Genomic DNA, 144,179 nt, shown 5'->3' with positions numbered 1-144,179 from the left:
TTCAATAATCATCTATATGTTTTTCTCTCCTACATTATTAAACACTTCTATCAATAGAGTGAATGATCTTAAAGCTAGAAATATTTCAGCTCACTCAAATGATTCTAAAAGAAAGAAAATGTAAATGCGGTTGAAAGAAACTAAGCTTCAAATGAATCATTTTCTGATTAATATTTCTATACATTTTCTCTAAGATTAAGAGAAAGCATAACTTGTTCGTAAAGGATTAGAAAGAGTAATTACTGCAAATTTTGGAATAATACTAGATTACTCTACATTCTCGATATTACAGAATTTCAGTGTTATTCACGTTTATCACTAAAATCTGAAATTCAACAATTAAAAATGATTAAAGAAGAATGCATCTTTTAAGGGGAAGCTTTAGATATTCAGTATCCTATCCCAAAGACACTTTATTTTGATACATACTTTGAATTTTATGGATTGATTTTGATGAACCTCCTTATATTGCAAGAAATGCTTTAATTACCTTGAGATGAGTTCTATAAAGGTTGTCTTATCTCAAACCTTGAGTCTTATGAAAATAAGCTGAAACTTATAGAAAATATATTTTTGAGATTGACAATTTTGTTGAACATTATCTTAGGATTCTAAACTCTTAAATGGAATGATCAATTGAGGGGGAGAAAGAAAATTTCAGAAGGAGAGGTCTTATTGGACTTAATTGCATAAATCTATAGCTAAAGGAGAGAGAAAGAATACTAAATGAAAAGTAATCCTAATACTCTCCAATGTGTATCATCTGAAATTTAAATCTGAAAATCTTTATGATACACCTTGAGGCGTGTTATTTGGTTAGTATATCTTATGCATCACTCATGAACCAAATTACAAATCTTAAGAGCCTCTAATTTAATGAAACAGGGGGAGAATAATGTGTTAAATTGCTCTCATGTTGATAAAATACTTAATAGATTGGGCAAAAGGTCTTAAATGAACAAGCTTTCATACTTATTGAAGAGGTTAGATTTCCACTCATGTTTTTCCTTGAATATCATGTGGTACTTCTTGAATTAACCTAAGGAAGATTCCACCTATACTTGATTAGAAAACTATCTGTGGTATCAAATTAGAAAACCTCTTCAATTCACACTCGATGTGTCCTGCTCTGATCTTTGTGCTTAATGTTTCACTATCTTTTTGATGTTGTCAAAAAGGGGAGAAATATCTAAGTATATGCTATATACTCAGAATGCTTTATTACTTTGAATTGAATACAAATCAGATTAAAATTTAAATATGTTGATTGTGTTAAGCTAATCAAATCTAAAGCATTAAGTATGTTTTTTAAATATATATGTTTTCTACTTCATTCAACTTAGCTATGTATTACTTCTAGAAATCAATATCTTTTATATTGCATATACTCCAAGTTTTGTCATCATCAAAAAGGGGGAGATTGATGACCCAAAGATTGATTCATAGATTGATTTTGATGATCACAAAACCTTGAAGTATAGATACTAATGTTTATGTTGCAAGGAGAAAGATATTTATTTTGCAAGGAACATAGCAAGTTGGGAGAACACAAGAAGGCCTCCAAAGCTCTCAAGTTGGAAGAAAGCTGCAATTTATTGGCCCAAGTTTAAAGTTCAAAGGATTCAAATTGGAGGAGTAAAATCAAAGGAAAAATTCAAAAGAATAGTCTTCGAGTCGACTCCTGAGGAATTCGAGTCGACTCCGATGCTTGTCGAGTCAGCTCCAGAGTAGAACGAGTCGACTCCAGGGAGTAACAAGACAGAAAGACAGAAAAGATATTTTGGACCCTGAGAGGCGAGTCGACTCCTGAGGAACTCGAGTCGACTCCAATAGCTGGCAAGTTAATTCCTAAGGAAAACAAGGCAAAAGTCAGAGAGCTGTTTTCGGACTCTGAGATTCGAGTCGACTCCCAGACAGCTCGAGTCGACTCCAAGGCAGCGCTACACCAAGATGACAGAAGGCTGAGTTTCGGAAACTGAGAGCCGAGTCGACTCCGGGGAAGTTCGAGTCGACTCCAAGACTGGACGAGCCAAAAAGACAGAGGAACGGGAGTTCGGGCTCTGAGATTCGAGTCGACTCCCAGGACAGTCGAGTCGACTCGAGTGGACAAAATTCAAAATTGGATCCACGGACTTCAGTGGATGAGCCGACTCCGAAAATGCCAAGTCAGCTCCAGATGTTGGCGAGTCGACTCCGGGTTAAGTCGAGTCGACTCCCAGTTAAGGCATGCACTTTAATTCAAATTTGGAACAGTGGCTGAGTCGTCTCCAGTAAAGCACGAGCCGACTCCTGCAACAGGCGAGTCGACTCCTGATCGCGCGAGTCGACTCCGATCCCAACGGTAATATTGTCAGGAAGTGCAGACTATGTCCAACGGCTCTATTTTTGTCTCTAACGGCTATATTCTTGTTTTCACGCCATCTAAAGCTATAAAAACAAGAAGAGAGCTAGGGGAGAACTCATGGAAGTGGGAGAAAACATTTAGGAAAGAGATTACGAGGAAAATCTCCCATAAGCACAAAAGGGCCATTCAAAGTGAAATAGAGAGAAGAAGAGCATCCAAGTGAATCCCAAAGCTTCCTCTCCATCCGTGTGCTTCCTCGGTGATCGTCTACTTCGTGCCAAATCAGAAGAGGGTCAAGTAAAGAAGAAGCCGAGCTCCTCCATCTTCAAAACTCGTTTGAGGGCTTCTCTTTACTCTATTTGTTTATATTGTTATATTTGCTTGTTTAAGAAGCTTTGATTTGTTTTAAACTTTGTTTTTAATATCTTGTAACTTGATTCAATCAAGGGATTGAATCAAGGGGTTAAGGTTTGTTGGTGAGCCAAAGGGAAAACCAACGGTGTTAGGTTTGTTGGTGAGCCGAGGGTAAAACCAACGTGTAAGGGTTCGATTGTGATCCCGGGAAAACAATCGGGGTGGTTCTAGTCGGTGAACCTGGGAAAACCGACCGAGTTCGTTGTGCGCTCGAAAAACAACAAGTTGGGTTGTGAGCTTGTAAAACAACCAACTGTAATCTGTAGGATTATAGTGAAATTCCCAAGAGGTCTTGGGGAGTGGATGTAGGTGCTGGGGTGCACCGAACCACTATATGTTTGTTGTGTTTGTAATGCTTCTTGTTATTGTCTAACTAACACACTTACTTACTTAGATAAATTGCTTGCTTAACTCTTATCCGCGCATCCTTTAGCTGCAAGCATATTCAATCAAGTCACATTCTATACATCAAACTGTTGCTAAGTTTAACTCTCACTGTGCATCTATACAACTTAGCATAATTAATCAAAAAGTTTCAGAAATAGCTTAAAAGTTTTAAAAGACCCAATTCACCCCCCCTCTTGGGAACCTTCTTCGATGCTTAGTCTGGGATCATGTGAAGTCATGGGATCTGATTTTACCCCATGCCGAGTTTGCCTACAACAGCAGTGTCAACCGTACCACAGGATTGTCACCTTTCGAGATTGTTCTCGGGTTGAAACCGCGGCGGCCTATTGATCTTGTACCACTTCCCATCAACACAAGGACCAGCGAAGGTGGTGAAGACTTCGCTAGGCACATACAAGATATCCATGCTGAAGTTCGACGTCGTTTGGTCACCAACACCGAGATTTACAAGCAACAAGCAGACTTGAAGCGACGTCCCCTGAAATTCAAAGAAGGAGACCTTGTGATGATGCGGTTGAGTGCTGAACGCTTCCCTCGCAGAAATTTTCAGAAGCTACATCCTCGTCACGCCGGCCCCTTCAAGGTAGTGAAACGAATGGGACCTAATGCATATGTGCTTGATTTGCCTGAAGACTTGCAGGTTAGCCCAATTTTCAATGTTGAAGACCTGCAGCTCTACGAAGGTCACTTTGCTGAAGATGAAGACCCTCCAGCCGTACCCCCATCATTACCACGTCGATCAGCCCCTAAAGACACCATTGAAGACATCTTGGATGATCAGATTGTGTCCACACGTCGAGGGGGATATCAGAAATTTTTGGTTAAATGGAAGGGCAGACCAATTTTAGATTGCTCTTGGTTGAAGACGGAAGAAGTCCAACGGCTGAACCCGGATCTCTACGAGCTCTATCAGTCACAGAACTCGACAGAGTCGAGTCTTTTTCCAGCCGGGGAGAGTTGATGCAGGAGCACCTTCCTCATTCTAATGGCGTGGGACATTGGGTGAGGGGTGAAAAGAATTTGAGTCCAAGCTGAAATTAGATTGAGTCCATGCAATAAGTGATTTGATTCACAATGGGTTAGCCTCTTCACAATGAATTAAATTGAGTCCAAGGCGTGAATGGGTCCATGGCTAATTAGAAGTGGTCACATGTCAAAAGAAAGAGAAGTTCAACCATGAAGACCTCTCACATGTGGAAGAAATTCAGAGTTCAAATCCAGTTGAAATCCGTGACAGATTGAACACCATGTGGTATTTTGAAGATTTTAGAAGCTACAGAAGTCTGATTAAGTTGATTCAAATTTTGTTGGAAAGTAGACATCCGTAGCTTTCCAATGACTATAAGAACATGAAATTTGGAGATCAGATGAAATTTGAGGAGTCTCCCGAACTTCATGCTGATGTTGGTACCCGAGAAGGAGTTCCACCTAGATTCCAACTCGTGGCATGCGGCTGAATTTCTTTTGATGGGTTTCAATCCACACGCCATAAGGAATGGATTCCTAGGTGTCTAGGCTTAGGTGTCAAGGCCTTTGATTGGTCAATTAGAAAATTTAAATTTTGAATTGAGTCCTCATGTAATTAGGAGTCCAATTTAAAATTATGTGCCAACCTTTCTTTCTATATAAAGAAGGGTATGATGAATGAAGTTAGTTTTTTTTGGATTTCGAAATTATGATTTGTTTGCGTGAAGAGAGGCTACTCCTCTTGCTGGTGCGATGCCAAAGGGGCTGAGGGAAGGTGGGACGCCTCCCCTTCACGCCATTTGAAATTGGGTTGGTTTTGGATGAGATTTTCCTAACAAACTCAAGTTTATCCTTATCCCTTCTTTTGTTCTCACGCCTCCACCTCTTGTGTGCACCCTCCTTGAGTGCCACATCAGCATTTCAGCACCTCCCTCACGCCCAAGACTCCTTTCCCACGTCCTCCTCTAAGTCCTATTGCCATTAGGACTCCACACAACCCAATTCAGCCAAAAAATTGGTCTAGCCAATTTCAGCCCCCACAAAAATTGGTGCCTAATTTTGGTCCATTGGCTGACCCTCCTTGAACCCAATCTCACCAACCAGCAACCCATCTTCTTCCTCCTTCCTTCCACCACAAAGAACCCTAGCCTCCATTGCCATTGCTTTGAAAAAAAAAAAAAAGAAGAAAGATTCAGCCATCCTCAAGAAGAAAAATCTGCAGCCCACCCCGATTGCGTCAAGGTGTGTGTGCGTGATTGCCAGAATTAGCTAGATTTCTTCCTTTTTTTTTCCTCCCTTGAGCTTGACCATCACCCATTGTCATTCTCCTCTTCTTCTTCTTCTCTCTCTCATCCTGCCTTCATCGTCACTGGCACCCATGACCGGGCATTGCCGGCACCTTTGATCCAGTCGCTAACCAAAGAAATTTCAACTCTCTTGTTTCAAAAGTAAGTTGCCCGATCCTATTCCTTCTCTAACCTATTTTATTCATATCTCACCTAATATAAGCTAAGATTTCTTTTTAGAAAAAGCTACTCAAAGACCTCTACTCTTCCAACATGATCGGATATATTCTTTATTCTGAAACTAGAGCACTTGTAGCCTCTCATTTCTATGGCTTTTTGGGTTCAGGTTTTGGGCAACATGAGCTTTAGTAGGCCCATTTCACGTGGATCATTTTATTGGTCACCAAATGTTTGATAGATGCCTCAACTGGATATTGTCTCAAAATTTGGTAATTGTTCTTTAGTTATTCAAAAGAAGAAAAAAAAAGAAGATCCCATCCCTTGCTTGATTCCTACTCTCACTATCTCTTTAGGGATGTTGATCTACCAGCGTTGGTCGGACCATATTTCTATATCAGCAGCCCAAACCCATCATATCCATTTATTTCTCCTGTCTAATTTTTTGTCCATCATGATCTCAACCTCTATCCTTGAACCACCAAAGTTCTGGGGCCATCATCGCAGTCGACCATGCAAGATAAACTGCCTTGATGTTTTGATTAATATTTATTTTTCTCATATGGACATTAAGCTCATTTTTCAAAGTGCAGATCATTGTTAGGCAACCTCATTGTAATAGTTATATGAATCTTGCCTTTTTGCCCAATTATAATCTATTCTGTTTCATAAAGCTGATTGTTGCATGTTTAAGTCTATGGCTAGATAATTGGCTTGTTTCTGCCTTTGATCATATGGTATCTTGTGATCACATTGAAAAGCCATTGTTTCTTCTTTTCCCATTTGATCATTTCTGATTATGTTGGACTACATGTTAGATTCTATTGATGCTAAACATCAAACTACTTTGATCGTTGGGGAGTCTATGACTTACCTTTATTTGACCATCTCTTGATTGCTTTTGGCACGTGTTTTCCTTGAGTTTGATAGCGATGGCCTTTTAAATTGGATATATGCAGTAAGGTCATCTGCAGCTAGTCAAAACGGATGTTTCTTTCTTTAGTTCATGTTGCATATCCCACATAACTCATTTAAGCATATTCAGAAATACATGGTTCTATCAGGGCATGTGGACTTATGATCTTAAAAAGAATATGGCCACACAGGGTTTATCATATCCTTGATGCAAAATTAAGCAAGCACAGCATCCATGCATGTATGCTTTTATAAGATCACACTGAAATACAACGACAAATTAGCAAATAGTGGTCTTTGGGCGTACCAAGATAAGTGACCGAGGCACAAATCTTATTAATTTTAAATTACTGATCAATTTTAGGTATAAAATTATGAATTATAATTGACATGATTGATCCTACATTTTCTTAAAAAAATTTAGGATCAAGCATATGATTTGTAAATGTTCCATATTTTTGGCAGGTAGCATCCTTACTGAATACTTTATTGTAAATGATTTACGTATGAATTATGATTATGAAAAATTGCATGAAAAGGATATATGTGGCATGATTATGCATTTTAAAATTTTGCAATGCCATTTAACATTTCCAATCTTTTTATAAAGGTATGATTTATGAACAATATGAAATATTTTATGAGCTTCAAGATAGCTATGACCGCCTCTAGAAATAGAGGCCAATCGACAACCTGGGGCTAGCATCCAATGAAAACGGTCCTTTGCCAATGAGTTAAAGTTGGTAACAAATACTAACTTTGATATCTTGTGGTTTACGAAGATGGCCCTATCATAGGTTATGGTGATCGTAGCGCAAAAAATATGTGAGCACTGTTTTAAATAAAAGTATAGATAAATGACAAATATTTGATAATCATAAATATTTTAAGTTGCACTTTCAGCTTTACAAACTTGCCTGATTTGTGCATATATGATTGGTTTGCTACGACACAATTTGTTATTATGTTTATGAAATATTTTATCTTACAGTATAATTTACTTTCCAAATATTGCATTGAATCATATAAAAAATTTTATGCTTAATCGGGTAAGGTGGTGCATGGTTACTTACTGAGCCGCAAAGCTCATTTATCTCCTTATTTTTTTTTGTTTTAGATAATTAAGATTGCTAGGAGCAGGAAAGAATAAATGAATGAAGGATGAAAAAATAAAACTTGAAGCATAGTTGCAAGTTATCAATAATTGTAGTTATGTCTATGAAGTTTGAGTTATGTGGTCGAGAATATTTATATGTTGGATTTAGATGCTCTACCCACTTCTCTTTATTTAGCAAATGAAATTGGACCATTTTTTTATCATGCTATATGAAATTTTTTATGGTGTGCTTTGTATTACTGTGGGCAATACTCTATGGTAGCACGACCATGTCATACTCCGAATCTGGGGTGTGACACTTAGTGATATCAGAGCCTAGGTTTTAGATCTTTAGAACTAAGATCAATTATTGAGAGAGGGCTAAAATTTATGGTATAAAAGGATGCATTATAATAATTCTTTACTTTGAAAAAACAAAATAATTTTACCAAGAAGTTGTTTAAGGTACAGTTTAAGAGAAAGTTCTATACAAAAAAATAATATCATGAATATTTTCAGGGATGAAATTGTTAAAATAAAAAAAATTATGACTAATTATTTTTTACCCAAAATTTCAACGATCGTTGCCGTCGTCAATGTAATTGCCGTTAAAATCAAGTATTGAATAGAGATATTAGGTTGAGAGTTTTTCATAGTAAAGAGAAATTTTAAAGGATTGTTGAAAATGCTAAGAAGTTTTGAAGAAGTGTTGAATCTACTCAGAAGTGAGCCGATATTAGCATCTTCTGATACATTAGAGCATTAAGTAAATCTTCCTAAAGAATGGTTGATTTAGAATTTTTTTTGTTTTAAGGAATCCAAGTTTATCTTTAGTTGATCTAAGTGTCCTATCATTTTCTAGGAATTTAATATAATCAATGTAAACTCTTTCTTTTTTCGCAATCTGGGGAATATCTGTGGATGATTATGCCAGCATAAACCAAGGTCTTGGTTTCTCTCAGACGAATTGAAGTATGAAGGACATGAATTTATTTTTTTATTAATTTTTAGATTTTAAATATCTCAGCCGATACATAATGACTGAGAACTCAAAATGGCTGCCAACATAGTAAAATCCTAAAACTATAACCACAACAAACTCATCCTCAAAAGAATATCTTTAAATGCGTGATTCTCCATAAAATACAACCCCTTGACAGCTTCCAAAACAAATCCAGCAACCTACATAAAACATTACAAACATATCCATGGATATTTACACTACCAGAAGTGAACAGCACACTCAACAACCACACAAGACTGACAACAAACAAAAGTTCAGAGCACATATCAAAACCAAAGCATATTAAAATTTCAACTGAAGCTCCAAATCTGCAAAACACTGAACTTATCTCCATTGTCTCTCTTCCATCCAAAAACCAAAAAAAAATCTCCACTGTCTCTGAGCACCATCAATTTCGCAATTCAGTCAAGGAGAATAAACATGACAAGTTTGCTGTTCTTCAACTGATAATTGTTATGCTACTACCTACACAAATTCAGCATAATGCAAAAATATAAAGCTTCGAAGGACGAGTACGGCGATAAGTATCGGGCTGCAAAAATGAGCAAAAAAACGATGCAAAACGAGCTCGGATCTACAAGATCTATGTAACAGATATTTCAAGCCAAACATAAATCAAAGAGCAAAAAAAATCCTCTTTTACTGCAATTTTTTAATTCGTCGTAGTAAGGACGCAAAAATCTAAAAGAAACACTCTATGATGGCGAAGTAAATGGCAGCTCGAACTCAAATGCAAGTTCACAGCCACGAAAAACGAAACTTTAGAGTAAGAGAGCGGAGAGATAGTGGTCGCTTCTCCTTTCGAACTTTAAGCCTCCAGAGCAAGAACGGAAGCTTGGAATCAGACTCGAAAACTCCCTTCAATGGCACGACCACATAAACGGAGCGAATCAAAGAGCAGAGCAAGGCTCATTTTCGTGGTACAAGAGCAAGACCCACTAAAACCATCCAAAAATAGCCATAAGAGCTGTTGGGGTATGTGGAGACCATTGGTGATGAAGAGAATTGAAGGAGAATCAATTCTGCATAGTTCTGTCTGGCAGACTGTCAGAGTCGACTCGAGCTACAGTCGTGTCGACTCGGGAACAGTCGAGTCGACTCGAGGCCTGTCGAGTCGACCCGAGAGGAGAAAGCCGCAAAAACCATGTTTCTGTCTGGACTGTCAGAGTCGACTCGAGCTACAGTCGAGACGACTCGAAGCATCGTCGAGTCGACTCGAGCCACAGTCGAGTCGACTCGAGATCGTGCCAGTTTTTCTGAAAATTGTCCAGACGTGCCAGAGTCGACTCGAACTACAGCCGAGTCGACTCGAGCTCGCGGAAAATCATACGGATGAGTTTTCTTTTGGTGTTTTGTTGGCGTTTTGACGGCTATGATCATCTGAAGGTCTTGAGACTATATATAGGACTCATAAGAGCCCTAGGGTAAGTGGATTGGCCGTATATTTGAGAGAGACTCTTGTTTGTGAGGCTAGGGTTCTAGAGAAGAAGAGGATTGGGATCCTACTTCTTGTGCAAAGGGAATTCTGTGTGAATCTCTTGTAGATCGATCGCTTGTGATCGTTCGGGTGTGTGCAATCTCTGTAATCAGTTCATCCTAATTGAGATTTGAAGCGGTGGAGGACGTAGGCTACTTGTAGCCGAACCTCGTTACATCTTTGTGTTTGCTTTGCTATTTTCTTCCTTCTTCTTCCTTTGATCTTTGATAATCCGTTGCGGTGCTCAAGTATTTTATCCTACTGATACCAGGGGTAATCTTTTGCCCTTCGTAGGCGGAGCGAAGAGGTGATCCTTGAGTCCGGTGTCGAGGGAGCGAGAGAGTGCTTATCCGTTCGTATCTCTCTTGCTTGTCCGACGTCGGTGGCGGCGCCGGTGTGAGTGGGTTCCGGCATGGGCGCTGACAACAAGTGGTATCAGAGCTATTGGTATTCTGCGATGGCGGATGAAGAAAAGGTGCGAATTGAGAAGTTCAATGGCACGAACTTCGGGTTTTGGAAGATGCAAATAGAGGATTACCTTTACCAGAAGGATCTCTATTTACCTCTTGGAGGCAAAGCGAAGAAACCAGAGAAGATGTCCGATGAAGACTGGGAGGTCCTCGATCGGAAGACGCTCGGCACCATTAGATTGTCACTTGCATCCCAAGTGGCATTCAACATCAAAAACGAGAAGACGACGATAGAGTTGATGGCAACATTGTCACGGATGTACGAGAAACCCTCAGCATCAAACAAGGTATTTCTCATGAAGAGGTTGTTTAATCTTCGTATGAAAAATGGCGGCAGCGTAGCAGAATACCTCAACGAGTTCAATGGACTCACGGCCCAGTTGGAGTCAGTGGAGATTAGTTTTGACGATGAGATTCGGGCATTGCTAATCCTCTCCGGATTGCCTGATAGCTGGGAGGGCCTGGTGATGGCGGTGAGCAACTCTTCGGCGACGGGGAAGTTGATTTTTGATGATGTTGTGGGAGTGCTTCTAAGTGAAGAAGCAAGAAGGAAATCTTCTGGAGCTACGGAGTCGTCTGGAAGTGCACTAAACACCTCTGACCGGGGAAGACAAAAGAAGGACGGTCGATTTCGAAGCGACTCGAAGTCGAGATCCAGCAGGTCTCGAGCACCTCAGAACAAGGGAGCGAAGTGCTGGAACTGCGGAAAGACAGGGCACTTTAGGAGGGACTGCAAATCTCCTAAAGGGAAGCAAGGCGACCACACCAAAGGAGTCAGCAAGGATCTGGCAAATCTTGCCGAAGACGGTGACATGGATGCTCTCGTTCTATCTTTATCTACCTGTGACGAGTCTTGGGTGATAGACTCGGGCGCGTCTTTCCATGCTACATCCCAACGGAAGCTTCTTGGAGGATATGAGAAGGGAGACTTCGGCCAAGTCTACCTAGGGGATGGAGAGCCTTGCACCATACAAGGAAGGGGAAGCGCGGAAGTGAAGTTGATTTCCGGATCTTCACTTGAGCTTGAGGACGTACGGCACGTGCCTCAACTGCAGAGGAATCTGATTTCTGTTGGACAGTTGGCGAGCCAGGGGTACAAGACTACTTTCACAGCTGATCAGTGGAAGATATCCAGGGGTTCGTTGACGGTGGCTAGTGGCAAGAAGGTTGGGACACTTTATGTCGCCAACGGCATGGAGAACTCTATTGGAGTTGTTGCAGCAGATGTGGACACCAAGTTATGGCATTGTAGACTTGGGCACATGATTTATCAGGGACTGGAGGTGATGCACCAGTTGGAAAAGCTGCAGGGTCTCAGGAGTGTTGAGATGGACTTCTGTGAGGATTGTGTTCTCGGAAAGCAGAAGCGTGTTTCATTCAACAAAGAAGGTAAACCTCGGAAGCAAGAAAAGCTAGATCTCATGCACACGGATGTGTGGGGGCCTGCACCGGTTTCTTCCATTGTTGGATCTCAGTACTATGTTACTTTTATTGATGATGCTACCAGGAAGCTTTGAGTGTTCTTCTTGAAGCACAAGTCAGAGGTATTTGGGGTCTTCAAGAGATGGCAGGCGATGGTAGAACTCGAGACAGGAAAGAGATTGAAATGTCTGAGATCGGACAACGGTGGTGAGTATTGTAGCAGGGAGTTTGAGGACTACTGTGCAGAGGCTGGGATTGTCAGGCAGAGGACAGTTCCAGGAACACCACAACAAAATGGAGTTGCTGAAAGGATGAACAGAACAATTAATGAGCGTGCCAGGAGTATGAGGATACATGCTGGATTGCCACAGCAGTTTTGGGCGGAAGCAGTTAACACTGCTGCCTACTTGATCAACAGAGGGCCATCAAAGAAACTTGAATTTGGAATTCCTGAGGAAGCATGGACAGCGAAGAATATTGATTTGGCGCATTTACGAGTATTCGGTTGTACCGGTTATGTCCATGTTGATTTCAGTCAAAGAAGCAAACTAGACGCCAAATCAAAGAAGTGCATTTTCGTTGGATACGGAGGTCAACAGTTTGGGTACCGGCTTTGGGATCCCGAACACAGGAAGATCATTCGTAGTAATGATGTGGTATTCAATGAGAAAATGCAGCAGAGCTATGAATCAGAAACAAAACCTGTTGAGCCGTATTTTGTGGATCCTGAAGAGGAGTCTACAAATTCTGGTCATAAGACTCAGTCAGAGCAAGAACCTGAAGCATTGGCACCCCCTCCACAACTAAGAAGGTCCACTCGTAGTATTCATGGGAAGCCTCCTCAAAGGTATGATGGGACTCTTAGTTATTTGTTGCTCACAGATAATGGCGAACCTGAATGCTTCATGGAGGCATTGGAGGTTGATACCAGGAAGGAGTGGGAGTTGGCCATGGATGATGAGATGGAGTCATTGGAGCAGAATCAAACGTGGGATTTGGTGGATCTGCCCAAGGGAAAGAAAGCACTGTCAAACAAATGGGTTTACAGGCTAAAGGAAGAGCAAAATGGGAAGAAGCGATACAAGGCCAGGCTGGTTGTAAAAGAATTTCAGCAGAGAGCAGGTATCGACTTCACGGAGATCTTTTCACCTGTAGTCAAGATGAGTTCTATTCGGGCGGTGCTGAGCATGGTGGCAGTAGAGGATCTTCACTTAGAGCAGCTTGATGTGAAGACGGCCTTTCTCCACGGAGATCTCGATGAGGAGATATATATGCAGCAGCCGGAGGGATACATTGCAGCTGGCACGGGTGACTTGGTTTGCAAATTGAAGAAAAGCCTCTATGGTTTGAAACAGGCACCCAGACAATGGTATCTCAAGTTCGATAGTTACATGCTTGAGATAGGATACAGGAGATGTCAGGAGGATCACTGTTGCTACTTTCGGGACTTCGGTACATCTTACATTATCTTGCTATTGTATGTTGATGACATGTTAGTTGCAGGAGCTAGCATGCATGAGATTGCAAAATTGAAGCTGAAGCTGTCAAGAAAATTTGCAATGAAGGATCTAGGAGCAGCAAAACAGATCCTTGGGATGCGGATCAGCAGAGATAGGTCTAAACATATCCTCAGACTATCTCAGGCGGAGTACATCAGCCGAGTACTCAGGAGATTCTGCATGGAGGGTGCCAAACCTGTTGGCACACCGCTGGGTGCCCATTTTAAGCTTTCAAAAGGGCAAAGTCCGAAGACACGGGAGGAGGAGCTCAATATGTCAAAAATCCCGTATGCATCGGCGGTGGGAAGCTTGATGTACGCTATGGTGTGTACGAGACCAGACATTGCTCAAGCAGTGGGAGTTGTGAGTCGCTTCATGAGCTGCCCAGGCTTGGAGCATTGGCGCGCGGTCAAATGGATACTGAGGTATCTGAGAGGCACGGAGCACATGTCATTGTGCTATGGAGGTTCTGAGATCCGGTTACAGGGCTATGTGGATTCAGACATGGCAGGAGACTTGGACGGCAGGAGGAGCACGACAGGGTACTTGTTCACCTTGGGCAGTGGAGCCGTCAGTTGGATTTTCAGGTTGCAACCAGTTGTTGCATTGTTGACTACAGAAGCGGAGTATGTGGCAGCCACAGAGGCATGCAAGGAACTAATATGGCTTTAGGGCTTGATGAAGGAACTTGGGAAGGAACAGAAGGATTGCATGTTATATTCAGATCGTCAAAGTGCAATTCATCTGGCGAAGAATTCAGCTTTCTATTCAAGGACGAAGCATATTGACATACGGTACCACTTCGTGAGGTCATTGCTCGAGCAGGGACTTGTCAAGTTGGAGAAGATTCATACAAGTCAGAATCCTGCAGATATGTTGACGAAGGTCGTCACGGTGGAGAAGCTGAGGAGTTGTTCAGCTTCTGCTAGTCTTCATGCTTGAAGACGTTGAGGAGGCATCGTACAGATCTCACTAGGATGATTCAGTTTCAGTGGGAGCACAGAGGAGAACCAAGTAACAAGAGGATATACCCAAGGTCTCCAAGTGGGAGATTGTTGGGGTATGTGGAGACCATTGGTGATGAAGAGAATTGAAGGAGAATCAATTCTGCATAGTTCTGTCTGGCAGACTGTCAGAGTCGACTCGAGCTACAGTCGAGTCGACTCGGGAACAGTCGAGTCGACTCGAGGCCTGTCGAGTCGACCCGAGAGGAGAAAGCCGCAAAAATCATATTTCTGTCTGGACTGTCAGAGTCGACTCGAGCTACAGTCGAGACGACTCGAAGCATCTCGAGTCGACTCGAGCCACAGTCGAGTCGACTCGAGATCGTGCCAGTTTTTCTGAAAATTGTCCAGACGTGCCAGAGTCGACTCGAACTACAGCCGAGTCGACTCGAGCTCGCGGGAAATCATACGGATGAGTTTTCTTTTGGTGTTTTGTTGGCGTTTTGACGGCTATGATCATCTGAAGGTCTTGAGACTATATATAGGACTCATGAGAGCCCTAGGGTAAGTGGATTGGCCGTATATTTGAGAGAGACTCTTGTTTGTGAGGCTAGGGTTCTAGTGAAGAAGAGGATTGGGATCCTACTTCTTGTGCAAAGGGAATTCTGTGTGAATCTCTTGTAGATCGATCGCTTGTGATCGTTCGGGTGTGTGCAATCTCTGTAATCAGTTCATCCTAATTGAGATTTGGAGCGGTGGAGGACGTAGGCTACTTGTAGCCGAACCTCGTTACATCTTTGTGTTTGCTTTGCTATTTTCTTCCTTCTTCTTCCTTTGATCTTTGATAATCCGTTGCGGTGCTCAAGTGTTTTACCCTACTGATACCAGGGGTAATCTTTTGCCCTTCGTAGGCGGAGCGAAGAGGTGATCCTTGAGTCCGGTGTCGAGGGAGAGAGTGCTTATCCGTTCGTATCTCTCTTGCTTGTCCAACGTCGGTGGCGGCGCCGGTGTGAGTGGGTTCCGGCGTGGGCGCTGACAACAAAGAGCAAGAGTAGTACTTCTTGTGTCTCGTCACAGAATTCATTAACAATAATCCTTAATTCCTGCAAAATTATGTTGGTAGAAATATAGGTGACTAAGGCTAGCAATCATGAGACAAAAATTGAAAAGTTACTCTAGTTTCCTGGTCATTTCAATGTAGAAAATGGTCAGAAGAATAATTTAGAAGCGTTAACCCAACCAAGTAGTGCCATGTCTATGGGTCATCATTCCTGCCATTCTTGTTGGAAGCCTTTTCCTGCATTAGTTGCTGATCATTTTCCATCTATATGCTTTCTTCGCATTTGCTACAAACAAAATACAGAATGATGCTTTTCCATTACTAAAAAAATAAAAAATGATGCTTGGGATGCCACGAGGCTTAATCCTCCCCGCTCTCTCTCTCTCTCTCTGCCCCGCGCGCACGCGCGGTCAAAGGGACATGATAAAAGTAGTCACATGCTTGTTAGATACGAGGAAATATTTTTGGGTGCAGGGTGGTACATTTTTGTAGGCAGCGACGGAGCCCAAATATAGCAAGGCTACGGTTTAAGAGGCATGGGATATGTTGGGGGGATAAGATTTTTCCCCCAAATGATACGTATGCCCCCTAAGAAGCCACACAATCGCCGACCCTGGATAGCCGGAGTCGGCGTCCGACCCCGGGGCGTCCGACCTCGTAACATCCGACCTCGGATCCCCGACCTGGAAAACCCCGATGCTCAAGGTCTACCCTTGTCAGCCACCTACTACGGCCGTACTCCTCCGAGGTCCGATCGAGGACCATATCCTGCCACTGCTCCAGCATTTATTACGCATGGCCACTGAAAACCTCCAGTTCACTCCACAATTAATGCGGATCTCCGGCCTACTCTACAATTAATGCGGATCTCCGGCTTACTCCACAATTAATGTGGATCTCCGGCTTACTCCACAATTAATGCGGATCTCCGGCCTACTCTACAATTAATGCGGATCTCCGGCTTACTCCACAATTAATGCGGATCTCCGGCTTACTCCACATTTAATGTGTATGGCTCCTGTCATCTACGGACTCTCAGCTCTCCACGGCAAATCAGCCCAGCAGAGTCTAGTCGACTATGATAAGTTTCTGATCTCGGCCATACCTCCGACACCAATGCAATAATTCGCCTGGTAGCGTGCTAGTTCGGGTCGTACGACGCCCTCACCGCCGACATCAGTGCAATGATTCGCCAGGCCGTGCACCGACCTGAACAACATGCCGAGCCGTACTACGGCTTCGCCCCGTTACATCACAGGTAAACCGACCCCCGCCTATAAAAGGGAGCCTTGGCCACTCAGGAGGGGGTTGGAAAATTTATGCACTCTGCAGACACTGTTTATCTCCTCTTTACACTATTTGCCCCCTCCCTGACTTGAGCGTCGGAGGGCCGGCGCCGGAAAACCCGGCCACCGGTTCGTGCGCAGGCACCCAGACGGAGGACGCCGCCAGCTGACGGATCGCCGCCCCGCCGCGAGGACCAGCTGCTCCTTCTCTCCGGCCGCCCCAGACGGAGGACGCCGCCCGCCGACCGGTCGCCGCCCCGCCTTGGTGACTCGCCGCTCCCTCTCCCTCGACCGAAGATTGCCCCCGGGTCCAATTTCCAGCAACAGGATACATTTGAGGAAGGGACCGAGTAGCAATCATGAAGTTGAGAAGTAAGGGAGCCTCTAACATCTCCCGGCGTCCCCCGCAAAGTCCTGGACACTCCGTCCAGAATTCCCCAACTCCGGCTGACCCAGTCCCTCAGGTCCAGCCGGAACAGTTCAATGCCCTGGTACAGCAAGTCCAGGCCCTGGCCGCCGCCATTCAGGGCCTGCGGCGTGAGGAGGCTTTACCGACGCTTCCCCCGCAGGCCCAGGCCCCGCCGGAGTGTCTCCCCAATGGCCCGGTTCTCTCCGGCCAGAATTTACATGGCTCCTCCAGAGCCAACAACGAAGAGCGAACTTCTCCCTGGAGGGAGCTACCGGGGGAAGATTTCAACAGAAGACTCCAGCCTTCTGAGGCTGAGTCAGCCCCGGACCGCCGTGAGCCGGCGCAGACCACGGCGACAGTTCCGCGGGTGGGAGAGCTCGACAGAAAGGTTGAGCACCTGGAGCGCCAAATCGCAGCGCTCCACAGTAAGAAGGCGAGGCAGGAGGGAGACTTTGAGTTCACCACCAAGTCTCCCTTCTCCTGCCAGATCGAGGACGAGCCGGTTCCCGTGAGGTTTAAGATGCCCCAGGTGGAGCCCTACAGCGGAATCACCGACCCTCTCGACCATCTGGAGAGCTATCGGGCCCTCATGGCCCTACAAGGGTCCTCGGAAGCTATACTTTGCAAGGCCTTCCCAGCAACCCTCCGAGGGACCGCTCGGCTTTGGTTTTCTGGACTGAAGCCGAACACGATATCCTCCTTTGAACAACTCGGCAGGCAGTTCGCCACCAACTTTGCTGCCAGCCGACGTCAACGACGGACGTCAGATTCCCTCTTGGACATCAAACAGAAGGAGGGGGAATCTCTTAAGGAGTACCTGGACCGCTTTACCGCCGCCACATGGGAGGTTCGCGAGCTCGACCAGTCGATAGCCATGTCGGCTCTGAAGACTGGGGTTTGCTCCTACCGACTCCTCTTCTCCATCGAGAAGAGCTTTCCGGCCGACTTCACCGAGATGTTGGCCCGGGCCCGGAAGTACGCCAAGGCCGAGGAGGCGGTCGCCTCCAGGCGGGGAGCAATTGAGCCCGCCTCAAAGAAGCAGAAGAAGCGCCGCGAGGAGCGCGGCCGACAGAGGAGCCGATCCCCCCGCCATGAGAAGAATCTCCCCCGACTGAGGAGCCCGCCCCGTCAGCAGGGACGACCTCAGCAGAGGACACCTCCCCGACCGAGGTCCCCGCTACGGCCTCGGATGCACCCAGGGAGGTACGACAACTACACACCCATCAATGCTCCTCGGGCCGAGATCCTGATGGAAATTGAGGGTCGGGACTTCTTCCGACCCCCGCCGCCTATGCGAGACACGGGAATTCCCCGTAATCCCAGGAAGTACTGCCGCTTCCACCGAGACCGCGGCCACGACACGGAGGACTGCATCCAGCTCCGGGATGAGATAGAAGCGCTCATCCGTCGAGGAGTACTCAACCGGTTCGTGAGAAACCGGCGCGAGGAAAGAAGGCCGGCGGAGAATGTCGCACCAACCGAAAATCCGGACGGCAACAGGCCCATCGCCGGCACCATCAACATGATTGGGAGGGCCTCGGCAGGAGCAGTCGCCCAGGGAGCACCCCCGAAACGCCTCCGCACTGATGAAGTCATCTCGTTCTCGGACGAGGACTTAGAAGGGGTCGAGACCCCTCACGATGACGCTGTGGTCATCTCAATGATTGTAAATAGGTTTGATGTAAAGCGTGTCCTAGTTGACAATGGAAGCTCAGCCAACATTTTGTATTATCATGCCTACCAAAAAATGGGGTTGACAGAAGGACATCTCCGGAGAATCAATGCCCCGTTGGTTGGGTTTACCGGAGATGCGGTCCCGGTTGAAGGTGAGGCTAGCTTCCTTGTCACAGTTGGCCTCGCCCCCCGGGAGAGCACTGTGAGGATGGACTTTCTGGTGGTCCGTCTGCCCTCGGTCTACAACGCCATCCTTGGGCGGCCAGGGCTAAACGCCCTTCGAGCCGTGGTTTCAACCCGCCATCTGCTCATGCGGTTCCCCACCGGCCAAGGAGTAGGCGAGGTCCGCGGAGACCAGCTGGTCGCCAAACAATGCTACATGGCGGCCCACGGAGCAAAGCAACCCGCCGAGGCGACGATTCGGCCTATGGGCCCCTCATTGCCCATAGAAACCCTCGATGCGAGGGACACCCTTTGGAAGAAGCAAGTAGAGCCCGGTGAGCTCCTTATTCAAGTTCCACTACAAGAAAATTTTTCCGAGCTAACCGTGTAGGTCGGCTCCGGCCTCGGCGCCCACGAGAGGGATTGCCTCGTCAGCTTCCTGCGGGACAACGCTGACATCTTCGCCTGGTCGCCCGCGGACGTGCCAGGAATTGACCCTGAGGTCATGGTCCACCGACTCCAGGTGAGGCCAACCAGCAGGCCTGTAAAGCAGAAGAAAAGAGGCTCCGCCCCGGAACGACAACGAGCTGCGGCTGAGGAGGTGGACAAACTCCTCGGGGCCGGCTTCATCCGGGAGGTCTCCTACCCGGACTGGCTCGCCAACGTAGTCCTCGTAAAGAAGGCCAACGGGAAGTGGCGTATGTGCGTGGACTACACCGACCTGAACAAGGCCTGCCCGAAAGACAGCTTCCCCCTCCCGAGCATCGACCAGCTCGTCGACTCCACTTCAGGACACCAACTGCTAACTTTTATGGACGCCTTTTCAGGGTACAATCAAATCCGAATGGCGCCAGAAGACGAGGAGAAGACGGCCTTCATCACCGACAAGGGCACCTACTGCTACAAGGTGATGCCCTTTGGCCTGAAAAACGCTGGGGCCACCTATCAGAGACTGGTCAGCCAAATTTTTAAAGACCAGATCGGCCGGAACATGGAAGTCTATGTGGACGACATGCTGGTGAAGAGCCGAGCGGCGGAACGCCACATAGCCGATCTCAACGAGACATTCGCCAAGCTCAGGAGATACCAAATGAAGCTCAACCCGGCGAAGTGCGCGTTCGGGGTCACCTCGGGCAAGTTCCTGGGTTTCATAGTGACCCAGCGCGGAATTGAAGCCAACCCGGAGAAAATTCGGGCACTGCAAGAGATGTCGCCTCCAAAGACAGTTAAGGAGGTGCAGCGGCTCGCGGGGCGGGTTGCCGCCCTGGGAAGGTTCGTCTCTCGGTCAGCCGAGCGCTGCCTCCCCTTCTTCAAGAGCCTCAAACGGCCGAAAGACTTCCGGTGGACAGAAGAATGCCAGCAGGCCTTTGAAGAGCTTCGGAGCCTTCTGGCCTCTCCCCCGCTGCTCACCAAGCCCCAGAAAGGCGAGGTCCTTTACTTATATCTGGCCGTCTCCCCAGCTGCAGTAAGCTCAGTCCTCGTCCGGGAAGAGGACAAGCTCCAAAAGCCGGTCTATTACACTAGCCGGGTTCTCAGGGATGCTGAGACCCGATATTCTAAACTTGAGAAGACCATCTTCGCTCTCATCATCTCGGCTCGGAGACTCAGGCCTTACTTCCAAGCCCACACGATAGCTATATTGACCGACCAGCCTATGAAGCAAATATTGCAGAGGTCGGATCGTGCGGGGAGGATCGCCAAATGGACGGTCGAGCTCGGAGAATTCGACCTCGAATATCGGCCCAGGCCGGCTATCAAAGCTCAGATACTCGCCGACTTCATCGTGGAGTGCACCCTTCCGGACGACCCCGAGCTGCCACCCGAATCCGTGGAGGAGGCCCCGAGGCAGCCATGGGTCCTGCACTCGGACGGGTCTTCGATCTCGGGGGGCAGCGGGGCCGGACTTATCCTCACCAGTCCAGACGGAGTGGTGGCCGAGCAAGCTTTGCGCCTCGAATTCCCGGCCTCAAACAATGAGGCCGAGTACGAGGCTCTCATCGCCGGGCTCAAGCTGGCGAAAGAACTAAAAGTGGAAGACCTGACGGCCTTCAGCGACTCCCAGCTGGTAGTGAACCAGATCCAAGGAGATTTTGGAGCTAAAGAGCCGTCCATGCAAAAGTATCTCCAAAAGGTGCGGGAACTCATATCTGCCCTGAATTCTTTCAATATTCAGTATATTCCCAGAGCGGAAAACCTCAGGGCAGACCAGCTATCCAAATTGGCAACCTCCCGCATGAGCGAGCTTCCCAAGGGAACAACGCTCGAGTATCTTCAGATCCCCAGCACGGAGGAACCCGAGCCCACCATGTGCATCGACTCCGAGCCAAGCTGGATCGATGGGCTCGTCTGCTACCTTCAGGACGGAACTCTACCTCATGACGAGACGGAGGCTCGCCGAATCAAGCGCCAGGCCCCCCGGTATGTCTTATACGAGAATAGACTCTATCGGCGATCATTTACTTCTCCCCTTCTCAGATGCCTCCGCCCCTCCGAGGCGGACTATGCCCTCCGAGAGGTCCATGAAGGGATCTGCGGAAATCACCTGGGGGGTCGGGCATTAGCCCATAAGGTCCTGCGACAAGGATATTATTGGCCCACACTCCAGACGGATGCAACGGATTTCGTCCGGAAGTGTGATCGGTGCCAACGAAACGCCAATATCCAGCGCCGACCTTCAGCTCTGCTGACCTCCATCATCGCCCCCTGGCCGTTTGCCCAATGGGGGATCGACATCCTGGGGCCCTTTTCCCTGGCCACCGGACAGAGAAAGTTCCTGGTCGTCTCCATCGACTACTTCACCAAATGGGTTGAGGCCGAACCCGTCGCCCGGATCACCGAGCAAAAGATGCGGGACTTCGTGTGGAAGTCCATAATCTGCAGATTCGGACTACCCCGTATCCTCATATCTGACAATGGTCGACAATTTGACAATGTTCATTTCAGGGAATTTTGCTCTGAGCTCGGCATTGACCACCGCTTCACCTCGGTTGCCCATCCCCAGACAAACGGGGAGACTGAGGTAACTAACCGCACCATTTTGCAGGGACTCAAGGCTAGGCTTGATCGGTCCAAGGGGCAGTGGGTCGAGGACTTGTACAATGTCCTTTGGGCGTACCGGACTACATTCCGACTGCCCACGGGAGAGACCCCTTTCAACCTAGCATACGGCACTGAAGCCGTCATCCCGCTAGAGATTGGCCTTCCTTCTCCGAGAGTGGAGCACTACGACCCTGACACCAATTCCTCCCAGCTCAGGAGCAACTTGGACCTCGTCGAAGAGACGCGAGAGGTCGCCCGGGTTCGTATGGCAAGATATCAACAGAGAACGGCCCAATACTACAACTCCAGAGTCAAGCCCAAGCTCTTCAAGGTGGGGGACCTCGTCCTCAGGAGAGCCGAGGCTTCTCAACCGACCGAGCAAGGAAAGCTCGCCCCAAACTGGGAAGAGCCGTATCAAATCGCCCGGGTACAACGACCAGGGGCGTACAAATTGAAGTCTCTGGAGGGAACTCTGATCCCGCGAAGCTGGAACTCCGAGAATCTACGAATGTACTACCAGTGAAACCTCAAGGGGTTCAAGGCAATCAGGCCAATAAATTCTGCCTCTTTTTTGCAAATAATTCTCTCATCTCGATGACTATAATTCTCTTCTAATGTTGGGTTGTCTGTGATCCTCAGATTCCCCGTCAAAATCGGGATGCCTCGAGGCTCGACTGTAGAGTCCCAAACTCCCTCGACCTCGGAAAGAATCGCAGGACAATGAAACATCGACTTGGCGCAAGATTCCCTCGACTAAGGTCAGGATGCCCCGGTTCGTCGGGATGCCCCGAGACGTCGGGATGCCCCGGCTATAGGGATGCTCGAGACGTCAAGATATGAGTACGGTCCTCTCTGACCAGACGAGCTCGGCTCGTTCTCCATCAACTTCTACCTATGAGCACGGTCCTCTCTGACCAGACGAGCTCGGCTCGTTCTCCATCAACTTCCACCTATGAGCACGGTCCTCTCTGACCAGACGAGCTCGGCTCGTTCTCCTACCTCGACTAAGGTCGGGATGCCCCGAGGGTCGACCGTAGAGAACCAGACTCCCTCGACCTCGGGAAGCGTCGCAGGTCGACAGTGCGTACCCAGACCCCTCGACCTGACGAACGATCCCTCGACTAAGGTCGGGATGCCCCGAGAGTCGACCGTAGAGAACCAAACTCCCTCGACCTCGGGAAGCGTCGCAGGTCGACAGTGCGTACCCAGACCCCTCGACCTGACGAACGATCCCTCGACTAAGGTCGGAATGCCCCGAGAGTCGACCGTAGAGAACCAGACTCCCTCGACCTCGGGAAGCGTCGCAGGTCGACAGTGCGTACCCAGACCCCTCGACCTGACGAACGATCCCTCGGCTAAGGTCGGAATGCCCCGAGGGTCGACCGTAGAGAACCAGACTCCCTCGACCTCGGGAAGCGTCGCAGGTCGACAGTGCGTACCCAGACCCCTCGACCTGACGAACGATTCCTCGACTAAGGTCGGGATGCCCCGAGGGTCGACCGTAGAGAACCAGACTCCCTCGACCTCGGGAGGTATTACAGGTCAGCAAGGCGTCCACAGACCCGCCGACCTGACGCAAGGTCCCTCGACCAAGGTTAGGGCGCCTCGAGGTCCGACCATGGGGTCTCAAGCTCCCTCGACCTCGCAAAGAGCTACAAATCAATAAAGTCTCCCCAGATCTTTTCAACCCCGGCGGGTGCCATCGGGTCCGTGAGAAGCCCGAGCCCCCCTTTAAGTCAAGAATGACTCCGGAGGTCGACGAGGAAGGGAGGCAACCTACTCCACCATGCGAAGCATTACTCTGAGAATGCAAGAGGTACATCTAACTAGACGCCCTCCTTGTCAAATTTTATCTACATACCGCTGAGCGGAATCTCATCCAACGTTGGAGTCTTATCTCGCCCCAAAGCCGGGCTTCTCCAATAGGTCGGCTTAAGACCGACCTCCTAACTACATTATGCATGCTCCGTTCGTCAAGTCTCCGCAATTTGTACAAAAGCTTCATAAATTAGCGCCCAACTACTCGGCTCTTCTACGTAAACTCCGACGTCCGGCTGAGAAAGTGGTCCCGGCCACGAGTGTACCAGCCAAACACGGGTACCAAGGCAATCTTTGGAAATCCCAGCCTTGCTCACCGAAATCTCGGCAAAATTCGAGAATGATAACTACGAAAACCTTCGGCAATAACTTGTTTATTAGCCCGCGCTCCCTACGAGGGGTTCGGAGTTGAGTTCGGAAACCCGACTAAACTCCCCGAATAGCGGCACGCACAGACCTAGTCCAGTCTTACTTGAAGGGCTAAGGCCCGACCTCGATGCCTTGGGACTTTTCTAAAGGCTAAACGTGATGACTTCCACGACTCTCAGATCCGAGTTATAGGACTTAGAGAAATTTTCTAAAAAACCTAAGACTCGGAGCTCCCTTTGGTCGGAATGACTGGAATCCGAGAAGGCTAAGACGTAGCCCGGGAAAAAGGGGCAACTTCGTTAAGCAGCCCGAAAATTAAAATGCAAAGTTTGAGATCGTCGAGGCGGTTAGCTAAGGCTCTAGCCTCATCCACGACAACAGAGGGAAAGATGAACACAGAATGACAAAATATTTTTTCATTGACAAAGGGCCGGAAGGCCAATTACAAAATTGGAAGTCGGCCACTCAAGGGCCGACCTCGGATACAATGAAAAAAGAGAAAGAAAAAATAAAATATACGCTAAGTCCTAAGCGGCGGGAGCAACATCCGGGGGGTCGTCCGGCACATTGATGATCTCGGGGTCTTCAGCCGGCACAGGCTCGGGGTCGGGGGCAGGGGCCTCAGGTACCGCCTCCGGGACGGCGTCCGTCCCGGCCGCCGGAGCCGCCTCCATGGCGCCGTCCGCCTCGGCGACCCCCGTCGAAGGCTCGGTGGGGTCTTGTTCGTATATTCCCGCCTCGGATGTCAAAATGGCGGGGAGGCCTTCCGCGTCGGACCCCCAGCCCAGGTCCTCCCTCGGACGGACTGTCGAGAGGTCGTACTGAGGGCAGTACCGGCGCATCTGCAGCCGAAAGTTCTCGAAGCCCCGGAGGAACCCGTCCACCGTCTCCTCCTCCAACATGTCGCGGAACTCTTGCGACTCCTTGAAGAGTTCCACGGCATGATCAGCCCGCTCAAGTGCCCTCCGCTCTCGGGCCTCGAGTTGCTCGATTCGGAGGCGGGAAACCCCGTCCTCATACTTAAGGGCCGGACCTCGGCCTGGACCTCCCCCAAGCGCGCCTCCATACCGCGCATGGCCGACCTGGTCAGGGCGTGAGCAGCCCTTTCCTCTTCAAGCGCCCCCGCCATAGCAAGGCGCTCGGCCTCGGTGGCCGCCCTCCGAGCCTCGGCCTCGGCCAATGCTGCCTCCAATTCGGCGACTCTCCTCCTGGCCGGCTCCAACTACCGGCCGAGCCGCCAGGCCTCCTCTTGACACCCTTGGGCGATAAACACCAGGGCATCGAGCTCGTGAATATGCTGCAAAGGAAGAAACAGAGATGATCGTAAGTCGAGAAGCACGCGAGTTCGCTAATAACTTAAGGAAAATTAAGAAGAAAGCTTACCCGGGCAGTGTTGCAGTAAGCACTGCCAACAACCTCCCCCAGCGGAATGTTCCGGAACTCGGCCCGGTCCGCTGGAAGCATCGCACGCCGAAGTACGGAACGTGCGACCTCGGCATCATGAAAGGCCGAGCTCCCCTCGGGAATAGGGGAGTCCGGCTCAACTGACTCCTCCCGGGAGCCCGGGAAGGGCCCGGCATGCCCGAGCCCGAGGTCCCGGAGCCGCTCGCTTCGGGGCCTCGAGTCGGCTCAGGTCCCGGGTGCTGCAGCCGGATCGTGGACGGCTCCCCCGCTGGGCAATGGGGGCGGGACAAGGGGGGGCTGATGGGCCCGCGTCGCTGACGACCCGTGCGCGCCTCGGGTCGGCTGTGGAGGCCCCCGCCTCGGGGCCACTCGTCCCGGCCGACGTCGAAGCGCCGTCCGACCTCGCCCTCTTCCGAGGCTGAGGCATAGCTCCGCCGGCCTCGGCCTCCCACCTCCTCAGGCGGGAAAAAAGTGATGTGTTGCTGGTCGGCAGGTGGGGAATGTCTGAAATCAGAAATTTCGTTAAGTGTCAGACCAGTAGCAGTAAAAACAAAGGACAAGGAAAGAGAGTAGTGTAACTACCCTTACCCTCGGGGCGCGCTGAGCTCAGACCCACGCTCGCCAGGGTGCCCTCCCGCAGGAGCTCGGTCAGGTCGTTGCCCCTCCCGAGGGCTCGCAGAGAGTCTAGGGTCCTCAGCTCCCTCCTTGAGGGCTCGGAGAGCTTGTTGAGGACCTTCAACCAAGGGTGCCCCCACGTCGGGTCAAACCCCCAAGGCGCCTCGGACGCCAAGAAGAAAAACTTCCCCTTCCACTCATGAATTGAGGAAGGGGCGCCCTGAAAGAGTGACATACCGCCCCGAAAGGCGAAGTATAGCCACCCTGCGTCCGCCGGATTCTTTTTCAACAGAAAACACCGGCGGAAAAGACCCACTGAGATCGGGATCCCGTGCCCGAGGCACAGGGACAAGAACCCGATTATGGTCCTCCACGAGTTCGGAGCCAACTGCGCCGGGACGAGCTGGTACTCGGCCAGCAGGTTGCTCACGAACTCGTGGACAGAAAATCGCAGGCCAGCCCAGAGCGTCTCGCGGTAGACCGCGATCCGACCTGGGGGCGGCTGCGTCACCCTGTCCTCCGGCCCCGCAGTTTCAAGGCGAAACCCGGGCTGGAAGAAGAACCGGGAGCGGATCAGCTCCAACTCCTCCTCTGACAGACTCGACCCTACCTCCTCCGGACCGGGACCCATTTCATAGGAGAGCGAAATAAAATTAAAAGCAGAGGATGAAAACTGGGAGAAAAAGAGAAGAGGAACCCTAGCAATCACGGGGTAGGGACCTACTGGACATCGCCGGAAATCGCTCCGGGCACCGACGGCGGGGTTCGGTTGAGGAAGAAAGCAAGGAAGGAAAACAACGAAAATGAGAGGCAGCCAAATAAGACCTTTAGGGCAGACTCGTGGGGTTTATATAGACCCCCCTGACGGCCCAGATCCACGAGGTCGGTTCCCATCCCCCGACCAGATTGCGCCACGTGGCGACCTCGGAGGCCGAGGCACCACATTCACTCCGGATTAATAAATCGGGTACGAAATCGAAGCATTGTCCCATCGGATCTCGGGGCCTCATCATGGGTCCGCAGAATCAAATCGTCTTGAGGAACGAGCGGACGCCACCCCCGCTCTCCTCATTTAATAAGGCCCTGAGACACGTGGAGCCCCGACGTAGCCTCCAACTCACCAGATCCATGATCCGGTAGCGCGAGGTCGGAAACGGCCGACCTCAGATCATGCCGCGTGTCCATTTTGAAACGTAAAACGGCACACTCATTAATGAACGGGGAGCCTCGACCACAGGATCGAGGCGCCGTCTCGTCGAGCTCGGGGACCCTCATCATGGATCCGCCGCACAAGTGACCTTGGCAATCCAAGAGACGCCACCCCCGCTTTGAGAAGCGTAATAATGCGAGCTTCATCATAAGTTCGCTGAATAAAGCAGCCTCGAGACGTCAAAGGGCGCAGGTTCCACCATGAAAATTCCGAGAAGCGCAAGGGTGCGGACGAGGTTCGCCCCCCAACTTTAATGATAGACTTTACTTCCTACGTCCGAGCCCACAAGCCGCTCGAACTCGGAAGTCGGGGGGTAGTGTTGGGGGGATAAGATTTTTCCCCCAAATGACATGTATGCCCCCTAAGAAGCCGCACAATCGCCGACCCTGGATAGCCGGAGTCGGCGTCCGACCCCGGGGCGTCCGACCTCGTAACATCCGACCTCGGATCCCCGACCTGGAAAACCCCGATGCTCAAGGTCTACCCTTGTCAGCCACCTACTACGGCCGTACTCCTCTGAGGTCCGATCGAGGACCATATCCTGCCACTGCTCCAGCATTTATTACGCATGGCCACTGAAAACCTCCAGTTCACTCCACAATTAATGCGGATCTCCGGCCTACTCTACAATTAATGCGGATCTCCGGCTTACTCCACAATTAATGTGGATCTTCGGCTTACTCCACAATTAATGCGGATCTCCGGCCTACTCTACAATTAATGCGGATCTCCGGCTTACTCCACAATTAATGCGGATCTCCGGCTTACTCCACATTTAATGTGTATGGCTCCTGTCATCTACGGACTCTCAGCTCTCTACGGCAAATCAGCCCAACAGAGTCTAGTCGACTATGATAAGTCTCTGATCTCGGCCATACCTCCGACACCAATGCAATAATTCGCCTGGTAGCGTGCTAGTTCGGGTCGTACGACGCCCTCACCGCCGACATCAGTGCAATGATTCGCCAGGCCGTGCGCCGACCTGAACAACATGCCGAGCCGTACTACGGCTTCGCCCCGTTACATCACAGGTAAACCGACCCCCGCCTATAAAAGGGAGCCTTGGCCTCTCAGGAGGGGGTTGGAAAATTTATGCACTCTGCAGACACTGTTTATCTCCTCTTTACACTATTTGCCCCTTCCTGACTTGAGCGTCGGAGGGCCGGCGCCGGAAAACCCGGCCACCGGTTCGTGCGCAGGCACCCAGACGGAGGACGCCGCCAGCTGACGGATCGCCGCCCCGCCGCGAGGACCAGCTGCTCCTTCTCTCCGGCCGCCCCAGACGGAGGACGCCGCCTGCCGACCGGTCGCCGCCCCGCCGTGGTGACTCGCCGCTCCCTCTCCCTCGACCGAAGATTGCCCCCGGGTCCAATTTCCAGCAACAGGATACATTTAAGCTAAATTTACACAAAAGTTGATAGAGAAGCAGTGAAATCAAATTCCCACTATGCCCACCTTACCAAAGGTAAAAAAAGATCATCACGTCCGATGTGTGGGAGGTGCCGATGTACCAAAAAAAAAAAAAAATCACATAGATCTATCTGAGTGTCTCGTACCCCTCTTGCGATCTTCAACTCTTCCCCCTCACCATCCCTCGGTTGCCGGTGTGCTCCGCGGACCGATTTGCGGATCGGCAGCCGACCGGGCCTTTTGCCACAAGATCTCCTATTTTTCTTGCTCCACCCTTCTCGATCCACCGAGATGTTGGTCCCTTCCTTAGGTCGATCCACCGAGATGTTGGTACCTTTCTTGGGCTATCGATCTCTGATGTCCACTGCAGCAGCAGCCACCTGGTTTCTCCACCGCCCGCCGAGATTTTGACTCCACCTTGTTCCCTTCTCACTGTTGAGATCGTCACCTCATCGAGATCCTTCATTGCTTCACCAGATCTAAGCTAGTTTCCTAATCCCGTGTCTATCTCCCTCACTCATGCACCCCATTGCATCCGGCTCCCAGTCTATCTTAGCCAGCAATTTTGGGCTGCAATAGGTCGTAATAGGTGGAAATTGTGACACCATCGGTTACTCCATCACAGGCAGCAACATGATCGGGATTGGCCTAAAGTCGGAAAGGTAACCAATACGGATCCAGATTACTTGTTTGAAAATGACAAATAAGTTTTTTGAAAATGGTGTTGAATAAAATGGTTAATTTGATATTACATCAAATGCTATTCATGAATGAATTGGTTATGTTGGCATATGGTGTACCTATGTACATATTGATGTTACATGGAATGCTATTTATGAATGGGTCTGTTATTTTGGCATATGGTGTGCGTATGTATTTCGTCTGGTCTATTTGAGTCGTGGTAGATTGTTGATATGTACCTTCATTGTAATTGCATGAAATATCAAAAAATAGTTATTTTGATATACGATATATGTAAGCATTTTCCAATTTATTTGAATTTTCCTAGATTGTCGGTATGTGATTTCTTGATAATTGCATATAGTTGAGTAGTGATTAATTATTTCTGAGTGTGTTTGTCTAAGGATTCTTACTAGGCTGTTAACTCATATCATTATTTTCTTTTTCTTTTCAAAGCAGTAGGATGTATAGCATTCAGCTGAGGTTAGGGTTTGATAGAGAGAACTAAAAGGAAAACCAATATCTTTGATATCATTGAAAAAAATAGTATTAGGATTGCTCTTTTCACTTAATAAATATCGGAACTAATTGTTTTGAAATTTATGGAAAAAAAATAATCTAGTAGGCCTTGCATATTTCATAGGGTTATGCTCTATGGAATGTGTAGCAGTGTGATGTGCCAACACGAATGGTAGGTTTAGAGCATGACAATTTCCATATTTGGTAACTCATTTAGACATGAGAATGCTTGATTTCCATGATTATTGAATTCCAGTTAGAAAAGATAAATCTATGTCTAATGAGGGGCTTGGTTATTATTTCTCATAGTCCTTGATATATGCCTAAGTAACAATAGAAACCAGTTTTATTATATTATATTATTAACGTTAATTATTGATTAAAAAATAGTATAATATTTTTTATATTATATCATTATTATTAATTATTTTCAAAAATATACAATAGTAATCTATTATCTAACATTTATTACCTATTAGATAAAATATTATATATTATATTGTAATATATATTACATTATACATATTATATAATAAGATATATTGTATGATATTTTAATTTATACATATTAAATATACAATATGTTCATAATGTGTATTGTTTGATATTATATAATAATGCATGATTTCGTTAGTAATTATATTTTATATGGCATATTAAATTTTTATATTAATGATATTATTGTATCATAATATGTTATATATTATTTAATTACATTTTATACTATTCATCATATTTTTTAATTATTATATTATTCGAACATATTATTACAGTAATAATGTTACTATAATTACTATTATAATATTATATTATATTATTACACTAGATATGATATTATATTTATATTATTATTCTAGATATTAGATTTTTATTATCATTAGGATAATATGAATATTATTTACTAATATTATGATATAATATTATATCAATATTAAATATAATATTATGATAAAAGATCTAAGATTGTTGTTATTCCTTCCCCAGAATACAATGCAAAATGCCTTAATAGACAAATAGTATGTGCAGGGCAAAACTATTTAGAAAATGAACATGATCGACATATCTTTATGTGGTAATTAGAAAGTAGGACCAAGTGATATTATTAGGCATCCATATCATCTTTTAAGTAATAATAGGAAAGCCATCTACAAGTACTAAGATGAGGTATGCATGGATCCAAATATTGCAACAAAAGTGCTAAAGTTGTACATGAATCTAAGTATTATGGCCCCATTTGGCTAAGCTTATAGGGCTCAAAAATCACTTTCTAGCTATTTAAAAATATTTTGGATTGTTATAGTAATATTTGATAAAAAAATATAAAAGTTATTTTAGTTTAAAAAGCAGTAAAGGTTTATTTGGGAGCTTCTTCTAAAAAATACTTCCTCGCATCGCCCGAAAGCTGTGGGGCGATATAAAATTTAACTTTTTGACCAAAATGCCCACAACAAATTTATGAAATCATAGTTATGCCCCTTTAAAACATAATGTTTTTTTTTTATTGAAGGGGGAGGCAAAGCCACCTGCCCCGAAAAATAGTATTTGGATTGCTCTTTTCACTGAATAAATATCAGAACTAATTGTTTTGAAATTTATGGAAAAAAATAATCTAGCAAGCCTTGCATATTTTATATGGTTATGCTCTATGGAATGTGCAGCAGTGTGATGTGCCAACACGAATGGTGGGTTTGGAGCATAACAATTTCCATATTCGGTAACTCATTTAGACATGAGAATTCTTGATTCCCATGGTTATTGAATTCTAGTTAGAAAAGATAAATATATGTCTAATGAGGGGCTTGGTTATCATTTCTCATAGTCCTTGATATATGCCTAGTACAATATATTATATTGTAATATATATTACATTATACATATTATATTGTAGGATATATTGTATGATATTTTAACTTATACATATTAAATATACAATCTGTTCATAATATGTATTGTTTGATATTGCATAACTATCATTTCGTTAGTGATTATATTTTATATGATATATTAATTTTTTATTTTAATGATATTATTCTGTCATAATATGTTATATATTATTTAATTACATTTTATACTATTCATCATAATTCTTAATTGTTATTATATTATTCAAACACATTATTACAATAATAATGTTACTATAATTATTATTACAATATTATATTATATTATTACACTAGTGATATTATATTTATATTATTATTCTAGATATTAGATTTTTATTATCATTAGGATAATATAAATATTATTTACTAATATTATGATATAATATTATATCAATATTTAATATAATATTATGATAAAAGATCTAAGATTATTGTTAATAATATTGCCATAAAAAGTATTAGTACAAAATATTGTTTTGGTCTAATATTATTATACTAATATGAACGTTGATGCACCCACAAAAGGAAAAAAGAAAGAAAAAAAAAAGAAAAGATAGCAAATGTTAACAGAGAATACAATGCAAAATGCCTTAATAGACATGTTAGGGGATGATGTCAAATCAAGCACCTTTAAATAGATAATATGTGCAGGGAAAAACTATTTAGAAACTGAACATGATCGACACATCTTTATGTGGTAATTAGAAAGTGGGAACAAAAAGATGTTATTAGGCATCCATATCATCTTTTAAGCAACAATAGAAAAGTCATCTACAACTCTACTACAAGTACTATTGCTGTACATGGATCTAACTACTATGCCCCATTAGGCTGAGCTACTAGGAGATCAAAAAGTACTATTTAGTTATTCAAAAATATTTTAGATTGTTATAGTAATATTTGATAAAAAAATAAAAGCTATTTTTGTCTTACCAGAATGCTGTAAGGGTTTATTTTGGGTGTTTATTTCAAAAAAAAATACTTCCTCGCACCGTCCGAAAGGTCGTGGGGGATATGAAATTTAACCTTCTGGCCAAAACGCCCACAACAAATTGTATAATCACAGTTATGCCCTTTAAAAAATAATGCAAGAAAAGAACTAAATCAGGCGAACGGAAGGAGGAGAGCGCCTCTGGAGCTCTCAGGAACCCTATTGCACGAAAGAACCCTAATCAGCCTTGGCTCCCACCCTTCCCACACGATTGAGGTATTGTTTCTTTCTTAATTTCTCTCCGGTTATTTACGTGTTTGAGATTCCAATCTATTTCTTTCAAATTCTTGATCTCAAGGTTTCTTTCGGATTGTTCTTTTTTTTTTGAAAGAATTTTTTCAGATTGTTCTGCCTTTGTTCCCGTTTTATTTATCCGAAATAGTCAGATGCTTGTGTTTCGAGATGATTTCATGTTGTTTTAGATGAATCGGTGCATGATTTCTGGGTAAGTTATGGATGTTGGGTTGGTCTTGTAGTTGAGTGGCATCGTGCTCCTTTGAGACGTTCTCAAAGATGAGTGATTGCTGTTGTCCTGGTATCGATCTCAAGATTAAGCTTTTTGGCTAGTTGTTAAGAGTAATTTTTCTTCGAGAGCCGATGCGGGATCATCCTTGAATCACCAATACGATTTTGGTATTGATAACTTGTTTTCTTGAAGTCAACATCTTTCTTCTGAGTTTTTTTTTTTGGTCACTTATGGCTATATGTTTCAGATGGATATCTGAATTCATCTTCAGTACTATTAAACAATGAGGAGATAAACAATACGGATAGGGATAAACAATATTAAAATTTTGACAGCCTTGTCATCCAGCTTAGGAACTATTACCATGGCATCTACCAAGAGTGCGTGCTAAGATTCCAAACACAAAATACATAGAGGTGTATCTAAGTGAAATAGAAAGGCAGATGGCGGCTGTCCACTATTTTCTGTGCTCTGAAGAGATGTTTTATTTCAACTAAGGTTTGGTGTTCTTCCCTGCGTCAAGATGGGAGACAAATTGATACAACTGCTGTAAAGCACAAACTGAGTTTCCACCGAAAGCCTGCCTATGATCTAAGGCTGATCTGAGATTCATATGACACTCTGTGTAGCTGAATATTTCAAAGCTGATCATATATTGCAGGCAAATATCGAGCAGAAACCCAGTAGCTATATAAGTAAAATAATTCAACAAAAACAAAAAGAGAAAAATCTTTGTCAGTAAAGATTTAAAAGACTCATACAGAAATAGTTTTTCAGAAGGAATAGCTGCAAAGCAATCCATCCAAGTAGATAAAATTTCAGATATTAGGAGATGTCATGGTAGCCGAGACCTGCTCATCCTTAGCTTTCTTCTTCATTTCCGGTGAGTATCATCTCAAGAGCGAATTGTTGCATTCGGTGGTTGTTCTGGAAGGTTAATACAGAGATCTCTCTCATTGGCCATGTGGATAATATTATTATGAGTTTGGTTCTGTCATTTTTGCATTTTGATTGTGTTTGGGGACATTAAGTTTGTTCACTGATATTGCTGAAGAACATTGACACTGCATACCTACGTATCCACTAGTATATTGATATATAAGGCTGAGTTACAAGGATACGCCATCTCAGTACACTATATCAATGCTTTTTTTCAGTGCTTTGCCTTTATATGTTAAAGTCTGATATCCATAAGCTCACTGTATAGGCTTAGCTTGCAAATTCAAGTTAGTGAGCAGACTGTCTTGTTTTATGAATGGATGTGCTACATAGTACTTGAGTACTACACTATAGTTTTATGCTTCTTTTTAAGTGATTAATATCAATCAGTTGTGAATTATCATTATACTGATCTCAGATATTTCTATGAATGGATATGTAGAAGAAATGGATATGTATGTAAATTGGTGTCGCCAACGGTGATTGCTTGACATAGCAAGCCTAATGCTACAACCTCAGAAGGTTAGTTGGTGTGGGTTAACCCTAATGGATCATATGGCTGTCCTCATCAAGTACACATTTAGAGCCATTAGCCATCTTATGGCCTTTTTAACTTGCTCGCCTTGCGTCACATTGTCAGTTTTCTTGCCTTCTCGGCCTGGTACCAGCTGCTTGTATCATATGATTCTTTTCTTTGGTAGGATTCATATTATTCTTGTAGGAAATTGTGTTTGAAACTAAAATTCAGTAAGGGTGGGCCTATGTTGAGCTAAGTCAAATACAAATTTGTAATGTTGAAGGAAAAACAAAGAAAATTAGGCTGAACCAATCTAAAAAGGTCCCGGATTGAGTAGAAAATGGCAAATGGCAAACTGTAAGTAATTCAATGTTGAAGAAAGGATATCTCATCAATATGACAAAGGGCAATTGATCCATACAGTGATGCCTCCTACACTTGGTGCATTTAATCTGCATGATGGTATCACCAATACTTGGTCCATGCTTCGTTGGGGAAGACTAACCAAGTTGTCGGCTTGTCCGCTGGGATTAGGGTGTTGGTACTGGATACCTCATGTCGGTGTCGTGCAATGTGTTGGGATTTAGCTGTAGAGTTTTAGGTCCTAATAAGGGCAGATATAGTTTCTCCAGAAAAGTAAAAAAGGGAACAAGAGGGCAGACTCAGTACAAGGCCAAAACTAGAAAATAACCTTAGACCAACTGATCATGCATGGTAGCATTTGTCTGAATTATTTCTTTGTTGATAGAAATGACAAGGTTCTACCTTACTAGTAGCAACAACAAAAGTGAAGGGCGGAAAGAGTATGTCGATTACCTCGAAAATAGGAGACTGCATATCAGTCTTTTAAAAATGAGAGGAAGGAAACCAAGGTTCATGTTTTCTTTTGATTAGAGGTGTTAAAGGTTTCCATCCAAGATATGCTATACGTTCTAGCCTCCAGGGTCCAAGTCCATGATGACATTTTGTGTCAGGACAAGAGGTATTCCCTCTCAAAGTCTTCCTTGGGCAGGGCTAGCTCCCCATGGAGCCAAATGCCACCTGCGTAGCTATGTGAAAGACTCAGTAGCCTCACCTCCTCCATAGTGGTGGGTAGAGTCTCCAGTCTTCATATTTTTTTCCCCTGGAAGGATGCAGTCATCCTCCATTTCAAGTTAGAGTCCAAGCCATCCACATGAACTTATACTAGCAAGAATCAACATAACCTTGTAAAGAAAAAAAATGTTAAAAATGGAACCATTAAAATTTGCCTGTCCATGGGGCCATTGGACAAGCAAATACTGGAATAATAGATAAGCGTCTTCTTGAGTGTTTCATCTCTTTGCACTGCATCAGAGCTTCTAAATACCCAAGTATAGCCTGTCTGATACCATCACCAATCATTCAACATCCTATCCAAACACGTGGCATCCAATGCATGCCTAGGTGCTTGCAATTCTCTTTTCTACCCTCCTCAGCCTACATGCTGGGGACCCTGATATCATTGGATTCCATAGTCCTTAATCACCCTAGATATTCTGTCAATCATGAACAGTGTAATGTTTTTAAGTGGATATGTTCTTGTTGATTTTCACAATTCCATTTAGATGTCACCATAAGACAGTCATTAGTTTCATTGAAAGTCTCTCTTTCTTTTAACTTAGCAGTATCTCTTTATGGGCAGGATAAGGTATCAAGGCAGTTATCTCAATCAACTAAAGAGCAGTATTATCAAGGTTTATTTTTGTGATAGTTTTCCTTATTCTCTCCCCCTCTTCTATAAGACCTCCACATCAGCTTTTTCATCTCTGTCATGCTTTTCTGTTCATTGATCCCTTCTTGTTACTTCTTCTTTTTGGTAAAAAATTGTTGCAAAGAAGCCAAAGAGACCACTTATAAAAACATTACCTGATTCTTTTCTAATATTGCGGTAGCCTGAATATTATCATCAAGAGATTAAACTTGAAGCTTGCTAGGACTGCATCTGACCATGGTTTTGTTGGCGTCATAGCTTGCTCCAATGCAAGTTAGGTTTATATATTTATTCCGGCTAAAACTTTTCCCTCTGCTAACTGATCCTGCAGGGAATGATATTCCTCTCGATGGTTTCTGGTTCTGGTTCAGTTGAATGGCAAGCCTTCATCATGTCTCTAATCCAATCTCTGAATACAGACAACAACAGTATGCATGTGTTCGGAGAACCAGAAGTTGACAAACTTCAAACCTAAATCAGGAACAAAATAGGCTATTACATTGAAATATGACCATAAGAAAATATGACTCGCCTTGGATTCTGAAGAGAGAAGATATGATTTAGTTGTCAATTCATACAGTGGGTGATGATGAGAAGTTTTCCAAACAATTTTGAACATGTCGCTAATGGACTTTTTTGTTTATTGTTTAGACAGTATCTGCGACTGGTTTCTCTTAGATTGGAGAGCAGGTTTCTTTTCATCGATGGTCGACCTTTTTCGAGTCGACATCAGTTTATTAAAACTCATTTCATATGACATAAATCAGCAATTGATCCTTAAGTCTTCCCTAAATACTTTACCAGTATTATTTGCAGGGAAGCTGTATATGATAATATCTGGCTTTCAAGAGAGTGTGAATGATACTTCAAAATTAAGATTGCTCGACATGAACAATAGAGAATCACTGCTTTTTTGCTGGCTTGCATTACTAGTTATTGATAAATTCGGACCAAGTCCAAACCCTTGATTATTTGTTCCTATGTATTTTACCAAGATCTAAGACATGTCCTCTTGGGTACCTCTGAAGATGTGCCATTTAAGGTCACCAAGGGTACCATCATATACTCAGTAAGAAGTGTTACAATGGGCTTCTAGGGGCACTAAGACACCCTACATGCAGTCTCGTCAGCAGAGCTTTTATTTGTCATTAAAGCGTGGTTGATTCCAACAAGCTCCTCATTCTGGTGCTTCGGACTGGGGAGATGTTTGTGTTCCGCTGGCCGGCGACTAGAGCTTCGGCATCCTGTCAAACACGGAGGTCCCCACGGTATATGGCAGCGACATCGGTAACCGGAAACTGAAATGAAGGAAAACAGGGTGGGATACAGGGGGTTATGTGGTGTAATCCAGTGCGCTCTTCATGAGAACTCGGTCGGCGATGATGGCCCGATCAGGGGTGAGTTGGGCGATGGTTGGCCCGATTGGGAGAGTTTGGGCGATGGTGGCAGCATTGGGTACTAACTCCGGCGAGACGTCGATTGGGGTGCACAACAAGGGTTTTGGAAGCACAATCACGAGGAAGGAATTAGGACAGTGATTGGCGAAAACAACCCGGTGATCATCGGAGTGCCTCAAGGGTCGTGGATGAGTTATACGAGCAGAAGCTAACTCTAGAAATAAATAAATGAATCTATTCTTCTATCTGTAGGAATGGATTCAAATGGGTGCTACTAGTTGAGTTTTGGTTGGAACAAAGGACATCATCCATGAGAAAGATCTATCCCTAGAAAAAAAGATACGGGGATATATAGGATAAATTACGATATTGATGACCCAAAGATTGATTCATAGATTGATTTTGATGATCACAAACCTTGAAGTATAGATACTAATGTTTATGTTGCAAGGAGAAAGATATTCATTTTGCAAGGAACATAGCAAGTTGGGAAGAACACAAGAAGCCTCCAAAGCTCTCAAGTTGGAAGAAAGCTACAATTTATTGGCCCAAGCTTAAAGTTCAAAGGATTCAAATTGGAGGAGTAAAATCAAAAGAAAAATTCAAAAGAACAGTCTTCGAGTCGACTCCAGTGGAATTCGAGTCGACTCCGGAGAAGTATGAGTCGACTTCCGGAGAAGTATGAGTCGACTCCTAGGAGTCACAGGCAGAAAAGTCAGAGAGCAGTTTTCGGGTCTGAGATTCGAGTCGACTCCAGTGGAACGCGAGTCGACTCCGATGGTTGGTAGGTCGACTCAAAAGAAAGCAAGAGTCGACTCTCAGCGGAACACAAGGAAAAAGTCAGAGGAGCATTTTTGGGACTCTGAGATTCGAGTCGACCTCCCGCATTGCACGAGTCGACTCCGAGACTCCGCGACCATCAACAGACAGAGAAACCAAGTTACTGCCTCTGAGGATTCGAGTCGACTCCCAGACAGCTCGAGCCGACTCCAAGGCAGCGCTACACCAAGATGACAGAAGGCTGAGTTTCGGAAACTGAGAGCCGAGTCGACTCCGGGGAAGTTCGAGTCGACTCCAAGACTGGACGAGCCAAAAGACAGAGGATCGGGAGTTCGGCTCTGAGATTCGAGTCGACTCCAGGACAGTCGAGTCGACTCGAGTGGACAAAATTCAAAATTGGATCCACGGACTTCAGTGGATGAGCCGACTCCAAAATTGCAGGTCAGCTCCAGAAGTTGGCGAGTCGACTTCGGGTTAAGTCGAGTCGACTCCCAGTCGAGGGATGCACTTTAATTCAAATTTGGAACAGTGGCCGAGTCGTCTCCAGTAAAGCACGAGCCGACTCCTGCAACAGGCGAGTCACTCCTGATCGCAGCGAGTCGACTCCGATCCAACGGTCATATGTCAGGAGGTGCAGACTGGTTCCAACGGCTCTATTTTTGTCTCTAACGGCTATATTCTTGTCTCCACGCCATCTAAAGCTATAAAAACAAGAGGAGAGCTAGGGGAGACAGCATGGAAGTGGGAGAAAACATTTAGGAAAGAGATTACAAGGGAAATCTCCCATAAGCACAAAAAGGGCCATCCAAAGAGAAATAGAGAGAAGAAGAGCTTCCAAGTGAATCCCAAAGCTTCCTCTCCATCAGTGTGCTACCTCAGTGATCCTCTACTTCGTGCCAAATCAGAAGAGGGTCAAGTAAAGAAGAAGTCGAGCTCCTTCATCTTCACAACTCGTTTGAGGACTTCACTTTACTCTATTTGTTTATATTGTTATATTTGCTTGTTAAGAAGCTTTGATTTGTTTTCAACTTTGTTTTATTATCTTGTAACTTGATTCAATCACGGGATTGAATCAAGGGGTTAAGGTTTGTTGGTGAGCCAAAGGGGAAAACCAACGGTGTAAGGTTTGTTGGTGAGGCAAAGAGAAAACCAACGGGGTTTAGTTTGTTGGTGAGCCAAAGGGAAAACCAACGGAGTTTAGGTTTGTTGGTGAGCCGAGGGTAAAACCAACGTGTAAGGGTTTGATTGTGATCCCGGGAAAACAATCGGGTTGGTTCTAGTCGGTGAGCCTGGAAAAACCGACCCGAGTTCGTTGTGACCTCGTAAAACAACAAGTTGGGTTGTGAGCTTGTAAAACAACCGGCTGTAATCTGTAAGATTATAGTGAAATTCCCAAGAGGTCTTGGGGAGTGGATGTAGGTGCTGGGATGCACCGAACCACTATATTTTTGTTGTGTTTGTGATGCTCTTTGTTGACTGACCTCCTCACTCACTTACTTAGATATTAAGCTTGCTTAACTCTTCTTCGTGCATCCTTTAGTTGCAAGCATAATCAATTTACTCAATCATTAAATTGAATAGCCATACTAGGGCAAAATTAGACTAATCTTTTTATTGAACCCGCTGCTTAATAGTTATTAGATTAGAATCATACTCTTGCTAAGGTTAAGCTTCACTAAGCATCCATACAACTTAGCATAATTAATCTAAAAGATTAGAAGTAGTTTAAAAGTTTTTAAAAAGACCCAATTCACCCCCCTCTTGGGTTGTCACCTTGGGCAACAAGTGGTATCAGAGCAGGTGCTCAAATATTATTTGTAGTCTTGACCGACTAGAGCCAAAGATCATGACAACTCAAATAGATAGTTTTCTAGGAGAAGGACAATCAATTGATACACCTCCACTGTTTAATGGTATAAACTACCCACATTGGAAAATACGCATGCGCATTTTCATTCAATCACAAAACTATTATCTATGGAAAATCATAATAAATGACCTTCACACACTCTCTCATATTAATGAGAAGGACTTAGCACAATTAAATGTTAATGCTATGAACATATTATATTGTGCTATTCAAGAAACAAAGTTTAATGAAATTTCTGCATGCTTATCTGCTAAGGAGATCTGGGATACTTTAGAAAATATTTATGATAAATCTCAGATTATCTCTCATATGCTTCAATTATATACTAACAATGAGACTGCAGAAAAGGGTGATGAATCTCCCTCAGTCGAGTCGACTCCAAGTAGCTCAGAGTCGACTCTCAAGTTCACCGAGTCGACTCCAATAAGGTCCGAGTCACTCCCGAGGCAAATCAGCTTCCTAAAGACAAAGAAGAAGAGGAAGCAAGAAGAAAGGAAGAAAGAGATAAAAGGAAGAAAGCCTTGACCAAGAAAGAGTCTAGCAAGAAAATAAAAGTTAGGAGCAACAATGATGATATTAGCTCCAAGGAACTACGAGAGGTAACTAACTTGTGCTTTATGGCACAAGAAGACAAGGTAAAAACTGAATCTACTCTTACATCAAATAATTTTCAAGAAAAATTTTCTAATGATGAAATACAAGAGAAACTAAATTCTGAAAATGAAAGCTTAAGGTCATTTTCTGAAGAATTGATTCAGAAAAATCATAGTTTAATTAAAGAAAATCAAAACTTAAGCGAAGAAATTAATCAATTAAAATCTTGTTATAACAAATTCACCGTAAGCTCAGAAAGATTAAAAATGATGTTTGAAAGCCAACATGCTGATTTTGATAAATCAAAATTTAGCTTGACTCCTTCACTTAGCCATAAATCTCTAGAGAAAAAGGTTATCAATTTACCAAGCAAACCATTAAATAAGATAACTTATTTCAAAAATGAAAAGGATGGGCATAAACAACTTTACCTATCGTTCTAGTATAATTAAATCAAATGGTAAAGTTATTACTATTAAACAAATATGGGTTCCAAAAGGAATCATATGTCCTAACTCTCAAGGACTCAAGCAAGCTTGGGTACCCAAAATGAGAAAATGAGGATGTAGACATAGGTGTGGCCAAGATACCCATGGAACAAATAGAACTTTCATACAAATGGGTGTTCTAGATACACGTCAAAAAATGAAACTTAAAACATACTTATGAAAAGTAATAACAAAATAATAATAATAATAATAATGAAATCAGTAAACCTTGCATTTCATCATTATTTTTGCTTTAGTATTTGATTGAAATATGAATTGCAAGTATTGACCAATTTTGTGATATAGAAAATATTTTTGGAAATATAATCAAATCACTTCATTTTATAGTATACTTTACTCACTATTGGATAAGTTGCTAAATGATTAATAAATTTGTTAAGAATAACTCTATGAATTCTCTATATGCTTGATTGAGAGCTTTTATCCATGGGAATTATTGTTTATTGATCATAGATATGATAATGTGTACTTGGTATGCTTTTGAATATATGCACTATGAATACCAAGATTAAAGAAACCATCTTTGGCATATAAAATCAACTCATGCTAGTATGTACTTAATCTCAAAAGACCTTGTCATTGGCTTACTTAGATTATCTTCTGAAGGTCAAAGTTTACTATGCATGCTAACTAAGGAAACAAACAAAAATCAATTTCTAAATCTAAAGATGTTGTTTCCATCACCCAGTTTTCAAAAGCTTACATTGGATGCGTTCTTGGCAAATTAAAATTGAAATATTTTCTGTATTTGCTAAATCTTGTAAAAGTGGTTCAAATGATAAAGGTTTCCAAACTGTGAAGATAAAGAGTATCATGGCACAGTGTTTGAAAACCAAAATCCTGATAAAGGTTATACAGAAAATAATATTAAATCCAATGATTTCAGCACCAAGGACACCATAAGCAAAATAGGATTAATAGAATTCTTGAAGAAATGAAAAAGACAATTATGTATGATAGTCATCTACTTAAATAATTTTTAAAAGACTATCATCACTGCTTGTCATACATATGATTTCTATTTTGATGAAAATTCTGATCTTCTGAAAAATGGAAAATGAACCATTGCATATCTTTCATATTTTTCAGTCGTACATGTTATGCTTGATATGCTTCTTTATGAAAATAATGCCAAATCTGATAGAGATATGTCTATTCTTGGATATCATTCATCAAGCAATGCATATAGAATATTCAATGAAAAGATTTTAGTTGCAAACATATCAAGTCATTTATTCTTATGAGACAAATGATTTATATTCAATACTAAAATTAAATTAGTGATGTATATGGTTAATATTTTACATATAACAATCTGAAAACTTGTTAATAATTATAACCAAATTAAGTTTTTTCAGAAATGCACTTAATGAAGAAAAACTGATGACTACTAAAAGACTAAATCAAGAAAAGATGAAATAGATCTTGATTCTTGCATGATTAGAAGTAAAGATCACCATTATCATTTGCTTGCTTTATGAGCTTTATATTCTATCAAATGAATGTGTAGAATGCACTCCTAGGTACTTATTTTATTAAAGAAGATATAAGTTAAATAACCACCATAGTTGAAAAACACCCATTACAAATATGATAAAGCAATATATAATGTGAAACAAGCATCAAAAGCATGATATAAAAGCTTAAGCAACCTTTTTGATAGAAAGAAATAGTGATAAATCTTTGCATCAAAAAGAAGAATCTGTGATATCTTGCTTGCTCATAGCACTCATTGATGGCATCATTTTTGTTCTACCAATAAAAATTTATATGGAGATTTTACTAAGCTCATGCAAAGTGAGTTTGAAATATGAATGAATTAACATTTTCTCTCTCAAACTCCAAATTAAGACAAACAAGAAAGGGGATCTTCCATTGACCAAAGTTATTTCACAAGAAAACTCTTATAGAAGATTGGCATGAAGAAGGTATAGCTATGACCCCATCTTGTAGAAATTGAAAAGGATACGCAAAGTAGATCTAATATTAAAGCTGTATTGAAGCATGTTAGAATAATTATTTTATCATACAGCTAGTAGACCCAGATTGGATGCTCATTATGTGACCTTGTGCAAGACTTCAATCTAACTTTAATTAATCATATTTTATTGATAACAAATAAGATCATTAATCTGAGTTTTGATAAAAACAAACGTTTAAGATAAGTTGATTAAAACTTAGTTAACATATCTTATTGATAATTATCTTAAGCAAATAGAATCTAAACTAAATTCATTTGACCTTGATAAATCTGTCTATTGCCTCACATGATTATTCTTGAACTATCTTGGTTAATGAATCTATCTCTTTAGTTCAAGTGATATGTGCTTGCTTATACTTAGGCAATCTCTTGAGTAAAGTGACTCAATATTCAACTATTGTCATATCTATATTGAGTCATCTAGTTAAAAAAAAAATATATGGATGAATGGTTTGTATCTTGAAGAAACTAATGACTCTCCTTCAAGAAAGAAAAAGAGCTTGTTATTAATGCAGGATCCTTGAGCAAGAAAATGAGAATCTCAACTTGAAGGATATCTCCACGTAAGATACAATAAACATTTCACATGCAAACAAGAGAGAGGACCTTCTTCAGGCAAAAGTTCATACATAAGAAATCTAGTAGGTATTTGACTGAAGAATGCAGAATGAATTGGTAATTCTAGATACTTCTCTCATAAATTAATTGAGCAAAGTCAATAACTTAAATCTTATTATGGCATGATTAAATTCTTTAATTATTTTTTATATCATGTCTATATGTGTATTGACTGACTTGTACTTTGAGAAACTGTTTCATGGTTTGACCAAACTAAATGATTTCTTAGCCTATATCATAACCATGAAATACACAAGTATATGCTTAAAATTTTGATGTGAAATAACTTGTGAGAAGTTATGAATTCATGAGCATAATGAAAATGGTGTTTGCATGATATACATCTATATGATACAATTGATTATTCTTTATTCTGCTCTTTCATGTAAATTACTTGAGAATAACAAAATGAAAGAGAAATAAAGAAAAGAAAATAAACATTATTCAAGAGAAGTAAAGATCTAAGTAAAAGGCAAATACTTCAATCTTAATAGCAAAACAATCATAATATATTCGGCACATTTGGAAGGGATAAAATCAAAATTAATTATACTTAAACAGGGGCAATTTGAAGTAAACATTGTAACCCCCTCTATATTGCTCATCATAGGGATGTGCCAATGGGGAGGCTAGTGGTAGTACCCGGCACTATTTGACCCAACTATTCGGTGTAGGGCATATTAGGGACGGCACAAGAGGAGGGCTAGTGGTAGTACCTCGTGCCCCTTCCCAACTCCACCGGATAGGGAGCAAATAGAGTATAGAGCATAAGAAAGTAAAAATGAAAGACAAAGTAAATGAAAGTATATAAGAAGAATCAAGTCAATTTTTTTTAAAATCACTTGAAAACACACTTTAAGGATGAAATCAGTGCAAAATTATATTTAAATAGGGGGAGTTTATTTGAAAAGAATTGATTTTGATCCTTGACATGCTTGTTCCTAATATTTTAATGCATGACTTAACACATAATATATTTTGCATGTGGCATGATGCTTTAAACTATGGGTTCTCAATGTGTTGTAATGTTCCATGATTGGATAATCTGATTGAATGTTTAAAATACTATATGAAGCTATTTTATTATTGAAAAGAAATTTCAGATTTGTCGTTCACAATCATCTCAAAAAATTCTGAAAGTTAAATAAATTTGTAAAAAGGAGAAGAGAAAGGATATCTCTATTTAGGGAAAATAAATTGATTTTGTTCTATCCTTCAACTTGCCTAAATTTGGTATATAATGTTATAATTTGTACCAAAACTCAACATTTAATACAAAGATTCTGAATATGCTCTTATATGTTTGCAATATGTATTTTCAATCGTAATCATTTAAGATGAGCTATAATGTGGAAGATACATATCTCAAAGTATGATTTTGGAAGCCTTTATTGAAAATCCTATATAATTCAGAATCTGATTTTGTATAAAAGCTTAAACTAAATGTGATTTTTAAATAAAGTCTTAATGTAAGAAAAAACAGAATTTATTTTGATTGCTCCGATACGCATCCGAAACATATCATTTCTTATCTTCAAAGTATACTAATATTGATCCAAATGATGTGTCTTACGATGATCTTGATTGCAAGTAAATATTTTTAAAATATATGACTTTATTTAATATTTAAAAATTTATTGAGCTTCATGTATACATTGCTGAAAAACTGTGATTAAGAAATTGAGTTCTATAAATACACATACCTCAATGATCATCTATATGTTTTTCTCTCCTACATTCTTAGAAACTATCATCAGAATATATATATATAGAGTGAATACTATAAATTTTGAATAATTCTAGATCACTCTACATTCTCGATAACATAGAATTTCAGTTTTATTCACGTTTATTATTAAATTCTGAAATTCAACCAAAGAAAAGAATGATTAAAGAAGAATGCATCTTTTGAGGGGGAGCTTTAGATATTCAATATCCTATCCCAAAGACACTTTATCTTGATGCATACTTTGAATTTATGGATTGATTTTGATGGACCTCCTTATATTGCAAGACATGCTTTAATTTCCTTGAGATGAGTTCTATAAAGGTTGTCTTATCTCAAACCTTGAGTCTTATGAAAATAAGCTGAAATATTTTTTTTTTTGAGATTGACAATCTTATTGAACATTATCTTAGGATTCTAAACTCTTAAATGGAATGATCAATTGAGGGGGAGAAAGAAAATTTCAGAAGGAGAGGTCTTATGGAACTTAATTACATAAATCTATAGGAGAGGGAAAGAATACTAAATGAAAAGTGATCCTAATACTCTCCAATATGTATCATCTGAAATTTAAATCTGGAAATCTTTATGATACACCTTGAGGCGTGTTATTTGGTTAGTATATCTTTATGCATCACTCATGAACCAAATTACAAATCTTAAGAGCCTCTAATTTAATGAAAAAGGGGGAGAATAACGTGTAAAATTTTCTTGAGTATCTTTTAGAAAATCTATTTTGATAATCACTAATAAGTCCTAATTGACTTGATCTTTAGAACTTAAATTGTGTGCCAATTCATATTTTTATGAACAAGCTTTCATACTTAGTGAAGAGAAGTTAGATTTCCACTCGTGTTTTCTTTGAATATCATTTGTAGGACTTCTTGAATTAACCTAAGGAAGATGCCATCTACACTTGATTAGAAAACTATCTATGGTATCAAATTAGAAAACTTCTTGAAATCACATTTAATGTGTTCTGTTTTGAAAACTATCTTAATTGGCTCTGATCTGTGCTCACTAATCTGATTCCAATATTATTGCCTTAAGTTATATGATTCATATCCTTGCAATAATTTAACATTCCAATCAGAGTACAATAAGGGAAAGAAATATTTGAGTGTTCTTATCTTTGTGCTTAATGTTTCCCTATTTTTTTGATGTTGTCAAAAAGGGGGAGAAATATCTAAGTATATGCCGTTATGCTTTGAATTGAATACAAATCAGCTTAAATTATATGTTGATTGTGTTAAGCTGATTAAATCTAAAGCATTATCATGAAGTATGTTTTTTTTTACATATATATGTTTTCTACTTCATGCAACTTAGCTATGTATTACTTCTAGAAATCAATATCTTTTATATTGCATATACTCCAAGTTTTGTCATCATCAAAAAGGGGGAGATTGATGACCCAAAGATTGATTCATAGATTGATTTTGATGATCACAAAACCTTGAAGTATAGATACTAATGTTTATGTTGCAAGGAGAAAGATATTCATTTTGCAAGGAACATAGCAAGTTGGAAGAACACAAGAAGGCCTCCAAAGCTCTCAAGTTGGAAGAAAGCTACAATTTATTGGCCCAAGCTTAAAGTTCAAAGGATTCAAATTGGAGGAGTAAAATCAAAAGAAAAATTCAAAAGAACAGTCTTCGAGTCGACTCCAGTGGAATTCGAGTCGACTACGGAGAAGTATGAGTCGACTCCGGAGAAGTATGAGTCGACTCCTAGGAGTCACAGGCAGAAAAGTCAGAGAGCAGTTTTCGGGTCTGAGATTCGAGTCGACTCCAGTGGAATGCGAGTCGACTCCGATGGTTGGTAGGTCGACTCCAAAGAAAGCAAGAGTCGACTCTCAGCGGAACACAAGGAAAAAGTCAGAGAGCATTTTTGGGACTCTGAGATTCGAGTCGACTCCCGCATTGCACGAGTCGACTCCGAGACTCCGCGACCATCAACAGACAGAAAACCAAGTTACTGCCTCTGAGATTCGAGTTGACTCCCAGACAGCTCGAGCCGACTCCAAGGCAGCGCTACACCAAGATGACAGAAGGCTGAGTTTCGGAAACTGAGAGCCGAGTCGACTCCGAGGAAGTTCGAGTCGACTCCAAGACTGGACGAGCCAAAAGACAGAGGATCGGGAGTTCGGGCTCTGAGATTCGAGTCGACTCCCAGGACAGTCGAGTCGACTCGAGTGGACAAAATTCAAAATTGGATCCACGGACTTCAGTGGATGAGCCGACTCCAAAATTGCCAGGTCAGCTCCAGAAGTTGGCGAGTCGACTCCGGGTTAAGTCGAGTCGACTCCCAGTCGAGGGATGCACTTTAATTCAAATTTGGAACAGTGGCCGAGTCGTCTCCAGTAAAGCACGAGCCGACTCCTGCAACAGGCGAGTCGACTCCGATCACAACGGTCATATTGTTAGGAGGTGCAGACTGGTTCCAACGGCTCTATTTTTGTCTCTAACGGCTATATTCTTGTCTCCACGCCATCTAAAGCTATAAAAACAAGAGGAGAGCTAGGGGAGACAGCATGGAAGTGGGAGAAAACATTTAGGAAAGAGATTACAAGGAAATCTCCCATAAGCACAAAAAGGGCCATCCAAAGAGAAATAGAGAGAAGAAGAGCTTCCAAGTGAATCTCAAAGCTTCCTCTCCATCAGTGTGCTGCCTCAGTGATCCTCTACTTCGTGCCAAATCAGAAGAGGGTCAAGTAAAGAAGAAGTCGAGCTCCTTCATCTTCACAACTCGTTTGAGGACTTCACTTTACTCTATTTGTTTATATTGTTATATTTGCTTGTTTAAGAAGCTTTGATTTGTTTTCAACTTTGTTTTATTATCTTGTAACTTGATTCAATCACGGGATTGAATCAAGGGGTTAAGGTTTGTTGGTGAGCCAAAGGGAAAACCAACGGTGTAAGGTTTGTTGGTGAGCCAAAGGGAAAACCAACGGGGTTTAGGTTTGTTGGTGAGCCAAAGGGAAAACCAACGGGGTTTAGGTTTGTTGGTGAGCCGAGGGTAAAACCAACGTGTAAGGGTTTGATTGTGATCCCGGGAAAACAATCGGGTTGGTTCTAGTCGGTGAGCCTGGGAAAACCGACCGAGTTCGTTGTGACCTCGTAAAACAACAAGTTGGGTTGTGAGCTTGTAAAACAACCGGCTGTAATCTGTAAGATTATAGTGAAATTCCCAAGAGGTCTTGGGGAGTGGATGTAGGTGCTGGGATGCACCGAACCACTATATTTTTGTTGTGTTTGTGATGCTCTTTGTTGACTGACCTCCTCACTCACTTACTTAGATATTAAGCTTGCTTAACTCTTCTTCGTGCATCCTTTAGTTGCAAGCATAATTAATTTACTCAATCATTAAATTGAATAGCATACTAGGGCAAAATTAGACTAATCTTTTATTGAACCCGCTGCTTAATAGTTGATTAGATTAGAATCATACTCTTGCTAAGGTTAAGCTTCACTAAGCATCCATACAACTTAGCATAATTAATCTAAAAGATTAGAAGTAGTTTAAAAGTTTTTAAAAAGAGCCAATTCACCCCCCCCTCTTGGGTTGTCACCTTGGGCAACAGATATTAACCAAGTTATATATTTAATACCTTTAATATTGTTTGTTTAAACTCGAAAAGTAAAATTACAAAGACATTGCTGTCAACATTTTCTAAATCCTTCATCAAACCATTGATCATGTTATTTTTACTCTTAATTCATAAACCCTTAATGCATACACGTCTCTCTTCTAGCTAAGCTCTCCTTAGATCTTATTGCACTTGCCTATGCCATTTTAGTTAGAGCTCATGCTCTACTTCTGCCTACTGATTTTTTTTCTCTCTAATCTTTATTGTATTTTGGTGGTGGTGGGGGGGGGGGGGGGGGATGTCTTGCATCAATCTATATTTTCATCCCAGTTGAAAATATTGGGGCATCTCAGGTCTTGCCTGTCTTGGTTTATTTTTGTCTATGTAACAAAAGCATGCTTGACCACATAAACCACTAGAAGTAACTCTGTACATGCTCTTGTTCTATTGAGGTTCCCTCGTCTCTCGCCATTCTCATGTTAACACCTTAATGACAACTAGATTGATTATCCCATGAATGTTAATTTTGATTGAGGCCGCTTAAATTTCTGTTGATCTTGAAAGTGCATTCAGTTTTAGTCTCAAATCATATTGATTTCTAGGCCCTTATCTTTTAAAATTTGTCAGCATGTTTTGAATTTGGATTAACCTAGTCAGGGACAGTGGTGAGGATGAGGGAGAGAAGAAAGCTTGGGACCATTTGACCTATAAGCGTGGGATGAGAGGAAAGTATAGCTGCATGCAATGTTCTTAGTTTTTTGGGTTCTTGGGTGAAGAGGGACCATTTGACCTATAATAATGTATACTTGATTCCCAACTCTTTGACAAGTATTATAATGAACTGCAAGTAAGTATATTTTAGGTTTTCTCTCTAAAGGCAAATTTCTGCACCAACAACTTTTATTGCTTTTTTATTATGGTGATAGCGTTGGGAAGCACGAATTCTAAACATCTGGATACAAAAATAACAAGATAAAGGCAATTTGGCTTGTTACTTAATTAGCTCTAGGTTTTATTGCATCTTATTTTGTGGGTTTCTTCTTCTAATCTATTCAGTGGATTTTTCTAATCCTGATTCAGATGTTTTTATGTCTTGTGGTTTCAATCCTATGTTTATTTTGTTTTATTTATTATATAACACCTTTTTTGGGCGGAAGGAGAAAAGAAACCAAAATTCTGGCTTAGGAAGGTTGATGTTATGGTCCCAGCTTCCATTAAAAGCCTTTTGGCAAGCAGTATGGTTAAATAGCAGTTACAAGAACTACTTATATCTGATACTAAGACTAAGAAATGCATACGTGGTTCAAAACCCATTTTATTGGATGCCAGATCAAATCCATTTTTAAAGATGTCTATTGTTATACTCCCAAACCAAGAGCTAACAAAGCCCGTATGCCTGCAAGGTGGACCTTATAAGCATGGAAGGCTACCCGATTAACCAACTAAATAAAATCTCAGTAAATTCAATTTAAAAGCAAAACTCACTCAACCTTCCAAATATTAGGTAATGAAAAATGCAAGTAATAATTTATCCTCAACAACAATAATCCCAAGATAATAGAGAGTCACAATGTTCCAGCACATAATTTGGTAACCAAACCGAATATAAAGCTAACATATGCGGAATCCAACTAAATAACTAAAGAAAACTATATCTACTAGGAACTCGGAAGCAAATCTATGCGTGCACTCCCCAAGCCCCATGTGATTCATAATTCAGAATCTGAAAATAGGAAAAAAAGAAAACAAAGAAAAAAGTTAGTGAGCAACACTAGCTCGGAAAGTAATATAATATTAGAAAATAGTGTTTAGGTATGCTAAGCAAATGATAAACCGAAATAGCAGTTTACTAACATAATATTAACTAGGAAAAAAATTTTATTTTCATTAAATCTCAATGAATGTCTTTTAGAAATTTACTTTTTATGAACTATTAATAAACTCAACATCAGACAATGGCTACATAACTTAGTGGCATGGGTCAGATACTGAATAATAGGCATAACAGATATAAGGTACACTAGATACCAGATATCAAATAACAAGCATTATTCTAATTACTTTGTGCTCGATATTAAAATTAGTATCTCAGAACAAATATATTATTCTTATCGGCAAGACCAAATCATAGCTATATTGAGAATATATAGAAATACAAATCAATAAATTACCCAGTCAAGTTTTCAACTCTTTACTCAAAACAAGTCATGTGTCCAAAATAACATATTTTTCAAGAGTTTCAAAATGCATACAATATTCTTGTATTATTTTCGATAGTAAAATAACTAGAATAGATAAAATTACATGCTTGACCCATTTATCGAATTAGAAATCGACGTTGTAAACAAACTTAACCAATTAATTGGAATCTTCCCAAATTTATTTTTTTAAGCAAATTGTTAACAAAAACACTAAGAAGTGTTTATTACTTACCTCTATTAGCGACAAACTCAAGCACAGTGTTTACCAGTCCATGCCTAACATGTCCAATTAATCGATACAAATTTAGTTCGTCCTTCATCAACCATCAATACAAGAAATAAATAAATTATTTCTAAACTCCTAATTGCAGCTTTAATGTCCAAATTACTTTTAGCTATATTTTTTTTATCCTACTTAATTTGAGACTACATAAATAAATTAGAGTTTTACCTTGATTTAGGGACTAGAGCATAAAACAAGTAGATCTAGTAAAGATCAATACCAGTAAGGTCAGCAGCACTTCATTGAGTTCAATAGTCTTTTATCTTAATTTAGAGAAGGTAAAGAACTTTGCAATCAGTTTTCTTAGGTTCTGCATGAAAAGTGCTAAAACTCAACCAAAATTTCAGCAATTGGAACATTCAAAGATCAGAGAGAAATAAATCGTAATACTCTGCATGATATTATGTCAAACATGTGGGGTGCTGCAATTACAAGCTTTGAGAGTATTCAATCATGCAAGAAGTTTGTTCCATTAGTAGAATCTGGAGAGATGGAAATAGCAAAGGAAATGGAGGAGAGAGGGAGCGACTTACTAGTACGAATGATATGAGTGTCTCATCGAGCTCATGTTCAAAATAATGGAGCAGACGTGTCGGACCTTGTACCCGTCCTCATTTCTGACCCTATCATTGAACTCACAGGGCATTTCAATTAGCTTCAGTTCTCGAAGTGTGGTCACGTGCTGCAATCCCTCAGGAAGCATCTTCAATATTTTGCAGTTCCAGATAGTTAAGTGGGTAAGGCTGGGCATTGCCCCAACCTCTACTCTCCATTCCTCTAAATTGTGGACACCGTATAATACCAGGTGTTGCAGTCGAGGAAAGCCACCTACAGAAGAACACGACATGCTCTTCCCAAAATATGAAGACCATAGTTCAAGAAACTTGAGGTCTGGTAGCTTCTCCAGCACCGGCATTGGGTCTTGCTCGAATTCAGAATGAATTAATACGAGCTTGGTGAGGTTTGGCGGGAATTGTCTGCTGTCTGTGAGCTCCCGTTGTTGTTTGTATGACAACTGGCCCCATAGTCTCAGTGAACGGAGCTGGTGCAACTTTGGCGCCCAAGCGAAAAGGTTGTCGCCGGGGAGAATAGAAAAATGCAGAGTCAAGGAGATGAGGCTGTCTATTTTCTCGATTGCTTTTTCAAGTGACTTTCTATATATTCTGCTAGCTGTTCTCTCCATCGCCTCCTCAATAAAGCCAGGTCTGGTAACCCAATTTTTGATCCCTGTTATGCCTATTGAACGGTTCACACGGACTGCATCCATAGCACCTATATGCACAACATCCCAAGCACACGCCTGGACCATAGTGTCCTGGATTTTCAGAGTCTGCAAGTTGTTGTGATCACCACTTATCGGTGCTAACAGAAACATAACTTCATTAATATAGACGTGCCTCAGCGTCCGGATTTTCCAAAATGATTTCGGAAGCCATGAAATCCTTGTGCCTCTCGCATCTAGAGTCTGCAGATTCAAGAGATGTCGGATGGAGGATGGCAGTCTCTTCAAACCAGTCCTTCTCAATCCCAGGTATCGTAGATGAATCATGCTGCGATCTGTTTCGGTAACTCCTTCAAATCTTCAGCGCCCTCCAGATCCAGCACCCTTAATAAGTTTAACTCATTCAAAAAATCTTCCTGCAGCAGTACTGTCTTTCAAAACTAAATTGAAAGCCCAGCAAAGTGCGGAGATGTGGTGAGGAAACAGCAACCTCGTCTTGCATACGATTGTGGAAAGCCGCACGATGACTCCATATAGATACTGCCATGTTGTCACTGCTGCAAATTTGAAGAAATCCATCCCTTCTGGCTTCCGATTGGCCAAATTTCCGTAACAGATCATGGATGCGTATGCTCTTAACCCGCCCGCCAGCCTTGCTTCTCTCGACAACCTGGATCATGCACCTCTGGACCAAATTATCCAACCAAACTCTAGCAGTTTCTTCCATTGTCCTTGTCTGCTCTTCCGGTATGAAACCTTCGGCGACCCACAACCTGACTAATTTGGAAGCAGAGATAATGGAGTCCTCTGGAAACGCAGCGATGTATAGAAAACATGGGTTTTAACAGATACGGCAAGTCATTGTAACTTAAGCCCAATATATTGAAGCACTTCTTCCCATCTGGACCATCTTCCCAATTCATGCTCTGAGCTACACTCCACCACGCATCATAGGTTGAATCTTTTCCTGACAGAAGGCCCTCTAATGCCACCAGTGCAAGAGGAAGTCCACTGCACCTCTTTGCAAGTCTCTTGGCCAATTCCTTCAAATCAGCTGGGACATCTTGTTTTAGTGGAAATGCCTTCCTACACAGAGTTCCAAACTCTCTGTGTCATTCAGAGTGTGTAGTTTATATGGAGGAAAGCTTGACCTGGCACGGTTTGCAACTTCCATCTCACGGGTAGTAAGCAGTATTCTGCTGCCCGTTGTTTCCATTAGGAAAGAATGGATGCATTTGTCCCGAAACATCAACACTCCATACATCATTCATCAACGACCAAATACTTTCTGTCTCTTAGGAAATCACGGAGCTTCTCTCTCACTTCTTCTTCACCCATCTGCTTTAAGTCTTCTTCAACCATCTGCTCTAAGTCTTCATCTGTAATTCGTGTAGTTGTTTCTTTCTTCTTTTTGATTCCCATTACTTTTTTCATGATGTCCTTTGCTAGCTCGATAACCTCGGTAGCTCTGAGAAACTGAAACCCAAGCAGAGGTATCAAAATGTTTTTAATTGCAGGGTCATTATACACTTTACTTGCCAGGGTGGTCTTGCCTAGCCCACCCATACCCACTATCGAAATTACACATCGTGCTTTCTTATTCTTATCGAGCAATCGACTCACTATTTTTTTCTTATCATTCTCGAAGCCTATAACATCAATGTCATCATCATCAGAGTGAGGAGAGGATTGTCTGAGTGATTGCGAAATTTCATCCACTGCACTACTTCCACCTATATCAGTAATGTCGTATGTATCTTTGCTCGCGAAAAGATTTTGAATCTTTTCCTTTATTTTTTCAATTTCAGAACCAATTTTATGTAGGGTAATCAATTCACCAGGTTTGTGAGAGTACCTGAAAATGGTGCCCATGAAGCCTCTCCTCTGACGCTGCCTCTCGCCCATGCACTTGATGGTGCCTATGATGTCTTCTATTTCATATGCCACACCTCTCATCTGCTTTATCCAGATCTCCGCTGTTTCGTCTCCCCTCCTCTTCCTCGACTCGGCATGTTTGAGGAAACCTTGCAATAGCTGGAGTTGTGCTTTCACCCATTCGACTTGATCCCTCACCCCACTTAAGAAAGCAACTTCTTGTGCGAGGAGGTTGGCAAGCTGAGACATGACACTGGAAACCTGAGCCTCAGCAATAGCTCCTTCCATCTCTCTTACTCAGATGGAGAAGATTTTAGAGGATGGTCGAATGTATGAGCCAAGAACGGGAGTCCTTGATCTCTCTGAAAGAAGTTCCATCTCTCCTTCCATCTCTCTTACTCAGACGGAGAAGATTTTAGAGGATGGTTGAACGTATGCGCCAAGGAGAGTCAGTCATCATTTTTGATGACTTAGCATGATTGGAAGAAGGTAGGGGGTTCTGAAGGGAATCCTCCACCTTGCATCCACTCCACAATCTCCTTATCCCTCTGGTTCTATGTGGGCCACCACAAGAGGAGAAATAGCATGTGAGACGCCTCACTCAGTCCACCCGGGCCCCACTGCCAAGCACCCACGGGTCAACCCCAATCCATTTGCAGCCGGGCCGGACATCTCATCCTCCGACCGCCCACACCGTACCCTCTCTCCACGTGTCCCAACGTTGCGTCATCAGCTTCTTCCCGGGTAAGTTGTCTGGTCTTGGACAGCAACCAGCCTCACATGATGAGGTGGCCAAAGACAATTGCCAACGTTGGCACAAAAAGGTTACTACTAAAGCATCATTCTGAATCAACTGCCAAAACTCCACAGGCAAGATCAAAGTTGGCTCCTAGGAGTGGGATTTTCCTCTTGGTTGGCACTTGGGGAACTTCATTACAAAAAAAAAAAAAAAAAAAAGCCTCTCCCCACTTTTTTGTCTAAACAATGATGTCATAAGATCCTTTCTTTTTCGAGCATATGAAGTATGCCTACGGTTGTCTAAAGATGGGCATCAGGCCGTGCCGGGCCCAGCACGGCCCAGGCCCACCGGGCCACAGACTAAACGGGTCGTGCCTGGCCCGGCCTGTTACTAAACGGGCCGTGCCAGGCACGACCCTCTTAGCCTAAAAGCTAAGCCCGGCCCGGCCCTAGGCCCGTGGGGGTGGCAGGCCGTGCCGGGGCCCTGGCACGAGACGGGCCGTGCCTGGCACGGCCCGTATGGCAAAAAAAAAAATAGTCGTTACGGGCCGTGCCAGGCACGAGACGGGCTGTGCCTGGCACGGCCCGTCTAGCAACCAAAAATTAGCCGTTACAGCCGTGCCTGGCACGGCCCGTCTGGCAAAAAAAAAAAAAGGCCGTTGCCATAACGGCTTTTTTTTTTGTTTTTATCCAAAATAGCCCTCCCAACAATCATAAAAACGGCTAATTTGAGGGGTATTTTGAAAAAAATATTTGGAGTCCTATAAATACCCTTTCCTCCCTCATTCTCACCACACCAAACCAACTCTTCTCTCCTTCTCTACTACTACTATTTCTCTCTTCTAGCAATATTTAGCAAGTGCTCTTCTAGCAATTTAATTTTTAGTTTGCATTTAGCAAGTGTTCAAGTGCTACACAAGAGGAGGTTCTTGTTGAGAAGAGAAAGAGGTTCTTATTGAGAGCACAAGAGGAAGCTCACAAATCTTGGCTCTACCTCTGGTCCTCTACTCAATTCCTTCTTGTGGTTAGTTTTTATTTTTTGCATTCATCATTTAGATATGTCATCTTTTGAGGAAAGTCATTTTGGGATTCCTCCTGTTTCTGAGGGGAGAAGAAACTAATCCCAAACCACATGTTCCTAGTTCCTCTAGAACTAGTGAACCGAGTGAAGATCAAACCTCTTCTCGTAAGAGGACTAGTGCGTATGGAATGAATTTGATAGAATATGGTTGATGGAGTCTGGAAAGCAAAATGTAAAAAATGTGCCAAACTTTATAGTTGTAGTAGTAGTGGGGGAACAGGCCATTTAAAAAGACATCAAGAGAGTCATAGGATGCATGATTCTCGTGCTCAAAGTACCCTTAATATACAAGGGGATCACTTGTAGGTAATTTTGCATATAATCATGAAAATAAAAAAAAAGCACTTGTAAAATGGATAGTTAAGGATGAATTATCTTTTAGTTTATGTGAATTTTTTAATTTTGAAGAATATATTCAATTAAACCTACAACTTGCTTACAAAAGAACTAATAGGCGTACATTAGAAGAGTAGCTATGACTAACTTTTTAGCTATGAGACAAAGTTTAATTGAAACACTGTCTACTTAAATGTAAAAGTTTCATTAACTTCTGATATTTGGTCAGCATCTGTAGGGTAGTAATTGTTTATTGCTATTACTGCTCATTATATTGATAATGATTGGCAATTAAATAAATGTATTCTTGTTTTCGTGCTTTTGATTTCCACATTCTGGGCAACAAGTTTCAAATGCCATTTATCAAACTGCATGTTCATATAATATTAATGATAAAATTATGTCTATTACTTTTGATAATGCATCTAATAATAATTATGCTGTTACATTATAAAGGACTCATGCATCCCATGTTAAATGGAAATTTATTACATATTAGATGTGCATGTCATATCTTAAATCTTTCTGTTCAAGCTGGCATGGGCATGATTCAAGATGTCATTTCAAAAATTAGACATGCAGTTTTTTTATTCATGCTTCGAGATCAAGACTTCAAGAATTTAAGGAACTATGTATAAATCATGGTAAACGTTTTAAAAAAATTTAAACTTGATGTAATTACTCGTTGGAACTCAACATATAGCATGATACATGATGCATACCCATATAAAAACTTATTAAATGCATAATATTAATGATCGTGGATTAGCTTTACATTGACTGAAATTGATTGGAATAAAGAAAAATTTTGGAAGATTTTTTGCTTAGTTTTATAATGCTACTAATGTTTTTCTGGTATTATTATCCAACTTCATGTTCATTTTTACAACAAGCATATATGATTGGTCAAAAATTTGCAGAACATAGATATGATGATGTTTTAATGCTTATTATTGAACAAATGGAATCTAAATAGAATGAGTATTGGACAAGATATGTCCTATGCATAACTTAGCTGCTGTATTTGATCCAAGAGTTAAATTGAATAGCGTACTAATTTTACTTGATGCATATTGTGAAAATATGATTCAAGATCCTGAACCTGCTAAAATTGAGGTCAAACAACTTCTTTATGATATTTATGCTATATATGATGAAAAAATTTGTGGATCTAGATTCTCCGTACAAAGCTCCATTTCTTCTTCTAGTAGTTCTCGTTCGTCATCTATTTTTTTCATTCATTGCACAGAGAAACACACACATACTCAAGTTCATCTTCTTCATCTTTAAGTAGTGAACTAGAATTTTATTTACGAAATGATCTTCAGTTTGCATATGATGAAAATCAAATTAGAGAGTCTAGATGTATTATCTTGGTGGAAGAGTGTTAAAATCAATATCCTGTTATGTCTGCAATTGCACGCGATATTTTAGCTGTGCCGATGTCCACAGTAGCATCGGAATCTGCTTTTAGTGCAGGTCGGCGTGTTCTTGACGAAAAGAGAAGTAGGATGGACTGGCGAAACGGTTGAGATACTTCTCTACTTCAAAGATTGGTTGGATGCTGAGGCGAGACTTCAAGATAAAGGTGACATGATACAACATCCTCTGATGATGATGATACAAACACTACTGAATAGTGAATACTGATGATTAGTAAGATTTTGATCATTTATTTTATTTCTTAATTTTTTATAATTGTACATTTTTATTTTTTTAATTGTTAAAGTGAGTCATCTCTATTTTTTCTCCTTTCTTATTGTATTCTGGAGGTCAGACCAAGGTCCAAACCTCCCTTCATGTACCATTTTGATTTAAATTAATAAACTGGTAGGGGTCTATGCCAAACCCTCCACCATTAAGGTGGCTTTATATTAATAAATCCTTAGTTCCCAATATTTATTAATTTATTAAAAAAATTATTCCCATTTATTTTGAGGGGGACGAGCCGTGCCTGGCCTGGCCCAGGCCCGGTTCAGGCCCTTATGGGCCGTCCGGGCTGGCGCGCGGGCCGTGCCGTGCTTGGCCAACGAATCGTGCCAGCCCAGGCCCTTATCGGGCCGTGCCGAGCTGGCTCGCGGGCCGTGCAATGCTCGGCTCACGAATCGTGCCAGCCCAGGCCCTTATGGGCCGTGCCGGGCTCGGCCCGCGGGCCAGGAAATTCTTAACCCAGCCCGGCCCCCATTTATGGGCCGTGCCTAGCACGACCGGAGGCACGGCCCGTTATTGTAGCAATCGGGCCGTGCCAGTGCCCGCTTCGTGGCATGGCCCGGCCCAATGCCCATCTCTACGGTTGTCTCAGTTCACCATGATCGTCCATTATAGTGTTACAGTAGCTGTTATAATTAAAATAGTATTCAAAGATGGCACTCAATTTGGAAACCACTACTAGATTCATTAATGCGTTCAAGTTTATTGTTGCACTCCATCCTCTTGAAAATGAGAAATTTACTTATCTTAGGCAATTATGACAATAAACAAATTCTGATTTGCTTAATTTTCATTCATTGATCAAAAGTTATTACCATATCCACAATCATCAAAGCCCTGGCAGAACTATTTGAAATCAGCTTTCATAAACCAACACTGAAAAGGTGATTTTCATTATATTATATTATTAAGATTAATTATTGATTAAAGATAACTGGAATAATGTTTTGTTGATTTCATAAACCAGCAAGTCCGGGATATGTGCCTGAGTAACAATAGAAACCAATTTATTATATTATATTATTAACATTAATTATTGATTTAAAATATACTATAATAATTTATTATATTATATCATTATTTATTATTTTCAAAATACACTATAGCAATTTATTATCTAACATTTAATATAATGTTAATAAATAGATAAAATATTATATATTATATTATAATGCATTATTTAATATTTCAAATTATTTGATATTTTAACTTCTACATTAATATTAGATATACAATATACTCATAATACTTATTTTTTGATAGTATATAATTATCATTTTGTTAATAATAATATTTTATATGATGTATTATATTTTTATATTAATTATAATATTATTGTATCATAATATATATAATATTATTTAACTAATTTTATAATAACATAATTATTATATTTATTAGATTAAAGTATCATACTATCTATCGCACTAATTCTATTATTATTATTTTTAAAATATAATAATTATTAGTCTTATATCAAATTATATTATTAACATAATATTATATTATGTATACTAGTCATTTTAATTATTTAATATTAAATAAGAAGATTAATTTTATTGTTTTTAAAATTAATATTACTTTAAAATACGCATAGTATAACTGTTATTATAAACTATTTAATGATATATGTTATTAATAATAGATTTTGTTTCAACATAATTATTAATTATTATTATATTATTCAAACATATTGTTATAACGACAATGTTACCATAATTATTATTATAATATTATATTTATATTATTACACTAGATATGATATTATATTTGTATTATTATACTAGATATTAGATTTTTATTATCATTGGGATACAGGTACTCAGTTTCAACAAGGTACGTCTCAGTCGGCTCAAATACAACACAGTTACCCCCCTAGAGGACAGAGCCAATTAATATTGATACTATTTAATAGTATAAATAATATTATATCAATATTAAATATAATATTATGGTAAAAGATCTAAGATTATTGTTTAATAACATGAATATAAGAAGTATTAGGACAAAATATTGCTTTATCAGTTTATAATATATACTATATTATACTAATATGATTGCTGATATAGTAATAATTATATAATTCTATTATATGCTTCCGGTTTGGTTTCATTTCTCAGAAAATTTACTTATCTTACCTGATCATTCTAGATTAATCCACACACACACAAGAAAAGAAAGGATAACAAATGCTAACAGAGAAATACAATGCAAAATGCCTTAATAGACAAGTTAGAAGATGACATCAAATCGAAGCACTTTTAAACAGACAATACATGCAGGATAAAACTATTTAGAAAATGAACATCATCTACACATATTTATGTGGTAACTAGAAGTGGGAACAAAAAGATATTACTAAGCATCCATATCACCTTTTAAGTAACAATTGCATGGATCCAAATACTGCAACTGAAGTGCTAAAGCTATATATGAATCTGAAAGCTCCCAATGATAATAGTAAGCTAAATACTTTGATAGGACCTAAGACAGGAAGCAAAGCAGTTAAATATGGAAATAAATGAACCTATCACGATAAAACAAGCTTGAGTGATAACAAGAGAAAATAACAATAATATTAATAAAAGAGGTCGGACCCCTCTAAGAGCTGCATCAACGAAAGATTTGTATTTTTTTTTTCAAATCCATAAACCAAGCAGAAAAGTATTGCTTCAGTAACGTTATAAACATGAGGCGTGGATCAAAGCAAGGTTAGCGGAGAGACCATTGAGGTTTTGGGAGATCCACAGCAGACACCAATCTGCTTTACAGAACTAGGCAGCAGCCATAATACAATGGAAACAAGAAGAAAGAGTACTGCCTCACACGTGCAAAGAAGTTCTTAGATCACAATTTCTTTTGCCTTGCATAGTACACATGAGCTATCAGTAATACTATCCAATTAAACAAATTACAATCCTAGGAAGGTGCATTGCTTCTTGCATGCTCTGGAATCAACTTTGCCGCCAATCTCCATGGGAACTCCCTTCAACTCTGCTCAATATAGTCAATAAGCACCATGACTAGAGGGCAAAAAGACAGGCACAGATGGAACATGGGACGGTCATGTCATTTAGTACTTACCATGAGGCTTGAAGTTAAAGAGCGGGGGTAGAAACCGACCATTTGGCAGACGGGTATCTGGGTTTCTGAGCTCGTCAAAGAATGGATTAATTAATGCCTCCAGCTGCATCGGATAACAATTGTTCAGTTAACATCCAAACCATATATTAGAAAGATTAAAGGCCCTTTGGCACAAAAGCTACAAAGTGTCTTGGATATATACTCACAGCGGTGCTCCGTAAATTTGGGGAGTACTGAAGAAGCCTCGAGACAAGATCAACAGCTTCAGGTGGCATTCTTTTATGGAAGATCTGATGAGAAATTGGAGAAGATTTGGTTGCACTTTTAGCAGGAGAAGACAAGTCAAAGAAAACAGGGATAAAAACAAAAAAGGCAGTAACAAGCAAGGAAAATGATCATACCTTGTGCCACGGGTGAGCCCTTGATCTGTGGAAATTTGAACTCCGTATAATTTGGATTCATGCATTTAATTTCTTCTCTGTTGGCGTGCCCAGAATCTGGAACAGAAAATAGCCAAATTAAGAAAGAGGGGATTGGCCAGAATTTGTTTTGTTAGTATCAAATTACAAGATGCAAAAAGCATCAGCAGTCAAGTCACCTTAATAATTTCAACAAGTTGATCAACTCCACTCTCACCAGGAAAGAGAGGCTGTTGCCAGTCAAAAGAATAATAATTTTGCACATAAGTTAGGAAGATTTTTTTTTTTCAAATTCCAGAGTGATATATGTAAGAATAGGAGTACTGCTACCCGTCACCAACTAATGATCACCACTCAGTTCACCTGGGATGTGGCATTTGGCGATTGGTGCCAAACACAAATGGGGTCAATCATTTCGGTCAGGCCCCGCTTGCCCTCTGCCAATCATCAACTTCGACATCTCCCGGTAAATGGAAGGCGAGTTGATCAGTAGCAACGTGATATATAGCTTTTCCTTAAGAACATTACGTTGACTCTACCTGTCCTAAAAGGAGTTCAGGCTAGAACACAGCCAGCAGACCAAATGTCAATTGCGTTGTATACTCCGTGGCACCAAATATAAGCTCAGGAGCTCTGTAGTACCTAGAACAGATGTATGATATATTTGGTTCCCCTTTCACCTGTTAAAACCCAAACACATGGGATAATTAATTAAGTCAAAGTCAGCAAACCAACAACAAATCAGAGTTCCAAGATGAATCACATACCAAAACTTTTGCACTTCCAAAGTCACACAGCTTCAGCTGGGTGTATGAGGGTTGACCTGTTACAGAGAGATGCTTAGTTGTATTCTGTAGAAGGCCTATGAAGATGAAGAATTGATGGAATAATAAAAATTGCATATGTATTTATGAATGATGTATAATAGCAGAGCAGTCTTCAGCCCATTTTAAATGGAAGCAGGCATAACTGAAATCAACCTAAATTTCACATGTGATTTCTTTATTTAAAAAAATCTTTCATTACATCCTCAAAAGATTAAATTAAAGCTTTATATAACCTCCTCCATTTTTTTACGTATCAGTAGGAGACTGGTGCTTCCAATACAAAAGATGCATATATTGCAAATTCATTTCAAGAATATCCTAAGCATACCAGAAGATTTTGAGGCTTGATGTCTCTGTGGCACACTCCAATACTGCCATGAATATAAGCTAATGCTCTACCAAATCTGTAATTAATTAAAAGAGAATCAGAAATGTGCACCTCAAAATTTCCTCAATAGATTTTGTAACAGACTGGGCTGAGATGACATGGGCTGAGATGACATAAGGAACCACAAGCTAGACAGTCATTGATGGAAGTCTTTCAAAAGACAGAACAGAAAAAGTATAAAACTTTATCAGCAAAAAAGAAAAAGAAATCACAGTACTCGATTTTTTTTGTTGCTGTTTAATACCTGCTAGAGGTCATCGAAGCATAACAACCACCTCACAACCAAATAAATTTTCCAAATATAGAATGACATAGCAATATCAACCAATCATACCTGTACATGTAAAGTTTACATATATCAATGGCATCCGCTGATTCATCTTGTGTAGTGTTTTATTACACGATGAACCAGCTCAGGTACATATTCAAGCAGCCAGGTTAAGGTATAGTTCATCTTTCTCAGTTGTCGAAAAGAAGCATGCTTCAAAGAGACAACATTTGGATGGTCAAGCAGACGCATGGTTTGCAGCTCAACGATTTTGTACCTCTTATCTTGAAGAACCTTCTTTTATTGCTACTGTTTCACCAGTCTCTAGACATTTGCCTGAATATCAAAAACAATTCAAGAACGCTAAATAGTATGGTTAGCCATAATATGAGAACATAACCCATCAATGATACATGTAGAATTGCAGCATTGGAACCTAGGTCATAATAAAAGCACAGAAATGTGCAGATTCATCCTGTTCCCATCGATCACAATAGACAACGTTGTTCCCAGCTCAAGCAACCAAAAGACCAACCTGGAACACGATTCCAAATGATCCATGCCCTACAACACGCTCAGCCATGTAACTTATAGTCTGCCAAATAAAAAGAGTTAACTTTCATTATTGAAAAATTCTGCAGTTTGTATACTATCCAGCAAGTGAAGTAAGCATATGTAAACAATTAATAGAAAAAAAACAACAATGTGACATCATTTCTGTGACTAAATTTTAAATAGATAACATATTCTCAACTAAATCTTCATATGTTATAGACTATAGAGTGATGCCTACTGCATTGCATCCACCTGTTTTGGCTGGCCTTTCTACCTCCAATAGTTGTTACTATTATATGACCTGTCTCTGTCCATTTCCATCAACAACAGTAGCCTCAACTTCCTATAGAATAGCATCAAATTAGAGACAAAGGTAGCAATTCATTTGCCAAATTACACGAATTTACTTTCAAAGTTGTTTGTTAGGGCGAGAAACATAATGGTTATGAACTGGTGTTTTTTCACTACCTTTATCATCTCTTATCTTCATATCATCATTTCATCAGGCAACCTATCCACAGCAACACTATTGACATTGGTGTTTTTCAGTCCAGATGAGCGTGCCATACTCAGAGAAGCCATCTGCAGCAGACAGAAATCTGCAGAACTAATCCCAGTTCCCTATATAAGCAATTTAGTCTTAAGCCACCTGGTCATTTGCCTGTTCAAAAAAATAAAGGGTGATACATGTCAGCAAAGAATGCTAGTGGAAAAGTGGAAAAACTGTTAGTAGACTGTCTTAATACTTATTCAAAAAATAAAATAAAAATAAAAATGTGAGATGCCAAGATATGTTTGTGCACACACTCGCACTGGGTACATGCTCATCAGCATGTGAAAATGATATGAGCACCGCGCCACACAGTGTGAATAAATAGGATTGAAAAACATATAAGCACTGATGCATGTGCATAAGTACCTACATGAAACATTACAAAGATATCCATGGATATTTACACTACCAGAAGTGGACAGCACACTCAACAACCACACAAGACTGACAATAAACCAAGAAGTTCCAGAGCACATATCAAAACCAAAGCATATTAAAATTTCAACTGAATGCTCCAAATCTGCAAACCACTGAACTTATCTCCATTGTCTCTCTTCATCAAAAAACAAACAAAAAAAATCTCCACTGTTTCTGAGCACCATGAATTTGCCAATTCAGTCAACGCGCATAAACATGACAAGTTTGCTGTTCTTCAACTGATAATTATTATGCTACCATCTACACAAATTCAGCATAATGCAAAAATATAAAGCTTCGAAGGATGAGTACACGCTAAGTATCGGGCTGCCAAGCCCCATGTACTTCATATGACGCAAAAATGAGCAAAAAAACGATGCAAAAATGAGCTCGGATCTACAAGATCTATATAACAGATATTTCAAGCCAAAACATACATCAAAGAGCAAAAAAATCCATCTTTTACTGCAAATTTTTGATTCCTCCTAGTAAGGGACGCAAAAAATCTAAAGGAAACACTCCATGACGCCGAAGTAAATGGCAGCTCAAACTCAAATGCAAGTTCACAATAGAGAGCGGAGAGATAGTTGTCGCTTCTCCATTCGAACTTTAAGACTCCAGAGCAAGAACGGAAGCTTGGAATCAAACTAGAAAACTCCCTTCAATGGCACAAGACCACATAAATGGAGCGGAATCACAGAGCAGGAGCAAGACCCATTTTTTGGTACAAGAGCAAGACCCATTAAAACCATCCAAAAATTGCCAAAATCTACCACCCAATCTCCTTCCTGTTACTTTTCCACAAATCGAACAGATCGCCCAAGAGAGATCAAGCCACGATCTAGACCGGAAAAATCGAAACCAAAAGAAAATTAGAAAGAAAGCCGATCTGATCAAATTACCCCATGAAGCCCAACATCCAGGAAAGTTTCCCCAAAAAACAACGAATTAAGCAAAAAATTGCAGAAAAATAGACGATTCGGGACGAGATACTCACCGAGATCAAATTTCAAACCTCTGATAGCTCGGATCCCCGTCGAAATCCGCAGCAAAACAACGGGAATGCAGAATCAACAGAGAGAGGCATAAAGATAAAGAGAGAGAAATCGATCTCTTCTTCTTCTTCCTTGCCTTCACCCTCGTCGAATTCCTCTTGTTCCTCCTCCTCTAGGGTTCGAGAAGGCGAGAGAGGATATGAACAAAGAGATCGCGGGTTTTCTCTCTTCTCTTGCATTTAATTAATTCACTTCCACGATTAATTAATCTAATCTGTTTAAGTTAAATTAACGAGCCTCAGGAGGGTGATGGCAGTCAAAGAAGAGGACGATGCTCCCCTATCGTACCAACTCCCATCCAAACGCCCGTACAACAATTTCTACGTTTACTCCAGATCTGCCGTGCCCGTCTCCTTTTAGGAAGCATCAGGAACGTCTATTCGCAGTATATGACGATATGATGGGTTCGTGTACAACATGGGACGGCAGACGCGGATCACCCGCGTTAAGGTGTTTCCTAGTGAGAGCGGCCCGTGTAGTTTCGTGGATTGGCCGTGGACTTCTATCGTCCTTTCCGTTCTGGTTGACTGTATCAGACCACCCACCTTCATTGTCTTCCTGCCGATTCATAAAGATGTTTTTCATTATAATAAGCACCGAACCTGGAAACTCACTCCGAATTAAACTTATCGCCAGCTAATGGGACCGCACGAGAACTGTGGAGTGAGGTTCTTTTCCTGAAAGGTGTGATTTTGTGTGCATTATAAGTTTACCTTTCTTCTTTTTTTCATCATGGGAGTACACGAGATTGTTGCCTTTCCCTTATCCTCAGTGATATTCCACCCTGAGCACAAAGTTCGGGAAAAAATGTATCAACATAGCAAATCCGCTCATGGCAGGTATCAAGCTTAACCGTCCATGGTGTCTCATCGTGGCAGAAGTTGGACGGTCGATGCGATATATCGCGTATATTAGTATGCGGAAACTTGTACCTAGATTAGCCCCAATCTCCGAACACGCCTTTTGCCCCCCGCCGAGACCCGGGCTCGGAACTCCATCTAATCCATTGTATTATCCTTAAAATGACGAAAATGCCCTTAATTAAGGAGTTAAGCAGTATAATTTATAATCCCCTCCGAAATCCGGTCCAGAAAGCGATTCCCATCCAAGAGATCTTAAGAAACGTATTTCTCAGCGTTTCCCACGTGGTTCCCTCTCTTAAACGAGTTCAACGGGTTGGGGAGAGAAGCCAACTTTCGGCAGTAAAAGTCTGTTTGGACTACTTTGGTCTGGAGCTTTAAAATCACGGCCTCTGTTGAGATCTCGCCGTCGAGTCGAAATCTGACGGTTGATATCGGTGGAAATGTACGAAATTGCCCTTAAGATCAGACGGCTGGTCCCGATCGGCTCCACCGCTGGATATTGTAGTGACTCGTCACTTATTCGGCTTGGTGGACCCCAGGTAGGCCTATAGGTGATGACCAGATCGGATGGGGCCCACGGAAGGGGATATACGTGGGAGATGATTGGTGGCAGAAAAACGGGCCCCACAGTGTAAAGAGCCTGGGGCACACTATTGTGTGGTGGGCTTGCACCGATTCCATCGATTTCTCGCTAAAATTGCAACATTCTAACGTCATTTTTTTTAGTTTTTCTCCTTTGGAAAAATACTTCCATTAATGTTTCTCGCAAAACATGGACAAGTGATGAGAATTTAAGAGGTTTGGATGCTTTGTATATGTGGATTGCACATGTCATCTAATCATGAAGATGAACGGCTGTTAAACATGATATACCGTATTGCCTAGCAAATATGATGTATCCATCAGATGCAAACAGATGTTCATGTTTGTGATCAGATAACATGACAGCTATCGAGGGATGTATAGTATTCCGCGGTGCCAAACATATACTGTAGAGGATTTCGGCTCATTTATGAATCATTGGAGGGCCGATTTCATTGTGGTAGTAGCTTGGCATTAATAGGTTTTTTTTGTGGTTTGTGTTTGTAAGCAAGTTGCAAGTTGATTATGCATTACTATTGCCCATGAGTTGATTAGTACTAGACAATCTCCCTTCTATAAATTTGTTAATAATAGATAATTTTGGACTAACAAATAACCACTCAATCTTAAACTCTTGTATTTGCATACGCAGATTTAAATTAAGTTTAAATCCGATCAAAGTCTTCAATTCCATTTCTTTAATCACACACATACTCTCACTCTCTTCTCTCACTCATTCCTAACAATATGTCTGGCCGCGTCCTCATAAACATGCAACTAATATGAGTATAGTTTCAATCAAAAATTTTATATATCTTTTGCAGAAAGAAGATTTGACACTTAAGGTAGCTCGAGGTTTGGCAATTATCATATCCAAAGAGGGTTAGATGTACAATATCTTATCTTGCATGTAACAAAGCTATTTTCATATCCGAAACTTGGGACCTCTAGCTACAATGAAACAACCTTACCTTTATCCCAGATTCACCCTCAAAAAAAGAATTTAATATTTGTATTTTTCTAATAAAACTAATAAGGACTCTTGTATGTGCAAGTGGATATGAGTTTATGAGGGAGAGAGGTACCTATATATGTTTTTGATACCTGGGAGAGAGAATCATTAAGTGTGCAAGTTTAATAACATTTACTTAATTCTTAATTCAACACACAAAATTCATGGATCAGGAACTGGCTAAGCAAGTAGTAAATTCGATTGGATTCGAGCTAAAGTATCACAATCTGTCAAACCAAGACAACTAACTCAGATAAATATGTAAATTAAAAATTTGAAAAACACAAGTTATTGAATCAATACTAATGTTTTTAGTTTGTAGCAAAATGTTATCTTGTTGCTAACAAAACGTGCACTTCGCTAACTTTTCCTTCCAAGCAACAAGAGATAAATGAAGTACTATGGTAGTCCAAAGTTAACTAGCGAAACTTTCTACTTTCTATATAAGGAATAGCCAAGGAGAAGATACCATGAGTGAGTATTTAGCCACAATTTTAGACTTTAATTTATAGCAATTAATATAAAAAAAAAAATTTTAAACATAATATAGCATCCTATTTTTCTAGGAATTTCCCAAACGGGTGAGTCTATTCTTATGTTCCTTCCCCGATCTTTTGTGTTTATTCCATGGAAAGGGGAAAAAAACTGACGCTTTCAAATGGTATAGAATCTAAAAAAATCTTTCTATTTTTGAACTTTTGGCAGGGACAAGATCAGGTCTAAATCAGCAAGATTGAATCTAAGCTGATCAGCACACTAACAGATAAGGTCAACTTGAGTTTGAATTAGGTTGACATCTCTTGATGCAAGACACTGAACTAACTTGACCAGACCTATCGCGACCAAAACAAGTAACCAGATCTATTTTGCCGATTAATAGATTTTTTTTCCTGTAAGAGATCATTTTATTCTTTCTTTCAGAAGTTGGCGGTGTCGCAAGATGCCGACTTTAGTAAGAGAGTCGAGATTCCACCCCGAAAACCTCGTCTCTGAGCTTTGTTTCCCTTCTCCCTTCTTCTCTTCTTCTTGTTCTTCTCCCGCCGATGCCTGTGGGAGATGAAGAAATGGACCGGCGGCTCTGTCATCCTCGCTCTCGCCCTCCTCCTCTTCCTCCGCTACGCCCTCCTTCCCTCCTCTCCTCTGCCGCCACTGCCGCCGCGTCTCCCCACCGCCAGCCCCGCCGGAGCCACCCACCACCTCGTCCTTCCCTCGCCCCTAAAGCCCACCTCCTCCCTTCCCTCCCGGGCCTCGATGTCCTCTTCCCTTCCCCCAACTCCACTCACAGTCCCCAACTTGACCCCAGCTCGAAGCTCGCATGGGCCCACATGCGCCCCCTCCTCCTCCGCTCCGACGCCCTCCCCGCCACCGCCGACGGCGTCCGGGAGGCTGCTGCCGCCTGGACGGAACTTCTGGCCGCCCTCGGTGCCGAAACCGGAGAAGGCAGCGCCTTTCGGTGGTTCCAATGCCGAAGTCGACAGGAAAAGTTGCCCCTTTGCGGTTAATGGCAGCGGTAGCTCTTTGGAGATCCCGTGTGGGTTCGTGCAGGACTCTGCGGTCACCGTGGTCGGGATTCCCACCGGTCGGAATGGCAGCAGCAGGTTCGGGATCGAGCTCGTTGGGTCTCGCCTTCCGGACAGCGGTGCGGAGCCGCCCATTGTTCTCCGTTGCAATGTTAGCTTGGAGGAGATGGCCCGCTCGTGGCTCAGAATTCATGGACGGTAGAGGGCGGATGGGAGAATGGGAGCAGTGCCCGGCTCATGGCTCGGCCGCCGCCAATAGCAGTCTCAAAGGTAACTTCTTGGATCAAAATGGGAACTTTCCGAAGCATTAAAGAACTTCGAATAACCTTTTTTCAACTCAACATTGTACTTTAATTTTATTGTTTTTGGATTGATGAAACCTGATGTATATTGAAATACAAAAGTGTTGAGTATTGTCTTAGAATCGTATTGTTTTTCAAGTAATGTGAACCGATATTGAAATGAATATAGTTGATGAGCTTGTTCGATGCAATGAGCAATTGGGCGAGAGTGTAGTTCCGGAGAATTTAAATGGGAGTCGGCCTGATGGTGAGAAGCCAGCTGAAAAATTAAAGCATTCTTCCCACCTGAGTATTGGTTCCCCATTTGTTGAAGGGCATCCCTTTACTGCCACACTGTGGGCTGGACTGGAAGGATTTCATTTGACAGTAAATGGAAGGCACGAAACATCTTTTGCATATAGGGAGGTAAGGAGCAGAGCTTACTTCCATTAGGTATAGGAAGATGTTAGCTATAGTTTTGAGTTGATGCTGCATGTTTATGTGTGCAGAGGCTTGAGCCTTGGTCAGTTAGTGAAGTCCGGGTATCAGGTGATTTGCGGCTCTTGTCCTCCCTGGCTAATGGACTGCCGGTTTCTATAGATCTTGATTTAATTGGTGATCTTAAGGTTCTCAAAGCACCGTCGGTTCCCAAAAGAAGGATTTTGATGCTAGTTGGCGTCTCTTCAGCTGCAAACAATTTTGAACGTAGAATGGCTTTAAGAAGGTCTTGGATGCAATATGAAGCGGTTCGTTCAGGCAATGTAGCTGTGCGGTTCTTAACTGGTCTTGTAAGTGAACCTGACTCAATTTAAGATTGTCAAATGCTCAAGTATTTGAAAAAAAATATTAGGTTAACTATCTGCACTTTTATTTTTCATCAGCATTTGTTGTGGAACTTTTATTTCCATTTTCACAATCTTCATCATTTTACCACATGCTTTGTAGATTCGAATGCAGTTTGTCATGAATTGCAGTTGACAGACGATCGAACTGTTTAGGACAGGTTGAAAAATGGACATTAAACATTGTTGATGGAAATAGAATTCTATCTAAGGGAAAGTACTAGTGAAAAACAAGATCGCTTAAGGACTTAACGTACTTGTAGAAGATGATGCCCTTGCTGATGCTGAATATGCTGACATAAGAAAAATTGCTCAATGTACCATAACCTTCATGTGACAAAGTTTCCTTTTTATAAGCATTTTTGTGATTCTTTTACTGTGACTGTGATAGGATATAGAGTTGATATTTGCAACTGTGATCCTGTTGATAGGATCCAGCTAAACATGAAAGGCATACTACGTCGAGTTATTTCAACTGGCTAGGATGTGTTACCAAGGTATGATAGAATACCTATTGCAAATTACAAATCTGTTGGATGGGGCATTCCGATGGGCCGCACTACTTCAAGCTTTATAAAATTTGGCGTGCTTTATACCATAACTTTAATGTATAGCAATATTATTCCATGTTAATTACAGCGATATTATTCCATGTTCTTTTAGCTGTGGCTAATTTTTATTCATCTGCATGATCTCAAACCTGTTGTCAAATGCTTTCTGGAAATATTAAGCCTTATGTGATTTACTAAAGAGTAATAATTGATAAATAAAATAAAGACATACTGACTCTTAACGTTATCAACTGATATAGATATGATTTTAAGTAGACAGCAAGTAATATGTATTATCATTCTTCATGCAATTATATGACGAAAACATTCCGTTACACTAACTGAGATACCTTATCACATCAGTTATTAATATGTCTGAAGTTCATCTTATTTCACCATTATTAAGGCCTTACTGGTCAGTTAAGCAAGCTTTATTAGTCAAACCCTCATTATCCTGCAGGAAACCTGAGTACTCAGTGTATGGGTGCCCCTCCTGGCACTCATTGCTATATAAGAGCTTTAGTAACATATGTAGATTTATATATTTAAATTGTTATAAATGAACAGAAAGGAGTTTGTATTGTGATGTTATTATCATATTGTAGTGTTCTTTGAGATGATTTCCCTTTTTTTGCTGACCTTTTCACCGCCAACCCACAATCTTTTCCTTTTTAAGAGATAATCTCGCACCTGCCATGGCCATATTATGCTATTCTCGCAAGCCAAGTTTGCACTTTATCTTTATAACAACTAGTGCTGCTTCATGAGTTTATACATCTCCAACATGCAGCACAAAGAACAAGCAAGTCAATTGGAACTGTGCGAGAAGCTCAGACGTATGGAGTATCCAGCTGATGCCTTTTGTTGACTATTACAGCTTGATCACTTTGAAGACAATTGCTGTTTGTATCCTTGGGTAAAAACATTTTCTTGTAAAATATAAGTTTTCTTCTTTACCTCTAAATTTATCCTTTTGAAGAACTAAAACACTTTTTTGAAGGCTTGTTGGCGTGTCGGTGGTTGTGCACATACAAGTACACAGAACCACTATTTTATTTGGGCATATTATCAGTAATGCTAATGATATAAACATGTTTATACATTGTACAATACATGGTTGTGTTAGTTTCGAGGCAGGCCATGAGGTCAACTGGAATCTGAAAGGTTTGACCTGACCTGACTCATTATTGTGCAACTTTCTGATCCAATGGCCAATATGTACTCGCCTTACTATGTTAAAGTTTTTTCTATCAAAGGAGGCCAACCTATAACATCAGGTTTCAAGTAATTTTCAGTTCATTCATATGATTGATTTTTCAATTTTATTTTGTCCTCAGTTATGTAAAATTTTTTATTGGAAAATATGCATATTTAAACCTTGCATTTTCATATTATCCTATGGTTGGTGTTAAGGTTAACAAGATGAATCATTGGTTAAATTACATAAGTGAGGACTCTTTTCAACCATAGTAAAAACTCTCACAACCCATGTACCTAATTACAAGTTTATGGAAAAGGTGTTAAGGTTACACAAGTAAAATGAATCATTGGTTAAATTACATAAGTGAAGACAGGGGCAAATCTGTCTTTTCAACCATAGTCAAAACTCAAAACCCATGTACCTTAGATACAGAGTTTATGGAAAAGGGGTTTTATTGTAATTATGGGTTTTCTGGTGTTACTTGGTAAATATGAATTAATGGGTTTTTTTTTCTTTTTTTGTGTGTTGTGTGTGTTGGGGCCGGGTTGAGTATATTCCATACATGTTGCTGGTCTTCAAGTAATTTTTAGTTCATGCATACGATTACTTCTATAACAATATACTTTTTTGAAATTTGCAGACGAAAATTCTCCCTGCAAAATATATCATGAAAACAGATGATGATGCTTTTGTCAGGATTGATGAAGTGCTTTCTAGTCTCAATAAAAGTGTTTCCAATGGGCTCTTGTATGGCCTTATCTCATTTGAATCGTCACCCATAGAGATAAGGATAGCAAATGGTTTATCAGTCAAGAGGTATGCATAGTCTTATAAAAGAACACTAGTTGGTTAAATAATTTTTAGCTGATCGAATGGATAATAACTTTCTCAGGCTCTCATTTTTGCAGGAATGGCCACATGATAAATATCCACCTTGGGCTCATGGCCCTGGATACATCATATCCAGAGATATTGCAAAATTTATTGCCTGGGGTCACCAAGAAAGAATCTCCAAGTAAGGCGAGATTACTTCATGCTTTAATGCTCCTGAAATTTGTCTACAATAACTAGAAAAACACTTTTATCTTTCTTTTCTGTTGTTCTCATGTATATTGTGTTTTAGCTATTCAAACTAGAAGATGTAGCAACTGGAATTTGGATTCAAGAATTCAAAAGGAGCGGTCAAGAGGTAAAGTATGTTAATGATGATCGGTTTCATAATGCTGGCTGTGAGTCCGATTACGTTCTTGCCCACTATCAAGGACCAAGGCTGATGCTGTGTCTTTGGGAGAAGCTACGGCAAGAACATGAAGCAATATGTTGTGAATAGTTTCTGCATTTACCCCAGTTTTCTTTGCTTGGTCAAGAAGTGTGGTTTAGGAGGTGCCTAGCATCATTCATGTCAGAGTGGTATAAGCAAATGTTTTCCGAAGGGTTGCTACTAATGGAAGTTAAATTCACAGCACATCATTTATTGTTGCAAGCGCAAACATGGATATTTTGTGAACTGGTGTGGGCTATGAATAGTAGCAGCCTGTTCTCGTAAGCTTTAATTCCCACTAAGCTGTCGATTTTATGTGGTGATTCGAAGTTCAAACCATGCTTGTATCGTTTCTTTTTTAGCAACATTTGTATGCAAGATTTTATGGTTCTTTGAGTAATATGATCCAGAGTGTACCATGAGGAGATCGACTCTTTGATTTGCATCATGATAACACTTTGTTCCAAAATCCCAGTTATTTTGCTTATCATATACTTAAAACCAAGCTAGTATCATGCTCTTGTAACAACATTTGTATGTAAAATTTTTTGGTTCTTCGAGTAATATGATCAGAATGTACCATGAGGAGATCGCTCTTTGATTTGCATCATGTCCCTACTTTGTTCCAAACTCCCAGTCATTTTGCTTATCATTTAGAACACATTCAAACTCATTCTATGGATCCATTACACAGCAAATTACCTAGAAATTAAAAGTTACCACTCAAGTGCTTTTGCCTAGGAATTTAAAATGTGTACACCAATTCCAATATAACCAGGCTTTCCTTCTATTACTCTCAGGACTTCAATTGTTTTCAGCTTATCAAGCCTTCGTAACCAGGAAATACAAAAGGTGGCCATGGAGGGGGAAAAACGCTTTTTGGCTACCGTCTCGCAGCAAGTCTGCTTGGATGCAAGTCTGCTACTTTAGAGCTTCTATTACCATTGTTCAATGCTCTTTCAAAGGAAGCTTGTCATTACTGAAGATCGTTCCAATGCTCCATATCTTATGTAGTTCTAAGTTGGAGAAAGAATCTCACTAGGAACCAAGGAAAAACCTATATATTATATTATTAATAGATAACTTCTAGCTTGCTAATAGAAGCTAGGTTGCATGAATGAATATACATGACTCCATGAGGCTATGGCTATAATAGAATAAGAATATGTAGCTAATAAAATCAACCTGGTTACTCATCTTATCTCACCTGTTTGTCTTGCTTCATCCAGCTTAAAGAGGTTAGTTGGCCAGATCTTTGGCGTTGATATGTAAAGCCAATATCAGCTTGAGACCAATATGTAGAAATTTCACAAACGTTGATAGATGAATGCAAGTCAACATTCCTCAAGGTTAAGGTTTTTGATTAACCAAGACAGAATGATTCTCAAATGTATGAGCCCCGAGACCACCATAAGCAACTGCTGGAGAAAATTGCAAAAGCTATCACTCTTGCAACCTTACCAAATAGCTACAGGTGGGCCTCACATATCAATTGCAATGTAGGATATTTCTCAAAAACGAACAGTAGCAGAACAGTCGCAGTATAGGCAAAACTGAAAACATACAAAGATGAAATAATCATCAATTGGCTAATGGAGCATGATAACCGGCATCCTGTTGACCTCAACTGTCCTGTTCATCTGGAGACTGGGCAAAGGTTGACAAAGTAATGCATTTTAACTCGGCAAAATCCATGTTTCTACATGAAGTAAATAAACTCATCATGTGCATCAAATCACCATCATGGCACACTCAAGTAACATTGCAATTATAGAAGGATTCTAATTAACAGTGCCAAGTAAAAAGAAATAGGTAAGATGACTTGTAGCTGTAAAACCCTAACGCAACATCCAGTAAAAAAGTCATACTCAAGGATGTTTCCAATTTTCAGTCAGTGAAATTGCACTAGCACACCAACAGGTGACAGACAGCATACACAAACCAAACTTTCGGTTTGCACTCTTTCATGAGGTGTCAGATTTTGTATGAAAAAAGTATCAGTAAGCCAGATAGACAATGAAACACGAACCTTACTGGCACTGCTTCAGTTAGCAAGCTCATGGTTATCATCTTTGTCGATATTATTGATAATCATACAATGAGATGCTCTTGTCATCAGATACGCTTGCAAGCCGCACTGCACGTACACCTGTCCCCCAGGTGGCCGGAATGCTACACCCCACACCTGGGCCGAGTGGTTGGTCATTGTCTGCACTGCAGCTCTCATGGTGAGATCCAAAGACGAACCGTCTTATCACTGGACCCAGTCACTATGGCCGCACCATCTGGGCTGGCATCTACACTCAGTACCCAGCTCACATGATCTGACATAGCTCCAACCATGCTCTTCCCATCTGCATCATAATGCGCACATGGGTATCATCACAAGCAGTGAAGAGCACACGGGGATCCACTGGGGAGAACACAAGGGACCTAACTGGCCCAGAGTGGCCCTCAAGGTGGTGGATGAACTTGGCACGAGCCACATCAAAGACAGCAATCGTGCCATCCATAGATCCACAAGCTAATCGCTTGCCATCAGGACTCCATGCAACAGAGAGCACAACTTGCCACTTCCAGTCCTATCAGGTCGGGCTCCTTCTGGGCGCGGAACAGCAAGGTTGGCAATAAGCTGCCAAGTTGAAGTGTCCACAGCTTGACTGAAGCACTGCCACCACCAGCAACTGCCAAAAAGTACCCTGCAGGAGACAATTAATTTGATAAGATTGTTAATAAAAATTATCTTACCATGGATATTTTTTGGGGCTGGAGGTGGGAGGGGGATCATATAGCCAAAATTTTGTTCAATGGAGGTTGTCAATGAAAAAGATAACATAATATTCAATATTTGAATTCAAAGATGATAAAACTAAAAAATCATCAAGGGTTCATAAGAAAGTGTTCCAAAATTAAATGCTTAAAAGCAGACGCATTGGATCAGGAATGTAGCTCAGATGTGCGAAGATAGCATTTCTAGCAAACAACATTTTGCAAATAAACTCAAGTCAACTAAGCCTTATCCCAAACTTATTGGTGTTGGCTACATGAATCATTTTTCTCCAATCCGCTCGGTTTAGGGCCATATGTCAAATCCTCCTTTAATACTTCATCCATGTAATTTTCGGTCTACTTCGACGTCTCTTTCCTTCTAACGTATCAAATCGTTCCTTCATACTGGTGCATCCTCAGCCTAGGTTGTGCATATCCAAACTATCTTTTGGAAAATAGAAGAACTATTTAAAGAAATCAATAAAATCTACATATTCACAAAATTTAAAGCATTCTTCACTTCATGTTTAGTATGGTAGAAGTAACACACACATCTTCTATGTTTCTCATGTACCACTACGGGTAAATGTTCCAGACAAGATACATCATTTTGAACTTTAGAACTCCAAAATAGGTGCGAATGACAGACATGATATGAGAATACATGCACATTGAATTAATCAGTAATAAAAAAGTTACAGGACTGTATATTTCCCACAGAATTTAATAATGGGATGTAAGAAACAAAAAAGTATAAATATGTAGAACATTAACCTTTTTTGGTTGTCCATAGAACATTAATCATAGATGCCAAAAATTGGCACAACAAGCCATAGACCCATAGAAAATTAAGCATATAAATGCTAGACAACAACAATTCCTTAAGTGACATTAGCTGTGCCAATGAATCCATATCCACAGACCTTTGGGATCCTTCAGTCAATATGTGTGGAAATCCACAATTTCAAATGTAGAAGACTGCAGATTTAATGGTGGCCCACTACCAGTATTGTAAGGACATATCTTATGTGTCCTCTTTCATGTAGAATAGATCATAAATACCTGTCTTATGCATGGCCTCGCAAAACGAGGTTATTTGCCTTCGAAAATAGACGTACAAGTATTGTACATTGGAAACACTAAAATATACAAAACCTGAATTCAGAAATTATTTATTTTGTCTCTAAGTATAACTCAAAGTATAGCCTACTATTATAAACCTTTAAATCATCTCTGCAATCAAACACCTCACTCCTATAAGTTTCTAATATCATACCTTTTTTTTTCCCAAAAAAATGACATCTACGAAAGTAAGGAGCAGCATTTCCAAACGTCGTCTAGGATATTGTATATGTGCCAGCATATGCTGGCATTGCCCGATGACTGGACTACATTAGGCCAATGCAGGTGCCTGGCTGCCTGCACGTAGCTGGGTCACCGTGGTCCACCAGGCATCTCTGCACAGGCCCAAGTAGCCTAAGTATGCACCCTAGTCAATCTACGTATCAAGCAGTTGCATGCAGATTGGGCAGGAAAATCAAATCTCACCAGCACAAGAATGAAACAAGCTTTAAAAGCACTCTACCAGTCACTCTCACCAGCCCCTCAAACTCTGCTCTTTGAGAGAGTCAAAGAGGCATTGAGGCATACAATCCTGATGGATATTGTCCGCTAGTTGGCTCTCGGAAATGGATGGCAAACAGGAAGTGGGAAAACTCCTCCAGCAATTAGTAATGGCAATTTACGTAATTTTTTCCTTTTTTTCTTCTCTCTCAGCCTCCTTCTCCATCTCCTTCAACTCCTCCTCCTACTTCGTCTATTAAAAGCTTATACGCCTTGTGCCTCCTCTTCCTCTACTTACCCCATGTCCCCCCCCCCCCCCTTCCTCCTCTGCACTTGCCCTTCTCTCTCTCCCCCACCCCCCACACAAAAAAGAGGACTTTGCACATATACACCTTGCAAATTTAGTTTATTGCAAATTTACGCTCCAAAATCACCATATATATATATATATATATATATATAAGGGGGAGAGAGAGCCACTCCTCGATTCATCCTATTTTTGCATGCATTACATTTTTAGCTGATGGAATGAAAAAATAACCATTCTAAGTTACACTTAATGCTATTACCCTTTTACATTAATGCCCTTGAAAACATTTAATATTCAGTTTGTATTAAAAGAGCTATATTTTTATACAATTTTGTCAAGGATATTACTGCAATAAGGATAATAAAGTCATTTAATATTTAAAGTACTAGTTTATTAACAACATTAGTTAAAAAAATAATGGGAGGGGTATCGATGCAAAAACAAGATGGTTTGAGTGGTCTATATGCAAATAATGTCATTTGGAGAGTAAATATGTAACAAGCTAAATTTGTAAGGTTATATATCCAGAAAAATCCCCAAAAAAACATTCCCCCAGCTTCTCCCTCGGTCTTGCTCAACCATGTAAGCACTTGCATATTGCATATGGGCCCCTCAACCATCAAACAATATTTTTAGTTAAATTTAATTAAATCACTTATTTTTATTTAATAACATAAACATCAAATAATTAATTCGTATCAGATATATTATTTTTTGCTATTTATATTATAAATAATAACTAATTATTACCAAAAATATCATTCATTCCAATGGGAATGGGCATTCCTCCCATTTATGAGTGGAATCACTGTTCCTACAAATGAGGGAATGATCATTCCAAACCATTATTTATTACCATGGCAAGCATTGGAATGGGGCCAAAATTAAAATCCTCATTCCATTCTAGTGTTTTTTCTAGTGAACCAAACATAGACTAAGTAATTTTCAATATTACTTGGACCTTGGCATGGGTTCCAAGTGTCTAAGTATCCTCCATGGCAACCTCCAAAAATATGTACAACTATGCATATGGAGTCTAAGTATACTTAAGCCGTTGTTATGATTTTTATCCCAAAAAAGAGGAATTGAAAAGGGGAAGGGGAGAGACATATGATATCTGATAAATAAAACAATAGAATGGTCATGAGTTTGCTCATTGTCTGAGTTATTCCTAACGTACATTTAAGGATCTTAAAGACGAGTTAAGATACTAACCATGACGACTCGATATTAAAAGTATAATTAAATTTCGCTTAAAGTGTCCAACACTTGAAACAAAGAATCTTCTGCATGATAGTCTAGAAAAAGGTGCCAAATGTCAACACTTACTGATGAAAATGAGGCAACTCAAGTGGAGTACCTAACCATGTTGCTTGTCTCGTGAGTTCCAAGAGTCCAAAAGTGTTATATTTTTAAAAATCTAAAAAAGAAATGTCTGGTTAAAGCAAATAATTTCATCATCATATATATATATATACATACATATATATATATACACACACACATACATACATATATATATACATATAATATATATATACACACATATATACATATATACACATACATACATACATATATACACATACATACATACATATATACACATACATACATACATATATACACATACATACATACATATATACACATACATACATATATACACATACATACATATATATATATACATATATATATATATATATACACATACATACGTACGTACATACTAGGCTTCCGTCCTTCATCCGCTTCCAAATACTTCCACCTTGTTTAAGATTTTCTTTGACTCTAATCATTTATTTTTATCAATTTATGTTCGATGACAAACATCACATCCAATTTCTTCAATGCATGTAGTAAAGAATTTAAATAATTTTCTACCGTTTCCATGCTATTTTTTTTATTAAAAAAAAATCCTTGTCCTCGTATCTAAACCAGTTCCCACTATCTATTAGACCCTAAAAGGACACCTCATCAAGTGCCAATCATCAACTAATATGTTGAAGGACCCAGCATGCAAGTTCTATTATCTCATTTCATAATTTCCAATGAAGGCAGGATGGTTCTTGGTAATGCTAAATGTGCGCACTAGATAGTGCGTGTGTCTAAGCCACAAGTAGGCCAGCTACGTGGTTAATCCTCGGGGTAAACACTGTCTTGCACCCATAATGAAGATTTGTCAAATAATGCCCTCGAACCAAAGTCCATTGGACTCCATTTGATAGGCCTTACTTGATCTAAACAAATTACAATCACCATGCACTAGATCTGTTATGTGTACAATAAGTATAAAGGAAATGAGAATGTCTATGTATGTGCAAGGCATGCATCAGGGGCAAATTAATGAGATGCCATGATTTACATCCCTGATATTTTTCTCAGCCAAAAAGGTCTGAAGGTACAACCTTTTTGAGGCCTTTGATTCATAAACCACAAATAAGTTACAGCCAACATACTCTAAAATGTGCCACAAATGACGGTAGATAAGAAGGCAAAATTTAAATTCGTTCATGGTAAGAAGGAATAATGGCCAGTGTTTGGGTGAAACGCCAATTTACAAACTCAACCAAGAACAGCCAATGTTCAAAAGCACAGCAGTTAGGTTCCCAGAAACCCTACCGTACTGGGCTCCTGAATGATACATTTCTACAACTTCAGAACCATTTGAAAAGTCTCATTTTTCTTTCTTATTCTTTGTTCCTGAAAGGAGATTCACAACTACAGTAATATCTGACAACAAGGACCAACACATCCATATATGAAAAATTTAATATACTAGAACGAGGACTTCTATATTATTTTCGTTAATTTGAACTGGAATTAGCACTAGTCGATGGGGATCAAGATCAATAGCACATCGATCATTCTACCGGTGGCACTTGCGATCATTCAAGAATGGAAGAGATGGAAGCCGTAGTCCCACAAAACATCAAAAGACCTCACCTTGGGGTCGAACTGCATGTTCCAGACCTCGGAGGGAGGGGCCTCGAGGGTGGCAATGGAGGCATTGGAGTCGACGTCGAACACCCGGATGAAGCTGTCGAGTGAGGCGGAGGCGGCCACAGTGCCGGCGGGGTGGGCGGCGACGGAGATCACCCCAAGGGCGTGGCCCCGGGAGGGCGGCCCGGCCGGGGCGAGCTCGTCGGGGCGCCAGAGCCGGACCGTCTCGTCGAGAGACCCGGTCAGGAGAAGCGCCGGCCGCTCGTCCGTCGCCGGAACCCACGCCGCCGCCCAAATCGACTCGTCGTGGGCGTTCTCCACCGATTTCAGCCCCGCAAGCTTCATCTCGCCTCCGAAGTGAGAGGCCCTGGGAGTGGATCGTCTCTTGTTCCCGGAGAACCCTCGATTCGGGAGAAGGGGAATGGGAATCCTCGATTGCGAGATCGAGCGGACTAAAGATGGATCTTTTTGTTCTTCCCCAAAACCCACGGGGGCTTACACCTTTTGGGAACCGAATCGAGTAACCGCCTTTTGCGGAGGTGAACTTACCGACCAAGCCACCGGTCCTGCCGGTAAGACAATAGGCAGCCGAGAATTACTCTCATTCCAAGTCAAGGTAACCTGAGACTTCTATCCTAGCCTCCTAAATCCCTAGCTTGCATCAAGATCAAATTTTGATGGTGGTATCATGGGTGGTGGGACCAATGTGGGGTCTTTGTGATCAAAGGTTCCTATTCGTCCTTGGTTGTAGCAATCAGTGTTCATCCAAATGTCATTATTGTGCCATTTGGCTAAAGTTGAGACTTGGAGTGGTATGGGAGGGCTTCCGTGTATGCTACTACCGTATTGAGAGCGATTAGCATCATATTAGAAGGGGATTTAAAAATAATGATCAGCTAGATTGAGTGTTCGAAGACCTAATCAGAGCAGGATCATCTTTTTTTTAGACCTTTGTCAACTTTGAAGCCACTCATATTTATAGAGAGGCCAATAGTGCAACTAATTGTCCAGGCCTAGTAATTTGGGACTCTAGCTCATCTATCCTACCAGTTTCACAATCTCTTATATTGTATTTACTCTAAAGTTGTTTAATATTAGCTGCCTTAACAAAAAAAAAAGGATAATAGGAAATTCCAACAAAAAGAATAAGCAAAAATTTTCCGCTTACTAGAGGATTAATTATTAATTCTTTTGTTCATTCCATGGAATGCCGTACCGGCCCGTACCGGCCGGTACGGGCCGGTACGTACCGGTCCGGTCCTAGACCGGTACCGGAACGGATAAAAAACCGGTATTTCCCGGTTTTTTATCCGAACCGGCCGGTCGGGCGTACCGGCCGGCCCGTACCGGCCGGTTCGGAGCCCGTACCGGCCGGTACGGGCCTCGTACCGGTGCGAACCGGCCGGTTCGCACCGGTACGATTTTTTTTTTTTTTTAAGAACCACAGCGCCGCGCGCTGTAGTTTTTGAAACCACCGGTACCGGCCGGTACGGACCGGACCGGACCGGTACCGTACCGGTCCGGCCGCGCCACCGGTACCGGTACGGCGGACCTTGGTTCATTCTATATAAAAATAATATTTTTTATTTTTTATAAATATATATTTTTGTAGTATTTTTATTAGATATGGTTTGGTATGCCATTGTCTCTAACCAAGGGTCGGCCAGTCATGTTATCAATTACCAAAGCATTAGGAAGCCCCAAAAAATTTGAGATAGAGGTACGAAAAATATAAGAAAGACTAGCAAAATAAATGCTCATTGGCATATAGTTTAGTTTCTAAGAATAGATGGGATCCGAGCTTTGAAAATGGTTGCCATAACAAGCAGAGGAGGAAAATATTGACTTACTCAGTAGCCTTTCGGCAACTCATTAGAACAACTCAAAAAATAGCTGTTAGCCAGCTTTTGTTGTACGATGTGCCTTGCATCATTTATTCTAAGATTTTTTTACATACATATCCTTCTAAATATTAAAATTTTCATAAATACTCTTTCAAAATTGATATTTGCATGTAACCCTTATAAAACACTTGTTTTGCATGTATACCCTTCTTTTTTTCTTGCAAATATGTCCACACCATCTAACGACGTTAAAAAAATAATGATTTAAAATAAATGACTAAAGTACCCTTAACAGATAGACATATAAAAAAATATTTATGAGGATGTACATGCAAATAGCAACTTTGCATTGGTATTCATTGCAATTTTACATATTTAAGATGGTTTACATGAAAAATTCTAATTCTATTTTCGTCTATTTCAACTTATTTTAACACTCGAATTTTAGTCTAGTATCTGCTCCTCAATATTTTCTATAAAAATATTGCTTAAAAAAAATTGATTCGACAATGTATTGTTATAGAATATTTATTGTAATATTTATTTATAACACTCAAATTTTAGTCCAGTGTCTGCTCCTCAATATTGTTTATAAAAATATTACTCAAAAAAAGATTTATTCGACAATTAGATAACAAAAGAGTTATGAAAGTTCTTTCACTAATCATGAAATTATTCTACTTTATTCTTCTTCATTATAACAACCACTACAGTTTATTTTATCGAAACATAAGTTGTAATATTTATTGTAATAGATGCATATATGAGGGCATCTATTAGAATATAGAAAAAAATTAGAATTTCTTAAAAACACATGATAGATTGCAATAATCAAGCTTCTTTGCTACTGTTATAGTCATGGGGTGGAAGAACAATATCAATCATCCCTAAGTAAAATTATTGAAGGACTTTAGAACCCTTCAAACTTATTAACAACCTCTGTAGCCTTGTGGTAGAAGGCTACCTCTTATATTGTATACCTTAAGCCACTTTTTTTAGTGTTCAATTTTCTAGAGGAAGAAAAAATTTAGTGTATGGGATCTATATTATTACAACAATTATAAATCAGCTACTAGCTCATACACGAAAATTTTTTCAGCTCTAAAAGATAAATATTGCAAATCTTCATATACTAAAAGATAAATATTGCAAATCTCTCGGAACACTTCTTTTAAAATAATTCATAAAGCTAAAAGCAGGATATGACCATCTTCATATAAAAAAAATATGAAGGGAGAACTTTGGCAGCAATGGGAGAGGGTCAAATTTTGGTGGCAAGAACTCTGACGAACGGAAAGAGAGGGAGAAGGGTTGTCTATGGTGGAGAAAGGAGTTGAGAGAATGGTTTTGATTCTAAATGAAAAAGTGAAAGAAAGGGTCGAGAGAGATTGAAGTTTTTTTCAAAAGAGATGAGATATTAATTTCTAGTAAGGTCTGTTGACCTATTACCCATTTCAAAGGTAAAAAGATAATTACATAATATTAATTAACTTTTAATTTAAATAAATATAAATTTGGCTAATCAGATCAGCTGAATTGCCATGTCAATGATATCTATATAAAAATAGTATTTCATGAGGGTATGCACATATCTATCAAGTTGGGAGGGTATTAATACAAATTTCAATATTTATGAGGATATTTATCCAAAAACCCAAGAATTTTTTTGTCTGTATACCCTCCTAAATATGTGAAATTGCATAAATACCCTCCTAAATTTCTATTTGCACGTATATCATTACAACCATTTCCTTTTGCATATTTACCCATTAAGGGTAATTTCATCATTTTAATTTTAAACTACTAACTTTTAACCGCGTTAGATAGCATAAGGGTACATATACAAATATATTAAAAAGGAATATATATACAAAACAAGTATTTGATAAGGGTATGTATGTAAATATTAATTTTGAAAGAAAATTTATATAAATTTCAATATTTAGGAGGGATATGTATGCGAAATTATCTTATTAGGGGACTCTAATCTAACAAACCCACCGTTATAACAACATGTGTCATTAATTAGCATCATTTATTGACTCTTCGGTCCTACTAACTAACGTATCCTAGGGTTTAAATTAGAACTCTCTCTGGTGTTATGAGATCATTCGGAACCATTCCGTTAGTTGTCTAATGGAAAGCAAGACATCTTTTGATTGAAAACATTATATGATAACTTTCTTTCAGGAATTGATCAAGAGTGGGTACCAAAATTAGAAACAAGTTGAGAAATAGGAAGAAGATACTTATTTTCCCTGTGATTTTGAATAGCGGTAATTCTCATGTAAATAAATAATAAAGCAAGATACATGAAATGGAATTTCATAATAGTCTAGGTAATTAATTAAGTTTGCCAAAATTTGCATTATAATGAGTAATCATTCTTTTTCCAATGCACTTGAGATAGGTTCTCCCAAACTTGCATTAAAATTAGTAATCGTTCTTTCTTTGAAACACTTTCATCAACACACTTTTACCAAAATTTTCCTAACAATCTATTCAACAGCATGGAGTAGAAACAAGGAACTGATTTCTACTGATTCGACAATGGTTATCTACCTCATCGATTGTTACCATTAGCTGACTCCCAAAAATTAGTGGATGAAGTCAATTAGGATTTTGATTGTGTCTTCTCTCTTCTCTATTTCTATCAGGCTTCTCTTGGTAGCCAGCATTGCCGATTGTAGAGCATTCCTTCGTTGTAAAGGTGAAGCATGAGATGTCGGAACACCGCTTACAAGTCCATCCATGCAACTGAGGGGCTAAGGGAAGATCATTAATAAGTTGGCCAAGGACCTTATTGATCAGATCATTACTTCAACCAACAAATGCACATATCAGACAATTCTAAGCTCGGAGGAACCGGTATAGGGTATTGTACTGGTTCTCCGGCGATATGAGTCGGTATGGGCTATGCTGGGCCTGTACCGACGGAGGAGAGGACACGGTACTATGGAAGAGAGGAAGAGAGAGAGAGAGAAGGGGAAGAGAGGGAGGGAGAGGAAGAGAGGCCAGCAAGGGTGGCGGACGCCGACGGAGGGCCTCGCCTGCCACGGCCCCGCCACCCCCCCCTGCGGCCTCCGCCGGTCCTCTGCCAGCGTCCCGACCTCTCTCCCTCCCTCCCTCCCCGCTCGTTCTTTCTTTTCTTTTTTTTTGGCTTCGGCAACTGGTCTCGTTTTCGTTGCCGAAATCGTACCGGTGAGCCAATAGTATGGCTCGAAACGGTCGGAACCGCCCAGTTCGGGACGGTTCCGTAGACCTTGCTCCAATCAATCTCTTCTTCAAGACAAGATAATAACAAGTTATTTAGTTAAATAATAAAAATGTTGAAGGGATTTGCAGGATTTTTTTGCATGGTGTGTAAAATATGTGCAACTTCTAGGAAGGTAGCAATTGACTATATCATGATTACTTCATGCATCAAATCAATAAAGTATCTTGAAATTACTTCTCTTGGAAAAGAAAGAAAGAAAGAAAGAAGCTCGAAATTGGTCAGAACTGAGATGCCTTCAAATATAACCATTTGTCCACTATTGTGGAATCTAGATTATCGGTGCAATTGGATATACTAAAAAATCATCATTATCCCAAATTTTGCATAATCTCTGAGATAACAAAATTTATAAACAAAATGTTTGACTATGCAACAAAACTTCATTGAATCCCTAGAAATCAAGAATAGGAAATTTATACATCGAGTAGAACTTCCAAATTCATAGGATAGCCTCTTTTCTTTTCTTTTCTTTTTCCGGGGGAGGCCTTATTGGTCCTCACCTAATCTTTCAATTCGTCAGACATCTCAATCAGCTTTAACTCTCATTGACATCTCAATTAGCTTCAACTCCCACAGGGTGGCTGCATGTCATAACCCGTCAGAAACTTTTGTCAAAAAATTGATAGTTAAGTAGGTGAAGCTAGACATTACCCTAATCTTCACTTTCCATTCCTTTACATCATACAAATACCATAGTATCAAGCATTGCAGCTAAGGGAATTCTCATGCATAAAAATACATGATCTCCCTTTCATATGCACTATAACTCAAGATAAAAACCCCGAGGTTCGACAGCTTCTCCAGCACTAGCATTAGGCCTTGTTCTAGTCTGGATTTTGATGATGTGAGTTTCATGAGGTTTCTTTGGTGGCAATCCTCCAAATAATTCCAACGTATGGAGATGATGCAGGTTTGAAAATGTGTCAAAGATATCAACAGAGAATTATATTACAACAAAAACAAGAGTCAGAGAGGCTAAGTTGTTCATATTTCCAATTGATCTTCTAAGTGAATTTTTCAAAACCTCCTCGTTCACCCAATCCTCTAGCATGATTTTTGATCAAAAATATAGCTAGGAATATAAAAACACGAATCACACCTATGAAATTGTGGATTAATAGTGCATATGAAAATATCAAAAATGTTAATGTAAAGGTGCCTCATTGTGCAATTTGGAAACCTTGTAATTTTTATTCCTCTCACATTAAGAGTTTGTAAATTTAGAAGTTGCCCTATGGAAGATGGAAGAAAAATGGAAGACTCGATCGGTGTTTCTTTAACCCTAGATTTTTTAGATGAACCATCTTGCTCATCTGTTTCAGCAATTTCATAAGATCTCTTGCACCTTCCAAATCAAGTACTCTTAGTAAACTCAAATCATTAAAAATCATTCGGTCCGATCTTTGAAGACAAAAATGAAGCTCAAAAAAAGTGTGAAGGTTTGGTAAGACTTTGATGTTGCAATCTGCCGTTCATTTATATGAGATTTCTAGGAGAAACAAGCATTATCCAAAATAAATTCTAAAACTAGTTTTTCTGAGAATTTCTTAAAATGTGAGTTTGTGTGAATGGATGGTCATGGATGAATCACCACCCGACAAATGGGATGGTGATGATAGGCTTCTTTGAGGACACCATTTTTTTGGACCATTGCCTGAGCCTTCCCCTCCGGAGGATAAAATGGGCACGTATTATCAGTTCCATGAGACGGCCCCGGCGTCACGAAATCCATGGTCCACAATTTGTTCTCGTGTACTTCATTTGATCCAACGGACCACTTTCACCTACACACGGCAAAGCGAGACCATCGGACGGTTGAGATTCCATGATCAGCCTTGATGGCATTTTAGTAAATTCCAGTATCTCATTGTCTCTTGCGTATCGATTCACCCGACTGCTGTCACCTCTCAGTTCTCTCTCTCTCAAGAAGAAAGAAGGAGAAGAAGAAGGGAAGGCGGCGGCGGAGAAGCGATGGCGATGGCGATGGCTTGCTTGGCGAGGCGGAGGGCCGGCGAGCTCGTTCGGCCGGGGGGGATGTGGGGTGCCGCCCTCTACCGGGGTTTCGCGGCGGCCGCGGCGGAGGAGAACGACGTGGTGGTGATAGGCGGCGGGCCCGGAGGGTACGTGGCGGCGATCAAGGCCGCACAGATGGGGCTCAAAACCACCTGCATCGAGAAGCGCGGGAGCCTCGGCGGCACCTGCCTCAACGTTGGTTGCATCCCCTCCAAGGTAAAACCTCGAACCCCTCTCTTTCTTTCCCCTCGTTTTTCTGATCCGTCTTCGAGCTGGGGTTTATCTTTTCGATCTCATTCTTTGTTTTCATTTGATGATCTGGATCTAATCGATGCTTGATTGAATTAAATCTGCTTACTTTTTTGGATCTGCAGCTTATTTTCCCCGTTCTTGTTCCCGTATAGATGGGATAAAGGCTTGATTCTCGATTCGTGGGTGGTGTTTGTTGTGATTTTGGTGGCGTTTCCTGAGTTGAATATTTGATCTGTCCACTTCCGAGTCTTAATAAAATACAAATCTGAGGTTTGGGCCACATGGATTGGATGATATCAGTCATGTAGATTTTTTTTTTTTCCATTTGATTTGTGTTTGGGAAGTTTGTAGATTGGTTTGACCTCCTGAAGGAAGGGCCATTTTTATGCATGAGCTAAAGGGAGGGTGAGGATGAGGGAGCGTATATTTGTCTTAAATAAATGTTTGTTTGTAGGTGAATTGGGAAGCAACAATCTAGATACTCGAAAAAAGGAAATGATCACTTGTTTACATCGATCATGGGCAATTTTTCTTTGACTCGTGAACTATATTAGGCTGATTTTGTGCTTTGCTCAACCGTCCTTCTATCTGGAAGAATAGGAATATTAATTTTTTTTAAGTAGATGCACTTTAAGGGAGTTTAAAATTGAAATTGAGGCCTTATTATAAAGTAAAAGATAATCATGGGTCATTATTTTCTTCATGTATCCTTGTATTTATTTTGCAAAATAATGCAGAGAAAATCAAGGCAACTATAAGGATTTTGTGGATATGCGGTAAAGGAAAGAATATAGGTTTAAGACAAATCATTCTAGAGAACATGTCATGACTGCATTGGTTGAGGATAAAGTGGAGGAAGTTTGATTTTGATGGTACAGGCCCACGAAATTCAGGCAGGAAAGACTATTTATGAAGGATATGCAGAAAAGTTCTGGTAGCCCTTAATAGGAACGAAGGACAAAGAAAAATTTACAAAGCATCCTTGTTGTCGGGTCTCTGTCAGTTTTGCTGTAATTTTTTGACAATGCCTAATACAGGAGGCAAGAGAATCAAGTTGCTTTTTTGAAGGGTTTAAGTTAAAACTAATCGCCCTAGAAAGAGGATGCAGGAGGTTAAAGATGAATTATTCTAACAAATATTTTTAATGTAACACCGGTATTGGTGTTAACTTGTTTTCAGATCTAAAAAGGTAATTCGAATATAATGGGTGTGAATCTGATCTTTCTTACCAACATTTCTTTGTGTTGATCAAGTCAATTTAGTTTCCTTGCATTATTGATAAGATCAGAAAAGGATAGAAAAATTATTCTAGTGGAAAGTGCCTGAAACCAAGATATGCTGAACTGGCCCATACCAGCCGGTTCAGCACGTACCGTACCAGTCCGGCTCCTGACTGGTACAGTAGGCGGTGGAAAACGGTTCCGGCCCCTTGTACCGGTGCGAACCAGACCGGCTCATACTGGTACGCGCGGTATGCACACCCGCGCATGTTGAAAACCACGCGAAAGTGCGCACGGGCAGTGTGCCTGTGGGCAGCACTCCCGCGTGGCTATAGGCAACAAATCGGTTCGGTATCGGTCTGAACCGGTACTGTACCGGTCTGCTAGGCAACTGGTACACCAACCGATACCGGTATGATATACCTTGCTTGAAACATAGAATATTGAATGTCTTAATTGTGAGGGTTTCTTGATTTGTGATGAAGGGTCAAGAAAGAGGAGGCGAAAAAATAAGAAATTGAGAATGAGATTTATGAGAGAGGATTTGAAAGAACTTTTAATTGCATGGACAATTTGGTTAGGAATGAATGCTGAAGCACTAAAATGCATATACACATCTTGACATATATGTCTATATGGAACTGCATGTGTATGTATGTATGTAAGTGTCTATGTATGCATCTATGTCTCTATTTATAGTTATGTGGACAATTTAAATTGAGGATTAACTCTATTGGTTTTGATCATCATATTTAAAATACTTAGAAATAAATATTTTGTTTATGTGTCCTATGCATGCATGAAATGGATACATAATGGACAATATTAATAAAGTGAATATGCTAAAGTATATTGTTGGTTGTAAATGTTGAGAATCCAAATTGTTGATCTTAGTCTAGAAATCTGAAGACACATAAACCAAAATATCACCAATATTTTGTCTCCATCTCTCTCTTCAAAAAAGAAAAAAATAAAAAAAAGGGTCAATGTGGGTGCTTCTAAACCACAAGCCAAATTGAAACATCGTATACTGCCACCAATATTGTCCAGTGTGGGACTGCATGATGCATAGGAAATGTCCAAAAGTAAGTGCTGTATATGATGCTTAGTAGTGTGGATTTTCAAATTTAGATGTTCAATTATTAATGTTGCACAGGTAAGATTTAAGCCTCTTTCTTACCATGAAGATACTAGCGCCAAATTTACTCATGTGTCTGCATGTTATAGATATTTCGAATAGTTAGATATATTTGGATAGACAGATAGACATATAGATAGATATATTTGAAAAGGTTACAAGCATATATCTAAAATTCCTCAAGCGAGAATGCATGATTCGTACACTGACTTGTTTGCAATAACTTAGTTGGTTGGGTTGTAGTTGGTTTGTTGTACTTGTCCTATGTGAATTTCCTTAATTTACATGCTGCGTTGATGTGGTGTGAAAAATTTTGTGCCATTTAGTGGGAATGCCTTGAATTTATGGAATTGAAATCAAGGTATGCCGTACCGGTACCGGTTGGCGCATCAGTTGTTTACCAGACCGGTACGGTATCGGTTCGGATCAGTGCCGAACTGGTCTGTTGCCTATAGCCGCGCGGGAGCGCTACCCATAGCGCATGGGCGCGCGTACCGGTCGGTTCGGGCTCCAGAGGAGCCGGAATTATTTTCCACTGCTGTATCATACTGGTCAGGGGCCGGACCAGTACGGTACGTGCTAGACCGGCCGGTACGGGCCGGTTCAGCATACCTTGATTAAAATGTAGGATTTAATCAATAAAATGAATCAATAAAATGTAGCTAACCATGGATAAGAAAGTCATATGAAATATGGGAATTAATTGTGGTCCAGTAGATGAGTTTCACGTTTTATGGGCCTATTGCTAAGGATTGATTCTGAGCCTTGAGCCTGCAGTTGATTAAGCAACTGCCAGTATGCAGAATGAGAAACACACAATATTTTTTTCTGGAAGATGTACTAGCTGATGAGAGTGAATACTGACTTGCAGAGAAAACTGGTGTTAAGTAGTAGTTAAAGTAGAATAGCATGTATGATATGTTAATAGGAGATGCCTCAACATTATCTGAATTTGGCAAAAATATGATTTGAATACAAACTTAAGTTATGATGGAATAATTTGGATGGAATCTACTATTAGGTTTAATTCTCTTTATCAGGCCTCCAAAACAAATAAACAATTGAAACCATAACAAGTAAGTCACCTTGGACCAGGGTTTCATGACAAGTATATCTTTTGGCTTTGTACGGTACTACTACCAATTTGCTAATATTCATTTAAAACTTCAATACGTATGGCAAGCTAGTGTTGTGAATAAGAAATTGCCAGATGAAGTAAATGTTGTGAGCAAGCTGACGATCAGATGGTTCTGGTTGAAAGCTTCATTTATGACACTGGTTTACTAGTATATTTTCTCTCAATTTTCAGGCACTTCTTCACTCCTCTCACATGTATCATGAAGCCAAGCATGCATTCTCAAGCCATGGTGTCAAGTTTTCTCAGCTTGAAATCGATCTTCCAGCTATGATGGCACAGAAAGACAAAGCAGTCTCTGGTCTCACCCGAGGAATTGAAGGCCTTTTCAAGAAAAACAAGGTAAACTATGTCAAAGGCTTTGGTAAGTTTGTTTCCCCCTCTGAAGTATCGGTCGACATGCTTCAAGGGGAAAATACTGTCGTCAAGGGCAAGCATATCATAATTGCTACCGGTTCTGATGTCAAATCCCTCCCTGGAGTCACAATTGATGAGAAGAAGATTGTTTCATCCACTGGAGCTCTATCTTTATCAGAAATCCCAAAGAAACTGGTGGTTATTGGTGCAGGATACATTGGATTGGAGATGGGTTCTGTTTGGGGGCGACTCGGTTCAGAGGTGACTGTTGTTGAGTTTGCACCAGACATTGTCCCAACCATGGATGGAGAGGTTCGGAAGCAATTCCAGCGCATGCTTGAGAAACAGAAAATGAAGTTCATGCTTAAGACAAAGGTTGTTGGTGTTGACACATCTGGAGATGGGGTAAAATTGACCGTCGAACCTGCAGCTGGTGGAGAACAGAGCACACTTGAAGCTGATGTAGTTCTTGTCTCAGCTGGTAGGGCCCCATTCACAGCTGGCCTTGGGCTGGAAACTATTGGTGTCCAGACTGACAAGGTTGGAAGAATACCAGTTGATCACCATTTCATGACAAATGTAAAAGGAGTATATGCTATTGGAGATGTGATTCCAGGACCGATGCTTGCTCACAAGGCAGAAGAGGACGGTGTTGCATGTGTAGAGTTTATTGCAGGTAAGGAGGGCCATGTGGACTATGATCTGGTTCCTGGGGTGGTATATACACATCCTGAGGTGGCATCAGTTGGTAAAACAGAGGAGCAGGTGAAGGCCTTGGGGGTGAGTTATAGGGTGGGCAAGTTCCCATTCCTAGCAAACAGCCGTGCAAAGGCCATTGATGATGCTGAGGGATTGGTGAAGATACTGGCTGAGAAAGAGACTGACAAAATACTGGGAGTGCACATAATGGCACCCAATGCGGGGGAACTTATCCATGAGGCTGTGCTAGCGCTCCAATATGGAGCTTCAAGCGAAGACATAGCTCGAACATGCCATGCACACCCAACTATGAGTGAGGCTGTGAAGGAAGCTGCTATGGCTACTTACGACAAACCCATTCACATATAGTGGTCACTTGCTAGCTCATGAACTTGCAAGATTTTGAAATAATTTTTGGATACATTGACAGAAAACCTCTTTAATTTTTCACCCTGTTTATTGTTGCTGTAAGCGCTTGTTTATAAGATCTTGCTCATGTTTCATACGTTATGTCATCTGCTTTCATGATTATTTCTTCTGGATCAGAATAAAAGCAGAAAACTATAGAGTGAGACACCTGGTAGGGCTCCAAGAAAATTCAGCAAACGCTGTGCTTCAGAACACAAATTTCAGTTATTTTATTTATTTTATTTTATTTTATTTTGGTTAGTGTCGTCTCTCCGCATATTGTTTGGATTTGGATAGAGGGATGCTTAGCAGATTAAGCTCCAGTTTGGAATGCTCTTACTGGTTTTAGTTGCCAGCGCTGAAAATACATGTTATGAAGACATTTGTTCTTGTTCTCGGGTTTCACCTTCTTTTGAATAAAACTGGACACCAGTTGGTTTAGATTTTGCTTGTATATTTAGAAGGAATGATTTGTTTGCCCTTAGCGCATCTTGGGATTATCAAATTTGCTGAATACATCTTCAACATTCTTGTTCTGGGTTTAAATCTCCAATTTGAATGATTACTGTGCAGGTACCGGTTTGCTTCTTTCCGACTCCCAAGTTTTAGCTCATTTCATTTATAAAGTGAAACTCTGGAAGACGAGAACTTTTAAATTCAAGGTCTCAGTTGCTGATATGCTAGGTTGTGAAATGATCGTGAGGAAACAGTGTGCAGCATTTCTCATTTTAAAAGCTTCAGTTTCCCTGCTGGCTTTGTGAATGTCAGATATTTTACAGGTGGCCAAGTGAAGAACTTGCTCGCGTGTTTGCGCTTGTGCACATTAGAGAAGTCACGCTGACTCCTGTACGGCCACGGAACAGGATTTTTATTTCTTGGGGGAGCTTCTGTTTCTCTTGATCAATAGAATTTTAAAGAGCCTGGCAAGCTTGGTACTACTCCAAAGCGAGTGAGTTGAAAGGATCGTTATATTGGCTACATAAGAACATCATGCAGCTAATTATATCTTTTGAAGGAAGAAATTAGTTAGATTAATAAAGATGGTAATCCATATGCATTTATAATTGAAAATTTGCATTCACGTACTGTTTAGATGAAGCAGCAGCGCATTATCTAAAAAACTCAATGGACACTGTAATTAGCAGAGCCTGTTTCAGATAAATGAGAATTGGATATATGCAGAGCCTTACGCAGTTAATTGAGCATTGGCTATATGTAGGGCTGTGAGTGCAATTGATTGATCCTTTTTAGAACCAATCCAAAAGTAATCCAGTCTATCCCCTACTGAAGTTATTTGGATTAAGTATGGATTCAAAAACACCTATAGCGATGGATTGCATTTGAAATACTAAATTTCCACGTAGAACCCAGATCAACAGAACCAATTTAAAACTAGTGTACCATATATTTCAGAACAGCCTGAATATAAGAAATTAATTTTATTTTCATTATATAGTTAGTCAATAATTTGGTGTTACTCATTACAATTATATGTGGTAATCTTATGTACAATGTGTTTTTGATAATATCACCATGTTGCTTATGATATAATTAAGTAATCAAATTATATGTGTATACCATGGCTTGTGTCTAGATTACTCTTGACCCCTGATTTGATCCAAAAAGCTGATGGATTGATAAAAGGAGTAATAAACTTGATGTGATCCAATGTGAAGGGAATTGAATTAGGTTTGCGTTCACTTTTTCTGAATTGATCTGAATATAGATTGGATTTAGGTTGTGCTGGTTTCCAGCCCACTTGCAACCCTGGCTATATGGATCCAACTTCTATCCCTGGTGCCTATCCACGTTTCTGTTGAAGACACACATCTTGTCCCAGGTCACTCCTAAAGAAAATTTACAATTGGTGCATGCATATATAGGAAGTGTCATAAGAAAAGAAAATGATCTAGAACTTTCAATCAAAAGTAATTCACTGAATCGACGCTAAGATTATATATATATATATATATATATATATATATATATATATATAGGAAGCGTCATAAGAAAAGAAAATGATCTAGAACTTTCAATCAAAAGTAATTCACTGAATCGACGCTAAGATTATTTATATCTATATATATGTATATAGATATACAAGCAAAGAAGGAATCAAAACAATGTCAGCATATATTTAGATAAGCACTCAAGGTCATGATCATTGCCAGAAACCATATTATTGTGCATGATATTCTGGATTTCCTGACAGATAGGCATTATGGATTAGTCCTAAAAATAATCTGGATATTCAAGTGATCAGAAATAAGATCAATCAAGATAAATCAGAATGAAAATTATCCATTAATATCAAACTTCTTGATGAATTGAGCTTCATATCTCATTTTCTTCAAATTGGAAGGCACGCATTCATGCCTTTTAACCAAATTAGCTGCATCTAGCATAGCATTATTGCTGTCAAATAATGGATTTCATATGGCAGCTCCTTGCAGGTTAATGTTGGGGGATCTTTCTTTGGTATTCTTTTGCAACAATCGCGAATCGCTCCAAACCATGTGCAAGCAACCCTTCAAGGAAAGGTTTCAGTGCCTGCAGAAATATAAAGTTCAATTGAAGGAAGCCTGCTGACTGTAGGAAGGAAAAATGCTTCACAAACTCAGACTGCTAAAGTCTATATGATACTCACTGATGCCACCGGAATTAAAATTTCAGGAACTTCATATGAAACAGTCAACTGCATCATGGAAAAGAAGCGAAAAATTTATATACTGAATGAAGACTAGCTCCTGAAGCAACTGACACTAGAAACAAGTGAGAGTAACAGATCACATAAAGCATGCTCACTTGTATTCTGCAGGAGGATCGGCCTCTAGGAAAAAATCGAACAGCACCTCTGCATGCATGAGAAAATGGTCACTCCAATGCTTATCTAATTAAAAAAAACATAAACGAGAAAGTGAACCACAGGTTTCCTGACATTTCTGTACAGCATCAGTTCATTTTGCTCACATTTTTATATAATGTAAGTAGTAAGAAATGCAGCTGAGCCAATCTCACATGGAACAGTCATGCATTCATGAAAGTCATTGTGATATCCTTGAAGTTTCAGAAGTTAGACTCAAGTTTCTCTATGTCCTTTCATATGCTATCTTGTTGGGAAGTTTGTAAAATGGCTTCAAATTTATGGGCTTCTTAAATTGGATGTTGATGATCAGTTCCTTGGTACATTCTCAGATGTTCTGGCTGGTTAGGATTACTATCTTGGTAATGTTGGCAAAGAAATTTGGTGTCTTACTTTTTTTAGTACAGAGACCGAGGCTGTGGTATCAAACACCTTTTTGGTGGAGATGGCCATTGAAAAGTTTAGTAATCATAAAATCTTTTAGATAATACTCCTGTCCATGGAAGTCAATTTTCTTAATGCTGATTTTTTAAAAAAATATTGGAAGAACGGCACCCTTTCTACCTTCAAAAAGAAAAATAATTACAAGAAAAAAAGAAAAATGCAAATCACTTGAATGAGTGATTAAGCTGCTTTCTTTCATGCTAGGGTCATGCTTAGAAACTAGGGTTCATGAGAAAGGTATAATTTCTAGGTTGACACTAGAACTGATAAACCTGATGAATGTCAAAGAGAGAACATTTAACAGGAGAATTGTGATGTAATTAAACAAGAAATCTAACTAATCACTCAATTTCCTGAAAAGCTTCAGCAGAGCAGTCACAGAATAGAACATGCAGACAGCTTAAACAATGAGCTGCCTACTGTCAGAAACTACACATCTTAGTTCAGTGAATATGTCTGCAGACAAAATCACTAGGTAAAGGATGCACTTTTTAGGGCAAATGTTTTGCAACACCACGGACCATGGTGCAGGAAAGCAGCATGTTCACGACGTGAAGTATCATAAACAGGAAAATATTACCATGCTCTCTATAATAAATTGCATTGTTGCCCTACCTGTTGGGAAGACCTTCTAGAGATCGCCAGTGAATCTTCTGATTAGGAATAGGCTGCAACACAAAGAAGTTTAAGAATTGAAACTATAATTACTTGTTATTTTCATTGAGCTGGACTTCAGCTGATCCACACCTGCATGTTTCGAGCAAGCCAAGAAAATTCAACATCACGACCAAACACCTCATACTTCAGTGACCAGCGTGATAGATCAGGCTTATCTTGTAAAATCTGTAAACAAAAAAACATGGAAATATTCTAATCTAAATCAAGATTGCTTCTCATGAAAGAGAAAGGAAAGTGCTTCCTTTTTACAATGAGCTTACTGCATAACCACAATAAACAAAACATTTATAAGAAATCACCATCCTCCATACAAAGGACAATAAGTTAGTTATAGTCATCCAACTCTGGCTAGGATCCAATACATAGAAGCAGGAAGTCCCAACTAAGACAACATGTTCCAGATCCCATAACATTTAGAGCTTTTGCATTGTATTTTCATTTTAAGTATTGACTCTGGAATGTGCTCCCTTGTATATATGGAAGAAGGAAGTATTGCCTTTGCATTAAATTGCCTAAACTTAACAAACGTCATTTGTTTGTTCATTTGTTTGTTTGAAGGTCCCTAACCTATGCATTAAGTCGCCCTAAAATTAACACCAAGAATTGTGCCATAAAAATTACATATAACATGGGAAGTCTTGATGCATTTTATACATAGGTATTTTAGTCCTTTTAGAGTACATCGAAAAATTTAGATATGCATTCTTCAACTCCCATGGTTTCTTTGTTGTCAACTGACTAAATATATTTTCATGCTCTGGAGGAGTAAGGTACTGTTGCTGGATAAGTTTAACCATAATCTTTTCTAGTGCAACTACTTCATTTAATTAATAAAAAATTCTGAATTTATCAAGTCAGAAATCTAGAAGAGCTTATTATACCTCAACCTTAAACCTATCGAGCATTGCATTCTAAGTTTTCATTAATCTGTTCTCCATGTTTTAAATATTCCCAGATCTCAGAATTGCTGGTCTATGTGGTAGAAACCTCATTTTCTTTGATATCATCCCAGTCAATAATCCACATTTCTCCATCATTATCAAGCATATTCCTTTAGTAGAAACTTCCATTTTTGCTATCTGCAAGTCATTTTCCATGACTAATATTTCTTTTGCACCAATCAATTTGTTGACCTATTTGGCTTGTTGCATTCGTCTCATTAACTTTACTCTATCTAAAAATTGTATCACATCTGTAATCACATTCTATCAAGGTTTCTAATATCCTGGTTCGAAGAGTTTGTCTGTGTTTTGTACAGAAGGGACCTATAGTGGGAAACCCATTACTGTATACCCAGATGACCTCCTTAGTTTAAATGGAGCCGATACCTATGCTCTGTTCATGAATAAAATTCTCTTTGACCATTTATTTTACAGTTTGTCAAGCATTTTTCCTTTTGCACAGTAGGTCATATTGGAAGCATTTCTAAGATCATTTCACAGCACTTTTATGAGTATAGCATGGTTATCAATTTAACAAGCAAATATTAGTACGTTATTAATCCACATATCAGTTGATTTTGTCATCATCGACTGTTTCTTCCAACATATCATTTTGTTTGATCTTTTAATAAACAGCTTGTGAAGCCTTTTGTCCTTGGGCAATGGACATGACTTAATTGGACCACTTAATGTGTCCAATACAGTAAACTACAAAGTGCACCTTCAATGGAATCTAGATATCATTCGGTTGCACTTATCTTGGCATATCACCAGATTATATTGCTGTCATTGACTTCTAGGTAGCATAGAACCACCTCATTAGCAAATTTGAACCACATTTCATGCTTCATCCATGACAAATTATTTTACACCAACAAGCCTTATCCTCACATGAAAAAGAAAAGAAGAAAAATCCACACGAAGAAGAAAAAATAGAAAAAAATTATTCTCATATGTTTGAAGTTGGTGTATCTGGAACTGCCAAATAGGCAGAATTATGAATGATGTGAGCCAAGCAATAGGCATGGTCATGCCTTTTTTTTTGGTAACTACAGAGCTGGATACATATATGATGGATATTCAGTGATACACATTTTATCATGCAAATATTGTCATACTCAGAGCTCAGTATCAGAAGGGAAAAAAGTGGGGCATAAGAACTTGAGCAAGGCATGACCAGAACATCCTTGAAATAATGTGTATGACAATTACAAATAAATGTTGTTTGCTGAGCTAGCAGATAACAGTTGGTCTCCAAGTGTTTTATGCATATTAGAAGTTTCCAGGAGCTGAGAAAGACAAACTACAATGGGTGGTCTAGTTCAAGAAAGAAAATACAAATAATGCAACAACGAATATTTGTTCTCGATGCAATATTATGTTGTGAACAAAAGAAGGAATGAAATAAGAGAGAATTTTGATCTAAGCCCAAGTCTGTGGTTAGCTACTCTACAATCTCACTTGTACATGATCAGCACAAATGATCGATCATATTTCCGAAAAAAAACACCTTAAAACCTTTTTCATATTAAAAACTTAAAGCTTGAAATTTTTCAAACTGTATTTCAACAGCATTTGCATAGGAGGCTGAATTTTACAAATTGTAAATTCAGCAGAAGCATATTGAAAATTCTCTAGCAAGCATGAGGCTGACAAACTATGGTTGTTAAGAACTCAAACTGATAGGTTTCAGTTAACAAGGGATCATCGTGGCAAAATAAGCAGAGATAAACACACAACATTTTGCATCACTATAAGACAGAAAAGCATGCTGTCAAAACACAGCCTCATAGGATGCCATACACCTGTTAAGTGAGCATAGCATGCTTTAGGCCTGGGCTAACTATTTGCAGATGCTTCTAATATTTCAAAACAGTTTTTTTTTTTTTTGTCAAAGAAGGGCTTAAACAATTTAGCGGAAATGGAACACCTATAATGAAGCCTTTTAATATGCAGTATCTCAGAGGATCATTAACCTATATGCAAATTACCATTTCAAATCCATTATTGTATTATATATAAAAAAATGGTTAATGAACCACTAACCAAATGATGTGATATATTAGGCATTTTACACCTGAGAAATACAAACAGACTCAAAATGTTAGCAAGCACCTTGACAGATGATATAAATGGCATCCATCGTGGAATGGTTTCACGATCTGAATAACAGTCATATGCCACTGAACATGGAACATCAACTTCAATCTCAGAGCTGCATCCACATGAACATTCAGTTACCATATAATAACTTTTCTTGATCATATCATGTTCTAATTCAAGCTCATCAATCCATCAATTTTCAATTGGAGTCACATGAAAAAAGCTAATTATGATGGAAGCTAGGCTGGAAAACTATAACCTAATATAATTCAGCAAACAGCATAAATAAAATTTTGAAAACACATAGACATATACAACTCATTTCTCATGTAGAAAACAATTATTATATATCAAATCTGGTAAACTATGTGACAGTGATGCAGCATTGCAAATATAAGAACAATAAAGCTGAACGAGAAAGCAAGCAAATCTCACTTGTCCGTCCATTTGAAATAACTTCTCCTTATAGCCTTAGGAGCAAGATCTGCCGTACCGGTACCGATGGCAGCCCGTACCGGTCTGTACCGGTTCCGTACCGGTACGGTAGTCATACTGGCCAGTTTTCTAATAAAAACTTTCGGTACTAGATCCCACGTTGATCCGGTACCGGTCCCAACCCGGACCGATTCGTGCGGGCCCGTACGGGCCGGTACGGCATACCCTGCTTAGGAGTATTTATATCATGGATATCACATACACAAACAAGTTCCACAGTGAATCTGGAATTATGCAGTGTGCACATTGTTGACTAAGCATGCAAAATCTCAATAACTCAGTTAGTCAGCTAACATTACTCTCTCATAGGTTAGCCAACTTCCAGTCAGTTCAGCACACGTCAGTCAATACAACTGACGGAGGTGTCATATTCACTAGTACCTAATTATCATGCAATATAGCTAGACATCAAGATTTTTCTGTGAATAGATTATTTTTTTCACCAAATTCAAATCCAAATGCATGTGATATATTGCAAACACATGATTAACCCATTCCTCTGCAAACTGAACCTGAACTTGTCTAGGAACATATGTGGATGGATAGAACTGCAAAGAGAAAGTCTTTAAGACTCTGCACCTAAAAAAGATTGTGCAAGAGTTGTTGTAGGATGTCATAGATTAGCCATTACAAAGCCTAACCATGAAAACACATTTGGACTTTCCTGAACCAATAGAGACAACAATTATGCAAAGCATATCTTTGCAAAACATAGCCTTAAAACTGTATGATAATATTGAAATAAACCATGGGATTGCAAAAACAGTATTATGGAGCATGACATGACTTGTTGATTAGGAAATCATACTGCTTGAACATAAATTCTGACATGGAAATGAGAGTGAAAAAACAACCATGTCTTGATTTCATATTTGGAAACCTTATGGAGTATCTCATGACCTAATGATCAATGTATATGCAGATTAGTTTCTAACATAACCACTATAAATGTCCTTATTTGCATGGAATACACATACTGATGGATTTCTCTAGTGGATACACAGGACTGCTATAAAAATCATACATACCATTACAAAATGTCCTTTACTTCCTTGGAAAATATTTTGGTCATACTTTGGGTATTTGAACCTTTCAACTAGACAATAGGACCAGAAATTGGAACCTTGACATTCAAATGTAAGCCCTCTGAGGCAGGTTTTAGAGTCAAATAGAAGTTTGTAGTGTTTCAGCATGCACATGATTGGCATGAAGTACAAGCTTGAACAACTTCATGAATTTATCTTGAATCTAAATCTTTTCTGCTCAATTTCACCCCAGCTTTTCCAAGGGAGCATCCCCACATTTCAAATTAAATTAGTTAAAAAAAGTGGAACTTCAGAGTTTTTTTTGCAGGATTAGATCCAATAACACAAGAAAACAATTACAAAGATATTATCAATTCTGATATCCTGTAAAGAGCACCAGTCTGAGCTATGTTGTAGAGATCTTTCTTCCGTATTAGTATCAACCTATTTGACATCCTGCTAAAAGAAGACTACAAAGAATAAGTGTACATCTTCCTGGCACATAGTACTTTTGAAGATTAAGATCATGCAGCCATAGAAATAAAAAACAATAATTCAGACTTCGATAGTGATTACTCAAACACAATAATTAGCAGATGATCTGCCTTACAATAGCTTTTTCCACAGACAAATCATTCAGAGAACGACCTACTACTCCAAGAACAGATTCTACCATTAAACTTATTAACTCCAATAGACTGATTACAAAATAAATTGGACATCTGGATTATTGGACTGGGAACCAGATACCAAGGTGGTTAGGGGAAAATGCGAGGAAAGAATATTAATTTAATGGCATTAACTCTGCATTGTGATGTAATGATTTGATATTCACTGCCCCCTTCAGTATTGCGGGCTTTTTAAGAAACCACTCTTTGAAAAACTAATAAGAGAATTTTGGAATAGAACAAATCAAAAAAGACATATTAATGAAAGGGGTAAAAGAAGAAAAATGAAACTGGAGCAAGTTCATGTATTTAAAAGAGGCCTCAAAGATCAAAAGCAGCATTCCAGGCTAAGTTCCACATTTTCTGCACACAGCCCATTGAGATCCGAAGTCTTACATCATAAGCCATTCAACAGATTCAGATATCAGAGACATAAAACAGGAAAAAATGATCAAAAAAGGACTGAACTCGATACATGTCCCATGGCAAAAAGAACAGCATTATAACACCAATCATTCAGATATACTATAAAAGTACAAAAAAGGGACTATAAGAGCCCATTTAACGGATCCGAACATTCCAGATATAAAAAGGAGAAATAATAAAAAAGGATTAAACTCGACACATGTCCGATGGCAAAAAGAACAGCATTACTACATTATCATTATGCTATAAGAAGCATAAAAAGGGATTATAAAAGCCAAATTTCCAAAATCCATACCACAAAGTTCTAATTTTTACGGCAATCGACATCAATTCAGAGCCTTACCAATCGATGCCCGCTACTAGATCAACAGATTACAGCATCCAAACAAAGACATAAAATTGGCAGATACGCAAGTGGGCGTCTGATCAAATACCTGCACTCCTGCCACTCCATGACAGGGGAGAAGGGTCTGATGCGGGTTGGGGCGGGCCTCCTCCTCCGCCCATATGATGAGCTCTTCAGGACCAGATCCCTGGGCGATGGCCTCAAGGCTCCATAAGCGAAGAAAAGAGCCTTTTGGTGGGAAAAGGTGGCTCCTTTTTCTCTCCTTTTGAAGTGGGACAGAGGGCTTGGCCCTGAGACATATGCAGTTGAAGCCATCGCTCGCTGCTCACCAGAAGCAGAAGGGAAGTCTCCCTCTCTCGGTGGAGGCGGTTTCCCGACGCAATCGGATCCTATGGAGGCCGTGTATTTCCGCCTTTGTTTCCCCCTGGATGAGATCTGGTCACCTACCTTTGGGCCGTGTATTTCCGTCTTTGTTTCCCCTCCAATTACTTGCCTTCCCAGTCCTCAAACATTTGATTTACCCCAATTTTTAAAGTTTCTAGGCTCACGAGAGGTGTGCTTAGCTTTGCCTCACCATTGATGGCAAGCCCGAGCGTGCATGGTTGGTGATCATTGGGTCTGAACATGTCATCTCCTAATAGACTGATCCATATATTGCATTTGCTTCGTGTCCCGATTGATTGGACCCTTTTTTTTTAGCAATCATGCAATGAAGTAGATATTTGATCTTTTCACTTATGTCTTTATTGGGTGGTTGAAATAAAAAAGCATAACAAACATAAGAGGAAACTGAAATTTCCAATGAAGATGACTCGAAATTTAGAAAATGGCGGTTATACCTCTTTGCTTGGTAATTAGATATTTTGTATTTTAATCTTGAATGATGCATCCCAAAGTATGAAATTGGTTAACCTCGTCATTATTGGCAAATGCCACAATAGATAGATGGTAGATGCTGGTGCATGTGCGAGGCAAACAACTTCTCCTAGGAATTAGATCTTGAGTAACTATATTGCTAGCGGTCTCCCTCCCTTTCTCTTAAACTTCCGTTCCTCCAGAAAAATTCTTTAAATTAGTTTGTTGAGGTCGAGGTGAGGTCGGGCTCCGGCCCGCGCGTCCAGCGCTACGTGAGGATTTTCCGCCCTCCGACCTCACCATTAATGAGGTCAAAGGAGGTCGGCCTCCGGCCCGCGCGTCCAGCGCTACGGGGGAATCTGCCACCCTCCGACCTTGTTCCCACCGGTCTCAGATAGCGGAGGCGACTGCTTCTCCTCAGAGGTATTGTCCGCTTTGGGGAAGTGCGTACGTATCGCGCGACGCGTGTCGTGTGCAGTATTCCCCTCACGGCTTTGTCCTTCTTAAAAGGTGCCTCTGAAGAGAAAGGGGTTGCCCCCCTCCATTTAAGAAACATATCTCTCCGCTATCTAGTCGATGTGGGACTAAGTTCGGACCCTTTATTCCCACAACATAGCCCCCCCAGCGGAGGGGTCTGTGCCAGGGTCAATGGTTCCCAACGAAAGCACCATTGTTGAGGTCGATGTGAGGTCGAGCTCCGGCCCGCGCATCCAACGTTACAGGGGGATTTTCCGCCCTTCGACCTCACCATTGATGAGGTCAAAGGAGGTCGGCCTCCGGCCTACGCGTCCAGCGCTACGGGGAAATCTGCCATCCTCCGACCTCATCCCCACCGGTTTCAGACAGCGGAGGCGACTGCTTCTCCTCAGAAATATTGTCTGCGTTGGAGAAGTGCGTACGTATCGCGCGACGCGTGTCGTGTGCAATATTCCCCTCACGGCTTTGTCCTTCTTAAAAGGCGCTTCCGAAGAGAAAGGGGTTGCCCCCCTCCATTTAAGAAAACAGACCTTTTCGCTATCTAGTTGATGTGGACTAAGTTCGGACCCTTTATTCCCACAACATGGTTAAATTGAGAAAGTTACAAAAAAAAAAAGTTTTACATAAGTTTTTAAGTTATCGGGAATTGTGGACACCCACTTGCTTATTAATACTTTCCCTCAAAATCATTTAATTTCTTGAGAAGACAAATTTCAAAGCTTCTAAAGAAAACTTTCTTCTTTTATTTTCACAGCAAATTCTTTTCTTTTTCTAGATTTTGTTTTCACTTCTAAGTAACAAAAAATGGAGATTCTTTTTCTGTTACTAAGAAAATGACAAATGAAATTTTGCTAAAGAGAAATCTTCCTTTCAACTATTTGTTAACAAAAAAATTGTTTCTAAAAGACATGTTGGAGATCCAAGTTATAAAATTATTTTTTTTTCTTACATGTAAAATTTTTGAAGTTCAAAAGTTGAGATACTTTAGAATATGTTTGTATGCTAAGAGAAGAAACTTTGAGTCATATAGAATTATAGGAAGAGAAGAATACTAATTTGAAAAATTGTAATATATACAAGTGCCTATGATTTTATACCTTTTATAAAATTTTACATCCAAAGAACACATCCAAAGAAGTGTAAAAGCAAAAAACGCAAGTGGATCCAGCTAACCATATCCCAAAGATTTCTCTCCAACTTTTTTTTTTCTTTTTCTTTTTTTTGCTTTTTTTTTATTTCTTTGGGAGGGGAGGGGGCAGGTAAACTAGTGGTCATACAAACTAAATTTCATTAAAGTAATGAACCAAGGATAAGGAGAAAGGACGAAAGCTGAACAAAAGAAAGACCCAAAATAGCCCTTGTTTCATCTTAGTTTAAGCAAACATGATATGCATATTTTCTTTTCTTTTTCTTGGTTTCACTTTCCCAGCAAGAAAATACACCACAAGTGATCTCTATTTTTGATCCTTTTGCTGATCCAATTCAACAAATAGCATATGCAACTTAAAAAATTCATATGCAAAACTAGCTAAAAAGAAAAAAATTCAAGTATACAACTCCGAAATGCCAATGCACACACGGGGAACCAAGGCAAATTCTTGACAAATTGTAGATGCACACATATACCAGAAAAATTAGCATCTAGCAGAACTGCTACATTTTTCTTAAAGAGCAGGTCCAGCTGCTAAATTATGTCACCTTCCATGAGTTTTGCAAAAAGAAAATCCTAAATATTGTGGAAGGAATTCTCTTTATCCAGTGCCTACCATCACAAAGAAGTGTTTGAACCAGCATGCTCGAGCCTTAGGGTGCATTGAGATACATCAATCTCGGAGATTTGAAATTAGAAGACAATAATATGAGAATAGAATGGCGAGTGAGTATGCTGATATAACATATGACCAGATGAAGATTTAGGTGGAACCATATGGAAATTGGAAAGATATATTAAACCATTTCATCTCCAACTCTTCAAGGAAAAGATAGGCTTCATCTTAAATTTTGCTGCAAAATGGTCACGATCGATTGACTCAAAAGGCATGAAAAAGTTGCAAGGCTACTAGATATTATATAAGCCGGTAAATGAAAGTTACTATATAGTTTCAGAGCTGGGAAAAATTCATTTGGCTATCACTTCTTTGATGGCTTGTAGCATCCACCACTGCAGCCATGCCAAGTGTCATGATGCAGTGGTGCGTGTGGGGGGCTCCACCACCAAGTCCAAATCACACCAACGAAGAGGTGGTGGTGCTTTAAATGTCGTAATGCATCCGAGGATAGGAACGTCTTGGACCCTGCCATTCTCAGATGGCTATACCAAAAGATTTTAAGGCTATCATAGTGCTTGTTTCTTTTGATGTAGACTTATTTAGATCAAATTTGTCAGGATTTCATACGTTCTCTCCACCTCGGTCGACGTGACTCCATGTGCACAAGTCGCAAGAGTGCTTTAAAAAATAGATGGTCATCATGAAGTACGAGCCCATTGCTACATATATATATACCCTCTTGATGACAATTATTGGAGTGAGATGTGACGCCTTTCTTAAACCATGGCCTGTTGATGGTGGCATTGGCAATGTTCCACTGTAACCACGAGGACATGAATCAATTGAAATCATAGTGTATCTGTGAAAATCTTCTTGGAACTTTAACTATTAAGAGAATACAAGTGTACTCCTAAGTTTGTAATAATACATGAGACATGAGAGGAGGAATGCCGTTTGATGAAGAAAAGGTTTTATAGACAGCATATTTTTCTCATTTCATGTTGGAAAACTCTAATTTTAAATACTTCTGCCAACTTCTCTTCACTCGGGCTCAGTTGACCTTGCCTTATATATAGAAGAAATGTACGATTATGAAACAAATGGAAGGGATTTTAGAGAGAGAGAGAAGGCAAGGAGCATAAGAGCAGTTGCAGCTCTGTCCGTTAGCAGCGGAGGCGTGGATCAGGTGTGCCATCTACAAGGCCCATCATGATAACGAGCAAACTCATGGTAGTATCTAATTAGAGTGTCATGTGGGTCCTCCATCAAAGGACGACGTGTCGATTGCTGACCCATTTGTGACTATGGTCCGGTGTCTTAGATGTTACAGCTAGTTCACACCCACAGATTTTTTGGGGGGTGATGACACGGCACCACCTCTCAAGCCGTCCAAATTGGTATACAAAATGCATGCGATCCCATTTCTCGATACTTCTGTCTCAGACTTCGTGGGCACTCCCCAGCCTCGTAGCATCCCTATGCATTAAAATCTCATTAGTTTAACATCTCACTGTATGTGTGTGTGGTTGGTCTACAAAAGAGAAGGGGGCACCCATTTTTCCTCATAGCTTCAGTGTTTCACATCCAAGAGGAGCTCTGGGGATTTCATCCAACCAATGTCTAAGCCAAGGTGAGAATTCGCACTCTTTAACTTCACACGTCTTGTTCTAAAGGCTTTAATACAAATTCCAAAGCATGCTGGAACCATGACTTGCAAGTGACTTGTAAGCATGTAATCTGACTTCAGGCTGGAAGGGAAGGTGGCCATCATCACCGGGGCGGCAAGCGGCATCGGCGAGGCCGCTGCAAGGCTCTTCGCCTCCAATGGAGCCACCGTCGTCATCGCCGACATCCAAGACGAGTTAGGCACCGCGGTCGCCGCCTCAATCAGTCCCGGCAAATGTAGCTACAAGCACTGCGACGTCACCGACGAGACGCAAGTCGAAGAGACGGTGAACCACGTCTTGCGTACCCACGGCCGGCTGGATATTATGTTCAGCAATGCCGGAGTCCTGGGCACGGCGACACCCATCCTGGACGCGGACATGGGCGAGCTTGATCGGGTCATGGCGGTGAACGTCCGAGGTACGGCGGCGGCCGTGAAGCACTCCGCGCGCGCGATGGTGGCTCGTGGGACGCGAGGATCCATAATATGTACTGCGAGCGTTGCGTCGTGCCGGGGTGGGCTCGCGCCCGCGGCGTACACTGCGTCGAAGCATGCGGTGCTGGGGTTGGTCCGGGCGGCGGCCGGCGAGCTCGGGCAGCACGGGATCCGGGTGAATTGCCTGTCGCCTTTCGGCGTGGCCACACCCTTGGCTTGTGGGCTCAACGGCATGAGCCTGAGTAAGGTTGAGGACCTTTGCTGCGCCATGGCTAACTTGAAGGGAGTGGTGCTCAAGACCAGCCATGTTGCCGAGGCAGCGTTATTTCTGGCGTCCGATGAGTCGGTGTTCATCAGCGGACATAATTTAGTCGTTGATGGAGGAACCACGGCTGTTAATTCGAGTCTTCAACAGCTAGATTGAGGACTGGAGGGGATGGAGATGTCTTGGATTCTAAAAGCCGCTTTTACTTTTCTAAAGAGAATTTACCCTTGACAATCTTGTTGTGGATTAGAATGTGATGAGCAGAGCAGTCTATTTGTTTGATGCTAATTAATTGCTCATCGATCATAAAACGTAACTTTTCAGAGCATAGGTATTCACCTCTCCACCGCCGCTTGAAATCAGAATGCCAAACCACAGACACAAGGACAGTTCTCCATGCAGCAACAAGCCCTCGAACAAGCAGGTTCTTTCGAACTCAGGCGACCTTTCAGAAGACACATATCGCTCATGCTCAGCCATGATCGACATGAATCGGTTAACTGGATGGTGGAGGGGCATATGTTTCCATGAGCAACCCCCAAACCATGCATGTATGCTAAAGCAGAAAGCACCTGATAAATTAAAAATCTAATGTGCCAATCCGACTTCAATGCCTAAAATCATAGGAGCCTTAGCATGCAATAAATAATCATATGCAGGTGTTTTCAGAATACCTAAAACAGGGGAAATATTAGGATGTCTCACACTGGTAGGAACAGTGCCCTTGCTGAATGCAGGAAAACCAACTTTCTTTAAAAACTCTGGACCATATCCCCTAGTTAATTTTCCTTCCATTAGGAGATTTAGGGATGAAATCACAAAGTCTTCAGTCTATTCAGATGTATATTTGCAAATTAGATCTTTGATTGTGGCAGAGGAACCCCGGCAGACTCAATGCAGAGATCACTCTTAAACATGTTCCCTGATTGTAAGAAATGGTGGTGGAACCTTCAATATTGTGGGCCACCAGGCCTTCCTCTGAACATAGGGAGTATCTTCGGACTAAGATGGCATGCCATCACTGAGAATATGATGCGGGGAAGCGTGGAAGTTGGGATTCAGACGTCCTCAAACTGAAACAGCGGCTCAGATCGAGGGACAAATTAGGATCCCAACGGTGGCTGCTTGCTGGCTCGAAACAGAGCGGAAACAGCGGTGAAGATGATCAAACCTCCTGCGTTGAACCTGGTTCAAGATTCAGGAAACAGGAGATTCCAGTGCTCAAAGAAACAGAGCTTTTCATTCCTTCTTTAATGGCGGCTGAAAATATTAGAATAACAAGAAGGAGAGCACGGCTCTTCTAGCAATTCTTTTATAGGATTACACACTCACCCTAAACCTACACAATGGGATCCAACACAAAGCAAATCTTAAATCAACAAGGACTCTTAATCCCAACTAAATTTAGAACAAAACATGACTAAATTCAGCAATTAAAAAAGGACTCTAAACCGGCTTGATTAAACCAAAATTGAGAAGCAACTAATCTGATTCGACTCTCCTTGAGCGTGGGATTGATCTCTCCTTGAATAAAATTGATCCAAACACCCCCACGGAGAAGATGAATCAAGTCTTTATAACTGCAATGTCCTCGCTCGATTTTCCTGTTCCACGGCTCTGTTCCGTGGAAGGAATCTGTCCTGCATCAGTCCCCTCCACTTGAAGATAACTTGCCCTCGAGTTAATATTTGGATACAGCGGCTTCTCAGTTCTTAAGGCTCTAGCAGCCATTAGAATTACAGTGTCTGGGGTTACACCTTTTGCAAAAACCTTAATAAGATTGTTGTCCACTGTTAGCTTGTTCAGAGTAAGAGTTCCTATAATTAATTTGTGATCCTATGGTTATTTTGGGCTCTATAGTCTTAGTCATGTGGTGTGGCGAGTATTGGTGTAGGCATAATTTGGTTAATGGGCTCTGCAGTGGGCGGACCCATTAACATTACTAATTGGGCTGGGTCTCCACTCCACTCTTATATATATCTGCCTGTAGAGAAACTCTTAGGCATTAATATTTCTACGTTCCTAGAGGCACTTATCCCATTGAGAAGATAGGCATAAAGGAGAAGAAGGAGAGGAAGATCCATTCCATCTCTGTGGTTTCATCTTCCACAGAATATCGCTATAGTGATCAACAATGGCTGCTCAAGGCCATCAAGGTACGCTTCAATTTTCTTTGAATAGATTCACGGTTTGTTTATTTTGTGTTCTAATTTCTCGCATGTAGTCCATACACTGAGTGCAGGATCAGGTTATATCAGGTTTAGTCATGCCGGGACTATTGAGATAGATCCAGATAATGGGCCCTGCATGCATCTTTTTTACACGATCTTTCCTTACCTCTGGCAAGGCTGCAGACAATGGTAATATGGGGTAATGGAAATTTGATTTTGCTGCTTCTCGATCCACTTTTGTATAAATTTAGCTTAATTTTTGAAGGGATGAGATCCACATTTAAGAGAGGCATCTAGGTTCAAGTATCTTTATCGGTAAATCGGATTTATTAAACTAGTTTTGAAGTACTTCGAAATCGGAGAGAAGCAACAAAGAAATCTTGCATCAGTTATACTAGCTAGCTAGCAGTGCATTTTTAAGATAAGACGGGCAATAACTTGCCGCTAATATTATAGCATATTGTTCTCCAAGGAATATTATAAAAATGAGAGAATTCTGTAGGAAGAATTCTACTTTTATTTTTGCATGTGCATAGGCTTGTGATGTGCGTGCATCTGATGGAAGATGCTTGTATTCCCTAAAATCTTCCAGAAATCTGTTCGACTTATGATTTTTCTGAACCGCTAGGAGCAAAACGAGTATATATGAAAAGTGGGAGCAATTGGAAGCGATTGGATGGATGGAAGAGTGTTTGGGAGGGATGAGGAAGTATATTTAAGATGAGGGAGTGAAAAATAATTCGATACAAGCTAATGACAGTCTGACTCTCCTGCGTCTTAATGTTGGAATAAATGAAACCTCAAGTCCCATGAAAGAGTCTTGAGTATTGGAACAAATTAAACCTCAAGTCTTCAGCAGCTAAATTGAGGCCGGGAGGGGATGGAGATGTCTTGGATTCTAAAAGCCACTTTTACTTTTCTAAAGAGAATTTGTCCTTGCAATCTTGTTGTGGATTAAAATGTGATGTGCAACAACCCAGGACTTCACCCAAAATGGCTAGCCGGAAGGTATTTTTTGGGTTCCTTAATCCTGTATAAGTACCCAAGATCTACCTAGCGAATAACTGATATGGGACTAAACACACGCCCGCACGGGTCCTCACATACTTTCCCCATTTAAATTCTGACGTCCTCGTCAGGCTAAGGGTTCAAATCCATCCAAATCTAATCACAAGCATCACGATCGGCCCGTGGTCAGCCTCAATAGATCCGTGTTGCAGTGTCCCCTAGTTTACATTGGTTCTGGGCTGGGTTCGCTCTGATACCACTAAATATGTCGCGCCCTGAACCAAGAACGTGACAGACGCCGCATATTTGTATGGCGGATCATACGAGCATGCAAGGCTATATATCATATCAAAACAATAATAATTCCTAAAAATTTATTGCATCAAAAACTTATCCAAATGGTTCTTATAATAGTTCCAAAGTGACATAAGTCAACATATGCTAACTACTAACATGACTCAAATAAGATGTTCTAACTAGACTGACTAATGCTCCAATCACTGAAAGTATCTTCGCAAAAACTAGTGCACTCCCCAAGTCTCTAGCAATCATGCATCCGGATCTGAAAAATAGAGTGTTGACCCAAAGATTGATTTTGATGATTACAAAATCTTGAAGTATAATTACTAATGTTTGTGTTGCAAGAAGATAATTTTTTTTGCAAGGAATATAGCAAGTTGGAAGAATGCAAGAAGGCCTCAAAAGCTCTCAAGAAAAGTTGGAAGAAAAGCACACTTCATTGGCCCAAGGTTCAAGTTCAAAGGATACAAGTTGGAGGAGCAAATTCCAAGAAAAATTCAAAAGGAACAGTCCTCAAGTCGACTCCTGGAAGTTTGGAGTTGACTCTGGCACTATGGAGTTTCAAAGCACTGCGCTCGAGTCGACCCCAGCACTTCAAGAGTCGACCCCAACAAAAGATGAGTCAACCCCAGACAACCCGCAGGAAAGAAACAGAAAGAGGTTTCTGTCAGACTTAGACCGAGCCGACTCGAAGGATTCTCGAGTCGACTCGAGTCAATCACGAGTCGACCCCAGAAGTGTCTCCGACGAAAGATAGAAGGCAGCTGAAATCGCCAAGCCTTAGAGTCGACCCAACATCAACAAGAGTCGACCTCTGGACAATACGAGTCGACCCCGGAGCAAGTGGAGTCGACCTCTTAAGTTGCACAGAACAAATCCAGAGAGCAGCTAAAGTCGCAAGCAAGCAAGAGCCGACTCCGGGACTTACCGAGTCGACTCGTAAGGAACACGAGTCGACCCCTGAAATCAGGAGTCGACCCCAGGCGACGGGATGAAGCTGCAACAGCTAGTTTGCTTTCACTCCCAACGGCTCTATTTTGTCTCTAACGGCTAGATCTTTGTTCCCACGCCATCCAAAGCTATAAAATCAAGGGGAGAGCAAGGGGAGAAAAAAAGAAGTGGGAGAGAACACATAGGAAAGAGATTTCAAAGGAATTTTAAGAGAAACTTTCCAAAAGCACAAAAGGGCCATTCAAAGCAAGAGAGAGAGAGAAGAAGAGCATCTGAGTGAATCCTAAAGCTTGCTCTCCAACTATGTGCTGCCTCAGCGATCCTCTACCTCGTGCGAAATTAGAAGAGGGTCAAGTAAAGGAGAAGCCGAGTTCTCTTGGGCTGCATATCTGGGCAACACAGAGAAAACATAATAATAAGCTACACTAGCCCAGTAAGCAATATAATACCTCATAGTGGGGTCGAAGCATGTCAAATAATTTAGTTCAAAGCACAAAATATTGACCGAAAAATAAATAATCTCTCTCAAATAATATATATTTCTTTTAAAATATTCCATAGTTTTTCACCAGAAATACCATGAACCAGATATCAGAAATCAGAATCAGAAATCAGATGTCAAAAATCAGGCTATGGCCACGTAACCTAGTGGCATGAGTCAAAATGTACAAAGTGGCAAAAACCACTATTCTTAATCACCGGTGGCACGGGATCCCAAAAACACTATTTTAGTCATCAGTGGCGTGGTATCGAAATTAGTTTCTCATAGATTACAAGTCGACGGGGGTCAACAAATAATCCTTATTGGCGGGCCAGAACAGATCATAGTCATGCAGAGAATGCATATTTATAAAATAGATTTTTTCTAAATGTGCCCATTAACATTTTTCAGATTTCATAACATAGCACAATAACATATTTTAAAATAATCATAACATGAACATGTGTGACCCGTTTAACTAAGTATAAAATAGATATCATAATTAAATTTCTTCAACTAATTATTATTTTACCAAAAATTTGGAAAATACATTTTAAAGCATTAGGTTACTTACCTCTTATCACTTCAAAAATTCCACTTCAGTTAGATGAGTCAGGTGATAAATTTCATCATCATTCGAGAAGTCAAGTGAAGTCAAAATTAAACACCACTGTAGAACGGCCTCGTGCCCCCAAATTAGGTCGGTCAAGTGACAATGCTTGACTGTTCAGGTCGGTTTGAGTAAGGAGAGTTTAACGGGTCAGGTGAAGATCAAAAGTAGCCAAATCTAATTGGGGCTGAAGTAATGGGACGGTCTTCCGCCCGGGTATCGGGGCGGTTCAAGGCCTCCAAACTAGGTCAATTTGGATCCAAGAAACAAGGAGAGCAAAGCTTAACTAGGATCCCTAAGCTTGTCTCTATTTTTGATCCTTTTGCTGATCCAATTCAACAAATAGCATATGCAACTTAAAAAATTCATATGCAAAACTAGCTAAAAACAAAATTCCAAGTATACAACTCCGAAATGCCAATGCACACATGGCGAACCAAGGCAAATTTTTGACAAATTACAGATGCACACATATACCAGAAAAATTAGCATTTAGCAGAACTGTTATATTTTTCTTAAAGAACAGGTCCAGCTGCTAAATTATGTCACATTCCATGAGTTTTGCAAAAAGAAAATCCTAAATATTGTGGAAGGAATTCTCTTTATCCGGTGCCTGCCACCACAAAGAAGGGTTTGAACCAGCATGCTCGAGCCTTAGGGTGCATTGAGATACATCAATCTCGGAGATTTGAAATTAGAAGACAATAATATGAGAAGAGAATGACGGGTGAGTATGCTGATATAACATATGACCAGATGAAGATTTAGTTGGAACCATATGAAAATTGGAAAGATGTATTAAACTATTTCATCTTATTACACTACAAAAGAAAGAATATTTTTCGGCGCTTTATTTGGTCTTTTCCGACGCTTTTAAGCGTCGGTAGAATTTCTTCCAACGCCCTCCAAAGCGTGGGTAAGACGTCGGGCAGGTGGGGGTGGGCTCAGTTTACGCCGACGCTTGAAGAAAGCGTCGGCCATGTATGGCGACGCTTTTAAGCGTCGTTCATCTGCGAGTTAACCGAGCGTTGGCTAATATGGACCGACGCTTGAAACCATTGGTTTGTGCTTTTTCCTAGCATCGGCATTTAAGCGTCGGCTTTTTTCACTTTTACTGTAGTGTTACGATCATCTTAACAAGAATTTTGTTGCAAAAAGGTCACGATTGACCGAACTTAACTGCTGCTGCGCTAAGGCATGAAAAATTTGCAAGGCTACAAGATAATTTTCATACTCTTAAAGCATAAAGGTTATATAAGCCGGTAAAAGAAAGTTACTTGTTTGAGGATTGGGAAAAATTCATCTGGCTATCACTTCTTTGATGGCTTGTACCATCCACCACTGCAGTCATGCCAAGTGTCATGATGCGGCGGTGCGTGTGGGGGCTCCACCACCAAGTCCAAATCACGCCAACGAAGTGGTGGTGGTGCTTTAAATGTCGTAATGCATCCGAGGAAGGAACGTCTTGGACCCTGCCATTCTCAGATGGCTATATGATCTTATCCTAAGCCAAATCACGGGAGATGAGGCCCTCCCTTTCATATCAAAAGTTTTTTAGGCTATCATAGTGTTTGTTTCTTCTAATGTAAACTTATTTGAGCAAATCTGTCAGGATTTCATATGTTCTCTCCACCTCGGTCGACGTGACTCCATGTGCACAAGTCGCAAGACTGCTTTAAAAAATAGATGGTCATCATGAAGTACGAGCCCATTGCTATGTATGTATATATACCCTCTTGATGACAATTATTGGAGTGAGATGTGACGCCTTTCTTAAACCATGGCCTGTTGATGGTGGCATTGGCATGTTCCACTGTAACCACGAGGACATGAATCAATTGATATCATATATAGTGTATCCGTGAACATCTTCTTGGAACTTTGAACTATTAAGAGAATACAAGTGTACTCCTAAGTTTGTAATAATACATGAGACATGAGAAGAGGAATGCCGTTTGATGAAGAAAAGGTTTTATAGATAGCATATTTTTCTCATTTCATATTGGAAAACTCTAATTTTAAATACTTCTGCCAACTTCTCTTCACTCGGGCTCAGTTAACCTTGCCTTATATATAGAAGAAATGTACGATTATGAAACAAATGGAAGGGATTTGAGAGAGAGAGAGAAGACAAGGAGCATAAGAGCCGTTGCAGCGCTGTCTGTTAGCAGCGGAGGCGTGGATCAGGTGTGCCATCTACAAGGCCCATCATGATAACGAGCAAACTCATGGTATTATCTAATTAGAGTGTCATGTGGGTCCTCCATCAAAGAACGACGTGTCGATTGCTGACCCATCTGTGACTATGGTTCGGTGTCTTAGATGTTACAGCTAGTTCACACCCACAGATTTTTTTTGGGGGTGATGACACGGCACCACCTCTCAAGCCGTCCAAATTGGTATACAAAATGCACGCGATCCCATTTCTCGATACTTTTGTCTCAGACTTCGTGGGCGCTCCCCATCCTCGTAGCATCCCTATGGATTGAAATCTCAATAGTTTAACATCTCTCTGTATGTGTGTGTGTGTGTGTGTGGTTGGTCTACAAAAGAGAAGGGGCCGCCCAATTTTCCTCATAGCTTCAGTGTTTCACATTAGATGAGCTCTAGGGATTTCATCCAACCAATGTCTAAGCCAAGGTGAGAATTCGCACTCTTTAACTTCACACGTCTTGTGCTAAAGGCTTTAATACAAATTGCATGTAAGCATGTAATCTGACTTCAGGCTGGAAGGGAAGGTGGCCATCATCACACTACAGGAAAACTGGGCTATCCCGGCGCTTTTTTGTCGCCAGAGCGTCGGCGATACCAGAGTGGCAATTTTTTTTGCCGACGCAGGAGCAAAGCGTCGGCAAAAACAAGGATTTGCCGACGCTTACGTAGCATCGGCGATAAGCCGACGGTTCGTAAGCGTCGGCGGTAAGCCGACGGTATAAAGTTCTCACGATTTTACTCCTGGTTTTCGCCGACGCTTTCTTGCGTCGTAAAATATCGACGCTTTTTTGCGTCGTAAAATACCGACGCTTTTTTGCGTCGGCAGATCCTGCATGTGAAGCGTCGGCATAAGCGTGCCGGTGCTGTGCCGGAGGTCTTTTACCGATGCTTAAAAGCATCGGGAATTGTTTTTTTTAAAAAAAATAAAAACGCCAATTCATATTATAAACCGAACATTACAAAACATACATTATAACAATATAAACCTGTATTACATTGATACATTGACACAAACACTCAGATCATTCGAAATATGAATATTGTCATATCTGATTAAAAATTTGCTTAATAAGTTTCAAATTACAATGTACTCTGAAAAATAAGAAACATATACATATCAACTACAGGTGGCGCGTGCTCAGACTGGGACCCGGACTGAGTATGGGGCTCATCGGGCTGCTGGGAACGATCAAAAGTAGATCCCACGGATGTGTGCTTGATGACCCAAAGATTGATTTAAATATTGATTTTGATGATCACAAAATCTTGAAGTATAATTACTAATGTTTGAGTTGCAAGAAGAAAGATAATTTGTTATGCAAGGAACATAGCAAGTTGAAAAAATACAAGAAGGTCTCAAAAGCTCTCAAGAAAACTTGGAAGAAAGCTACACTTCATTGGCCCAAGGTTCAAGTTCAAAGGATTCAAGTTGGAGGGACAATTCTAAAGAAAAACTCAAAAGAACTATCCTCGAGTCGACTTCTGAAAATTCAGAGTCGACTCTGGCACTCTGAAGTTTCAAGAAACAGTGCTCGAGTCGACCCCGGGACTCTGCGAGTCGACTCCGACTGAGAACAGATAAAAAGACAGAGAGTTGATTTTCAGCGCTACAGTGCTCGAGTCGACTCCTACTTCAGCGCTACAGTTCTCGAGTCGACTCCCAGCTACAGTGCCGGCAGACTCTTATTCACGAGTCGACTCCTACTTCAGCCGAGTCGACTCGAGCACGCTGGAAGGCATAACGGCTAGTTTTTTCTCAACTCCAATGGCTCTATTTTTGTCTCTAATGGCTAGATCTTTGTTCCCACGCCATCCAAAGCTATAAAATCAAGGAGAGAGCTAGGAAAGAAGTTAAGGAAGTGGGAGAGAACACATAGGAAAGAGATTTCAAAGAGATTTCAAGAGAAACCTCCCAAAAGCACAAAAGGGCCATTCAAAGCAAAAGAGAGAGAAGGAGAGCATCTTAGTGAATCTCAAGGCTTCCTCTCCAACTGTGTGTTGCCTCAGTGATCCTCTACCTCGTGCGAAATCAGAAGAGGGTCAAGTAAAGAAGAAGCCGAGTTCCTTCATCTACAAAACTTGTTTGAGGGCTTCTTCTCTTTACTCTATTTGTTTACACTATTATATCTGCTTGTTTAAGAAGCTTGTATTTGTTTTAAACTCTTGTTCTAATATCTTGTAACTTGATTCAATCAAGGGATTGAATCAAGGGGTTAAGGTTTGTTGGTGAGCCAAAGGAAAAACCAACGGTGTAAGGTTGTGGTTGGTGAACCGGAGAAAACCAACTGGGTTTGATTGTGAACCCGGAAAAACAATCGAGTGGTTCTAGTCGGTGAGCCTGTGAAAACCGACCGAGTTCGTTGTGATCTCATGAAAACAACAAGTTAGGTTGTGAGCTTGTAAAACAACCGGCTGTAATCTGAGGGATTATAGTGAAATTCCCAAGAGATCTTGGGGAGTGGATGTAGGTGCTGGGGTGCACCGAACCACTATACGTTTGTTGTGTTTGCGATGCTTTCTTTCATTGTTTAATTTTCTCACTTACTTACTTAGATAAATATCTAATTGAATTGCTTGCTTAACTCTTATCTGTGCATCCTTTAGTTGCAAGTATATTCAAATTGTTTAATTAAGTTTCATTTAATAAAACTACATTAAGATTCATTGTATTGAAATGCTTGCTTGAGGAAATCTAGACTAATTGTTTATTGAGTCCGCTGTTTAATAGTTTTAATCTTGATCAGGTTAGAATTAAACTATTGCTAAGTTTAAATTTCACTGTGCATCTATACAACTTAGCTTAATTGATTGAAAAGTTTAGAAGTAGTTGAAAAATTTTAAAAGACCCAATTCATCCCCCCCCCCCCTCTTAGGTTATATCTACTGGGCAACAAGTGGTATCAGAGCAGGTGCTCTAAGGTTAATTGTTGATCTCACGATCAAGAGCCAAAGATCATGACAACTCAAATAGATAGTTTTCTAGAAGAGGGACAATTAATTGATAAACCTCCACTATTTAATGGCATAAACTACACACATTGGAAAGCACGCATAAGTATTTTTATTCAATCACAAAACTATGATTTATAGAATATCATAATAAATGACCTTCACATACTCTCTCAAACTGTTGATGAAAAAGACTTAGCATAATTGAATGTTAATGCTATGAACATACTATATTGTGCTATCCGTAAAACTATATTTAATAAGATTTCTGCATGCTTATCTGCTAAAGAAATCTGGGATACTTTAAAAAATATTTATGATAAATTCCAGATTAGCTCACATGTGCTTCAATTACATACTAACAGTGAGACTGCAGAAAAAGATGTTGAATCTCCCACATCAGCCGAGTCGACTCCCAGTTTGTCCGAGTCGACTCCCAGAGGAAAACAATCTGAAAGGCAGAGACTCAGTTTCGGAGACCCTGTGAACAAGTCGACTCCAAGTGTTTCAGAGTCGACCCCCAAGTTAGCCGAGTCGACTCCAACAAGGCCCAAGTCGACTCCGAGGCAGAACAGTTCAAAAGACAGAGAATCAATTTTTCGGTCTTTGAGAATGAGACGTCTCCCGAAGATCTCGAGTCGCCTCTCAAGTCAGTCGAGTCGACTCCAAGTAAACCCGAGTCGACTCGAGGAAGAAAGAACAACAAATAAAGAATTCGGTGATGAAAACAAGGATCCATTCCCAAACACCAAAAAATTCAAAAGCTTCCTAAAGACAAAGAAGAAGAGGAAGCAAGAAGAAAGGAAAAAAGAGATAAAAAGCAAGAAAGCCTTGACCAAGGAAGAGTCAAGCAAGAAAATGAAAGTTAGGAGCAACAATGATAATATTAGCTCCAAAGAGCTACAAGAGGTAACTAACTTATGCTTTATGGCACAAGAAGATAAGGTAAAATCTGAATCTAATTTTACATCAAATGATTTTCAAGAAGAATTCTCTTATGATGAATTAAAAAGAAACTAGATTCAACCCGGTTCTTAGGCACCTAAATCAGTCACACTGATTTTCCTTATAGGCATGGGTCAACTTGAATAATTAAGTGATCTAATCAAAAAATGATTGACCAAATCGGCCAGGTTAGTGAGATCGGTAGGAGGGATATGCCATTAACTCGACAAAGACGAATCAGTGCGAATAGCTCCCAATTAAAAACCACCGGCCAAAGCTGCCAAACTTACCTTAGACACCGACTGGTTAATCAATTTTGATTTTGACCATCCTAATGACTCAGGCTCAACCACTGAGCCTCAATCAAGTTCCATTTGGTCTAATCAAAGGCATGAACTTGATCAAGTATAACTATTGTATTTGATTAAGTATCCTTGACCTAATCTAATTACTACTTAGTTAGATTTGATCAATTACTCCAATTAGTCCATCTTTGATTTTAACCCTAGGTCTAACCCAGTTCCCTAAAACTTGATTTGAGCTAACCCAAAAAACTCCAAGATTTATACAATGTCAATTAGATTTCAATTCACAATTCTAAATCACTTAATTCTCAATTAAGTGTAGGTTTATAAAAAATTTCAGATCATTGCATAAGTCTTGAATCCCATGTTAATTACAAACTTTTAGTTCTTAAAACTTATTTTCATATCTGAGTTTGTCAATTAAACATGCTGATTTCAGATTTAATTCATGTTTAAATCTTATTTGATTTATGTTCATACATCATATATACAAACTAACATGAATTTAATCTAAACAACATACATCATATGCATCTGATTTTCAGATCTATTTTATTACGTAAAAACAGCAATTAAATCAATCATAAATCTCTTTTAGATCTAATCTAAACATATCTATGATTTTAGATTTAATTACAAAGATTAAAATTACTTTTAATCTTCTTTTTCGTGGTTCATCTTTAAGGATTGGATCACAGTGGCACCCCTACACGCCATAAGAGATTCCATTGAATGGGAAAAGAGGGTTATAAACCCTTCTTTCTCCTATGATCGGACGGCCTAATGATCATTCCAATCGGATTACTTGACTACTAGGATTAGAAAACTTGTTTTTGGCATAAATGTTTAAACTACTTTGAATTTGTGGATCTGATACCACTGTTGGAAACCCTAGTGGTCGCATGCGTATATTTTTATAAATTTTACAGCGAAAGCATGAATTAAACTATTTAATTTTTATGCATGCTAGAGATCATATCTCTACAATAAAAATAGATCCAGAATTTTAAACATTTATCCTAAACAAGTATGCATGATTCTATGCCTAGCATGTAATCTTGCAGAATTTCAGCAACCTAGTTGATTTCTAATCCTAATTTCTAATGTGATCAAATCTCATACCTTTTTGCTTTGAGAACTTTGATGATGCCTTGATCACCTTCTGTAGCTGCACACGTGTCCGGCCTCTACGGATAGTCCATGCGAAGCTCCAGGAAGATCTTCCTTCGCGGGAGTGCTAGCTCGCGCAGAGGTGCTGCAATGGCTGAACTTTTCTCCTTCGAAGCACTCAACCTTTGATTTTTCTTCAAAGGGATGAAGGATTGAGATGAAGGAGAGGAAGGAGAAGAAGTGGACGGTTGCTTCTCAAAATTTTTCCAGATCCCTAACTCTCTTAAAAGTTGGCTTAAAGAAACCCTAGGCGTGGAGGTCCTTTTATAGCCAAAGGACCCCCCACGCCTCACACCCTTTTTAGCCAACTTATTTGGCTGATAAAAATCCTAGAAAATTCTGGTGAACCGGTAGCTAAGAGAAGATGATTATTCCTTTTTTTGTGCACTTTGAATCTCCAAAAAATCAGAGATTCATGCGCCCGAACTTCAGCCGCATGCCACCCTTTCTTTATGCGCCATACATCCCTACAAATTAGGGATTTCATCCTAATCTCTTTAGAAAGGTTTGAGGTGCCATTTTCTAGAAAAATATGGGCACGGCTCCTATGATTTCCCATGCTAACAATTGGCCAAAAATAAGAGGAGAGGTGCCACCAATTTTGGGAATAAGGATGAGGTGTCTTTCTTCTCCAAGAAAGAAAGCTAGGATCCTAAAATTTAGGAATTCTTCTCCTTATCAATTTCTGAATTTAATTTTGAACTTAGAATCCTTATCAAATAAGGACTTTTAATAGACTCGGATCAAGCCCAATCCAATTGGATCAAGTCCGATTAATTAGGTCGAGCCCAATCTACTCAGATCGAACCCAATCCAATTAGGTCAAATCCTGATGAAGCCCAAATTGAATCTTATTCAATTTGGCTTAACCTAAGCTCAATCATTCAATCAATTAAGTTCATTAGCAATCTAATTTCTAATTAATCCTTCAATAATTTAATAATTATTTTACTACAACTTTTGCATAGGTAATTTGTCAATCGAATTGACCGATGTACCCATGGATGATTCTTAATCGTTGATCAGCCATTTGATCAACCTAGAAACTTCTATGCATGTGACCCCATAGGTTCAAACCTAAGCCGATAGCACAAGAACAACTTAGCCTTCCATCACTAAATTAGAAATTCAGATAGTCCGGTACCAAAGTGCAGTGAGTTGCTTGTAAGTCACCGTAGTGATCTCAGGTCTGAAGGATACTTATACCCATATCCACTTAGAACATCTCTTGACAGCAGAGTGTTCTGAAACTGGTCACGTACAGTGAAGTGTACTCCTATACTTCACCTGTATGACATATCAGTGTCTCTACACTCCTTGGTTAAGAGGACAACCAACGTATATGGCACACAACGACCTATTCTTGATAATGCTATTATCCTAGTAATAGCATATCATTTGGTCGCGAACACGTTTAAGGACTCATAGATAAATCCTCCTTTATCTTTTAAAAGAGTCCTAAGGACTTCATCACATTTCAAGAGTACAAAATATGTGCGATGAATAATGCCAAATAACCTTTTATTAATTTATTAATCCATATACAATTCAATCATCAACAGACTGACGATTGACTTTCAGGACACAATTCCTAACATACTTTATAGTCTTTATCACAAAATTGACTAATGCTTAGCAGAATATGTTTTAGTCCATCAACTAATAAAAATTTTCAATGAAAGAGGATGGAGTGATTCGAATGTTACCTATACCAATTATTTTACCTTTGCCAGTATCACCAAAAGTAACCATTCCCCCATTTTTCTTTTTAAGGGTGATGAACTGAGTTTCATACCCTGTTATGTGTCTAGAACATCCACTATCTAAGTACCATCTTCTGTTGGATCCTTGGGTAGCTAGACACACCTGCAAAATACCAATCAAATTTTTATCCTAGGTACCCACGCTCTTTTGGGTCATTGCTGGTTAGCAATAATGGTTCCTTTTGGAACCCAGACTTTCTTAAAAGATATGTTGCTTACAAGATTACAGGATTTCAGATTACTAGGTGTATATTGTAGTGTGTTCTTGTTGAATCTAAATAGGATGGTTTCAGCATACACAGATGACAAATTTTCAGAGATGTTTTTAGCAGATTTCTATTTCTGCTTATCAGATTTGTAGTGAATTATTTCAGGATAAACATAAGAGGATTTAACAAAAATATTTTTGAGTGATTTTTGTTTGTTCCAAGGATGATATCCCAAACTAGCCTTGTCAAACACATCTCTTTGATTATCTAGAATTAAGTTCAGTTTTTCAGGGCTGAGGGTAAATCTTTCAACAAAAAGTTTTAACTTATTAACTTCTTTAGTTAACTTTTTATTAATTTCTGAAAGCTGCTCATTATTTTTCTAAATTTTTACATTGCTTTCAGTAAGAAGTTGATTTTTCTGTTTTAATTATTTATTTTTTAGAACAAGTTTTTTGTATTCTAAGAGAAGATCAGAAAAGGCATCATGAAGTTCTTCAAATGAGAAGTCAATTTGAGTTTCAGCACATACCTCATCTTCATGTGCCATAAAGCATTGATGTGCAGTTTCTTGTTGTTGCTCTTCTTCTTCAGAGCTTGTTTCATCACTGTCACTCCAAGTGGCCATCATGGCCTTCTTTTTATACTTTTTAGGAGCCTTCTTGAGCAGTGGGCATTCAGTTCTGAAGTGACCCGATTTCTTGCATTCATAACAGGTCACTTGTTGCCCCTTTTCTTTTTCTTTACTTTGCTCCCCCCTGATCACTGGCGTTTTTTTGAATCCAGATTTCTTCTTTCTGAAGAATTTTCTAAATCTCCTTTTGATCAAGGCCATTTCCTCACTGTCTTCAGAATCAGAACTATCACTCTCATTTTCAGCTTGAGTTGACTTTAGAGCTATGGTTCTGTGCTTCTTGGATTCATCCTCTTCCAGGCTCTGTTTCATGGAGAGTTCGTGAGTCATCAGTGAGCCTAAGAATTCTTCCAACGGAAGTGTGTTAAAGTCCTTGGCTTCTTGGATGGCAGTGACCTTTGCTTCCCAAACTCTTCGAAGTGACCTGAAAACCTTACGGACAAGATCACTGTTAGTATAAGATCTGCCAAGACATTTCAGACTGTTAATAATATCAGTAAATATAGTAAATATTTTAGATATAGACTCACTGGGTTCCATTTTAAACAATTCATATTTGTACACTAATATGTTAACTTTAGATTTTTTAACCTGGTTAGTGCCTTCGTGTGTGACTTCCAGTCTATCCTAGATTTTTTTTGCAGACATGCAGATGGATATGCAATTAAATTCACTAGCATCTAATGAGCAGTATAAAATATTCATGGCCTTTGCATTCAGCTGAGCCATTTTCTTATCATGATCATCCCATTCCCCTTCAGGTTTGGGTAGAGAGATGCAATCAATGATTTTCGTAGGCATGTGCAGCTCATTGACTATGATGTTCCATAAATCATAGTCAAGTGCTTGGATGAATATGCACATGCGTGCTTTCCAATATGTATAATTTGTGCCATTAAAAAGTGGGGGTCTATTTGTGGATTGCCCTTCAGCAATAGAGGTTCCTAATGGCACTGCCATGATTTTTAACTCTTGATGGTTAGATCAAAAGAAGTTGAGTGCCGAGCTCTGATACCACTTGTTGCCCAGATATGCAGCCCAAGAAGGGGGTGAATTAGGTTTTTAAATTTTTTTCCTAGAATGCAGCGGATATACTATAATTTCAACTTGAAGAATACAGTATGCTTTAAGCAATGAATGAATAAAGGCAGAAGTTAAAGTGCAATAGTGTAAAGAGAAAAATACACACAAACACAAAAAATTTATAGTAGTTCGGTGTAACCCACACCTACATCCACTCTCCAAGACTCTTGAAAATTTTACTATAACCACCTAGATTATAGTATGGTTGTTTTTCGAGCTCACAACCCAACTCGCTATTTTTCCAGGATCACAACGAACCCTATTGGTTTTCACAAGATCACCAACCACAACCTTAACCCGTTTGTTTTCCGGGTTCACAAACAACCCAGTCGGTTTTCATAGGCTCACCAACCAAAATCTTACACGATTATTTTTCAGGTTCACAAACAACCCAGTCGATTTTCATAGGCTCGCCACTCAAAATTTTAATCCTTGTTGAATCCCCTGATTCAACAACTTTCAATTAAGGTTTGGAAGAACCTTTCTCAGTTTCAAAGCAAATTTAACTGTTACAGCAGAAATGAAGCTAAGTGATAAATGTTGTAACAAGGTAAATAAAGCTTCAAAATAAATGTAACAATAAAAGTAAAACTGAAGCTTTGATGATGGTTGTTGGCTGCAGCTGAAGATCTTGAATGCACAGCAGCAACTTCTCTGTTGTATATTTTAACTAGTTTTCTCACGATATGGTTTTTCCTAGAAGGCTCTTTTGTAAGGATTTTTCTTTTGAAGCTTGGATTTTGGGTGATATGATATTCTTGCTTGATCCTCTCCCCCGTTTTCTTTTTTCCTTGGTGTTACTTTGAATTTATAGACTGTAAGCTTCTCATAAAGTACCAGATAGCCATCATACCAAGAAACTATCCATTGTCACCCAGAAGAAGTACTGTTAAAAATAGTCGTTGGAGCTGTCAGGATGCCATGGGTCGACTCACCAGGTTCGGGGGTCATCCCGTATACAGAAGGAGATGGCTCACTAAACATAGGAGTCGGCTCTTTCCTTCAATCCATATAAAGTTCCTGCATTTGCCTCTAGGGTCAACTTGTTAATGTCGGGAGTCGACTCATGTAGATATTGGATCGGCTCTTCAAACACAAGAGTCGCCTCATTCCTTTAGTGCTCATAGGTTACCTGCGCTCCCCCAAGGGTCGACTCAATAATGTCGGAGGTCGGCTCAGGCATAAATTGAGTCGCCTCCTCAAACACGAGAGTCGGCTCATGTAGTTGGTCTCAGATGGTGATTCTTTTCTGTTTTTCTTGAACTACACAAGGGTCGACTCAGTTTCTGTATGGGTCGACTCATTAAGTTTTTCACATATTTTTTAGAGAGCTTTGATTTTATTCTTCTTGATTCTTGGAGGTTGTAAATACAACTTTTGTCTTGAGGTCTAACCCTTCACATTTAAGCCAACATCATTAGAGTACACATTTAACTCAATTATCTTTGTGATCATCAAAATCCATCCTTTAGGATTAACATGTTTCAGTGTCGATGAAATGAACCTTCCTGTGTTTCAAATGTTTACATACTTTTGCCTCTTCATTTTGATTTAATCTATTGAAAATTACTTGGTTATCAATGAAATGACTATTCCTTTTTCACTGAACTGTGTCTTAACTACAATTTTTATGTTTTGATTGTTTCCAGATGCTCTAATACATTCTTAAGTCAAAGGGCTCAGATACTTTTGCAAACTAACATGCCCTGATACACTTATATATCTCAACATGATTTGATACATTTTTTAAAAGTTAGAATCAACTGAAATTTTTACAGAATAATATGCTCTAATACAATTACAAATATCAAAAGCTCTGATACATTAATAAGGTAAAAAGCTCTCATACATTTACAAATCAACAAGCTCTGATACATTTACAAATTGAAAAGCAATTGCTTTTGGTATGGTGGTAAATGCACAAGTAGTATAAGTATGATACATAATCAACAAGGATGATCAACTCTGTACTCATAATGCTCTGAAATCTTGGCACTGATACTTTCACTGAAACTCTAATTCTGTAATGAATTACTATCAATCTGAACCTCCTAATTATTTATTCTCTTTAACTCTTGATGCTTAATTCATGATCTAAAAGTAAAAAACAAAAATTTTTTTTAACCCCCACCCTTTTGTTGATAGCAAAAAGGGGGAGAAGAAAAATAATTTCAAAAAGGGGAGAAGAAAACAAATTATTTTGGAAATAGTGATATCAAGAATGTTATTGGAGAAAATTGATAAATGACAAAAGATCAGGTGAGAAGCATAATTTATTTGATCATAATATAAAGGAAGAGATTTTATCATAAAAATTTACATATTGAAAGTTTTAAGACTCAATAAGGCACATGTTTTGAATATTTTTTTTACTCTAAACATTGTTGCAAAAGTGCTATCATACTAAATTTTAATGAATATTCTAAATTTTCTAAATATCTTTTTTGCTCTGAATATTATTGTAAAATTCTTTTAGACTCAATAGTTTTGTCATCATCTAAAAGGGGAAGATTATTAATCCTAAAGGATGGATTTTGATGATCACAAAAATAATTGAGTTAAATATGTATTCTAATGATGTTGGCTTAAATGTGAAGATTTAAATTTCAGGACGAAAATTGCACCTACAAACTCCAAAGAATCAAGAAAAACAAAATCAAGAACCCTAAAAATTCTGTCTGTAAACTAAGTGAGCCGACCCTTTTGTTTAAGTAGTCGACCCCTGTGTAGTTCCAGAGAAATAGAGAAGAATCACAGCCTGAGACCAACTAAATGAGCTGACTCTTGTGTTTAAGGAGGCAACCCAATATCTACATGAGTCGACCCCCGACATTAAAGAGTCAACCCTTGAGGCAAGCGCAAAAACTTTATATGAACTGAATGAATGAGCTGACCCTTGCTTTCAAAGAGCCAACCCGTTATCTACATGAGTCGGCCCCCGACATTGAAGAGTCGACCCCTTAAAGCTAGTACAGAAATTTAATATAGATTGAAGAAAAGAGCCGACTCCTATGCTTAGTGAGCCATCTCACATGGGATGACCCCTGAACCTGGAGAGCCGACCCCTGTTATCCTAACAGCTCCAACGGCTACTTTCAACAGTACTTTTGTTGGGTGCTAACGGATAGTTTCTTAGTATGACGGTTATTTGGTACTTCCTGGTCAGTATGTAGCTTATAAATTTAAAGGAACGCCAAGGAAAAACAAGAGAGAAAATCAAAAGACTCAAAAATCCAAGCTTCCAAAGATCAAGTTCTCACAAAAGAGCTTTCCAGGAAAAACCACATTGTGAGGAAATCAGTTGAAATATTCAACAGAGAAGTTGTTGTTGTGCTATCAAGACCTTCAGCTGCATCCAACGACCATCTTCAAAGCTTCTAATCCATATTTATTATTTCATTTCTTTGAAGCTTTGTTTACTTAGTTACAGCATTTATTACATACTCTTTAAACTCTGTTGTAACATTTTTATTTGCTCTAAAACTGATAAAGGTTCTTCCAAACCTGAATTGGAAGTTATTGAATCAGGGGATTCAACAAGGGTTAAGGTTTAGTTGGTGAGCCTGTGAAAACCGACTAGATTGTTTGTGAGCCCGAAAAATAAACATGTAAAGGTTTTGGTTGGGAGCCCGGAAAACAAATGGGTTAAGATTTTATTCGGTGATCCTGTGAAAACCGACTGGGTTCGTTGTGATCCCGGAAAACAACGAGTTGGGTTGTGAGCTCGAAAAACGACCGCACTGTAATCAGGAAGATTATAGTAAAATTTTCAAGAGTTTTCAGGAGTGGATGTAGGTGTGGGTTACACCGAGCCACTATAAATTTTTTATGTTTGTGTGTGCTTGTATCTTTACACTCCTGTTTTTAATTCCTGCCATTATTCATTCATTGCTTTAACATCAATATCTTTTAAACTGAGATCTCTATTAATTCACTGAATTCTAGTTAAAAAGTTATTAAAACCCAATTCACCCTTCCTCTTGGGCTGCAAATCTGGGCAACATCTATCTTGAGCAGGACGATCCATTTTGCCCCCCATCAGTAGTAATCTAAAAATATTATTTCTTGATAGATATACCCTCACTTATATTATAGTAATATTCTATTAATTATGTTAATATAACTAATTAATTATATTAATATATATTATTATATTGATTAATAATATTCATAAATAATAATATATTTAATATATCTATTGATAAATAGTAATTATTAGCTAACAAATATTTATTAATTATCGATAAATCTAACTTAGGATTTATTAATAATTAATATATTTATTTATATAACAAAACTTACTAAAATTTATTAATCATAAAAATATATATATATATATTAATATATATAATTAATTTTAAAATATTTATTTACTCATGTAAATATATTTTAATATTTGAAAAAACCAATATTGTTAGCGTAGGCCATAAATGGCCAATAAATGAGAAAATATTATTATCTAAATTATTTATTTAAGAATATCATAAAATTTTGATAATATGATGTCCTATAAGACCATCTCCAATCAAGCATAGTAATTTTTTTGTTATTTTTTATTAATTTTTCTATAGTGCCCACAGGCTCCTGCGCAGGCTAGGTGGCGCACAAACACTACATCTATTGTTCCAATAAATGCTGCTATTTTCTTAAAAAAACCTGCATCTAAGGATAGTTTTCTAAGCTTAAAATCACATCACTTAAAAGAAGGAACACCAACGTATATAACCAGTCTCAGGAGAACACGGCCACCACAGAAAAGTGAAAACCCATGATCGATGAACTCCACTGATGGCCTTGGAAAAGTGGGAACAAGTGGAAGCGTTAGATGGACGGAAGAGTGTTTTTTTTTTTTTTTGGTAAAAACGGCAGTTCATATAACTCTAACTTGAGTACATCCAGCCATATCAAAAGAAAGTAAAGATAACAACGGAGTGGGACTATCAGCTGCTGAAGTCCAAAGAAACTCTCCGGAATGCCTAGCTACGTAAGAGGCGACCCAGTCAGCAGCTCTGTTCGCCTCCCGATACACATGTGTAGCATGAAAATCACCCATCTCCTGAACCAGCCTCCTAGTCTCACGGATGAGTGGATGACCATCACCGAACCTATCCACCCCCCGGATCCAATCGATCACCACCGAAGAATCACCCTCTAGATGCACCCGGGCGGCGCCGAGGACCCTCCTCGCGTAAGATAAGCCCTCCCAGGCAGCCCTCAGCTCTGCTCCAACAATAGTAAGCCCTGGGATGCGACGGCCACCGGCGGCTATCAGTCTGCCCCTCCCGTCTCTGATCACAAAACCCACACCTCCCGAGACACCATCCACCGACCGACTACCATCAAAATTCACCTTGAAATGACCAAGGGGTGGGGGTACCCAAGAAACAAGGGCGAACCTGGGCGCTGTAGCAGCGGGAATGATACCCCAGATGTCCCTAGCCATTCCAGAAGTGAACCACGCAGTAGTCGCGGCCATCTCCCCTGCATGTAGCATAGCTCGATCCACCACCATCCTCGCGGACCACCTCCTGCCCTCAAATAGACCAGCGTTCCTATCCAACCATATATGATAAGTCAAGTGTGCCATCATAATACCCGCCTCAACAGAACAAGGGCTCCGCGTAGAGGCTCTCAATACATGCATCAGGTCCTGGGCCGACTCCACTGAAAGGGGTAACATAACAGGAGACCTACTCCATATCTCTCTAGCCCTGGGGCACTGCAGCAAAACATGGTCAATGGTCTCCTCGATACCTGAACACTGCTCACAGCACTGAGAAATCTGCATGCCCCGTCCGGCTAGCATACCCCTGGTTGGTAGGCATCCCCATGCCACCTTCCAGAAGAAGAGTGCTACCCGCGGATGACATCGTAGCCGCCATATCCATCTGCCCTCAATCTGCCGATCTGACACCCTACTCGTCAAAGTGTGGAGATCCCTGGCTCGCACCTGCGCTCGACCCGTCGGCCACCAGACTAATCTATCTGGCACCTCCTGCAAGGGAATCGGAAGGTCCATGATCGTCACTGCCAACTCTTCCCCAAACACCTCCCGAATCAATCCCTCCCTCCAGCAGCCCCCCTCTGGGTGTATCAAATCACTAACCCTAAATCTAGCGATCCTCGCCGAGTCCACCAAGGTCGGAATACGGCTGATCGGCTGCTCAGTCACCCACCTGTCCTCCAAAACATCTATAGACCGCCCATCACCAATGGCCCATCTCATCTCAGGTAGCACCAACGCAGCCCTAGCACACATCTCCCTCCACACCGGCGAATGTAATCGGCCTCCACGCACTCCAGGTATCAGAGCTCCATATTTGGCCCTCATCAACGAGGACTACATGCTGTCAGGCTCTAGCACAAACCTCGCTGCATGTCGAGCCACTAAAGCCTCCCTCCTATCCATCAGAGACAACACCCCCAACCCACCGAACCTGATCGGCTGACACACCACCTCCCATGCCACCAGGTGAACACCACCTCTGCCCCTATTCCCACCCCATATAAAGTTTCTAAAAGTCTGCTCCAAGGTCCTCACAAGAGACACCGGAATAAAGGAATTGGACAATAAATAGATGGGAAGTGAAGAAAGAACTGACCGAACCAATGTGATCCTCCCCATCATGGAAAGAGTATGCATCTGCCATCCCTCCAGTCTGTGTCTAATACTGAGCTCGAGTGAGAGGCAGTCCCTGCTCCGCAACCGCCGGCCAGAAATCGGAACCCCCAGATACCTCAGCATACCCTCCTGCTCACCCACCTCCAGAATCTCCAAGATAGAGGTCCTCACTGCCGGCCTGATCCTCGGGCTAAAACATACAGTAGACTTCCCCAAATTAACTCTCTGTCCTGATACCTCGCAATAGTGGCATAGAATCCTTCGAAGAGCCTCCGCGGTCCGCCTCGTAGCCCGGGCAAGTAATAAGCAATCATCAGCAAAAAGAAGGTGAGACAATGGAGGAGCTCCCTCCGCCGGCCTGTAAACCTCTATCTCCTGAGTGACCATCGCCTGTCTGAGCGCTCTAGACAGCGCATCCGCACACATAATAAACAGTAGTGGTGAGAGGGGGCAACCCTGTCGCAGCCCTCCGGCCGGCTCAAAAAATCGGGATGGCGAGCCATTCACCAATATGGCGAATGAGGGAGCCCTCACACATCCCATAACCCAGCTAATCGATATCTCAGGAAAGCCAAACCCCTGCATGGACTGCTGCAGAAAATCCCAACTCATCCTGTCGTAGGCCCTCTCCATATCGAGCTTGATCCCCATCAAGCTCCTCCTCATCGGGGCTCTATGCATATCAAACATAAACTCCTGGGCAATCATCACAGTATCTGAGATACTCCGCCCTCTCAAGAATGCACTCTGCTCCGGATAGTCTTAAAAATTTAAAGTTGGCTCGGTGCTGCGGTGTGCCTTTCTATACCAGCTAATGACAGTCTGGCTCTGGCAACACTGTCTTAATGTTGGAATAAATTAAACCTCAAGTCACGTGCAAGTGTTTGAACGTCGAAATAAATTAATCCTCAAGTCACATGGCAATAAGAGTAGCTAAAGTAATTGAACTTCTTATATTAATTTTCATGAAGAGAGTCTGATTTTAAAAAAAAAAAAAAAAGTTTCTTGCATAGACTCTGGAGAAGATTCCCCGACCATTAGTGACGGATAGCATCCGGGCTGAGAACTTCTTTCAGAGAGATCACGGACTCCTGTTCTTGGCTCATACATTCGACCATCCTCTAAAATCTTCTTCGTCTGAGTAAGAGAGAGAGAAGAAGAGATGGCTGAGTCTCAGGTTTCCAGTGTCGTGTCTCAGCTTGCCAACCTCATCACACAGGAAGCTGCTTTCTTAAGTGGGGTGAGGGATCAAGTCGAATGGGTGAAAGCACAACTTCAGCTATTGCAAGGTTTCCTCAAAGATGCCGAGTCCAGGAGGAGGAGGGGAGACGAAACAGTGGAGATCTGGATAAGGCAGATGAGAGGCGTAGCATATGAAATAGAAGACATTATAGGCACGGCCAGGTTCGCGGCTGAGAGGCAGCGTCAGAGGAGAGGCTTCATGGGCACCATTTCGAGGTACTCTCACAAACCTTGGGAATTGTTCACCCTGCATAAAATTGGTTCTGAAATTGGAAAAATAAAGGAAAAGATCCGTGGTATCTCTGATAGCAGAGCCACATATGGCATTGATAATCTAGGTGAAAGTAGTGCAGGGGATGAAAGTTCGGAATCACTCAGACAATCCTCTCCTCTCTCTAATGATGATGACATTAAAGTTATAGGCCTTGAGAATGATAAGAAAGAAATAGTGAGTCAATTGCTTGATCGGAATGGGAAAGCACGATGTGTAATTTCTATAGCCTGGCAAAAAAAGTGTATAATGATTCTGCAATTAGAGAGCATTTTGATACCTTTGCATGGGTTCAAGTTTCTCAGAGCTGCCGAGGTATCGAGCTAGCAAAAGACATCATGAAAAAAGTAATGAGAAACAAAAAGAAGGAAGAAACAACTACAGGAGGTACAGTAGAAGGCTTAGAGCGGATGGGTGAGGAAGACGTGAGACAGGGGCTCCATGATTTACTAAGAGACAAAAAGTATCTGGTCGTGATGGATGATGTCTGGACTTTTGATATTTGGAGAGAAATGCAGCGAGTCCTTCCTGATGAGAACAAAGGTAGCAGAATACTGCTTACCACACGTAACATTGAGGTTGCAAGAGATGCCGCGCCATGGATTCGTCCACATGAACTGCACCTTTTAGACGACAAGGAGAGCTGGAAACTCTTTCGTAGGAAGGCATTTCCACCAAATCAGGATGTCCCAACTGAGGTGGGGGCATTGGCCCGGAAGCTTGCAAACAAGTGTGGTGGACTTCCTCTTGCACTGGTGATGTTAGGGGGCCTTCTGTCAAGGAAAGATCAAAGCTACGATACGTGGTTGGAAGTAGCTCAGAGCATGAACTGGGTATCTACCGGAGATGGGAAGGAATGCCTCAAAATATTGGGTTTAAGTTACAATGAGTTGTCATATCCCTTAAAAACATGTTTTCTATACATCGCTGCGTTTCCAGAGGACTCCATTATCTCTGTTTCCAAATTAGTTAGGTTGTGGGTCGCCGAAGGTTTCATACTGCAAGAAAAGCGACAGACAATGGAAGACACCGCAAGGGATTGGTTGGATGAGCTGGTGCAGAGGTGCATGATCCAGGTTGTCCAGAGAAGCAGGGCTCGTGGGCGGGTTAAGAGCATACGCATCCATGATCTGTTACGCGACTTCGGCGTTGAAGAAGCCAAAAAGGATGAATTTCTTCATGTTTGCAGTAGTGGCGACATGGCCGAATCTTCTCGTATATCGAGTCATCGTGCAGCTTTCCACAATCGTATGCAAGACAAGGCTACTCTCTCCTCACCGCATCTCCGCACTTTGCTGGGCTTCAGTTTAATTTTGACTAATGGGGGAAGATTTTTGAATGGGTTAAACTTATTAAGGGTGCTAGATCTGGAGGGTGCAGAAGATTTGAAGGAGTTACCGAAGCAGATCGGCAGCATGATTCATCTACGATACCTGGGATTGAGAAAAACTGGTTTGAAGAGACTGCCATCCTCAATCCGGCGTCTCCTGAATCTGCAGACTCTGGATGCCAGAGACACATGCATTTATTGGCTTCCAAAATCATTTTGGAGAATCCAGACACTGAGGCACGTCTATATTAATATGCTTGCTTTTATAAGCGCCCCAATAAGTGCCGATCACAACAACTTGCAAACTCTGGAAATCGAGGACTTTGAATTTGATTGGGATGTTAGGGAGATCCTCCGTTCACGTTCACTAAACATAAGATTCAGAAAAAATTGGGTTACTACACCGAGCTTGACTATGAACGAGATTAAGGAAGCATGTGAGAGAATGTTTCCAGAATCACTCGAAAAAGTACTTGAGAAAATGGACAGCCTCGTCTCCTTGAGTCTAGATTTTTCTCTTATCCCTGGGGACGTTCTTTTCGCTTGGGCACCAAAACTACACCAGCTCCGTTCACTGACACTATATGGACGGTTGTTACTCAAACAGCAGCAGCAGCTCCCAGATAGCAGTCAATTCCCGCCAAACCTCACCAAGCTCGTATTATGGAATTCTGAATTGGAGCAAGACCCAATGTCGGTGCTGGAGAATTTGCCAAAACTCAGGCTTCTTGAACTGAAAGGCAATTCATATTTGGGGAAGAGCATGTCGTGTTCTTCTGCTGACGGCTTTCCTCGACTGCAACACTTGGAATTATACAGTGTCCACAATTTAAAGGAATGGAGGGTGAAGGCTGGGGCGATGCCCAGCCTCACCCACCTAACGATTGTGAACTGCAGGGAGTTGAAGATGCTTCCCAAGGGATTGCAGCATAGCACCACACTTCGAGAACTGGAGCTGTCTCAAATGCCCCATGAGTTCTATGACAAGGTCAAAAATGAGGTTCGGTACGAGGTCCGATACCATGAGTACCCCTACCCCTACAGTTTGTTTTCAGATGAGAATCCTAATGCCTGTAAGTCACTCCCTCTCTCCTCTATTTTCTATGTTATTTCCATACCTTGAGATCCTACTAATGGAATAAATTTCTTGCATGATTGAATATGCTCAAAGCTTGTAATTGTAGCATGCTACATATTTGACATAATATCATGCATAATATTGTGATTTATTTCTCTCTGATCTTCGAACATTCTAATTGCTGAAATCCTTATTCTAAAATTCTTTCCCTTATCTAGCTTAAGAAAATAGAGCATTGAACTCAACCAAGTACTGCTGATCTTACTGGAGATTGATCTTCACTATTTCTGGTTGTTTTTCGTCAAATACAAATAGTTAGATGACAGGATATGATAACTCAATCCATCTCTTACAACACCTCATGCATTAAGGCACTGACAACACTATTCACAAACCTGGGACCGGCCAAGAACAGTTAGAAAATGTAGAAAGTAATCATTGAAAAACTCAGAATATGTACTCTAAACATTAGGGGGAAATGATTGTTATTACTGTCAGTTTTGATACTATGACTCCTTTGACTTGATCTTTTTTATTTATTCAAAAGGTGGTAACCCACCAATCCAGCAATTGATTGTTAATATGTTTCTTGTGCTTACATAAATGGCATAGCAACATGCACTAATCCCTTGCTGCTTTCATTTTCTAAAGCTCCAATCATGACTTTATCTACCTAGATTTGTTAAAAAAAATTGAATTCATTGGTAGAGAAAATCAAAAATTTGAAATATTATATTCAGTGTAGACATTTTCGGTCAAATGATTGCAAAGGATTTGGCACGACTCTTCTTTTACAAATCATAGATAACTTTGTAATTTCAAATATAATGCCAACTACTAATATATTGTTGGTACTTTAGTAAATCTAAATCCACCCTTCATTTAGAATCCACAATGTGGGTAAAGATGAACATCATTGAAGGAATCTTGGTTCTCACTAGTTTTGAGTTATTTCTTCATTCCATGCATCAAAAAAATTATTTCTAATTCCTTCTAAAAGGCTGGGTTTTTATTTATTTGCTAAATTTCCACTGTGCCAAAGGTTGCCCATGCTTTATGAACTACTTTAAAAAAGAATCGAGCGAATAACTTTATCATTTCCATCTAAGTAACAACTGTGGTGTTTCTTGTCTTGCAGGTTGCATAGTTTAATTAGCGTTAGCTGAAGTGATGATCCAGTCAATAAGGTTCTCTAGCTTTCTTTAATATATACAAGGCAACATTTCTAGCTATTTCTTATGAAACCATGGAACTCTTGATTGTATTAGTTCCTATTTTTCATTTCCACATCATATGTTTCTTTAGATTTGATGGAATTGTTAATTTTCTGTAATGTATTTACTAATGCTTTTGACACATGAACTTCTATTTCAACTTGCAAATATTTGGCGATCTATGTTATATTCTGATGCAATCTTCTTTTCTGCTGTTTCTTTAGTAGCATCCTTAAAACATTAGCTTCGTTCATTCTTCGATTCAGTATTAGCATATTCTCTGAACTGTATCACAACCTCACATAAAGTTCATGTTTCTCTATTCTTTTTTTCCAAGAAAAGCAAGAGCAAAGCTCCACACAGCTTCAATAAGCTCCCCACGTAAAGTTCATTTTTCTCAACGATGCTTATTGCCAATGGCTTAGTAAAAAGGATCCATGACATTTCAAAAAAAGATACATGAGGAAACTAAATTTTTCTTTTTCTTTAGAGTTCTTTATAAATAGGGGAGAATCAAAAAGAAGGTCGTTTCCGGAGAGAACCAAAAAAAACTTCCATTCCTCTAATTATTAGAAAAACCAAAATTTTATTTTTTCCTTTTTTTCGTTGGACCTCTATGATGAGATCATATTTTATATCTTCGTTGACCTTTAAAATAGAAAAGAAATAGAAGTTTTACCTGAAAATCATCTGTTTCCAACAATTGAAAACCATCATGGGTGCATTTGACAGATTTCTCTACTCCATTCCTTCAAAATTACGCAAACTACGGATGCTAATTTGACATGGTTATTTTAAATTAATTGGTTTAATTTTTACTTAAACCAATCACTTGTGAGTAAGTGAAGTTGTAGACCCTATGAATCCTAGAAACTTTCTCTATGGCATCCCAAATGCACAACATTGGTTAGCATGTGACACACCTGCACTTTGCATGGTGTAAAACTCTAAGAAATATGCAAGGTTTATTGAATGAACAAAACATCAATGAAATCACCACTTCGGAGAATAAAATTAAATCCTATTATTTTAACAAAAAATAATCCAACTATAATGTCCAAACATCCAATAGTATTGAAGATCTTCTAAATTCTTTCCAACTACAATGTCCAAACATCAAAAAATAAGACTCATGATTATTGGATGATGAAACAATATTCCAATCGATATTGTGAATTCAATCAAAAGGAGGATGAGGAGTAGGGTTGCACAACAGTTTAAACAGTGGCAGTTGCTTACTCTAGCTATTAATGATGGTCATGATCAGGAAACAAAAAATTAAGACTTACGATTGTTGGATGATGAAACAATATTCAAATGGATATTGTGAATTCAAACTAAAGAAGAAGGAGAAGGAGAAGAAGAAGAAGTTGTGAAATTGAAGCAAAGCTTACAGTCTACATTCCAATTGACACAACAATTAAAAACAAAGAATTAGCAGGATTCATTTTCAGAAGAAAAAAAAATTCCCGCACAACAACACACAATACATGAAATGCAGAGAACATCAACCTCAACGGATCAAAATATCAGCACATGTTAGCTGAAACAAGCTTGTTGTACTTCATCATTGATGAGCTATTTTTGGTTGTAGATAGTAATCCTAATTTTGAAGTATCATTCGGCACCCTCTGGAAATCCAAATATTATCATATACAGCTTTCCTGAAAATAATACTTGTAAGGTATTTAGGGAAAACTTAAGGATCAACTTGCTCATTTATGTCATATGAAATGAGTTTTATAAACTGATGTTCAACTTGAAAAAGGTCGACCACCGATGAAAAGAAATTTGTTCTCCAATGTAGGAGAAAACAATCCCAGATACCGTCTAAACAATAAACAGAAAAGTTCATTAACAAGATGTTCAAGATTGTTTGGAAAACTTTCTCATCATCACCCGCCAATTGACTGAATTGATAACCGAATCATATCCTATCTCTTCAGAATCAAGTCATATTTTCCTATGGTCGTATTTCAATGTAGTAGCCTACTGTGTATCCTGATTTAGGTTTGGGGTTTGTCAACTTCTGGTTCTCTGAACACATGGTTACTGTTGTTGTCTGTACTCAGAGATTGGATTAGGGAAGTGATGGGGACTTGCCATTCAACACAACCAGAATCAGAAGCAATTCAGAGGAAGATCATTCGCCACAGGATAAGTTGACAGAAGGAAAAGTTTTAGCCGGAATAAATATATAAACCTAACTTGCATTTGAGCAAGTAATGACGCCAACAAAACCATGGTGAGGTGCAGCCCTAGCAAGCTTCAAGTTTAATCTCTTGATGATAATATAAAGGCCACTGCTATTTTGGGGGAAAAAATCAGGTAATGTTTTTATAAGTGGTCCCTTTGGCTTCTTTGCAACGTCTTTTTTTACCAAAAAGAAGTAACAACAAGGGACCAACGAACAGAAAAGCACGACAGAGATGCAAAAGCCGGCGTGGAAGCCTAACAGAAGAGAGGGAGAGAGCTTAGACATGAGCATTTAGAGAAAGATATTCCAACTCAACAAACAGCATAGCAGCCACAAAGGGAGAATGATCATGACATTATACTTCAAAATTTTCAGTTTTATCTAGCATGAATAACGAAAAAATATCACAAAATAAGCCTTGATAATACTGCTCTTTTGTTGAATGATGTAACTGCCTTGGGGCATCATTCTAGCCATAAAGAGATCCTGCTAAGTTAAAAGAAAGTGAGACTTCCAATGAAACTAATGATTGTCTTATAGTGACATATAAATGAAATTGTGAAAATCAACAAGAACATATCCATTTAAAAACACTACAACTGTTAATGACTGACAGAACATCTAGGGTGACTCCATTCAGGACTATGGAAATCAATGTGATATCACAGTCCCCAGCATGGATGCAAAGGAGGGTAGAAAAGAGAATTGGAAGAACTAGGCATGCATTGGACGCCACATGTTTGGATAGGATGTTGAATGATTGGTGATGAGATCAGGCAGGCTATACTTGCGTATTTATAAGCTCTGAAGAAGTGCAAAGAGATGGAGCTGTCACGCCCGAGATCCAGAACATGATTTGTCATGCCCAGATCCAAAGCATAACATGGTGGTGCTACCGAGGGGTAGCGCCCACGATAACACGAAACCAATATTATATTTAACTTTCAGATCCATCTCAAAAATAATAGAATCAATAGGAATCCAATTTTATCATCCATTAAATAAACCAATATTGGTTCAGACATCTAAATCCAAACTTAAATACCAAACCTATAATTCTTACTATTCAGAAAAATCATTAATTACAATTTCATAATCAATCGTAGAACTAAAATTTCACTCTGCTATATAGATTGCCAAGCTTGCTAGCGCAAACTCCAAACCTGGACCATCCTTCATTCCTATCAACCCTATTCGCCTAGAGAGAGAAAAATAAAAATAGAGATATATGAGCGACACGGCTCAGTAAGTAATCCTTTCACTACCTTATCGGATCAAGCATAAGTTTTTCCATGTCAATGCATCATTTAAAAAAAAACAGATATTTCAAAGTAAGCATTTCATAATATAGTATAATAAAACAAGTCATAAGCAAATCATGCATGCATAAATCATTCATATTTCATAAACATAGCTCCAAATTTATTTTTGTAAATAAATATATAAATCATTCTTCTGCCATTTAGCCATATCATAGTTCAAAATATTACTCATAAATATTCGTGCTATGGTCACTTTATACCCATGACAGGGCCAATGTTCATAATTGACATACATTCATGTCCGTATGCCAACTTTATACCCGTTGGCAGGGCCAATATCGGTATGGATGCTAGCTCTGAGTGTCGATTTTTTCAATGCAAGGGATCATACATACCTATCTGAAAGCCTTTAGAAAGCTTATATATTTTTTGTAAAATATACATATAAATAGATGAAAAACACTAAATGGCATGTTCAGATTTATAACAGAGCTATTTACATCAAAACATACATGAAACTATTTTTCATAACAAAGCATGATTTTCATAACACATATGCTGATCCATAATTTTAAGAAAAATATGATATTTTCACAAGCAAAATTTATGCATAGAAAACATGATCATTCAAAAATTAGTAAAGAGTATAAGGCTTAGCTCTTTCGTCTTAAGCCGTCAAATTTCACTAGGTGATTCAGTTAACCCTATTAAAAACATTAAAGCAAGATCAATTTCTATTCGAATTAAAATAAAAAGATAGTTGGTCAGATGACAGTGTTTAGCGATTCCGAGTAGGTCATTTCTGAGAAATTCGATCAATAAATCATAGGACATAGACTCGATCAGTGCCAAAATTAATCAACATGGTTCATTAATGAAAGTTTTAGAAACATTCAACAAAGTTGGGGTGATCGGTTCATTAGGCAGCTCGAGCACTAGGGCGGTACCAGAGCCCTTTATAGGGGTCAACTAGAGTTCGTACATTAGGTCGACAAGATCCGATACTAGGTTCCATAAATCTTCTAGAGAGGAAGTAGAGAGAGAAAGTGAAGAGAAGAGAGAAAGTAGAGAGAAAGTGGAGAGGGGAGTAGAGAGAAGAGAGAGGAAACAAGAGATAGAAAGAGGGATAGTTCTCTAACCGGCGACGGTGGCCGGGCAGCACAAGAAGAGGAAGAAGACAATTAAAAAAAAGATCAAACTCGGCATGAACTATTGGTAACTCTCTAACCGGCAGCCACATGCTCTCAGAGCTCTCGGGAGGAAGTGGAGCACGGCTAATCCCTACGCCTAGTGGCGGCAAGCACAGAAGGAAGAAGCCAAAGCAGACCCCAGTTTCGGAAGGTAATCCTACGATTCGCCGGCCCAACTCATCGTAGAATCAAATCTAAAACCAGAAAAAGAAAGAGGAGGCATTGGGTAGTTACCTTGGTTTGGCGAAGCCTCCAGCGGCTCTTTCCAGCAAGAAAACGAGGAAGAAGGCTCAAAGAAGAAGCTTGAAATCAGCGGCAATCTTTGGCGTTTCCGGTGGAGGAAATCCAAGAAGGAAGAGGAAGACTAAATAGGCAACGTCTCCGAGTCCTAGATGAACTCAGATTGCCCAGAGAGTCCTTGATTCTCGCCAGATTCGAAGGAGGAAGAAGATGACCCTTCATCCTCTATTGTTTCATGCTAGAGAGCATGGTGTGGCCTTGGGCCTGGCCTCTTCAGGCCGGCCCACAAGCCCAAGGCAAGTGCAGGCCAATCAATGGACCAGGCCCTCACAGAAGCACTCAAAGAGATGCTTGTCTATAATTCTCTAGTATTTACTTGACTAATGGCCCATCGACAAACAAATTTCTAATGTTACAATTTTTTAACTTCTTTCTTCCTCCTTTACAAGGTTATGTTGATTCTTGCTAATATAAAGTTCATGTGGACTCAAAAGGCTTGGACTCTAACCCGAAATGGAGGATGAGTGGATCCTTACCC

General features: G+C 40.4%; 8 protein-coding genes and 1 long non-coding RNA gene across 10 annotated transcripts; 5 read left to right on the top strand and 4 right to left on the bottom strand.

Annotated features, from left to right (window-relative positions):
* Nucleotides 1–33,080: 33,080 nt before the first annotated feature.
* On the top strand, nt 33,081–37,419 carry LOC103698078. The gene is made up of 2 exons (XR_602649.4): nt 33,081–33,188; nt 36,958–37,419. It is a non-coding gene; the product is annotated as an uncharacterized LOC103698078 (long non-coding RNA).
* Nucleotides 37,420–51,152: 13,733 nt separating this feature from the next.
* LOC103723730 (disease resistance protein RPP13-like) lies at nt 51,153–56,367 on the bottom strand. 2 transcript variants are annotated; one of them, XM_039120637.1, is made up of 2 exons: nt 52,708–56,367; nt 51,153–51,413 (listed from the first exon to the last, which is right to left on the bottom strand). In XM_039120637.1, the coding sequence occupies exon 1, from the start codon at nt 55,557–55,559 to the stop codon at nt 54,660–54,662; it is 900 nt and encodes a 299-aa protein (XP_038976565.1). In that variant the 5' UTR covers nt 55,560–56,367; the 3' UTR covers nt 51,153–51,413; nt 52,708–54,659. The 2 variants fall into 2 exon arrangements, with proteins under 2 accessions (XP_038976565.1, XP_017702268.3); XM_017846779.3 differs by having other exon boundaries at nt 52,708–56,323.
* A 5,378-nt stretch (nt 56,368–61,745) lies between these two features.
* On the bottom strand, nt 61,746–65,336 carry LOC103723720 (shaggy-related protein kinase alpha). The gene is given in 18 exon segments (XM_039120686.1): nt 61,746–62,103; nt 62,105–62,130; nt 62,221–62,323; nt 62,427–62,510; nt 62,622–62,639; nt 62,641–62,702; nt 62,705–62,717; nt 62,819–62,869; nt 63,179–63,196; nt 63,198–63,232; nt 63,235–63,319; nt 63,407–63,447; nt 63,450–63,462; nt 63,795–63,873; nt 64,191–64,458; nt 64,658–64,717; nt 64,930–65,022; nt 65,149–65,336. Coding segments are annotated over 15 exon segments (720 nt in total). The 5' UTR covers nt 64,235–64,458; nt 64,658–64,717; nt 64,930–65,022; nt 65,149–65,336; the 3' UTR covers nt 61,746–62,055.
* Nucleotides 65,337–70,061: 4,725 nt separating this feature from the next.
* Nucleotides 70,062–75,260, top strand: LOC103723721 (hydroxyproline O-galactosyltransferase GALT3). The gene is given in 12 exon segments (XM_039120546.1): nt 70,062–70,371; nt 70,374–70,612; nt 70,644–70,831; nt 70,834–70,890; nt 70,893–70,949; nt 71,151–71,386; nt 71,470–71,748; nt 73,151–73,270; nt 74,195–74,327; nt 74,330–74,370; nt 74,463–74,558; nt 74,666–75,260. Coding segments are annotated over 12 exon segments (1,821 nt in total). The 5' UTR covers nt 70,062–70,215; the 3' UTR covers nt 74,885–75,260.
* A 1,281-nt stretch (nt 75,261–76,541) lies between these two features.
* On the bottom strand, nt 76,542–82,910 carry LOC103723722 (WD repeat-containing protein VIP3). Its single transcript, XM_039120487.1, is given in 8 exon segments — nt 76,542–76,967; nt 76,970–77,050; nt 77,053–77,181; nt 77,184–77,381; nt 77,384–77,464; nt 77,467–77,514; nt 82,078; nt 82,407–82,910. Coding segments are annotated over 8 exon segments (951 nt in total). The 5' UTR covers nt 82,749–82,910; the 3' UTR covers nt 76,542–76,896.
* Nucleotides 82,911–89,423: 6,513 nt separating this feature from the next.
* Nucleotides 89,424–94,998, top strand: LOC103723723 (dihydrolipoyl dehydrogenase, mitochondrial-like). Its single transcript, XM_008814739.3, has 2 exons — nt 89,424–89,753; nt 93,457–94,998. The coding sequence occupies exons 1-2, from the start codon at nt 89,496–89,498 to the stop codon at nt 94,705–94,707; spliced, it is 1,509 nt and encodes a 502-aa protein (XP_008812961.1). The 5' UTR covers nt 89,424–89,495; the 3' UTR covers nt 94,708–94,998.
* A 1,863-nt stretch (nt 94,999–96,861) lies between these two features.
* LOC103723724 lies at nt 96,862–105,325 on the bottom strand. Its single transcript, XM_008814740.4, has 7 exons — nt 104,824–105,325; nt 101,788–101,887; nt 98,801–98,896; nt 98,669–98,721; nt 97,552–97,600; nt 97,394–97,441; nt 96,862–97,296 (listed from the first exon to the last, which is right to left on the bottom strand). The coding sequence occupies exons 1-7, from the start codon at nt 105,048–105,050 to the stop codon at nt 97,201–97,203; spliced, it is 669 nt and encodes a 222-aa protein (XP_008812962.1). The 5' UTR covers nt 105,051–105,325; the 3' UTR covers nt 96,862–97,200.
* A 3,955-nt stretch (nt 105,326–109,280) lies between these two features.
* LOC103723725 (short-chain dehydrogenase reductase 3b-like) lies at nt 109,281–110,530 on the top strand. Its single transcript, XM_008814742.4, has 2 exons — nt 109,281–109,466; nt 109,584–110,530. Exons 1-2 carry the CDS (start codon nt 109,453–109,455, stop codon nt 110,359–110,361), a joined length of 792 nt encoding a protein of 263 aa, XP_008812964.2. The 5' UTR covers nt 109,281–109,452; the 3' UTR covers nt 110,362–110,530.
* A 24,790-nt stretch (nt 110,531–135,320) lies between these two features.
* LOC103721594 (putative disease resistance RPP13-like protein 3) lies at nt 135,321–138,944 on the top strand. Its single transcript, XM_039120275.1, has 2 exons — nt 135,321–137,533; nt 138,677–138,944. Exons 1-2 carry the CDS (start codon nt 135,343–135,345, stop codon nt 138,688–138,690), a joined length of 2,205 nt encoding a protein of 734 aa, XP_038976203.1. The 5' UTR covers nt 135,321–135,342; the 3' UTR covers nt 138,691–138,944.
* Nucleotides 138,945–144,179: the final 5,235 nt, after the last annotated feature.

This window comes from Phoenix dactylifera, chromosome 1 (assembly GCF_009389715.1).
Source record: "Phoenix dactylifera cultivar Barhee BC4 chromosome 1, palm_55x_up_171113_PBpolish2nd_filt_p, whole genome shotgun sequence".
Lineage (NCBI taxonomy): Eukaryota > Viridiplantae > Streptophyta > Magnoliopsida > Arecales > Arecaceae > Phoenix > Phoenix dactylifera.
The sequence above is the reverse complement of the archived record's forward strand: the minus strand, read 5'-3'. Positions and strand labels throughout refer to the sequence as shown.

Coding starts and splice junctions, on each gene's coding strand:
- LOC103723730 (XM_017846779.3), bottom strand. CDS start 53,723: ATGATTCATCTACGATACCTGGGATTGAGAAGGACTGGTTTGAAGAGA.
- LOC103721594 (XM_039120275.1), top strand. CDS start 135,343: ATGTGTAATTTCTATAGCCTGGCAAAAAAAGTGTATAATGATTCTGCA.
- LOC103723724 (XM_008814740.4), bottom strand. CDS start 105,050: ATGGCTTCAACTGCATATGTCTCAGGGCCAAGCCCTCTGTCCCACTTC. Junction 97,601..98,668: donor CTAGAAGGTCTTCCCAACAG/GTAGGGCAACAA, acceptor TCATGCATGCAG/AGGTGCTGTTCGATTTTTTC. Junction 97,297..97,393: donor TTTTAATTCCGGTGGCATCA/GTGAGTATCATA, acceptor ATATTTCTGCAG/GCACTGAAACCTTTCCTTGA.
- LOC103723723 (XM_008814739.3), top strand. CDS start 89,496: ATGGCGATGGCGATGGCTTGCTTGGCGAGGCGGAGGGCCGGCGAGCTC. Junction 89,754..93,456: donor TTGGTTGCATCCCCTCCAAG/GTAAAACCTCGA, acceptor CTCAATTTTCAG/GCACTTCTTCACTCCTCTCA.